The 144,179-nt window shown below is 46.0% G+C and overlaps 2 protein-coding genes across 2 annotated transcripts; one reads left to right on the forward strand and one right to left on the reverse strand.

Moving 5' to 3' along the window:
* Positions 1-6,017: 6,017 nt before the first annotated feature.
* On the forward strand, positions 6,018-50,172 carry LOC149347340 (cytochrome P450 3A12-like). Its single transcript, XM_089585557.1, has 14 exons — positions 6,018-6,163; positions 15,138-15,243; positions 20,415-20,467; positions 24,443-24,539; positions 26,662-26,787; positions 28,841-29,090; positions 32,809-32,939; positions 33,468-33,543; positions 34,686-34,761; positions 41,059-41,167; positions 43,056-43,144; positions 43,657-43,797; positions 45,273-45,438; positions 48,931-50,172. The coding sequence occupies exons 1-14, from the start codon at positions 6,108-6,110 to the stop codon at positions 49,012-49,014; spliced, it is 1,560 nt and encodes a 519-aa protein (XP_089441683.1). The 5' UTR covers positions 6,018-6,107; the 3' UTR covers positions 49,015-50,172.
* Positions 50,173-56,145: 5,973 nt separating this feature from the next.
* LOC149347341 (uncharacterized) lies at positions 56,146-115,102 on the reverse strand. The gene is made up of 9 exons (XM_089587011.1): positions 115,041-115,102; positions 105,966-106,114; positions 98,195-98,429; positions 88,202-88,367; positions 83,607-83,710; positions 81,840-82,002; positions 79,037-79,237; positions 71,657-71,803; positions 56,146-56,349 (listed from the first exon to the last, which is right to left on the reverse strand). The coding sequence occupies exons 1-9, from the start codon at positions 115,100-115,102 to the stop codon at positions 56,146-56,148; spliced, it is 1,431 nt and encodes a 476-aa protein (XP_089443137.1).
* Between the last annotated feature and the right edge of the window lie 29,077 nt (positions 115,103-144,179).

Here is a 144,179-nt window from a genome sequence, read left to right on the forward strand (position 1 = left end):
GGGGAAGTACGGTGGGCACGTAATACGCACCAGGTGTTTCGTGGCATGAATATGCAGATTTTCCTTCACAGCAATTTTTGAAAAGACTCTTCTTGGCCTGGGCTTTCCGTGACCGCCTGGCACGCAGAGGGCCGAGGTTGAACGCCACTACCGGCTAATTCCTATTAATAAATTACTTTTACAACCAGAGCTACCTCCTCGCAAATTTTTGCTTGATTGGATTCTCCAATTAGCTAGCTTTTTTTCAATTTCTAGGATTTTTTGGACTGACGCAAGATGACCCAGGGTTTGCAACAGAATGAGCTCCTTATGCTATCTCGCAAAATAAGGAAAAAAGGTTTAATCCCCGTGCAAGACAAAAGTACAGCAAAGACCAATTCCTCAGTTCAAATACAAACCAACTATTCGACGCTCTAGGCAGAATGAAACCTAAAATAAAATCAGGGAATTCTTCACAGATCAATACGGCAGGTTGCTGTTGCTAAAAAAAATCAGATATAAGGAACCCAAGGACTTGTTTCCCGAAATTAGTCAGGGAGCAAGAACCATTCGTGCGTCAGTTTCTTGCAACTAGGGGGCTTAAAACATTTGTAATTCTGCCTCTCCTTCTTATGGACACCAAACTGCATTGCAGTCATGCTTGAGACATGTCACGGATGGCAATGAGGTTACGCGTCGCGGTGCCGTTTCGCATTTATCACCCGGCTTATTGAAAATGAAATGAATAAACAGGCTGAGCTGGACAGATGGCTGTTGTTAAATTTTAGCTACATCACGATATCCGTAGCTAGCAGCTGAAGTGATTCTACTTGGATCAGAGGTTCTACAAGCAGACAGAAAGCATTTAGTACCAGTCGCAACTATTCCTATCGGATGCTTTTTTTTACAGCGAGCTATAAAACTCCGAATCTTCGCCTTACATACACTCAGAGCATGGCTTGTAGCGTCCATAATTAAGGTTTTTTTGTTTTCTGTCCGACTGTAGCCTATGACCTCGTGGACGGAAAACTTATTTACGTCAGTAAAGGAGACAGTTAAGTCAGTAGAAGGTGCAAAACGTGTCAAGCGCACACTACTACTTTCTGTGATAACCGCCAGTGTTTTCAAGATTACTCTTGCGTTTCCCATACCAAATGTTTTAGGTGTTATTCTCGGTGCTCTCGCTCCTCTATTAGCGTTAATCTCTCGATCGTGTTATCAGTCTGCGACGCAGAAACTTTTCCCTTCAGCTATGAACAAAAGCTGTTCTCTTCATGGAATGACACTTCGGTCAAGGGTACGTCGAAAGAATGCCACGTAGATTTTCTCGTTATTGTTTCTTTTCTCGCAATGTGCGTTCCACCGGTGGAATAGATCTGTCCACATTGCCTTAGGAACGTAGACAGCTCATTTCGTGCTATATCTGAAAATCCGCCAGCGCGTGGAATCTTTCTTTCGTTCGGTGATACAGTGTTTCTATAGATTATTCCTGCGTGTTCAAATTTTGAATGCAATGGTTGTTTGCCTCGGCTCCCTCAGTCGACTGGCATCATTCCTCTCTCAATCGCATCGATCTAGTGTGAAATTCGTTCATTTGCTTTTCACACAAGTCCTACTGTTAATGATCTTGATCGTCTCACCTAGCTGGAAAAGCAATATTGCGGCCATTTAACAGTTGTCAAATAAAAAAAAATAAATTGGTTTTATGTGTGTAGTACAGCAAAGGGAATCAAGGGTTCGTATGTCAGTAGCGCTCGTGATGATGGTGATGTTGATTTTCTATGGCGCAAGTCCGTCTGTGGCCGCAGATTGGCTTAGCATTTATTGCTTTTGCCCAGTCAAGGCGGTATGAAGAAACCACTTTTCAAGTTAATTAAAAGACTAGCGCAAAAAACTAGGACAAAGACAGAGAAGGAGACAGGACGAGCGCTCGTCCTGTCTCCTTCTCTGTCTTTGTCCTAGTTTTATGCGCTAGTCTTTTAATTAACTATGTCAAACCAACTAGCCCAGCTTTCCGCCTTGATCACTTTTCAAGCATTTAACTAGGCCATTGGAAAGCTTGTACCAATCTTATCAGCGGTGGGTACCCGGCAGCCTTGGGGATCGAACCCTGTACCTCCCGCACGCTTGGCAGATGCTCAAGCCACTTGGCCAACACTGCGGTGACGATAGAACTCATATCTGCAAGTGATGCAGTCTAAACAATATTTTAGACGGTTTGGTTTGGTTTGGTTTGGTTTATGGGGTTTAACGTCCCAAAGCGACCAAGGCTATGAGAGACGCCGTAGTGGAGGGCTCCGGAAATTTCGACAACCTGGGGTTCTTTAACGTGCACTGACATCGCACAGTACACGGGCCTCTAGAATTTCTCTTTCAAAGAAATTCAACCGCCGCGAATATTTTAGACGGATATTAAGAGCAGCCATAATGGGTTCGGATGGTTAACCTCGATCTAACCCTGGTACTTATTTTTTTTGTTCTTATAAGCGTTTAGGAAATATTATTAGGCGTAAATTGCCGCGTGCAGTTCGTCCACAACCAAACAATAACTGAAAGTTTGATTTTATTTTCGGTTTCAACTGCAGGTGGCATTCCGTGAGACAAAATTGCTCAGCATGTGAAATGAGGCATCAAAAATTGGAAGTTATCAGCGTTATTCTTTTTACGCTGTCATTTCGGAATAAGGAGAAAACTCGCGTAATTGCAGGAACACTGCGGTGGACACTGGGATGCGTCCCTGACTGTTCTTAGTGTTCTAATGAACAGACCAACTTTTCTACATATCCGCGCGAAGCTTGATGGAAGGCTCTTGCCTGAAGGCTCGAGACGAGTGTCGAGCGCCAAAGCTGCTTCTTGTGCTTGCAGAAACCGCGACCAAGGCGGGAAATTGCTTTCTAGTGGTTCGTTCACTTTTTCTTGCCCAGAACGTTACCCTAACTCTAAAGAAACGTTTTTTCCACTCTTTAATTACACAGACATCGACGCCAAACTCCCATATGCTTTCTTACAGGAGCATTATGTCAAACATTCGTTCAGCAACTCGTCCGCAGATCTTCGCGAATTCTGCCCATGTTATATAACATACATGAAAGGAATGGCTGCGAACTTAAGCGTGCAGATTACCTTGGCCCGCAGTAAATCATACCGTAACGCCTAGCGCCGCCTATTTTTGTTGAGTTTTGTTTAACTGTGCTGTAAATTATCAAAATTCGCCATTTCTCTCAGTGCGGTTTCCTACACTGCTAACCGTAAGTCCCCTCTCAGCGTTTGAGCCACCAATCTTCCAATTGCTTTTAATTCCACCGCAGATTTAATGGCAGGACCATTGTGGTCTCTATACCCTAGGACCTCAGGAAGAGTGACTGTGCCTGCATCGACATCCGGATGGATACCATCACATTTCAATACGAGGTGTTCAATTGTTTCCACAGATCTACCACACGCAGCACATGTGTCATTTTCGTTAAATTTCTTTATATAGCTGCGCGTTCTAAGACACCCTGAGCTAACTTCAAAGAGTAAGCCACTGCCTCTCGGGTTATGATAGAACAATTTCTTCCTGATCTGCCTTTTCCAGAGTCGATATCTATGCTTCTTTTCAAATGAATTAATCCAATTTTCACCTGCCGCGTTTATAAACAGTGCTTTAATTCTCTGCCTTTCTCCGTCCTCGTGTCCGGCAATACTTATTGGTTAGTTTCCCAGTTCTTTTTCTCCATTGTAAGTCAATGCTCTTTCTCTATAAGTATTTAAATACCTTAGGTGCCCACCTATTATCGTACAATTTCCTGAGGCGTTCGTCATATAATATTTTACTCTGAGCCTCCTGTGCTTCTAACGATGCCTATCCCATATCCCCCTGTGCTGCCTCGGTTGTGGTATTGCCGTGGACACCTAGTGCTAATCTTCCAATAGCTTTCTAGTGTTGACCAGCGCCACCCTCGTCCATAGCGGCGTATGTGGTACGTCCTGTATTACCGCGAGTGCCAGGTAAGAACGTGGTCGAACAGTGAGGGCGGAAGCCGTGCGAGAATCCTCTTATGCTAACTATGGCATCAAGGTGGCCAGGTTCGAGGCCCTTGTTAAACTCTTAAGCAGACAAGTGAAGGGAAAAAGAGGTGCTGGTTATGGCATACGTGACAGAAGCCAACAGCCACCGCAACCAAGGAACATAGGAGATGTCTTATTTTTTCTTATTTCTACTTTTTTCACCAATCAGAGATTATAAAAACGAAAACAATATAGCATAAAACTAAAGAAAATGAAAAGAATAGACGCTATGGCTAATCAAATATTCTCTCTAGTCTTCCCAAGAGCGACAGTATGTTTATAACGGCTAATGAAGTAGGGGCGTGCATGACACCGTCGCTATACGGCCCCTCAAACTGTCGTGTCATGCCAGTTTTCTAACAACGCGGTAATAATTTATCTGATTTCATAACAGACTAAATTTCTATAATTTTTTATTGTTTCTTATACTCGAGCAGTAATGCTTGATCGCTTTGATTGTCGAACGCTAGCGTATGCTACCAAACTGAGCAAATGACGTATCTTTTTTCACCAGTGAAGCGTAATTCATATTCTCTACTGACAGGCATTTTGCTCCAATATCTCTCACTCAATCAGTGCTTGAGCGTGCTCAGTCATTTCAGGCCCACTGGTGCAGACGTGCAAGCGTTTTCAAGGCGCTGTGTGTTGTAAAGTTCGAAGCATTGCCGAATGGTCGTGTTTGGCAGACTGGCCGCTTTTGTTCGAATGGCACTGTCTGCTCTAAAATTCTACTAATTACGGAAATAGTTGCCCCATTCTGCTATGTTTCGTAAAAGTTTTCATGCCGAACTGGATGACTTGAGCAAAAAAAAAACAAAAACAAAATACGAAGCCGGCAATAAGAAGAACTTTCCCGTTACTCTCGGTATCAAAGTGTAACAGCACTAAAACTATCGCGCCATCTCTCGCCTCTGGTCATGCGCAGAAAATTCAGCCGTTTATCCTTTTTCCATACTATCTACCACAGCAACACACCATTTTCAAGCTCTCATCTTCTCCCGGCACCGCACACATCGGCTCGTGTAGATCACACGCAGAAGATTAAACCTATTTTCGCTCGGACAGAACGATACAAATACTCACCTTTGGTCTTGTCTATCGAAGAGTGGAATTCGCTTCCTTCTAGCATTGCGACTATCACTGAAACATCATCATTTCAAACAGCTCTTTGGTCCTATTTAGAAAATTCTAACATATGTGATGTGCGTTCTTTTTTCTTTTTTTATCACTGTGTGATTCACTTCTTATGTTTTGTTTTCTTTTTTGTGTTTTTCTTTCTTGGTTGCTCCAGTGTGTGTGTGTGTGCTGGCCGTAACGTTCCGCAAAATGTTAGATGCTGTGTTTAGTAACTTTCGAAGGCGTGATTTTTCTTGCTTTTTTGCGGGGTTTGCTACATGTGCACTTTTTCAAATACCTCATATTAGCCTTTTCTTTTCCTTCCTCTTATTAACTTGTACCTGCCTTCTTATCTTGTTTACTTCTGTTTTCAGCCGTTTGTATTCTGTGTTGTATATCTGTTGTTTTCTTTGAGGAATCCCCCCCTATGTAATGCCCGCATTGGGCCTTTAGGGTATTGAAAATAAACAGAAAAAATAATAAAATAAAACTCTAAGATAGCATTCCTTTAACGATCTCGACACTCACAGTTTTCTAGTCCTTCAGCCCTGCCAATACTATTGCGCACTTTTACTCCGAAACGAAGACTTAACTTACGCTCACAGCGGAGACTGCGCCGGTAACCTCGAAGAGCAAAAGTTTAGTAGTATTTTTGCAATTAGAAGCATGGTATTTTTGTTCGATTTTCCTCGAGCCACGTAAACACCGCTGACTGGCAGGAAGGACGCCAACTTGCGCGCGCCACATGTTGCACATGTTGCACCGTTGTCTGATTCGTAGCCGTTATCTTTCCCTTTGCAGCGCACAATTTTCGCATAATAGCTGTTGCCGCCGAGTCTCGCACATAAATGCCGTTGCAATCAAGAGCGAGCTGCAAGAGTCAGGCAAGCAGCTGAGTACATAGTCCCGGCACCAGCGCCACTCTCAACTATTGTACAAATTGATTTAAACAAGTAAGAAAAATGGTCACCTTGATTGCTACAGCGTCCATCCTCATTTTATTGGGAGCTTCGTACACGTACGTAGACCCCAGTAATATTTATTCTTCCTTCCCGTCGTAGAAACTTCTACCAAAGGGAAGCCTGCGCTGTCCAGGTGGCACTGCAGTTATTCCACTATTCCACTAAAAACTGCTGCCGTAACTCGCTTGGGCCGCTACAAACGCGAGGGCACATTCTGAACGATTAGAAGCCCGCGTTTGGTTGATAGCGCTATTTGGCTCGGTTCTGTAGGCATAACCCAGATAACTGACACGCACCACGTGTGGCTTCGATAGAGCGCAGAAGCTCACGCCAATAAGCTCAGGAAGGTGGCGTGGAATAGCACTACGAGTGCACCAAAAACTGCTTGCTCCTCTCGCTATGCTGTGTTACGGCGCTGCAATCGACACGGCAAACTTCAGCGCAGGATCCCGCAGTGGTGTATAACTATCTGCCGCGAATGCCTGAGTAGCTGGTTTCGATCTCCGGGGCCGCACAATATCTACAGGTTTTTTAATGGGTACAAGCTTTTCCGAGCCTGTTGATGATTTGAGGCGCCCCAGCCCGCAATACGACGTGTGTGGTAAAGACCACTTGTGGCCCCGTTTTTTTTTTTTTACCACAGCGGCGGCGTAATAGGTGAGCATCGCCTCACATCCGTGAAATGCTGGGTTCGGGTCAGACACCTGATGGATACTCGGCGTCTCTTGGATGAAAGCTTAATCTTGCAAAAAGGGCTTATGCCCTGCACAGGTTGTTTAGAAACCTACTGTTTTGGAAATATCTCAGTTTCGCCTGTTTTTCTAGACCAATGAAGTAGGGGAAAGCATGGTCGTGTATATGTTAGTGTGCAGGTTTCAATATTTTTAGTGTGCTAGAACTTATTGCGCCCATTAGCGACATTAAGCTGTTGTGCTTTTGTCTGAAGGTGGTTGTGTGCATACATAGCGGTTAGTATATGCTTGCGTTGCATATATATATAGATATAATTAAGCAAATAAGAGATGGGGAAAGAGGGGCTGTTGGCTTCTCTCATATTATATATATATATAGATATAGTTGCAGCAGGTCTTATCGTTCAATGGGCCAGGAAGACTTGTAGACGAAGGCGTCACAACTTTCCGATTATCTTCATTTAATACCGAAAGTTTCGAACGGAGGACCGTCCTTCCTCAGGGTATACACACGTATACCCTGAGGAAGGACGGTCCTCCGTTCGAAACTGTCGGTATTAAATGAAGATAATCGCAAAGTTGTGACCCCTTCTTATATATATATATATATAGCAGACAAGGAAAGGGGAATGAGGGACTGGTTTTAAATATGAGAGAAGCCAACAGCCACAGAAACCAAGGGGCACAGGGGATTTTTAAATTGTTTACTTATTTTGTGGTGTTGATCAATTTATGATATTACTGAATATGTTATCGCTTCAAGCTAATTGATTACAAAAGCAGAAGAAAAAACAACCACACACCGCCGGTAGGATCCGAACCCACGACCTCCGCATTACGACCTCTCATATATATATATATATATATATATATATATATATATATATATATATATATATATATATATATATATATATAGGTTGCGAAAGCGTGAAGTACTAGACTGCTTATAAGAATATATAGCGAAGTATACGCTTCGTTAAAGGAAACATATTTATTCAACTCGACGTTTCGATCGGAAGACCGATCTTCTTCAGGAGTGATTTTACATTGTGAATGCATCCCCTTTTATAGGGGCGGGCACAGAACAGGAAAGTGGGAAACACAAAGCACATAGCAGAAAAATACGCATAAAAAATTATTAGAGGCAGTGCGACCCACACACACATAAAAAAAAAGAAGAGTGCGAGGAACAGGTACTCAGTCAGAAAATACAACGTCCAGATGCGGCCACTGCTTTGTTAAGCACCACAGGCTTGCTTATTGACAGTCGTGTCCAGCTGGGAGGTGCTCGACAGGTGCGTGGCCGTGCAACAACTTTCGCAGAAAAATGCGAAAACTTGTTCCTTCTCCTGGCCGCGAGAGCAAAAAAATAAAATATGACCCTCCATTAATGAAACCTACGGCACCCTCACCTCTCTTCCGAGGTCAGGGGCCTACGAAATTAAACAAAGCAACACTGACTAAGTCGTCTGAGCTCATACCCCTTTCTGCATGCCACACCAGTGCCACACCTGTGCCGTTTCCCCCCCCCCGGGTGTGCTCACCTTGTGGTCACGCGAATGCCGCACAATTTCTTTCTTTTTTTTCCTTTTTAATCTCACATTTTTTTATATATTTCTCTCTTATTTTTCTTTTTTTACACTCCTTCAAATACTTCCCCTCAACCAGTGGTGGGTGCACTATAGCTGGGTGCATAGAAAAAGCACTACTTTAAAGGTTTTCTTTTACCTATTTCACTTTTTTTTTCGAGGTTTCTTCCTTGCTCTGTTCATTTTCCTTTTTTTTCTTTTTTTTTCTGTTGTCTGCTCTCTCTGTTGGAGGGTCATATTTTATTTTTTTGCTCTCGCGGCCAGGAGAAGGAACAAGTTTTCGCATTTTTCTGCGAAAGTTGTTGCACGGCCACGCACCTGTCGAGCACCTCCCAGCTGGACACGACTGTCAATAAACAAGCCTATGGTGCTTAACAAAGCAGAGGCCGCATCTGGACGTTGTATTTTCTGACTGAGTACCTGTTCCTCGCACTCTTCTTTTTTTTTATGTGTGTGTGGGTCGCACTGCCTCTAATAATTTTTTATGCGTATTTTTCTGCTATGTGCTTTGTGTTTCCCACTTTCCTGTTCTGTGCCCGCCCCTATAAAAGGGGATGCATTCACAATGTAAAATCACTCCTGAAGAAGATCGGTCTTCCGATCGAAACGTCGAGTTGAATAAATATGTTTCCTTTAACGAAGCGTATACTTCGCTATATATATATATATATATATAAACGTAATTCGGTTGACACACGGTAGAAAAACAACTTTATTCTAACGTTTCGACGTATATATATATATATATATATATATATATATATATATATAAGGGATAACAAAATCTTCAAGGCAACTGATTAAAAATATAATAAGTTGGGGAAGTCACATTGAAAAACTTAACAGATTTATTCAACGCTTCGACCAGGGACTGGTCTTTTTCAAGAATGATCATACAGTGCATGGAAGGGTCTTCTTATAGCAGTGAACATAGCACACACAGGGCTTGAAAAAGAAAAATGAGAAAAAATCAAAGGGGAAAGAGGAAGACAGCCGAGACACGAAACCCAAACGTCAAGGTGCGCCAGCAAAGGCGCCGCCGTGAAAGAGGTGAAAGAGGGCCTGGGCGGGCACGCGACTAGTTAAGAGGGAGAAAAAAAAAAGCGTAGGGGTGGTTAGCAAAAGAAGGCAAGTGCCTGCAAATTGTGTGCGTAAGTATCGCCTCTAGCCACCTCTGTGTGGCCCCGCGCGACTCCAGAAGAAAGCACGAGAACGCACAGGTTGCGGTTGAGCTAAGTGTCTCCACGGGTGGCACGCGGACCCCCAAAACCAGATGAGGTTGCATATGAAGACTATATGGAAAGTTCCTTCTTTACAGGAGTAGAAAAAAGAATAAGTAAAGACAAAAAAGACAAAAAATGGCACTGCGATGGCCCAAGGAAACAAAACCACATGAGGGTCGCACGTCAGAACCACATGGATAGGCTCCTTCTTTACAGGAGTGGGGAAAAAAAGTATAAATAAAGACAGAAAATGGCACTGCGATGGCCGAAAGGAACAAAAACACACACACGCAGAGGCGACATGAATACACAGAATATACACAAAATCGTGTCACTTTTGTAGCATTCTTTAGCAGAGGATATGTGGGGAAATGCGTAAAAGCCCACAAATTAAATTAAAGGCAGCGCCAGAGTGTTAGAAAGTGTACCAAAAGGGCAAATTTCATTACAGGAAACACCGCTTAGGAATAACACAACAACAATATTAGAATAAATACAAATGGCACGCGAGATAATAGAGGCGCCCAAAATAATAGAGTTCAAGAGTGTGAAAAATTGTCCCAAGAAACAAAGTTTACCCAAACGCCGTGATCAGCACCAACAAAATGATAATAATGCGGTGAATACACATGAGAGACGAGCGTCACAGAATTCGTGCTTAACCACAACAAAAACAATGTCAGTACCTCGACTAGAAATGAAAGTGTTAAATACATAACAAATCGTTATGCAACTGTCATCATAGTAGATTTAAAAAACAATATTTTCGATGCAAAAGAGTTCACAAGGAAAAGAAAAACAAACAAACAAAACATTGCAGGAAGATTTAGCCAGAAAGGCAGGAGAGTTTGCCAGGGCTTTCATTAATTCCAGCAGACAAGGTGTTAAATTTAAATATTAGATAGGATTCACAGGCTTCCCTGTCGTAATGTGTCTGGAAGCCAGATTGGAGTATGGTGGCCTTGAAGTTTCGAAATGAATGGCCTTTTGTCTTTACGTGTCTTGAAAGAGGCAGATCTGGCAGTGATCTTATGTGTGCTCTGTGGTTATTTATTCTCAATCGGAAAGGAGTTTCAGTTTGCCCGATATACTGAGCATGGCACACACCGCACTCGAGGAGGTAGACTACGTTGCTGGTGTCACAGTTGAAATCTCCTCGAATTTTGAATGAGAAAGACGACGCTGTGCTGCGAGCTTCTGTGACCTTATTCATCATTGGACAAAGTTTACAGCGCGGTTTATTGCAAGGTGTGCACCCTGAGACTTCACCGTTGTCTAGTTTCGAGGAGATTACGGCATCTTTGATATTTCTTGCCCTCCGATATACGACACGGGGTGGTTCGGGAAGCAAGCGCTTCATTTTGTCGCTCTGAAGGAGAATGTTGTGATGCTTTCTGAGAATAGCGTTAACATTCGGTGCTGTTGGAGAGTATGTTAATATCAGATTAGTTGGGTAGTTCGTCTGCGCAGTCTTGGTGTTATTACAGACGAACTACCCAACTAATCTGATATTAACATACTCTCCAACAGCACCGAATGTTAACGCTATTCTCAGAAAGCATCACAACATTCTCCTTCAGAGCGACAAAATGAAGCGCTTGCTTCCCGAACCACCCCGTGTCGTATATCGGAGGGCAAGAAATATCAAAGATGCCGTAACCTCCTCGAAACTAGACAACGGTGAAGTCTCAGGGTGCACACCTTGCAATAAACCGCGCTGTAAACTTTGTCCAATGATGAATAAGGTCACAGAAGCTCGCAGCACGGCGTCGTCTTTCTCAATCAAAATTCGAGGAGATTTCAACTGTGACACCAGCAACGTAGCCTACCTCCTCGAGTGCGGTGTGTGCCATGCTCAGTATATCGGGCAAACTGAAACTCCTTTCCGATTGAGAATAAATAACCACAGAGCACACATAAGATCACTGCCAGGTCTGCCTCTTTCAAGACACGTAACGACAAAAGGCCATTCATTTGGAAACTTCAAGGCCACCATACTCCAATCTGGCTTCCAGACACATTACGACAGGGAAGCCTGTGAATCCTATCTAATATTTAAATTTAACACCTTGTCTGCTGGAATTAATGAAAGCCCTGGCAAACTCTCCTGCCTTTCTGGCTAAATCTTCCTGCAATGTTTTGTTTGTTTGTTTTCTTTTCCTTGTGAACTCTTTTGCATCGAAAATATTGTTTTTTAAATCTACTATGATGACAGTTGCATAACGATTTGTTATGTATTTAACACTTTCATTTCTAGTCGAGGTACTGACATTATTTTTGTTGTGGTTAAGCACGAATTCTGTGACGCTCGTCTCTCATGTGTATTCACCGCATTATTATCATTTTGTTTGTGCTGATCACGGCGTTTGGGTAAACTTTGTTTCTTGGGACAATTTTTCACACTCTTGAACTCTATTATTTTGGGCGCCTCTATTATCTCGCGTGCCATTTGTATTTATTCTAATATTGTTGTTGTGTTATTCCTACGCGGTGTTTCCTGTAATGAAATTTGCTCTTTTGGTACACTTTCTAACACTCTGGCGCTGCCTTTAATTTAATTTGTGGGCTTTTACGCATTTCCCCACATATCCTCTGCTAAAGAATGCTACAAAAGTGACACGATTTTGTGTATATTCTGTGTATTCATGTCGCCTCTGCGTGTGTGTGTTTTTGTTCTTTTCGGCCATCGCAGTGCCATTTTCTGTCTTTATTTATACTTTTTTTTTTCCCACTCCTGTAAAGAAGGAGCCTATCCATGTGGTTCTGACGTGCGACCCTCATGTGGTTTTGTTTCCTTGGGCCATCGCAGTGCCATTTTTTGTCTTTTTTGTCTTTACTTATTCTTTTTTCTACTCCTGTAAAGAAGGAGCTTTCCATATGGTCTTCATATGCAACCTCATCTGGTTTTGGGGGTCCGCGTGCCACCCGTGGAGACACTTAGCTCAACCGCAACCTGTGCGTTCTCGTGCTTTCTTCTGGAGTCGCGCGGGGCCACACAGAGGTGGCTAGAGGCGATACTTACGCACACAATTGGCAGGCACTTGCCTTCTTTTGTTAACCACCCCTACGCTTTTTTTTTTCTCCCTCTTAACTAGTCGAGTGCCCGCCCAGGCCCTCTTTCACCTCTTTCACGGAGGCGCCTTTGCTGGCGCACCTTGACGTTTGGGTTTCGTGTCTCGGCTGTCTTCCTCTTTCCCCTTTGATTTTTTCTCATTTTTCTTTTTCAAGCCCTGTGTGTGCTATGTTCACTGCTATAAGAAGACCCTTCCATGCACTGCATGATCATTCTTGAAAAAGACCAGTCCCTGGTCGAAACGTTGAATAAATCTGTTAAGTTTTTCAATGTGACTTCCCCAACTTATTATATATATATATATATATATATATATATATATATATATATATATATATATATATATATATATATATATATATATATATATATATATATATATATATGCATGCATGCAGTGAAGAGGAATCTGAACTCGTCTTTTTGCCGCGGGAACTGGATCTACATGTTCCGAGCATTCTTAGAAACTGCGACTTATTGCCCTGTGTGGCCGATTTCCCTAATTAAATCGAATTCACGTCCGGCTCCCGCCTTTATTTTTTTAATTCTCCTCGTACAGTGGGCGGAGTCGACAAACGGGTGGAGTGCCTTTCAGCCAGCTCCGTGGAGGCTTAGCTCTCACTTTATTTTGGTTTTTATGTTTCCGTGAACAAATAGTTTCATTCGCAGATAATATGGCCGCAAAATAAGCCCGCACAAATAAAAATACGCGCGGACTATTTGCTACTACGGATTACTACGTATTGCTCCGCCGATGGCAGAGCGGCAAGCCACCACGGGACTGGGGGAAAGGCACTCCACGCGTTGGTCGACTCCGCCCACCGTACGGGGAGAATTGAAACGGGGGCCGGACGTTAATTCGATTTAATTAGGGAAATCGACCCCACAGAGCAATAAATCGACGTTTCTAAGAATGCTCGGGACGTGTAGATTGAGTTCCCGCGGCAAAAAGACCAGTTCACATTCCTCTTCACTGCACTTTTAATGACCAACGGCTATCTAGCCTTCGCATTACATGCCCTGCTCAAGCCCATTTCTTCCTCTTGATTTCAACTAGGATGTTGTTAACCCGCGTTTGTTCCCTCACCCAGTCGATCTGCTTCCGGTCTGTCAACGTTACACCTATTATTTTTCTTTCCATATTTCGCTGCGTTGTCCTTAAGCTGCACCGTTTTCGTTAGCTTCCATGTTTCTGCTCCATTGGTCAGTACCGGTAAAATACAGCTGTTGTATACTTTCCCTTGGGGATAATTTCTGAGGCCATTGGCACTTATATCCCTCTATCTGTACTGATGACATTGCCTTGCAAAGCTACTCAGAACATGAACTGCAAAGCATGATCAAAGAGTTAGACAGGCACAGCAGAACGGTGGGGCTAAAAATTAACATGCAGAAAACCAGAGTAATGTTCAATAGCCCAGCAAGGGAACAACAGTTCGCAACTGGTAGCGAGGCGTTGAAAGTAGTGAGAGAATATGTCTACTTAGGGCAGGTAGTGACCACTGATCCGGATCATTAGAGGGAAATAAGTACAAGAATAAGAATTGGGTGGAGCGCATTTGGCAGGTGCTCTCAGATCATGAATGGCAGTTTACGAATATCCCTCAAGAGAAAAGTATACAACAGCTGTATCTTACAGGTACTCACCTGTGGGGCAGAAACGTGTAGGCTAACAAAGATGTTCAGCTTAAGTACAACGCAGCGATCTATGGAAAGAAAAATGACAGGTTTAGTGGAGTGGGTGAGGAAACAAACGCGTGTTAATGACATCCTAGTTGAAATCAAGAGGAAGAAGTGGGCTTGGGCAGGGAATATAATGCGAAGGCAAGATAACCGCTGGTCCGTAAGGCTAACGGAGTGGATTCCAAGAGCAGGCAAATGTAGCAGGGGACGGCAGAAAGTTAGGTGGGCGGATGAGACTAAGAAGTTTGCAGGGATACAGTACCCGCAACTGGCAAAGGACCGGAATAATTGGAGAGACATGGGAGAGGCCATTGCCCTGCAGTGGGTGTAGCTAGGCTGATGATGATGATGATCTGTACTACTTCAACACCTGTGTCCGTTATGCACGAAATACTGATTATAAAAGTTTGGTCTGGTTTTAAGGGTCACTGTAGTGGAGGGCTCCGTAAATTTCGACCACCTGGGGTTCTTTAAAGTGCACTGACATCACACAGCATGCGGGCCTCTAGAATTTTGCCTCCATCGCAATTCGACCATTACGGCAGGAATGAAACCCGCTTCTTTCGAGTGAGCAGCCGAACGTCATAACTACTTAAAGCGGTGGCTTCAATCTAAGAGTGGCGGTTTCATATAACGTTGTGCACTATCTCATCTGGTGTGATCGTTGGGGAGCTGTCTGAGTGCATGGTCAGTAATGTTTCTCTGCATGGCCAGTAATACTTCTCTGTTTTTCTGTGCATTGGCAGTAATTTTTATCTGTTTTTCAGCATTTACAAGTGTCGCAAAAAGAGGTTCTCGTACTTCCACGAAATCGGTGTCCCTGGTCCCGAGCCAAGCCTCCTATATGGAAACCTATTGGAAATAAAGAGAAGGGTAGGTTTGATATTACAGGACAAGATTATGCATTTATGGGCGACATTGAAGGGCGAGTGCATGTGGAGTTCGAATCAATATTACGTACTTTTATAAAAGAATACTCAACGGCTGTTAGACGCTTTCGTTTTCCGATAACAATCTGCCGAGTAAGATCACTTGCCAGAGGAATACATTGGCGATTTGGAAGATGGTGTTCGGAAAAATATCATTGAGATACCTTTAAAGGAAGCCTGTGAGGGTGCTAATAAGGATAATGAAGTTACAGAATGCAGATTGGCCCTCGCGATGGCCGTAGGCGATCAGAAGCCCAAGGGCCCTGGCGAACTGTGTGTCCAAGATGACCATCCCGACACAAACCATCGGCTGTGAGATGTAAAGCAGGGCCTGCCATCTCTCCTGGTCGCCGAGTCACAAAAAACGGGAGTTCGACTATTAGGGCAAGCCCTAAGTGTGTGACAGACGTCCGCCTTAGGGAGAACCGGTGATTACCGCTGTTCCCATTGGCAGACAGCGTGATGGCTTGAAAAGAATTTTCATTGCTGTGATGCATCGTGAAAAAGCAATTATTTTCATCTGTCGAGGTCTTCAAGTACAAAGTTTGAGCAAAATAATTCATTTCGATCCATTTTGAACTTATTTTCATCTTCAGTGAAGCGGCATTTGGTCGTCTCTTATCTAAAAGTGCAGATACATGTCCTGTGGCCTTGTTTGGTATTTGGGATAAGAATAATTCGAAGTATACGTCGCAGCTTCGCGAGAATGGTGGCAGAGTGTCCAGCCGGGTAATTAGCATCATTTCCTATATAATTTGAGTGAAATGTAATATATACGCTAAAAATTTTGGCCTTGTGTGCTGCAATTGATCGTGAGCTAGATTGTTGAGTTTCTGTAACGCGGTCCTCTCTCTGCTTTAGACATATACTTTAGGGTGTTTACACAATTTCCATGGCGCATGATAGTCTCCCGGATGCGTGTGAGAACACACGAAGAGTTTCGGCAAAGTTACTCATTTTGTCGCCAAAGCACATGCTCGGTCTTGTCGAGTGATTTACGTGGAGGGGAGTAAACGAGTTGGAAACTCTGGTATTCGTGGTATTTCATCATGCGTCATCATCATCATCATCATCATATGTCATCATCTGTAAGGTGAGAGGAGGCCGCTCACCACCCTGTCGACTAGTCCTCGGACGTGAATGTGTGTGGCACTATTCCCCATATGTTTGCAGTGGGCACGAACTCGTATGAGCCGAACATGATGAGCCGATTCGGTGGATTTGGTGGTCTAAATTTTGTTTGTTTTTTTGTAGTTAAGTGCAAAGTGAAGGCGCTGGCGCTGGAGCTCCCACATACATGTATGAAAGCGCGTCCCCAAAGGGCGAGAACAGCCTAGAAAACACGGTTTTAAAAGTTCTTGTTTCAATCTTTTACGTGCCTTCCTTCCCCTCCTGGAAAAAAAAAAGCGGAAAAGGAAGTGGAGTGTTGCTGAACAGGCAAATCTGGCGCTATGGTTTGTTTTCTTGAGTGCATTGTTTAGCATTTAATTAAAGTTTCTTTGAGTACTTAGCTCTAGCTTGGCAATTCAGGGTCGTTTTGCTATGAATATTGTCCTCTCGTGAGCGCCAGCAGTAGTAGGTCAAAGTAAGACATGATATTGGGCTAGTCGGTTCATGGTTAGAGCGAAACAAAACTGCGCGAAGAAGACGGGACAAAAGAAAGGCACGAATACACACACACAAAGCGCATTGTGTGTGTGTATTCGTGCCTTTCTTTTGTCCCGTCTTCTTCGCGAAGTAGTATGTCGTCTATTATTTTTATTTCTCTCTTTGCATTTTTCATACAGATTGTTCGGGATGATTTTGCCTGTGTGCTGCAGTGCTTTTATTTTGCTGAAGGTACTCAAAAGTTGCATTTAGTTTTCTGCGCTTTTTGTTCTTGAAAACTGCACTGTTTGCAAAGGATTACCAGCGTGTTTCTCAAGCTGGGGCAACCGTGTGAGAGGCATATATGGTGGAAAAATATCAGGTGAAAGCGTCAAAAATGTTATTTGATAATACCCTCAAGTAATCAGAAGACCACGCTATTGCTTTCGCCACCTATAATATATAACATATTCGGAGAGGTCGTGCCAAGCGCTTCTAATAAGCGCTTTTTATTTTGGTTCCATCTCAAATCTGATAGTATATTTAATATGAATTTGTGATGAACTCATCATCGGGAAGTTCTTTAATTTTGTGTTTCAGCAATTACGTATGTCTAAATTCAATCATAATATTAGATGGAGGTTATCTGTTTACGACCTTAACAATCTTAAGAAATCAATATTTTGCTAGGCTTGTAGGGAAAGTTATGATAAGTGTCAAGGCTTTCTATTTAAATAAAAGCCATTCGCTTGTTGTTTTATACAAGGCTTTGTGTATTTGAAATATCGATTAGAAATGAAGAGACAGAAAGTAAAGCGTTATTACTCATCTACAAATAAAAAGTTACAACCAATAGAGACACACTTCGCCAAATAAATTTAAACCTTTCTCAGCTGTATTCTGTCCTTCATGCAATCTTCTGCCACTTGTTGCTCTTGGTCTTGGACTTGGTCAGAACAAAACTCACACCACAAGAGAAAAACAGGCCACTCCTTCCTTCTCAACTCTTCATATGGCCTCTTTATGGTTCTTTTATTTTTTTTCTTATCTTTTCTTCCTATTGCTTTTTATTGTCTGGATTTGTTCGGATGTACACCTCCTACCATAATTTCCTAGTGGCCCTTAGCTGCATGCTTTTTGTGTCCTTTCCCTTCTCTTTTTTGTCGTTTTCTTCTTTCTTTGCTTCATTTCCAGGTGTTTGGTTCTGAATAGTTGCTGAATTCCTTTGCCTCTCTCACGTCCACTCGGTTTCACTACGTTAAGATTCTACCACATTTTCATGACTATGGCAAACCTCTTAGCCTTCTTTCTTCACAAAGTATTAATTCCTCGGAGAGACGGTAGCTGCGCGAGATCTTCTAAATTGTTCTTGAAAGACCTCTAAGCTCGGGACTTAATTGGCGCTTAACTCTTAGTGCCCTAGATCGTAGGTTTCGGAGATAAACCAGCGTCTACGCCTCCTCGGTCATTAGAGTATCTAGACTGTACTCAGAGTATTCCTCGCGTTCTCTTTATGCGGAGCACTTTTCATAGAAATGCTTTGCACCGTGCTCGGGCATTTTGAAACAGAACAAGTACACCATTCCTACGTTTACATCGATCAGTCAATGGACAGGGTCAGCGGAGCTTGCGCCACGGCGTTTCATATTCCATCTTTGAACACTACCTGGTCTGCTCGGTTACGCGAGTACTGCGAATCACACTGCTGAAATCGTTGCGTTTGAAGCGACCTTACGGAACCTAAGGTCTTCTTCGGCTCAGCCTATGCCTATCCTGTTGTGATCCTGACAGATCATTACTTCCTTCAAATTTCATAGCGCGCCTTCCCCTATGAATGACATCCCGCTTACTCTTGGAACTTGGTGGGGAAAAATCACAGCAGAGGCTTCTCTATACTTTCCTATTGATGTCCTCGAACTTAGGTGTCTTGAGAAAGGAGGCGGCGGTAGCCTCGCATGTGAACCATTGTCAATAAATTCACTTAAAAATGTCACTGAAGTTGTCTTTATATTCTTGAAGGAAATGATGCTCAGCGATACCCTGTGGTGTACACCGCAGGGGTCGTACCAACGAGCCTTGCATGACAAAAGAACTAAGCAGATCTCGAGCATTTCTACTACACTGAATTCGCACGAGTGCTGCTCGAAACCGTGCGTAGATGCACGAGAAGGGTCTGGCATCATATCTGCTGCATTCTTGCGGAGATGTAAACTTTGTCGCATGTGTTGTTCGGTTTACAACGTGTGCAGGAGTGTCCTAATCGTTTTTCAAAAGCGGGCAGAAGCGCTACATGGTTCACTTCAAGATATTCTTTACTCGCGCCGAAATAGGTCATATATTCTAAAATTATTTCGCAGTACTAAGATCTGGAGTCCACACAGCAGAAGGCCATGACTAATGTGGCTGATGGTGGTCAGACAGCATAGATATGGCGAGTCAAAGAGCAGTGTATATATTCTTGAGTGTAAATAATATACAAGCGTCTCATGGAGGAGCAATAGCTCCCCGAACACATGTAAGGCTAATTCCACCAGTAGCTGATAACAACCGACGACTCAACATCAACTTGCTGTATAATATATAGGCGTCGCATGGAGGAGCAATAGCTCCCCGAACATATGTAAGGCTAATTCCACCAGTAGCTGATAACAACCGACGACTCAACATCAACTTGCTGTATAATATATAGGCGTCGCATGGAGGAGAAATAGCTCCCCGAACATATGTAAGGCTAATTCCACCAGTAGCTGATAACAACCGACGACTCAACATCAACTTGCTGTATAATATATAGGCGTCGCATGGTGGAGCAATAGCTCGCACAATATTTGTAACACTAATTCTACCAGTAGTTGATAACAACCAGCGCCTCAACGTCAACATGCTCTACGAAAACTGCTCACCATCATTTCGTGCGAATAGTCCTCTAACATTTCTATCGATAGCCTTTTTCTGTGCTGTGCTTCCCATACAGCCCTGTATTCTTCTCCCCGATATAATTGTGCATCAAAAATACGTTTCTGTGGCGCAAATCGCTTAAAGACCGCTAAATGCACATTGATTACTCGAAGAAAAAGAAGTGAGAAGTAATTTCGTTTCAAGAAGACTCTCCATTGCGGTCACAACTCACCTTCTTCAGCAGTGGACCAGCTTCAGCACTCTATGCGCGTGTGAGCACAGCAATAATAAAAGGACTGCGCACAAGCGCAAGAAAATGATTGCGAGCTCGTAGTATCGGCTCTAGCTAGTTCTTTATCATCGAGTCCTCTGCCTACTGCTCTGATGCACAGAACATTCAGTACTAATTGTGCATTTTTAACACGACCCACAACTCCAAGAATTCAAACAACCAGTTGTATTTTGAGAAGGGTTAAACTTAAAGAGAACGTGTTGTCTATGATCAGGTCTACATGAACCTGACTGCTCACAATATCAATTTACTTTTAACGTTCTGTGTTGTTAGCCCCCTTTCGATATTAGCGTCTTTTTCTTCCGATTCTCCACTCATCACACCCTATTTTCTTTCAGGGATTTTTGACATTGTTCGAAGAGTGGATACAGAAGTACGGAAATATTGTTGGGTGAGTAGGTATTGGCTTCTCATAGCTAAACAAACATATATTTGCATTCGACAACTAACTATGGAAAGCCATCGCCGTTGTCTGTCGATTGTAATGAGGGAATAGAGCTCATCAAGGCGCAAACTTCAGAAAGTTGGAAATATTCTTTTGTAAAGCACCTAGCCTTTACAAAACCTTTCTTCGCACAGCAGACATACTGCCTGTGCAAATGTGGCGGGTAGTTTCAGGGTTTTTATCCGGTGCGGTTAGCAACTTCATCGCTCATCACTAGTGACAATGCATTATGATGCAATAACCACAATTCAGTGCGTTATACGTATGTAAAACAAACGTGACACGAATGTCTTATTGGTTTACAATACCAAACAACACTTCTACAAATGCACTACAATATCGTTCGAATTGTAACACATTTCTACGACAAAGCCTGTGTGAAGGTTTTGCGTCGTTTTTTCACTAGGAATTGCTGGGCTTAAGTATTTATTAAAAAATAATTCTAGATCAGTCACGAGTTTATTGGTGCAAGAAAAGAGAAGCTACCTTTTGTTATGGGTCGAGCTTTGCTTCCTCAATGAGACGTTTTCTAATGCGGCATTGAAGCCTTATGTGCCCTGTATCTGATAGCGAATGCGATGAGAAGCCGATTTGGCTCAAAATTTAAACAGTGCCGTAACTCAAGGAATGTGAGCTGCTTTACGAAAACTTACAGAACCGGTGAGGAAAAAATCAGCGATGTCTTGCACAACTGTTAGGCGGTTAGTTTCACTCTTCAAAATAAAAATACTTCACTCACAACAATGATTCGCGGATTTTTTAAAATACCCTACGTGTGTTGGCCCATCTATGTGCCCCCTCTAAGGTGCTTTTGGTGAGGACTTTTCTGTTTCCTTCTGGGCTTCAAAGAGTGTCCTATTGTCATGAAGCATGTACTGAAGCTCTTAAGCTGTCGCATTGCATTGTAACGAAATGAAGCCTTCATGGAAATCTTTGCTTCTCAAAATGGGCGTCATTTCTCAATGCGCAATCGTGTGCCTCAAATAACGCATGACCTTATTCAACTTCTCATTGTTGCCGCTATCAGTGACACAGCATTTGTAAATTTGAGAGTCGAATTTTTCGGTCTCCAAGCCTGATAATAAGTTCTTGAGAACAAAGCGCGCCGAAAAGGACGAATACAGAGGCGAGAATGTGCCATCGTTTTTGAGGTAACAGCAAAGACACACCCATGGTAAAGTTTTGATTGAAGATATTACCAGAGTGATGCTGTGTATCGTGTCACTAAGAATATCCCAAAGGAATCTTAGTGTGACGGTAGATGGGAAAGACCGAAGCCAAGTTCTTAAGGAGGGTGCACTGCCAAAACTTCTCTGCGCCCGAAAATAATTTATAGACATTAGATTATGCAGGGAAATGTGAAATCTGTGTTGTTTTCTTCAGCAGTGCGTCTCACTACCCATCATAAATCTACAGTTCTGTCGTTGTATTTCTGTTATCCTGCGGTACTTTCGGCCAAACGAGCAGAAGTTATTTTGTTTCTCCGTCTGCAATAATGCCGTCGGGCGCTGCAGGTCTCTGTAGTAAATAAATAAATAAATAAATAAATAAATAAATAAATAAATAAATAAATAAATAAATAAATAAATAAATAAATAAATAAATAAATAAACCCCATTACCCCTAAGAAACTCACACTTGTAGCCTATCGTAGCTTGAAATTTTGTGCTTCATTTACAAAAAAACACGAACCATCCAGGCCCCGTCCAAAGCGCGATGTCGCTTCATTTTATTTATTTATTTGGAACGTACTGCTAGCCTCTTTCGAGGCTGTTGCAGGAATGGATACATGTTGGTTTTATTTTTTAGGTACGTCACAAAAAAAATTGACAAAGAAGGTTCACACAACTGAAATAACATTGTAAAAGGGATAATCATGGGACTGTCTGTGTTGTTCTCTCTCTTATACTTTTTTTGAAGCCCACATAACAATTCATGTTCTAAAATGCCCATAGCGGAGTTGCCATGCCAAGAGCTTCGAAATTTCGTACACATGGCAACACTTCCTGTAAGACCGCCAAAGCTCTGCTCTCTCTATTTTAAATGCTTCGTGTTCATAATATTTATCAATTCGTTCTGAGCCATGAATGAAGGCGAAGAAAACAAAAGCCAGAGTATATGTCTGACCTTTCAGTGTGCAGCTCGAACGCGAAGTACGGTGCGGTAGTATGACCTGCTCGGTAAGCACACAAAGAGCGATTTTGACGCCCAACGTAAATAATCTCGTCATGAGGTGAAAAGGAGCACAACCAAAAATGCAAAAACAAAACCATAAAGAGGACTGCCTACAGCTGATCTGCCGGATCACATTGAATTACCGCCGGTCCGCGTTGCGCAATGATGATTAAGTTTTGTTTGGCTTTCAAGCCAGTCTGCATATCACACGGGGACAACTACCAAAGCATTTACGTCTTATGTATCCCGAGGCTAAAGCCGCACGATGGTTGAGACACCCACCGCTCACTAAGGCAGCTGCGGCTCCTGCAGTTAATTCTTGTTTTTTTTACATATATTTATATATTAAACTGGCGCTACGAACATCGCAGATTATGGAATAGAAAATCATCAGACAAGCATATATTCATTATATATAACAGAGTAATACTTGTTCGGGGGCTAGTTGGTGCATGTTTACAGAAAATGGTTGTAGCGCCGAAACAGACAACACACAGAAAGCTAGACGGGACAGGCGCAACTTCCAACTGATTTATTCACCGCGAACGCGAATGAATACAAGACAAAATAATCAAGAAGGATCGCAAGAACCACACATGCGCGGGAGGGTTATACAAAAATTGAAAAAAAATTGAAAAAAAATTTGAAAAAGGAGATAGCCGAGTCACACAGGTGTCTACCCCCGTGTATCTAAGAAAGCAGCTTCATTGTTATTTATTGCAATTGAGGGGGTACTAACACAGTCGCTACAGTTGCTTTTGATATAGAAAGCCTCTAACAGTTCACGGGCTGTCTGGTCCTGGCTTCTGCTTAAAGCCTTCGTTTCTTTCAGCTTTACTGTACACTTAACATAACAGTTTGGAAGTGTACTTGCCAACGCAATATTGAATGAGTTGATAAGTATCACCCATCATTTCATGACACGTCCATCAGCGAGTGCAATGATTTATGCTGAGCTCATGGTCCCCGTCTGTTTTCGCGTAGTGGGCACCGCTTTGAAGGGTTCTACCTCTGAAACGTTACTCTAAATTGGAGTTTGGAATGTGCTGGAGACAGACCTGAGCTGCCATCGCCTCGCGACGTGTACATACGTGCGACATCATGACCCCAAATTGAGGGAACGCGTCATGCAAGCATATTTTCTTTTCATTTGTTGCTGAGGGGGCGCAGCCTTTTGCGGCAAAAGACGGCATAGAACAAATGTGTCACATGTCGAAGCGCCGGCATTGGCGCTAAATTGAGCTGGGTCCTTTTGCGTTTTTCAAAGCTCGCTTGATATCCTCAATGGTTCTGCAACTATCGCTGTCCTGTTGCGCCAATTGCAACTCGCAAGAAATATTTACTTAATGGCGTCATGTACTCAATGTACGAAACCTAAGATAGTACGGATGGATGTAAAAAAAGGAAAAACTGTTACGCCAGGTTTGCAAATATAGAAACTCTCGTAAATGTAAACACGTGACAAAGCAGTGACCAGAACGTGAGCGGGGCCCGGGAGTGGCTGCCACTGGCTAGTTTTACCGCTAAAGGTTCATAAAGCGTATGCAATTTTTAATGATTGCTGGGCGAGAGAAACTGGCACAGCGTTTTTTTTTAAACATTACATCTTGCTATCCTGCCCCATTCAGCTTGATGGCCTGAGAATGTTTAAAAAGAGAAGGTGTTCGAAGTACTACGAGTAATTAAGCCTTACCCTAACAGTGAGCGCAACGTACTAACTGTTTCCTTGCGGTGTATCACATGTAGGTTCTACAACGGAGCCCTGCCTTTTCTGCTGGTCAACGACCTGAAGCTCTTGAGCAAAGTAGAGATCGAGGACTTCCACAATTTTGCGGAACGAGGGGTGAGAACATGAAGATTGAGTTGGGTAACGAAACTTGACTGTTAATGATACTACCCGTCATTCTCTGTGGGATAGCTCCCATACTCGCAACATGAAAGGCAGCACAAAAACGTTCAGTATTGCTCGTTCGTCCGCTTACGTGGCTTCATAGTATGACAATAAGTATTACCCAACACTCTACTACCGCAAACATTCTACCTGCCCCCCCCCAAGGGACTTAGGCATTTGATGATAGGGATGGAACTGGCTTTGCTCAAAGATTTTTGTCGTTTCCTTATACGTATGAATCCCTCATAGTTGTATTAGACTGGAAGGGGTGTCTGTGGAACATTGTAATGCAAAAATATTTTTGTACTTATTAACGTGGCAGCCTTTAATGCCTCATTGTTTTAAGCAGGAGTTGTCGACCGAAATGTCACGCTTTTCAATTGGTCGAAATGGTCGGGACGTCACAGTGCGCGAATTTCAAATGGGGCCAATTGTATTTTGGCTAGTAACCATGCAACCAGTCAAAGGGATGATATGGTGATGCTCGAAGTAAGTGGGACTGAGTTAGGTAATTAATTAAATAACAAATTAGACTAATTAACCTTTATAGTCAGACCAGAAAAATAAATAAGACCGAGTAGGAAATTCGTGGAGTTGGGGAATCGAAACAGGGTCTCAGGAGTGCGAGACGTGCGAGCTAACAAGTCTGCCGTGGCAGCACGATGGTTTGGAATGAACCAAGGCGCGTCTAATGAATACGGTGTCTTCATTCACTCCCATCTTCCTCCCTTCCCTTAAGGCGAGGTTCAGGTGTCTACCGAGATTTGCGAGACAGATACAGATAGATTTCCTTTCCTCAATGACCACTTTACCGACGAGAAATGCGTAGAGCCGAACGGGCGCTAGCGTTCTCTGGACTCCCTGGCAGCGTTGCAAGACGCTGCCGCGTTCCACTCTTAGAGGCGAAGCTCAACATCTTAACCACACATCAGTGACACAAGCAGCCACACCGTGCCTAAGGCTTTCGCCTCACCGCACTTTAGGTCAATAAAGTTCCCCCTGAATTTCCGCTTTTTAATGCCCTTAGTGCGCAGGATATAGTTATAAGGGACCTCACCTGCTTTTCAAGCAAAACTCAGGTTGCCGTTCCTGCCTTCGCCGGCGTCGGCGTAGTCGACGTAACACGTCACCTCACAGGTAGCATTTTACGGCGTGTGCCAGGTGGCGCGTTGGCAGGCAGTAGCAGAGGGAAACGCCACTTTCCACTGCAATAGCCGTGGAAGGTGACTGCTACGGGAAGAACCCTGAGGGTGGCTAGCAGCGCAACATGCTTCCTGCCAGCAATGGCAGTGTGGAGTATGAAGAGCTGCCCTCAAATTTCAATCGCCAAATATCGTAATGTCTGTTTTTTTTTCAGACCATTTTGTCTTGAGATATTCCTCACCAGTACAAGCGCAACGACTTGTGACGTTACATGAAGGCTGTTAGTAAAGAAGGGTTTTATATCACTGGTACTGCTACTGAAGATGATGCGCTCCATAGGCAAACAGTGAGAAACTAAAAATGCAAGAAATCATTTAAAAAATTGACAGCAGCTCAGCTTGGTTAAGCCCGGTAAATGCGAAAGCAACTTCATCCGTTTCTTCAGCTCGCTGTCGTTTCCTAGCTTGAACGAATCGTTGCAGCCTTGCCTTGTGCATGTCAGACGACATGGCCTGGCTGAAACGCACAGCGTGGTTACGCCGGGACGACTGCGACGAGCCGGGTCGGAGCCCGATATATCTCCGTCTGGCGTGACGTCATCATAGCGAGCGCCTCCTCGCGGCAGCGGCGCGCAGCTGCGGCTCGGCGCACCGTGGTTACGCTGGGACGACCGCGACGAGACGAGTTGGGGCTCTGTCTCTCTACGTCTGGCGTGACGTCACAGCGGAGGTCATGCTAGAGTTCAAACGTGGTTACACCGCCGGGACGACGCTGAAGGGCTCAAACTGCGAGCAGTATTGCTTTCGCAATAAAAAAAAATGACTGCAAAGCGCATTCCTAAGCAGAGGCGGCACTGAGACGAAGCACGTTGCTGCTTTTATGAAAACTTTCGAGCGTGGTTAACAATCGATCACTATACATTCTCTTACAGACTATCACCGAGGTTCAGGCCATGCCCGATTTTCACAGGAAACTCGTCGTAAACGCTCCTGTGAACCGATGGCGCGAAATGCGTGCCGTGCTGAGTCCGGCCTTCACGCCCAAGAAATTATCGCAGGTGAGCAGTTCCTAGTTTTCAACATGTTCTGCACATAGAAAAGGAGTTATCCCGATGCACTAAAGCCAGTGAACAATTGGTTAACATACCCCTCTTTAAAAGCAGCGACTGATTCGAAACCAAAAAAGTTCTGAAGTGGTAAATTGGAAAAATCACAGATTTAAATTAGCAAGCGTTAAGTTATACGATTGCATAATACAGTTTGACGCTGATTTCATGGCCGCTGCTCATGCTCGCGATACGTCGAGGGGTTTGGATTCAATACTAGGGTTGGATTGTGTTATTATAAAGTAGTCATTTAGGCATGGTTGTGGTGAAACGCATTAAGCATCTGATTTCTTCCTTTCTCTCTCTCTCTCTTTCTTTCTTTCTTTCTTTCTTTCTTTCTTTCTTTCTTTCCTTCTTTCTTTCTTTCTTTCTTTCTTTCTTTCTTCCTTCCTTTCTTCCTTTCTCTCTTTCTTTCTCTCGTTCTTTCTTTCTTTCTTTCTTTCTTCCTTTCTTTCTTCCTTTCTTTCTTCCTTTTTTTCTTCATTTTATTGTTTCCTCAGACACAGTCCAAGAGGGGGCCGAGGCTAAACCGACGGAGCGCCTGACAAGGCCCCCGGCCCCTTGCACAATGTACATAAAACAAAACTAGCATAACAAAGTTCGGTCAAGCAGTCGTCCTAGGATCAGTCAATGGGAAAACAAAAGGTGGCTATTTTCTTTCAGAATCATGCGGCATTAAAGACAATTTCATTTTCCATACAATAGAGGGACGGTAGAAAAAAAAACAGTAATTGAGTGTTACATCGGGACCATACTGAATACAGCATTTTAACCAATACATTTTTTACACATTAGCACTTTCTACCCAATAGATGCAACCGTGACAGTCGTCGCCAAGCAAAGAAAATAGATCATATCACAGTTAGTAAGATATGACAAGAGGAATGTAAGATAGAACAAAGGTTACACTTTTGGGAATAGTTACAGTAATGAGAATTTAGTACCGCTGTACAAGAAACTTCTTACAGTATTTCTTAAAAAATTGTGCACCTTTATTAAAGTCTATCTGCGTCACATCTGTTCTGTTCAAAGCATTAGTTATTTGAAAAGATAATGCTTGCCTTCCGTAGTTTGTTCTAACTGGCGGCATTCTTCGTTTTGGATTTCGAATGCTGGATGAACTTGAACTATGTATTGTGGCAATATGTAGCCTGTATCTATGGATCCACTGCAGTAATTCAAAGTAGTATACCTGGTCAGACTTCATCATATTATATTTGACAAATAATGGCTGTGTTCTCAGAGACTGCTTATTTCCTTTGTAGTCTTCTAGTATACGTAATATTTTCTTTTGTAATACATTAAGCCTGTAGTAATTAGAGTTTTATTGTCGTTCCGCAAGTAAGGATACAATAGCTTATTCTGGAGTAAACTATAGAATAGTACAGCGCCTGTTTTAAGCGTTTGAGTGTTGGATGTTGAACTTTATAAATGCAGCCTATTCTACGAGACAGACTTGATTCAAGTTGATTAACATATGTGTTCCATGAGAGGTCGGAGCAGAACCAAACACCTAAAAATTTTTGTTCGGTAATCTGTTCCAGTGGGTGTCCTTCAAATATAATACTAACCGAGTAGCAGTCTTGCTTATTTATGGCTTGAAAATTAAGTGCTTAATTTTATTTATATTTAGACCCACGCAGTTTCTGTGAAGCCATTTAGATAACTGTATTAGATAATCGTTAACAGAGATCTCTAGACAGTGCGCCGTTTCTCCAGTAAAAAATACTTTAGTATCATCTGCATACATTATAATTTGCGGCGATCGGAGGAGCCCTGGCCCTGTCCAGTCTATATAACGTGGCTGACCTATGGTCGCCTATGACCTGTGTCGTCCGTTTCTTTGTCTTTTGTGCTCGTCTTCGTTCGCGCTGTTTATTCAAGATGCTTAACCAGCTAGCCCGCCAAAACGTGTTAACGTGGCCTATGGTGTATTCTATTATCAATATTTATATGTAGAAGTTCAAGAAATACTGCATTAATTGTCCATTGTCTCATGGCGCAGATCTTCGTCATTATTGACGAGTGCACGGACATTACGATAAATTTCCTTGAGAAGAAGGCCCAATCTGGGGAGGCCGTAGAGCTAACGAAGGTCTTTCGACGCATGAGCATGGACACCATGTTTAAGGTTGGCTATGGCGTCGACCTTAATGTACAGAACAGTCCTCCAGGTGGGCCCCTCGACCAGATGGGTGACGGCGCAATAAGGCTGGTGCGAAACCTGCCTTTTCAAGGCGTGACTTTTTGGTCCAGTAAGTAGCTTTACCTTACCCTTCACCTAACTCTGAGTTTCTGGCGTGTCCAGAAGTGTCATGAAGATAGTTTAAAGTAGTACACCTGGTCAGACTTCATGAGACTGAGCCACCGCCGCGGTGGCTCAGTGGTTATGGTGCTCGGCTCCTGACCCGAAAGACGTGGGTTCGATCCCGGCCGCGGCGGTTGAATTTCTTTGGAGGAGAAATTCCAGAGGCCCGTGTACTGTGCGATGTCAGTGCACGTTAAAGAACCCCAGGTGGTCGCAATTTCCGGAGCCCTCCACTACGGCGTCTCTCATAGCCTTAGTCTCTTTGGGACGTTAAACCCCATAAACCAAATCATAAACCAAACCAGTTAAGCAAGAGAATGCGCAAGGCAAACAAGGACCAGAAGAGCACTAGTACAGGCGCACGTGTCCTTCGCTTGTTTTTGTGCACTGCCCCTCCATGTTCGTATTGCGCGGTCCCTCGTTTAACTATGTACGACCGACTTTCCCAAAAACGTACAGTGTCTTAGGAATTGCCAGAGGTTCTTTACATTTGCTTCGTCATGAGTGGCGTTTTCCCCGAGAGCAAGCGCATACGGTTGAAGGCAGAACAGTGTGACGCATTCAAAAAATGCTGGAGCTAGTAAAGAGGGATTAGAATATAGGACATTTCTCCCTGCTTGAACACATTCCCCTTGTCCTGTTACTGCGGATGACAACCTCAAATGATCCTTCGCAGCCTTCAATTATCTAATAAAAGTGAAAAGTGGATCCATTTTACTGAGGTCGCGAATGTACCGCGAATACCGGGTGTTATTTTTTAGAAGGTCCAAAACTTTTAAAAAAAGGTAAATTGCTTTAGTTTTATTTTAGCACTGGGGCTATACTGGAAGCTACGGCGGGCGCCAGACAAGAGGAAAACTGCTTTAATTAGTTCGCTGATTAACTAAATATCTTAATAAGTTTTTCTAATTTTTATTTTAGGGGGTATATTGTATTCGCAGAATTGGAGATCGTCCTCCAAACAGTCCAACCGAGAAAAAAACAATTTTAATTAAAAACTTTTCACGCACGTTACAAGGCACGAAAAAGTCACCCTGGCAGGCATCTTCACACCGTAACTCAGCGGCGGTGAGCGCCTCTGACGTAGTTCGCTCCGCCCTGCGCTTTGCGTCACACGGCTGACGTCACCTGAAGCCGGGACGGACGGCTTGCGCTATCGCTGCTTGTTTCGCTTCACTCCGCGGACTCACGGAATAACGCGTTGGAACAAAAACGCACTGACACAAAGCGCAGGGCGGAGCGAGCTACGTCACAAGCGCTCACAGACGCTGTGTTACAGTGTGAAGCTGCTTACCAGGGTGACTTTTTCTCGCTTCATAACGCGCGCAAGAAATTTTTTCGTGAATTTTTTTTTTCTTGGCTGGACTGTTTGGAAGACGATCTCCAATTCTGCTAATACAACATATCCCCTAAAATAAAAATTATCAAAGGTAATTAACGTATTCAGTTAATCAGCGAACTAATTAAAGTAGTTTGCCTCTTACCTGGCGTCCGCCGTAGCCCTCAGTATAGCTCCAGGGTTAAAATAAATCTAAAGGAATTTACCTTTCTTTAAAAATTTTGCGCGTTCTAAAAAAACACCCGGTAAATACCGGATATAACCAAGCGAACGGTAGTGTGCACAGCCTCGGAGGCCACACATCAGCGTGTTTGCGCACAGTAGGGAAGTCCAAGTGAACACTTATAGAGCATAGGTGGATCTTCTTTTTGAACATCTTTTGCTGATAAGGCTGACAAAAACTTTTTTTTTAGGAGGGGGTGGGGGGGGGGAATTCTGAAAGTTTACTCGGCATTGTAAACAACGTGGGTGTACATATTCTAGTATAAATTCGAGCGCCCTTCAGCCGAATTTCCACAGTTTCTCTGCTGTTCGTCGTTCTTGTGTGGAGTATTGCGAAGTTCGTTACTTAAAACCGAGAAGTCTCTTCGTAGAAAGACTTCGTGCAAAACATAGAGAAACAAAAAAGAAAAACATTGCTCTGTTGGTAAAGTGGCCACTTCCCCCCAGAACACCATGTTTGTCCACGGCCAGGGAAGGCCAGGCATGGTGTGCTTTCACAAATACTGCTAGTGTACGCGTGTACACGGTATATTCGGACCAATGTTGAATAATTAGATATCAGAGCGACAGCACCTCTGAAATCTGAAATGACCGGGAAAACACGTTAGCTTTTGAACTTCGCTTAATGACACGACGACATCAAGAAATAGGTAACAAGAGAGTAACTGGACGAAACTTCCATGAGCCAGAAATAACTTACTCTTCACCATTTAATGTTTCCTTTGATTACATGCAATGCATCATGCAAGCACCAATGCTGCACTAGGTACTAAATTACACACGGGGACCAAATCAGACAATAGCTTCCACAGCCATAGTAATTTCGACTTTTTGGAGTAGAAAGAAAAAAAGAAAAACTACCGGGGGCGCTGAGACTGCTTGCATGGTAAGAATCGAAACGCACTGTACACTACAGCTGTTTCCATTGTTGGTGGTTACAGCGCTTGTGTAACGGAGTCCGCTTTCGTCATCAAACCGAGCACCGTACGGAACTACGCGGCTTAATGCTCATATATGCAGAATTTTCATTCTCTACTTAACATTCACAGAGGGTGCGAGCGCCCTAACCACTACCTGCTCAGTGGCGCAGTGGTGAAACGATACGCCACTGCACTGACAGGTGGCTGTTCCTGTCACAGCCACCGTAGGGATAGTGCGACCCATGCTGCTCTTCCCGAGCAACTTTCCGCGCCTCTGACGCTACGAGCTAGTCCTATTGGCTGCATCTTGCGCGGAGCTCCGCCGAACTTACCCGAGCTTGACCTATTGGCTGCAGCTTGCGCGGCGCTCCACCGAACTTACCCGAGCTTCCCTTATTGGCTGCAGCTTGCGCGGCAATCCTCCGAACTTACCCGAGCTTCCCTATTGGCTGCAGCATGCGCGGCGGTCCTCCGAACTTACCCGAGCTTCCCCTATTGGCTGTAGTTTGCGCGGCGCTCTTTCAAACGAGCTTACCCGAGCTTTCTCTTATTGACTGCAGCTTGCGCGGCGCTCCTGCGAACTTACCCGAGCTTACCCGAGTTACTAACAAGTAACCAAGTTACCGAGTAACTCGGGGTGAGCTCATGTAAGTGTTCACACTTTATGTAAATTTTTTCTGTGCTCACTTTCTGTTAACACTTTCTTTACACACGTTCGGCGGACGCCCCGCATGAGCCAAGTAATGCTTACCAATTAACAAGGATGCAAACGGAGAGCGATGTTAAGGAACATCTTGTGCGGAACTTTTATTAATCTATGTTGCTGGAATCGCATGTATAGTCATCGTCGTACTCATATGTACTACTTTCCTTAGTAAGAAAGCGGTATGAGGCAGTAACCACATAAACAGATTTGTGATACAAAAGTCACAAAAACGCATAGCGTTCTTACAAAGTTATGCACTTCTCATACGAATGCCCTACAGTATCATTCAAACTGAACGAGAGAGAGAAAGGAATTTTGATTAGAGAAAAAGGTGAACGAAATTTGTGTGTCAAAGCCTCCTTGAGATTATTGCATCATACAGCTTTTTAGTAGGTTTGTTTCTAATCGTGTCGTGTACAGCTGTTCGAGATATATAGCTCATTCTAAAACATCCGGACGTGGCGTTTCATTTTTTCAGACTGCTTTCCGGAGCTACGCCTCTTATGGCTTCTTGTGGCCTGGGTGACGTCACGCATTGTGGTTCCTTATTTCGCACGGGCCGTTAAGTTCATAGAACCTGTCCTGAGTGAAAGGAGGTCGAAGGCACTGGTAAGCATGTGAAATTTGGTACCTCTAGCAGCATGTGAAAAGATTCGACTGACGGCCAAAATCAAGAACAGGAAATGAAGTACAATCCACGAAAACGGTCCCAATGTCACTATGGAGTGATTAAACACCATTGCTTTGAAATGCATCCATGAGTTTTCACGTGCGCGCTAAATGTTCAGATTTTTTTTACTACTGCTGATTGATAGCTGACGGCTACGACACTTAAGGTTGTTTGCGAAAAAAAAAATACAGGTGAGACCAGCTGTTCCAGGTATGAGACGAACGGCGAATTCAACAATCTTGGGTGAGCCGGCGGTTCATTGCCACAAACGATACGCGGCGAATAACCAGAAACCGGACTGAAGGTGACAAGACGCAGAATAAGCGCTAACTTTTAACTTCAAACTCGGAAACGGAAACGGAAAGTCGGCTCTTCTTGCGTTCTCTGATTTCGTGATATCTATTCTGTTTGCGGGTTATGATTTTTCTTGAAGATGAATATTTTGCTTCAAATCAAATCTTTCGCAGCACCAGAAGGCTGACGTGCTGCAACTTCTATTGAATAAAGAGACCAGAGGTGAACTATTTGAAAACGGCAAGCACGGTAAGCGAGGTGTTTGGTTTATCCAGGCTGTGTCGTTGACTAGTCCGTAAAGAATTCCGAATTTTGAAAGCGCATTTTAATACAGGTCACTAGAAAAGAGCAGCGGATTCTTCATAGTTCTGTTATCCGCTTCCCTTATCGGCGCTTTAAAATTCGTAATTTCTGGAAATATATTTTTACACTGCCTTGATGGAAGTGCTAAACACTGCCGATCCTACTGTCCGTCGTTAGCACTTATTCCGTCTGCGCATAGTAGAAACGATCTTGACGTTAGTCGTATGTTCGCTGTTTTTGCGGCTCTAGCTCTTATTCATTTATTCATTCCAAAATGCCCTTAAAAGCCCCCTTTCGAAGGTAGTACGTGATTTAGCTCTAAATTTCTACGAACTCAAGAGAAGATAAGTCAGAAAAAGAAAAAGCTTCAAACTACTACGGAAGCGGCTAAGTCGTTTGCATTGTGTGAAACTACAGGAGGGGCACTAAATGCGGCAGCACTCCAACTCGCAGAACACAATTTACTGAAATAATACTCGTATCAAAAGGCAGTGTTCAACTCATATTCAAGAACAGGTTCCCAGGAGGAAGCATATTTAAAAAAAGAGTAGGCAAGAACACTGGAAACAATTGGGACAAGAAAAGTAGCACCCAAAACAGATAAAAAGAGATGCTCTCAACAAAGCGTTCTGAATAAAACTGAAAAAGGGAGGGAGAAACAGTAACACTGGTACAAAGCGAAATGCGATGTCCGAGTCTTTCCCTGGAAGCCCTACAGAGCTGCGGCGCTCAATGCCTCGGCCGAGTCAGTATCAAAGGTTTCCGACTGTTAGGCAGTAAAACCGGAGCTCAAGCATTTTAACTTTATGGTGTACTAATGGCTTGAATTCGTAAATCCACGTTTATAGATACATTTTTTTCTAAAATTGAGTATATCAGCTTCTGTCACGAGTCCCCAGTTCCTGGAATATTACTATTCCAACACCAGCCGCCCGTGCTTCCCAAGTCCGCGGAAGTTTTTTCAACGCTCTCGAGACCGACTGCTAGTTTAAAGCACCAGACATTATTGATCTGTTCTTCTCACAAGTTTCGAAGACAGGAATCGTGAGCAGTGTTAACAGAATGGTTTTCCTCTGGATTTAAAACAGGGTTTGACGGAGAGACGAAGCTGGCGCTAACAAAAGACGAAGTGATTGCCAATTCCGCATTGTACTTGATTGCTGGGTACGTATTACATAGTGTGCTAGGCCTTTTTCTCGGAACCAGTGGGACTGCCATAACAATACTAAACAAACTTTACCTGTTAGTGGAGAGAGAAGTGTATTGCTGAAGAAGGCACACTGTTGCATCAATTTCCTTACAGTTGTCAATGTTCGCGCTACAAACACATCTATATGAAGAAGGACGCTTTAGATATTTTGTGTTCATGCGAGTGTACACAGCATTCAAGTAGATGCCCAAGTACTTTTACAATGATAGCTGTTAAGCGCCCGTTCCTGGTTTTCGCGTCGTCGTAGTACGTCTTAGTCTGTCGTAGTTTGTAGCAGTCGTCGGCGTAGCGTTGGGTGTCCTAGCGTGGGAACCGCTTTGAGGATGGTTACCGAGCCAGGAGGAAAGCATCACATGAGCGCTGAAATGTATAACCAATGGCTAGTTACGACAAGAACCATACGAAGTATGGTTACCTTGAAAAGAGGAGGGCATCAGGAAGGCGAAGGAAACCCAACCGGAGGTTGGCTACCCTGAAAGAAGGAGAGTATGGCAAGAGTGTAAGAAGGCCGCAGCCGGTCGGCGGTTGCCACGGAAATCACCCGGAGGGTACCTACCGTCGAAGGAGGAGGAGGGTTACCATGGAAGGAGGCTCTCTGGCGAGAGCATTGGAAGGCGTAACTGGGGACTTCAATAAAATGTACTGAGCACACACAGACAAGGGCAAGACGCTTAACACAACAAGTTGTGTTAACCTTCTTGTTCCTTTCTCTGTGTGCCGAGTACCCTTTGTTCAAATGTCTGACCGACTCGCCCAACAACGCTCTTTCTTAACGCGTAACTGGACGATGGTTCCCCTGGTAACCATCCGGAAGGTGGTTACTGTGGAAGGAAGAGGATGTGGCGGAAGCGGAGAAATCCCGAACCGGAGGATGATTACCTTTGAAGGAGGAGATTATGACAGGAACGTGACAGCGCGCATCTGGTACGTAGTTGTCATGGGAACCATCCAAAGTGTAATTACCCTAGAAGGAGAGGGAGGACTGCCGTGAAAGGCGGATTTGCTGACAGTGTTGGCAGGCATTCCACGGTAACCATACAGAACGTGGTTACAGAGGAAGGAGAAGGAATGGTACGGCGGGAGTTGAGGACTGTTGCATGGTCGACCTACGGTAGCTGCTGCGAAACCCTCCACCCGAGGAGAGGATGATCGGTACCGCTGTGCTTTTAAAGGTGCAGTGAAGAGGAATCTGAACTCGTCTTTTTGATGCGGGAACTCAATATGCACGTTCCGAGCATTCTTAGAAACTGCGATTTATTGCCCTGTGTGGCCGATTTCCCTAATTAAATCGAATTAACGTCCGGCTCCCGCCTTTACTTTTTGAATTCTCCCCCGTGCGGTGGGCGGAGTCGACCAACGCTTGGAGTGCCTTTCAGCCAGTCACGTGGCGGCTTGCCACTCTGCCATCGGTGGAGTAATACGTAGTAGTCCGTAGAAGCCAATAGTCCGCGCGTATTTTTATTTCTGCGGGCTTATTTTGCGGCTATATTATCTGCGAATGAAACTATTTATTCACGGAAACCTAAAAAACAAAATAGAGCGAAAGCAAAACCTCCACATAGCTGCCTCAAAGGCACTCCACGCGTTGGTCGACTCCGCCCACCGTACGGGGAGAATTAAAAAAATAAAGGCGGGAGCCGGACGTTAATTCGATTTAATTAGCGAAATCGGCCACACACAGGACAATAAGTCTATAGCGCCCGGCGACGCTATGATGATGATGAAAACGTTTATTAAAGCCTTAGTTGAAGGGAAGGCTGATCGGGTCCCTAGTCCGGGACGCCGTTGGTGAAAGCCGCTGCCCGTGCTCTGGCGACGAGGGCTCGTTGTTCCTCGAGGTCCGAGCTGGACAGGGCCGCCTCCCAGCCCTCCCGCGTTGGCTGATTTATGATGTCAATGCTGTAATTTTTCTGACAAGCCCATACCATGTGGTACAAGTTTGCCTTCTGGCCACAAAATTTGCACTGTGCCGAAAAGGACTCGGGCTCAATGGCGTGAAGCGTAGCTGGGTTATTGAAAGACATAGTTTGTAGCCTGCGAAGGTGACATTCCTCTGATTTACTGAGACCCTTAGCTGGCCTCGGAAGTGTCTGCCTTTCAAGGCGCAAATGTTGCAATATTTCTGAATATGTCGTTAGCGGAGAGGGGGAGCCAGAATCAGGAAAGGAGGACGTAGAAGGATGCCGGGGAAGAAAAGCTCGGGCCGAAGCGTGTGCGCGCTCGTTTCCTTCAACTCCCTGGTGACCTGGTACCCATATTAATTCCTTCCGTTCAGCTGAAGTCCTACATTGACTAAGAATTTTGCAGGCTAGCGGCGTGATTCTGCCACGCATATAGTTTCTATAAGCCGCCTGGGAATCTGTAACTATGTATTTAGATTCGGAGTGCGTTGCGGCTAGGGCTATCGCTACTTGCTATAAAGCGCCGGCGCTGAGATCGGCGTTACAGCGCGCGCTAGAAAAAAAATAAAGATGGACAGCGCGTGCTCGGAGCGCACGCCCGGCACGGGCTGTTCGGAACTAGAAGCTTGCCACGATGGTCGTCAGGAGGTCGTCTCCCTCGACCGACTCAAACCAGCGTACCTCGAGACACCTCCCCAGGAGCTCCCCTCCGTTGTTGCCGGCCCACCTGCAGACCTGCTTGCCGCTGTGGCTAATCCATCTCTGCCCCGTCGGCGCGTACAATTCGCCGTTCCGTCTAGGCGGGGGGCCCTATAGCGCCCGGCGACGCTATAAAGCGCCAGCGCTGAGATCGGCGTTACAGCGCGCGCTAGAAAAAAATAACTATGGACAGCGCGTGCTCGGAGCGCACGCCCGGCACGGGCTGTTCGGAACTAGAAGCCTGCCACGCTGGTCGTCTTGCTCTGGTGCTCCGCTGCGACCCCGCAAATCCTCAACAAGACGACGTTTCTAAGAATGCTCGGAACGTGTAGATCGAGTTCCCGCGGCAAAAAGACGAGTTCAGATTCCTCTTCAGTGCACCTTTAAGGGCCGGACCGGAGAGAAGAGCTAGACGAAGAACGGCTATGTGGGTAAAACTAATAAAAGTGCGCTAGAACTACACAGATGTGAGATAGCTCTGATATTCTGTACCACAACATGCCGTAAAGTATGTACATACCTTAGCATCTGTCGCTGAATGCCGCTTTTACCTGCTTCTCTTAGCAAAATGAAGCGGGGATTTTTTACAGCTGAGAAATTGTTCTCGCGAAATTTAAACTACTGATTACATGACTCTTTATCATAAACTTTTTGCAAGTAATTTTTGGAAGCAGAAGGGTTCTCTCAGTCCATCTAATGAGAACCCTTCTTTTTAAATTCCTAAACTCCTAAAAAAAATATGGGATGCACAAAATTAAAATAAAGAGATTCAGGATAGATCAACGGGAGCTCCGATGGTCGGTTTATTACTAACTGTTAGAATAATTTAGGGCTGAGAACGGCTGCGTTTTGCAACTAGCCTTCACTTTTCAGATGCGATATATAAAGTTCGAATATACATTAACTGCAAGTACGATGTTCTTAATTATTTTATTTATTTATTGATATTGTCAGCCGCAGGCCGTTACAGGGTGGAAACAGATACATATGTAAGTTATGTCACACAGCCACAAGTATGAACAGTGCACAATTCAAAACAGTCAAATTGAAAACGACAATCGTCGCAACACAGCTGTCTTGCACTGCAGATACAGACCTAAAGTACGAACGCTGGGTAAATTTTTATTTATTTATTTATTTCCTCAAAGGTCTCGGTTGAGACATTACATGAGGGAGTGGACGGTATCTGGCAAACAATGGTAAAAAATGTCAAGATGAAAGGTTGGCGACGCTCCGCTTGAATTCTAGTGGGTTGATGATAATGGCAACTTCGGTGGGCAGGTCATTCCAGTCTCGTGCAGTACGCTGAAAATATGACTGCTGAAATGTCTCAGTATGGGCTTGTAGGGGATACACTGCGTTACTATGGCTGAACCGGGCGATGCGGTGGGCTCTTTATATGTAGGGGTTATCAAGAGGCAAAGAATGAAAAAATTTATGAAAAAGGTTAAGACGTGCTATCTTACGGCGCGAGGCTAGGGGGGGCAAGTTGATTCGAGCTTTTAGTGCTGAGATGCTTGAGTGGTAGGAATAATTAGATAGAATGAATCGTGTTGCGCGGTTCTGAACCAATTCGAGGGCGTTAGTAAGATTATTGTGGTGCGGATCAAAAATAGCGTTAGCATACTCAAACTTGGGACGCACAAAGGTTTGAAAAGCAAGCGGTTTAATAGGGGGAGGAGCGAGTGAAGGGTTACGGCTTAAATAACCTAGAGCACAATTAGCAGAATTTATTATGTGATTAATATGACAGGTCCAAGTTAGGTCACGCGAGATATGCACACCAAGATATTTGAATGATTCGGATGTTCCAATCTGCAGGTTATTAATATTATAATTAGGCGCTACGTAATTACGACGACGGTGAATGGACATTAACACGGTTTTAGAAATATTTAATGACATGAACCATGTTTTACACCAGTCCTGTATGCGAATAAGGTCAGTTTGTAATGCGAGATGGTCGGTGGAGTTAGTAATGCTTCGGTAAACGACATAATCATCGGCAAAGAGTCGGATATGAGAAGAAATGTTACACGGTAGGTCATTAATATATATCAAGAAAAGGAGGGGCCCGAGTACCGTTCCTTGAGGTACCCCGGAGAGCACAGGTGTTAAGGATGAAGAGTGTGAATTGGCATATACGAACTGCTGACGGTTAGATAAAAACCCTCGAATCCAGTTCAGAACACATGGATGAATATTAAGGCGCGATAACTTTAGTAAGAGACGACCATGGGGGACCTTATCGAATGCTTTTTCGAAGTCTAAAAACACTGCATCAGTCGGGATATTACGATCAAGGTTTAAATGTGAGTCGTGCAGGAAGAGTGCCAGTTGGGTGTCACAGGAATGATTCTTGCGAAAACCATGCTGGCTTGAGTGAAAAAAATGAACGGACGATAGGAAATTAGCCATATGCGAGTATAAAACATGCTCCATTATTTTGCAAGAAACGCTTGTTATGGAAATCGGGCGGTAGTTACTCGGCGATGATCGGCTTCCTTTCTTGAAGACTGGGATGACCTTGCCCACCTGCCAGTCACGTGGAATCGAACCGGTGTTCAGGGATTCCTGGAATATGAGCGATAAGAACAGGCTACACGTATGTTTAGTATTTTTCAGCACTTTGGCGTTGATGCCGTCCACTCCAGTAGATGACGAGTTCTTCAGTGACTCAATTACCTTGACTATGCCGACGGGATGAAATGTGATATTTTGCATGAGCGGGTGCGTAAAATATGGTGGATCTGGAAGATTGTCAAGGACTTCATTAGTAAAGACCGAACTGAATGCTGTGTTAAGAACATCTGCAACCTCAGTGTCGGGAATAGGAGATCCAGAGCTACTGTTAAGTGAAATCTCATTACATTGATTAGGGCTAATGGTTTACAATATTTTGGCTTACAACCATAAAATAGCAGTAAGGAAACAAAACGTATGACAAGAAAAACAAAATTACAGGGATGTCTATTCAGGTAAGTGACGGTACAAGCAATTTTCAAATTTGGGGAGATTGTCTATTTGCAGAAAGGCCTGAGGCAGGGAATTTTTCTGTTATTGTTCTGGCGAAAAAGGAGTATTTAAAACAGTTAATACGGGCCATAGTGGGTGTAACCTGGTAACTGTGGGAGCTTCTTACAGGGCGACACGAACGCTGTTGCAAATAGAGGCTTGTGTTTAAGTTGAAGTGATTATTGCGCAAAAGATAAAGAAATTTTAGCCTGGCGATCTTCCTTCGTTTCGACAGTGAAGGAAGTTGTAATTCATGTAGCATGTCAGTCACGGAATCAGTATATCTATATTTTGACAGAATGAACCTGGCGGCCCTTCTTTGAACTTTTTCGATCTTATCCGTTTGATTTGACTGATACGGATCCCATATGACGCTTGCATATTACAATGTCGGACGTACCAGCGCGTACTGCTTCAATGCACACGAAGGCATCGAAAAGATTCGCGAAGGCAGAATGTTGTAATGCAAGTATACGCTTCTATCGAGTACTCGCTCTCTGGAATGGATTTTAAAGACACAAATTTGAAATGTAACGACTCCCTAGAGTTGCTGTGTACATTATTGTATTTAGCGAAATGAATCCCAGGGCACGTCCTGCAAGCAGGTATTAATTGGCTGTTTATTCCTGTACGCAGTTTGGAAGCAACACCGAGTACTATGGCACTCATGCTACACCTGGTTGCTCAGTATCCACAGGTTCAAGAAAGGCTTCGAGAAGAAATTATGGGTGTTCTTCAAACAGATGTAAGGCAACGCACAGTATATGATATTTGCAAGCGACTTTTTACATACGTGCATGGGATGTTGCAGAGCTGAAATCATTTATGCCCTCGTTGGGCAGGAAAGGTAAAACTGCCGCAAGCACACGTTCACAATGACGTGATTGTGCTATTGTAATACGCATTCAGATTGTGATATTGTTTTCATATTTTTTCATTGCGATCTTGGTTTTGTTTTCGCGGCGAATGAAGGAATAAAGATGCAAGGTGGTTAAAGCGTTAATTTATCATTTCCTCAATATTTCGTCCAAATATAGGCCCCCGCAGTGGCTCAGTGGTTATTGCAGTCGGATGCGGACCCGAAATACGTGGGCTGGGCCCCTGCCGGGGCGGTGGCATTTGAATGGAGGCGAAATTCTAGAGGCCCGCGTACTGTGCGATGTCAGTGCATGTTAAAGAACCCTAGGTAGTCGAAAATTTCGAAGCCCTTTCCTACGGCGTTCCTCATAGACTGAGTCTCTTTCGGACGTAAAACCATAATAACCAAACCTAAGCATCTTTCCCGGCACAAGGTCAGGATGAAAATAAAAGTGGCAGTGGTTTAGCGATGGTTAAACCTAGCGGATTTTGAAAGGAACGAGGAGAGAGAGGCGATGGAGAGCGCGCGGCAGCGGCGGCGGCCCCGGCAGGCTAGTTATGCACCGCTACTGCGCATGCGGAACTGTCGAGTGCGGCGGCGGCACCTCCCAGTCACCCGCGCATCGACGGCGGCGGCGCGCCTGCTGTGCGCCGTCCTCGCGCATGCGCAGTATAGCCTTGCGTCAACTACGCAAAACGGCTCGGTGGCTCACGTAGTGTTGCTTTCGCAACAAATACCTTCAAAAGTTCTATAAAGAAACGGCAAGGACCTCGAAATATCCGCTTTTCTGTTGTTAGATCACCTTTTGGCATAATTGTTAACAATTCATAAAACTGCCGTGGTTCGGGGACAACTTTTTCTAAAATAAAACGAAGTGTGTAGACATTTGTGTAGAAACAGCGTAAAAGACACGTAAAACTTTTTCAGGGAAAGACCACTGAGCCCTTCACTTGATTTTTTTTGTGTTCTCCGCTATTTTTACAAGAAAAGGGTTTTCTTGAACTACGAAGTTGGCGTAAGATCTTTGTCGACGTCATTTAACAGGCGCATGGGTGTGCTTCTGTTTTTGCAAATTAGTAACTGCTTCCTTAAAAAAGTATTTTCTCCGCCTTTTAAGATTACAGCAAACATTTCACCAAATTATAGTGTTTGAGAAAGGTATTAACGCGTCATGTCATATAGGTAAGAAATGTTGGAGACGTTTAGGCAGGGCTGACGACGGGCCCCTACGAGCTGATGGTACATTCCTTTAGTAATTTTCACATTGAACGCAAGGTTATTGAAGGGCCAACTGTTCTACACCATACGTCGGAACCGTTCGTTGCCTGCTGTTTTTAATTGACAGTCTTGCCTTGGAAGGAGAATTAGAGATATATTTTTGTTCTACTGTTCGGGCGACAGTTTGATGTTTCCTTCGCACAATTCTAGGTGAGAAAAAAGTGTTTTGGTGATTGCGTTTTTTTTAATTTTCAGTTAAACACATAAATCCAACAGTACTTTCACATTCCACTTGCACAGTCTTGAAGCGCAGAGCTAAAGAGGTAGAAGTCGACCTCACGGGGCAGCGGACACCATGGTCATGTTTCAAATAGAGCATTATACTTCAGCAAAGCGTCGGAATAATAGCAAGCTGCAGGCTATAAGGGCTTGCAACTCTTTATCTTACATAGAGAATTCGAACAAGCCCAGGAATACTGATTATGGAAGTAATTTTACTCTAACATCCAAACTATAACGTAACGGTGAGTAAATAAGCGACGTTTATATTTCGCAGAAGGAGTTCACGGACAAGAACGTGTCAAAACTGCAATATATGGACATGGTCCTCAATGAATCAATGCGCTTTTACACAGCAGATGCAGGGTGAGTGACAAGATAAGTCTAATCCACATGCGACGTAAAAGCCTGCACTGCAGGATAAGTTGTGCTGACAGTATAGTGTGCGAGTAATACTGCATTTTTCCAAGAACACCCATCCTCTTTCACTGAACTATCTAATGTGATGGCATGCCTAGACTGTTCTGCGCTTTGGAACGTTTCCCACTCTTCAACTTCATTAGTGATACCAAAACCTTGTTTACGATATCTATCTCTCATTTCTAGCTAATTTCCTTTAACTTACAACGCGAAAGCTAGTCTTAACAGTGCGCAAATTTTATAAGACATTGGGATGGATTTGAATACGTTTTTCATTTTATGCATCAAAGAAAACTAATCGAGTTAATTTAAGGAAGCCTTGCCACTAGCTCAGAGGAGCACCAGAACTTAATGCATCGTCTGGCTGACTGTTTGATGCCATGTTAGTTTTTATAAGGCAAATGAGTTGCTCCGGCATGGTTACAGAATGATGACCACTTCGCCCTGATCACATTCAGGTTCGTGACACGGCGAGCCGCGAAGACGTACGAATATGAAGGAGTCAAGATTCCTAAAGGCGTAAGCGTCATGGTGCCTGTTTCTTACCTCCACCACGACCCAGAAGCATGGTGGGAGCCTGAAAAATTTGACCCGGAAAGGTACAAATGTAGTGGCTATACTGCTTTAAGAACACGAAGTCCGAGTATGCATGGAGTTTAAATCGGCGTATGCACTTTTATTAGCCGAGAGTTAGTCCCATTGATCGCTAGTTATCTTTAATACTGAATAATATGCCATTCTATTTTACTTATTCGTTCGTGCAAAGCTTTACATGATTCTGGGCTCAAACAACGTTCCCAATAACTTAGGCTCAGCGACTAATGTTGCCACATCGAGGGAAAATGTACACTGTGTTGTTTTCTTAGAGAGAAAAGGCAAGACCTTGAACTGTTTCACAAGTACAAACCCCTAGGCAAGGCGCTAACCAAGGACTCTTAGTTTATTTTTGTGTCGTGTGTCGCAATGAGTTCAAAACGTCTAAGAATTATATGATTCAGGAGGAGCCGGTGAAATTTTTCACTTCCTGTACGGTCAGAAATTGAACAAGGAAGTTTCTGGGCTTGAGCATACTACAAACAGAACTGAAAACGCTGACAATGAGTGATAATAGGTGCCATAAACGTAGCAGAAAGGCTATCACACAGACGAAGTCCTGAAGTTTTATGTAAGATTGCGTCATTTGCTGTCTATAACATAAGGGGAATACAGCCCTCTTACGTATGACCAAATGTTAGTACTACTTCGACGCAAGCCTTAGCCATTGCACGCCCACGACGTTTTCCCGCACTAAGACGTCAGTGGCAATCGCCGAAACTAATAAGTTATATAATACACGACGCGAAGCTCTGTCATGAGCAGTACAGAGTAGCTAACCTGGCCTAATAGGTTAGGCCTGAGAGCAATGAAAGCGCTGTGTGATCGTCTGGCACCAATCTTGAGCTGTTTTTTTTATTGCGTGCGGAACATTAGAGTTAGTGGTATAAAATGGGATCAATTGGTGGCTGGGCCAAACTTTGCTCATTTTGAAAGCCTTGTTTCTCGATTCAGTTTCGCGCTAGTATTTTCACATATCTTTCTGTGCGTTGAAATATTTAGTCGACGATAGATAACAAGAACTTGACGCAAATGATCCAGGATAGATATTGGTGCAACCATGCATCGCTTAATACAATAAGATATTGTACTCCGCGAATTTTAAAATATCTCTGTATTGTAAGGCAGGACTAGACGGACCAGCTTTATTCTGACCCGTAGCCAGAGGCGTGTCCCGAGCGAACAGCCCAAGCACTGACGACGAGTATTGACAGGTGATAATAGATGAAGTCGTACCCAGATATAATCACATCGCCTCTATCACCAGGACTGACATATCTTGCGGAGGAATTATGATCCTAGGTCTTCAGATACTGCTTTAATCGCCAAGTCACTCGTTTTAGCATCGCATTGTTTATAGGCCCTCTTAGGTAACAATGAATTACGCCGCAAGTTCTGGTTTATTTACGCTATTCACTGAGTTCTCATAAGCGAGTAAAAAGATACTCAGTCCTACACTTGTCGGTGCATTCACACGCAGGTTCAGCCCTGAGAACAGGTCTCGGATCCATCCGCTCAGCTTCCAGCCTTTTGGCAAAGGACCAAGAGAATGTTTGGGTCGGAATTTCGCGCTTCTACAAATGAAGCTAATGCTTGCCAAATTTCTGGTAAACTTCAAGGTGTCTATTGACGAAGAGCATCACAAGGTGGGCATGTCGTTGAGTGTATGATCTCTTGACAGCCCGTGCAAAAATGCACGTTGTATCGATAATTACTAAGTTGTATAGTAATGGTTCATGTCCTTCATATTGATGTCCTACCTAAAACTATCTATGCGCTGAATAAAAGTTGAGCATCAAAACAACATTCAACAATGGCGCATGAGTAGTAGATAAATAGGAAAGGAAAGTCGGGAAGGTGAACCAGATTATTTTTCGGTTGGTTGCCATTCAGACGCAAAAGCATTTTAGTATACTCAATATTGCGGAGAAAAGGTACGAACGTATGAAAATAGTGGGACGAATCAAGCGAGCGGTGCAAAAGCACCACGCTTTACACATGCACAGGATTACCTTAAAATGACTCCCAGGTGGCAACCACTCCGGCTATAGTTCGATCTGTGCTGATATATTGAACAGGCTAATATAACAGAGGATCACTCTCCAGCTCAACACGTATTTTTTTTATTAAGCACCGGGTATGCACAATATACAGGTATAGTGAAAGGTATAGAACATCAAAGGTTCGCTTACGGGAAACGTGGTTAGTTTTGCACAGGCAGCATTCCGATTCTCCTCAAGGTGGTAGCCATTTTGCTCATACCTCCAGATAGGGCGTCTGCTGATTCTATAAGCTGCTTACTACACGTCTTCAAAGTACACCCCTTGAACCCCTTCCATTTGATAAAAACTACACATGATCGATCACGTCTTTACCGCAACTGGCAATGCAAGTAAGACCTCTCCAGAATTCTATTTAGAAATCTCTCACGATTAGTTAAAGCAGCGTTGAGCCGAAGGCAACAGAGTAAGGTTGCTTCGTTGGTCAGGCTGAGGACGAACATGCAGATCAACGACCCCAGGATGCAGACGTCACTTGTCAAAACTAACAGAAATGTACGAATCCGGCGTGCGTAGTTCCTTCAACTTCTATATTACTTCATCGTTTCTCTTTAAGCAGGTTACAGAGCTATTCGTTCCTCATACATCTTACATCTTACATCTTAGATCACACATCCTACATCTTAGAGCTTACATGCATTCTAGATGCTCTGTGAATCAGAACGCCACTCCCGTAGCCCAGAAACGAGAGGGTTGGAGGCAAGAAAATACGCGTTAAAATCTATAAGTCAACCAAAAATAAATGGGCAGGAAATCTTTTCCTTTGCTTCGAAGAGTTTTAATTGACAATAGGGTGCGTGGGTAAATGAAAAAAAGAAGAGCAACCGTGGTCGCGGTAACTGCGTTAAAGATCGGGAATCTCTTGAACTCTCAGAGCAAAGTAAAAATAAGACAAGATTTTTTATAGGGGAATAAAAAAGGGAAAACGCCAAGGAAATAGTGCAAAAAAAAAAGAATCTATTAAGGCACTACAACGCCGTTCGAAGTATACCCCAGGACATCTGTCAGGCAGAGTTGTGGGCGGGAGAGGAGTACAGGTTGCATCGTGGGCAGGGGTGCTCGAGGGAAATTGTGTCCATACATGGACGTTTGCTTTCACCGACGCGTTGGTTTTTATAGAAGGCCACAATGTAAAACAATCGGCGATTCTGGAACATGGTACGACGGCATCGAATTTTCGCTTCTCTACGTCGATGTAGCTCGGATGAATCTTGTTCCTCGCTATGGCGCTGGCGCCAAGAGCATTGCTGCTTTCGCCGAGAGCTTCAGTCTGCTCCTGCGGCGTCTTAGCCGTTGCCAGATGAAGAAGGAACGGGAATCGAAGTCAGGACGAGAACTGAGCTGGTGCGTCGAAAGAGGCCCTGACTTGGGCGCAGTTCGCGCGATCGTGGCGTGATCGACAGAAGCGATGACAGCGCAGCGTGCAAACGTCACGTGCTCACCTCGCGCTATAGCGCCAGCCTGTATGTGCGCTTCACGCAGACACGTCGTGGCACGTATCAGACTGAGGTGTTTCGTTGCAAGCCGCTTGATTTTAGAAGCGCAGGGTAGTAGTAGTAGTAAAAACATTTATTTTTGCAAAAGGAAGAGTTAGGGAGTAGGGGGTGGGGGATAGATAGATAGATGTGGAGCATCAGTGGTCGGTCTTCCCTATTCCAGGATCCCGTTGGCCTCCGCCACTGCCTTGGCCCTCGTCACCAGCATAAGCTGTGTGCTCGGGTCGGAGTCAGCCAGGAGGGCCTCCCACTGCTCTAGACTAGGGCTATTTATCTTTGGTAATAAAGGGCTTTTTTCACAGCCCCAGGTGGCATGGTACGTTGTGCGTAGCCCCCAAACCACACGCACTCTTTCGCGTATCTGTTCGGCCACATTTTATGATACATGGCTCTACTAGGTCCAATTTCTAGAAACAGTGGACGACGACTTTGACGATAGCGGGTTCTAACGCTATCGCACCAGACTGACATTTCCTCTTCGAACTTAAAGCGTGAAATAAGCAGTAGCCGGTAAGCTGTCCACGGGTGTGTGGACGGGAACGAGCAGCGCGCCGTTTCTGCGCCAGTTCTGTGGCACGCTGATCCAAGTCAGTGCGGGCTAAACGTTCCCTCTTACGCTCCGGCGCGCAATGCAGAGCGGCCTTACCCAACCATATCAGCAACGCCTCCTTAGGCGGAGAAATTGACGCTACGCTTGCGGTAAACAGTCTATGCATAACTAGCTTTGAGGTCAATTTCATGGGTCGTGCAAATATCACGTCGTGTGGCAGCCCGCTAACCTAACTACGCTGTGGAACCAGAGAGCTCACTGTGGCTGCCTCTCACTCAGTAGACATGCTTGCACACGACGTCCAGACCGTTGTCAAGATAGCTACAGGTGTAAAACACCCCGAGCCCTTTTTCGCAAGCCGGCGTTCGCTCAGATTAGCCTATTTTCACTGGCGCTAACAAGACCAGTCATAGCTTGACATGTCGTACACGGACCAGTGTGCGGCTGGGTAAGGACACGACAGCCCTATCAGAAAGTGTGTCGTCTTCAGGAAGCAATATTAGGGACTAGTGAAGTGTGTGCTGGCTTAGTAACGTCAATTGCTGGTACGAAGGAAATTCGGCATCGGGCATCGCTGTTTGCTTATATCGAATTTGGAGGGCGGCAAGCGACTGGAAACCAAAACGTCCTCCATCATTTCCTGTTATGCGCCCGCGAAGGCCACGTTAAAAAAACATATTTGCTACTAGTAGTGTACTACAGGCTAACGTAAGCAAAAAGGCTGGGAAAAGAGACATGCACCGGCTGCTTCGTTTCTAGCGCTAGCGGACACAGGTCTCGTTTCAATCTCCTCCATTTTCTGGGATGGTATTTAAAATGCTGGATTTTTAATATTGGCGCTGCTTAAACCGAGCCGAAATCTGCTTTCATTTTGCGTCCCGTTTTCTAGCTTCGTGAGGTAGCGCCCATTTTAAAAATACTGTCCTAGTCACACTTGATGAAATGATGCCTACTATTTTATCCTCTCTTCGGGTGTGTACTTCAGACTGCTGGCGGAATAACAGCTCTAAATTATTTCTCTTTCTTCAACAGGAGCCTATCAAGCTCAACTCGGCCTTCATCAATTCTGTGGTGCCAAACGGCGTCTGGATGAAGCTTGAGAAAGTGCGACCATGAAAGGCATTTCGAAAGACTAAGGCGAAAACCCTGCCGGAGAATAGCAAGATCGCCAACTGCTCCGCAACCAATACGCTGCTTTACGCATGGTGCCGAAGGACACAAGCTTATATATCTCTTCGCTCCTCCCGAAGCTTTTGTGTTCTTGTGTGCCGGGTTCTTGCCGTTAACCACTAATCCCACCAGCACTGCACAATATTAGAGTCCTTGCGATGCCGTCAATTTTAGGTGAAATATCGTCGTGCGGTAGTTATTTACTCGTTTCTTACGTGTCCAACATTTTTCGACAAATGTTTTGAATATTGAGAAACTGTAAGGTACTGGTACAGAGATATCCAAGGTAATAGTCCATTCTTCCCATATGTAGCAAAATCTTTTTTTATAGAGTTTTCATCGCTCGCATCGCGAATTTAAGACTGCCATATAAAACCAATGGGGTAGGCCTTTGACGAAAAATGATTTTGTCTAGAATTGTTGAGTATGATCGTGCTTTCTCTGAGTGCCTGAATACGGCATCTCAGGGCACCCTTCCTTTTGCGCGCTCTCTTCGTGAAATATAGGTGCTTCCTAAGATCGAGGGCGCTATGGTTCCAGTCAAAGTATACCGAAGGAGCTCAAGTATGAAATCCTGTCGTGTTTCGTAGCTGTGGAGTCATATTCAAGAGAACGGTGTTTTTAGATGTGTTCTTCTTAAAATTAAGAATGCCCTGTATCAGGATAACTGGACACTCTTTTGGAAAATTTAATTGTAGTGTCTGTTATACCGGCAAGAATAAATATTTCTAATTTAAAATAACAAAAGCGATTTTCGCAAAATGAAACAATTTTTTTTTTAAATGGTACCCTTCACAAAAAGTTTACAGGTTCAATCAGGGATATATAGGTAATGATCGCCAAACGAAAAACAATCGTATTGGAAAGCAGAGTTCGTAATTCCGCACACGGTATTTTTATTTATAACAGGGCAGTTATAGAATGCATGAAAATAAAAATTAGCTTTTTTTTATTTATGTCTGCAGGGAATGTTTCGCACTTTTTTCTTCCTCTGGTTCTGTTACCGTCTAAAGAGGTGGTTCTCATGGCTTGTTACGTATCAGCATTTCAATATAGGTCCCTTTATTCGTTTCGCATTGTGTCGATGAGAAAAGATTTGGTAACGGCTAATGTGCGCCACACCAATCCCCTCGCTTTCTTGATATCCTACATGTGTGTGTGAAGATATTTTGTTGCACAAATGTCTCAAAATAAAGGATCTTAAATAAAAAGATGTGTCAAATCAACTTATGCTCTTTCAAAAGCCATAGGAGGTGGACATTTCTCTCTCGTAGTCTTCACTCTGCAAAAACGGTCTGTGCAAGAAAAATGGTTGAGCCCTTTTATTCTTTAACTACAAATATATGTTGTTGGTGAATGGAAATCGGTCAGCAAATTTCAGTAATCATCACGCAACCATAATGTGCTTCAGCTTTATCGCCGTACATATTTTAAACGAATTATGAAAGAATGAGTAAATTCTGTCTAGCTGCCAACCTCTGTAGGCATTTTGATTATTGTGCAATTTGCGTTTGATGAAAAGCGCCTTTAAAAACATATAAAGATTAGCAGCTCTGTGCAATACACAGCAGTCTGCTGACCAACCTCCACTGAAGTTGCTACAAACATTTTTCAATTTACGATGACCCCACAGTTGTTTCATATACTTTCCGGTAACAAAATAAGGAAATGTGAGAATAAAAACAGGCGAGAAAAAGTAGGTTGTGATGTAATCGTGCACTCTACATTCTGTTTCCGCCAGAGCTGAGAACAAGTAAAACGATGCCTACAATCTCTCCGAAGCTCCAGGTAGGCAAACATTAATTAGTCATAACGTGAAGTTAGCACCAAGGTGTACTTTTACAGAATTTTACGTATATAACATCGCAAAAGTAGTGTAAAATGAATCCAGGATTAGATGGATAGGTACATAGGTAGATGGATACATATTTTGGATCTATGCCCTTGCACTGTCCTTTGCTATGATTTTGTAGACGTGTTTTCTGCTTAATAATAATATATTGAATGTTACTATTAGAAAGTTGTGTTGTACAAACATTTGCACTGGGATCATTATATTGTTTATGTATGTGTACGTATGTTCCCCTTGCTGTTGTGTTCGAGTGGTGCTTAGGGCCCAGTCAGGCGGATTGATTTTCGCCTTTTGCCCTCCGCACCAAGGCACTGTGTTGTCTAAATTTCTTGAATAAAAAAAAAACACGTAAGTGGAGCAGCCTCCTCGCCTGCCGCATTCGCGGATAAAGCCCATCACCACCGGCGCGGTCATTTTTTTCCACGCTGCGTTGAAGCAGTGTGTTCACGACGATAGGAGACAAGCAAGCTAGTGAAGGGCATGGAGGCAAACTACGAAAATACGTGCGACTTTTAACGAAATGCGGCAATATTGACGGGCACACTGTGGTTGTCGAGATAAGAATGCCCCAGTGTTTCTGCGAACCATATTTTATGCAAGACCGAAAACATTCCACGGGACGGGCGTGTACATTTCTATATGGCTCACGACATGCAGCCCATTCAAGTCTTTACAGAGCACTATAGGCGCGTCTAGCGATAAGGTCACGGGCCGGTAGCACTGAATTGAGCATATTTTAAACAAACAAGACATGTTCTCGGCAGCCTTCACCCAGACCGTCATAACGGAGCCGCAGGTTTTCATGAAAGCACCACCTCTTTTAAAAGTCAAGCATTCAAGCTTGCGGAAGACCAAATACGTGTGCTGACCAAGCCAAGCCGTCAAAGCGAGCTTGTATTTGTGAAGTATGAAATCGATATTTCGCTATTGGGGAGGTTTGATAGAACAAAAGGAATAAGCTTTTTTTTAGTAGCTGAAACTAGCGCGAAGCTTAACCCAACAGGTAATTGGCGCTCATATCGAAACGGGGGCAAAAATTCCGCATACGCGGCGAAAAAGGCATTTTATTTTAACGTAGCCATGATTTTCATCAACTGCGGACATTCGGCAAGCGGTTTTACCAAAAGACACTAGACTGTGCAAGTGCCCCGCCGCGGTGGCTCAGTGGTTACGGCGCTCGGCTGCTGACCCGAAAGACGCGGGTTCGATCCCAGCCGCGGCGGCTGAATTTCGAGGAAGGTGAAATTCTAGAGGCCCGTGTACTGTGCGATGTCAGTGCACGTTAAAGAACCACAGGGGGTCGAAATTTCCGGAGCCCTTCACTACGGCGTCTCTCATAGCCTCAGTCGCTTTAGGACGTTAAACCCCAATAAACCAAACCAAACCTAGACCGTGCAAGTACAAAAGTGATTCATGAGATTAGAATTTAAGGCTAAAATTTCTGACTCAATGAGAAAATTCCCCTCTCCTCAAGAAGTGCAATCAAGAACAGTGTCTACCAGCGAAAATTGATTCCAGAGAATCATACAAGCAGCGCCAGGGTACGAAGCAGCGTATTTCTATTACGTCAACGATACAGTAATGTACTAGTGGCTTCAGTAATGTAGTTATAGGCCCTGCACGAGTGACTCCCATTTATTCGACGTCATTGGATCATATACTCTGGAATTTCGACACATCATCTAGTATGAGCTCCATATGTAAAGCATCCCTTACAGATCATCATCCTGTTGCGATATTTTTTCCTCTGGAACAAGCTGCCCCGGGTAAAACATCTGACCCCCACTGCAGAATCGATGTTATTCACTTGAGGGAATGTCTTCAAGAGGTAGATTTTAGCTTGATCAACTCAGCTGATGTTAACGACCTATACCAAGAATTTACCCACAGGCTAATCACGGCAGTTTTGCAATCTTCTACACTTCAAATCAAAAGAGACTATAGTACGCCTATCTGTCCCTGGATGACACAAACTATTATGAAGCTTATTAAGAAAAAAGATCACTGGCACACCAAATGTAAACAAAAGCGAGGTAATTCATATTACTTAGTATAGTTTCGGAGAGCAAGAAACTTTGTTACTGCTGCCGTAAGGTCCCGGAAGAAAGAGTATTACTCCAAATTAATTTTGAAAAAAAGCCCACAGTACGAAAGTCACGTGGCAGATCACTAACTCTCTTATTAAACCCGTAGCAAATCCTTTTATTATGCCTCACATAGAAATCTTGGGGATCTCCATTGAAAATCTAGTTACAACGTTCAATGTATATTTTTCCACTGTTGGCGCAAGTATAGGAAATACTTGCCCCTGCACTGAGTACCTCCCTCCTCCGCAAAGCATTGTAGTGACCTTTGCATAGCATGATATTACAGTGGATGAGATTGTATATACAGCTAATCATTTTCCATCGAAATTATCTTCTGGACGTGATGGCGTTGCCTCTATTGCGCTGAAGGAATGCATTGATATCTTAAGGGAGCCACTTGAAAAAATCTTCAACTTTGCCTTCTATTCCTCCACCTATCCCGATCTGCTTAAGCTAGCTAGAATAGTACCGATTCACAAAAATGGTGACCGTAACCACGTTGAGAATTACGGCCCAATTTCCATTTTAAGCTGCATAAACACACTTTTTGAAAAACTCGTTGCAAAGAGAGTGAAAATATTTCTCGAGAAAGAAGCCTTACTACCTCCTCAACAACACGGCTTTAGACCAAACAGATCAACTGGTACGGCCGTCATATTGCTAACAAACACGATCAACACTTTCCTAAATGATACTAAAATAGTCTTGGGAATTTTTTTGGACAATAAGAAAGCATTCGACACTGTTTATCACGAAATTTTACAGAAAAAGCTGGTGCATTACAGGTTTAGAGGCATTAGTGTAGAATTCTTCAGAAGTTAGCTCAATAATCGGCGGCAAATGATCCAACTTAGTGGTGTAAAATCTGACTTTGAAACAGTTACGGTGGGTGTGCCTCAGTGTTCAGTCCTCGGTCCGATTTTTTTCCTTGTATATTAAGTACCTGCCGCATTTCACACAACACTTTTCTGTTTTTATGTATGTTGACGACACTGCTCTTCTATGTGCTCATGAATCTACAACGTAACTTGTTAGCACCGCAAACCGAGAATTGGAAACTTTGTGTAGCTGGTTTATTTCAAATAAGCTTGTTGTAAATGCTAATAAGATAAAATGCATAATATTTAGGGGCTCCAGAAAAACAATACATGAAAACCTGCCTTCCATGCAATGGCTGGGAACACCTATTGCACTTGTCAATAACATCACTTATCTTGGAATAATTCTAGTTGAGAACCTACACTGGAAGCCCTATATTCAGGCGCTTTGTAAAAAGTTAGCTGCAGCATGCTTTGCACTGTATACATGCCGAGATTATTTTGGTAATGACACTCAGAATTATTTATTTCTCACTTTTTCAAAGCCAGTTATCATATTACATTGAATCTGGGGCCACACCTACCGATCTTATTTGGAACCACTTAAGGTCTTGCAAAAAAGGGCAATCCGATTCATTTCACATTCAGGATACAACGCCCACACTGCTCCTCTTTTTAAACAGATGGATATACTGCCCCTACAATCATTACTTGAATACATGACTGTCTTGACAATGCACACATGCCATAAAGACAATTACCCGTTACACTCATCGCTATTCTGTACCCCACCACTATGCACTCGCAACGCCACTCATAGAAATTTCCTTCTTCCGAAAACGAAAAATGTCTATGGAGAAAGAAGGATGGCCCATGTTGGTATTAAGCTGTGGAACAAGCTTCCAAGTGAACTCAAACATTGTAAAACTTTTCCTTTGTCATTGAAGAAATATTATAAACAATGAGTGAAACCAGTGTTTTTTCTTTCCATGTATTTTTGTGTGTTTGTATGTGTTTGTGAATGAGGCTTGGTGCTCTGAATATTGTTACTCTATGTACCCATTTATGTCTTTCTAATTTCATGATATTTTATATGTATGTAATTAAATTTAGTTATGCCTGCAATTTTCTTTGAAACTGAATTGCATGGATCCCAACTAGCTTTTAGCTAGGGATCCATATGTTTTCACAAGCATGCCTTGTATGAATGTTGATAAACAAAATTGAATCAATCATTCAGTACAGTGCACCAGCTCCTAGCGTCGTCTCCCAGCCGCTGTGAAAGGTTATAAAATGGCGGTTTTTGATCCAGAATCCTCCGTAATGCAACCTGTAAGCAAGGTAAAATAGGTAAAATAGAGCACATTGGGAAGTAGTGAATCCTTCCGGAGTGCGGTAACTGCTTGTTCAGTAAAATGGGTTTTGTATTGAGGGATTAAGCAGTGATTTTGGCTAGCATCTGAGAATGCGACCTCAAAGGCAACACACCCCCCGTGGTAAAGGGCATAATGCTTGCGTGGTGTAAATACTTAAGGAAAATAAAATAAAGTTGAAACCGGATTCAAACTGTTGCCTTACGTGTTATGAAGCAGTGCTCTAATCCACTGCGCCGCAGAGGCAGCTATGAACTGTGCTGCTAATTCTGCACTTGTCTGTTCTAAGAAATATTCTATATTGCGCTAGGTGGCGCAGCTGAGTTGGTGCGCTTTACGTTGACTGTTGCGAAACACGCTACACAGCTAGGACAAGCTGATGTGCTAAATTGGTAAATTGGTTTTTGAGCAAAGAAAATGGCGCAGTATCTGTCTCACGTATCTCGGCGGACACCTGAACCGCGCCGTAAGGGAAGGGAGGAAGGTGGGAGTGAAAGAAGAAACAGAAAAAGAGGTACTGTAGTGGAGTTCTCCGGAATAATTTCGACCACCTGGGGACCTTTAAAGTGCACTGTCATCGCACAGCACACGAGCGTCTCTTGCGTTTCGCCTCCATCAAAACGCGGCCGCCGCGGTCGGGTTCGAGCCCGCGTACTCCGGCTCGGTAAGACGAGCGCCTTACCACTGAGCCACCGCGGAGGATATTAATTGAAAAACAGTACACGAAGCAGCTCTGAATAGAAAAAAATGTGAACATGGTGGCGCAATCATTTAACACATCTCTATTTGCCTTGCCGCTGATGAGGACTGCTTGAAGTGCTACAAGCACTTGGTGACGATTCTATCAGTATTGTCTCGCCGAAGCAATGCACAGGTGGAAAAACGTTCATTGACACAAATTAACGCACGACGAAAACATTAATATGACAAAAAAGCGGCAGTGAAAGTCAATTGTGCTTAATGCAGTCCTCGTGTTTTAGTTTCTGATACTGATCGGCGAGTAAGAAGGAAAACCTCTTGAGCATCAGAGTCCGGTTGAAGAAGCCGTAGAGCATGTTCCGTGGGCACGTTCCCTCGTCGCTGTCAAAGTTGATGTCGTAGGCGGCCACACTGAACTGCACATGCGTGAGGTTGTACTTGGCGTCGCACATCTGTGTTCGTTTGAGAGAGAAAATAACCATTAGTCAAGCGCAAAGCGTGGGCCTTCATTCTTCTATATTGCCACGTATCATTGTAGTGTTTGTTCGTTCATGCTCAATGCTGCAGGAAAGGGCTGTTATCATTTTTGTTCCTGACGCGAGAAGCGACCGGACTAATCTCGATTGTTCACAGCCATGAACAGCTTCGCCTACGTGTTTCTAGATTACTCTAGATGATCTCGACCTGTTATCTCGAAGTTTCCTAGCCGGCTTTAAATTGAACGATGCCACGAGCAGCAGGCATTCGTAGTTCGACGACCGACGAGCACGTTTGTTGCTTACGCCGCCGCCGAGTGATTCAGTTATTTTGCGGGCGCAAGTCAGCCCAAATAAAGAGCTTCGTTTCCAAGACTGGCTGGTGTCTTCCAGACCACTGGACTGCCGTCACTACAACGTGACATCTGGTGGAGGTGCTGGGTAGCCTCCCATGTTCCGGACACCCCCTACAAGCCGTGACGCCAGCCCTCTGAGTCATCAACCGCAGGACCTGAGTCCAGTACACCGCGCTAGCCGACGCCTTCAAGGGGACGCACCAGAGTTCGGGAATCTGCCGGACCCTACCCGGAAGCGGAAGCCAGCCGCAACGTCTATCATGAGCTTGCCCCAGACGACGACTCCAATCATTCTTCACCAGCCCCGGGTGCCACCAACCTTCGACGCTTCGCCTGGCGCCGACCCCGAAGAATGGCTGGAGCAGTTCGACCGTGTGGCTATCTTCAACAACTGGGACGATGCCACGAAACTTAGGTACGTCTTTGCCCTGGAGGGACCAGCAAGAGTCTGGTTTGAGAATGAGGAAGCCAGCCTCGCGAATTGGGAAACCTTCAAAGAGCAGCTTCTCAAGACTTTCACAAACGTCGTGAGAAAGGAGAGAGCCCAGCAGCAGCTACAGTCTCGCATACAACACCCAAACGAGATCGTTGCAGTGTACACTGAGGAGATGAAGCGTCTCTTCCGGCGTGCCGACTCGAACATGAAGGAAGAAGAAAAGGTCAAGCTGCTTATGCGAGGAGTTAAAGAACAACTCTTTGCCGGCCTCGTACGGAACCCACCGAAAACCGTGGCGGAATTCATAGAAGAGGCCTCCACGATGGAAAAAACTCTTGACGCCCGAGCCCGCAAATATGAGCGCCAGCAGTGCGTTTTTTCAGCAAACTGCCTGGACGCCGCTAACAACGATAACCTGCGGGAGGTTATACGCCAAGTTGTACGAGAAGAGCTCCGACGATTGCTGCCAAATGGAACGCAGCCGCAGGTTACATCACTTACTGACGTAATCCGGGACGAGGTTCAACAGGCCTTGGGTGTGACGCCGACACCCACGCAGCCTCTGCAGCCCCCAGCCATGACTTACGCCGCAGCTGTGCGCCGTCCTGCACCTCGACGACGGGACCCAAGCCCCTATCGCCCTCAGCCAGCTGCGTTGGACCGCCGCCCACTCGCCCCAACCCGCCCGTCTTACGAGCGACGCGCGCAGCCGAGGAAATGCGACGAGTGGAGAACTCCCGACCAGCGCCGCCCACTATGCTTCCACTGTGGCGAAGCCGGTCACGTCCTCCGGCACTGCCCATACAGAAGACTGGGCATCCGAGGGTTCTCTTACGACGCTCCACGACCCCGACCCGGCCAGCGACCAGCCGAAATCGAGGAGTTTTTACGTCGGGAAGAATACTCATCGCCGAGCCGCCTATCACGTTCCCCGTCGCCATCGTCCCCGCGCTTTGTATCCCCTAGCCGAGGTTACGCCGTGCGTGGACGCTCCCCCAGCCCCCGAAGGTTAAACTAAATAAAGCAGCCTCTGGAGGTGAGGTTGCTTCTAAGCGCAATGACAAAGATCCTCCATCGACGAGTACTCAAGACCATGCCTCAACTACGACGACAACACCGACGACGACGACACCGAGGACGACGACACCGACGACGACGACACCGACGACGACGACGCGGCCAGACTTGAAGCTTTTACCGCTGCCCAGTGAAGTAACGTCGCAGTACGCCCACCGCAGCCTCACTACTCGACGAAGCCGAGATCGGACACCGAAGACAACGTACAATACGAGAACGCGAACAAGTGACCTTGAAGTTACGGTCGACGGTCACGCGGTTACTGCCTTGGTGGACACGGGAGCTGACTACTCTGTCATGAGTGGCCCACTCGCTGTCCGACTCAGAAAGGTAACAACAACCTGGGATGGCCCGCTGATCCGCACCGCAGGTGGCAACCTGATTACGCCGTCAGGACGCTGCACTGCGAGAGTTGCTGTAAATGGGAGAACCTATGCGACAACCTTCCTAATCTTACAGCAATGCTCGAGAGACGTGATTTTGGGAATGGACTTCCTGAACGAACATCGGGCGATCATCGACCTTCGATCTAAGTCGATCAAGCTTTCCACGGAAAAAGCCATACCTGTTGCGACGGGCGCGACTCATCACGTTGCCTTAAACGTCCTCGATGAAGCATTGAGCGTGCCGCCCCGATCAAGTGTTCTCGTCGGCATAGGTACTGAAGACATCGAAAATGCCGAAGGCGTTGTCGAGGGGAACACACAGTTACTCCTGGATCGAGGATTGGGCGTCGCGAGGGGAGTCGCCGAAATCCGAAATGGCCAAGCCCAGGTGTTGCTAACCAACTTCACGGAAGAATACCGGCATCTAAACAAAGGTACGACGATCGCTTTCCTCGACGAGCTGACAGACATCAGAGACGTATTTGCCCTACCCGACCAACCCGCAGAACCATCTGACCAAGGCCATCAACCCACGTTCGACATCAACCCGGCATTACCCCGGAGCAGACAAGACCAAATACGCAGTCTTCTTCAAAGGTACACCGATTGCTTCTCATCAGCATCGAATGTGCGACGAACCCGGCTTGCCAAGCACCGCATTGTCACAGACGAACACGCGTGACCACTGCGACAGAGCCCCTACCGCGTATCGCCGCTAGAACGCCAAGCTATCCGCAAGCAAGTTGAGGAAATGCTTCGTGACGACGTCATACAGCCATCGAGGAGCCCCTGGGCAGCACCGGTCGTCCTAGTGAAAAAGAAAGACGGCAACCTTCGCTTTTGCGTCGATTACCGCCGCCTGAACAACATTACGAAGAAGGATGTCTACCCCCTCCCCCGCATCGACGATACACTGGACCGGCTGTGCAACGCTAAGTACTTCTCATCGATGGACCTGAAGAGCGGCTACTGGCAAATTGAAGTCGACGAAAGAGATCGCGGGAAGACTGCGTTCATCACGCCAGACGGACTCTTCGAGTTCAAGGTGATGCCATTCGGTCTCTGCTCTGCCCCAGCGACGTTCCAGCGAGTAATGGATACGGTGCTCGCAGGCTTGAAGTGGCAGATTTGCCTAGTCTACTTAGATGACGTTGTTGTCTTCTCCTCAAGCTTTGAAGACCACCTCAGAAGGCTTCGGATAGTGCTGGAAACGATCAAGTCTTCAGGCCTGACACCGAAACCAGAGAAATGCCACTTCGTCTACGAGGAGCTGCTGTTCCTTGGTCACGTCGTAAGCAAGGATGGAGTTCGCCCAGACCCCCAGAAGACGGCTGCGATCGCAGAGTTTCCACAGCCTAATGACAAGAAGGCTATACGCAGATTTCTTGGATTGTGCGCTTATTACCGACGATTCGTCAAGAACTTTTCGCGCATCGCTGAACCTTTGACTCAACTTACCAAGGCTGACGTGCCTTTTAAATGGGAAAGGCCACAAGAGGAAGCTTTCAACGAGCTGAAGCGCCGCTTACAGTCCCCTCCTGTGCTCGGGCACTTTGATGAAAACGCCTAAACCGAAGTTCATACCGATGCAAGCGGGGTGGGCTTAGGAGCGGTCCTCGTTCAGAAAAATGGCAGACAGGAGAAAGTTATCGCGTACGCTAGCCGTTCACTGTCGAGAGCCGAAGCCAACTATTCGACTACAGAGAAAGAATGTCTCGCCATTATTTGGGCCACATCCAAATTTCGCCCCTACCTATACGGACGACCATTCAAGGTTGTGAGCGATCACCATGCTCTGTGCTGGCTGGCCAATTTGAAAGATCCCTCCGGCTGCCTTGCTCGTTGGAGCCTGCGTCTTCAAGAATTCGACATAACTGTAGTCTACAAATCTGGCCGCAAGCATTCCGATGCAGACTGCTTGTCACGAGCTCCTGTCGACGCAGCACCCGAAGAGGAAGACGACGACGCTTTCTTAGGACCGGTAAGCGCCAGCAGTTTCGCGCAGCAGCAGCACTCGGATCCTGACTTGCAAAGCCTAGTTGATTATCTGAAAGGCAAGACCTCATCGCCTCCCCGAGGGTTCAAGCGGCAACTGCCATCCTTCGTCCTTCACAATAATGTCCTCCTGAAGAAGAACTTCGCGCCGAACAGGACAGTGCATCTTCTTGTCGTGCCCAAAAATCTCAGGCAAGAAATTATGCAGGCATGTCATGATGAGCCGACTGCAGGACATCTCGGGATTGCTCGCACGTTGCACCGCATCCAGGAGAAGTACTATTGGCCACGGCTAGCTACCGACGTTTCCCATTACGTGAAAACGTGCCGTGAGTGTCAGCGACGCAAAACGCCTCCGACTAGACCAGCCGGACTCCTGAACCCCATACCACCGCCATCTAAGCCCTTTCAGCAAATAGGGATGGACCTCCTCGGCCCCTTTCCGACCTCTTCATCAGGAAACAAGTGGATCATCGTGGCCACCGACTACATGACCCGCTACGCCGAAGCAAAAGCGTTGCCTAGTGGTACCGCAACAGAAGTCGCAAAATTTTTTGTCGAACAAATTCTCCTGCGACACGGCGCCCCGGAAGTGCTCATCACAGACAGAGGAACGGCGTTTACAGCGGAGCTGGCGCAAGCCATCGGAGGACCACTGCCTATCATCCACAAACCAACGGACTCACAGAGCGTCTGAACAAGACCATCGCAGACATGCTCTCCATGTACATCGACGCCGAACACAAGACGTGGGACTCCATTCTGCCCTACGTGATCTTCGCTTATAATACTGCCGTCCAGGAGACAACCAGGTTTACCCCATTCCAGCTGGTATACGGCAGGAAGCCCACGATAACACTCGACGCAATGCTCCCGCACGTTTCCGACGATGACAACCTCGACGTCGCCGCCTACCTTCATCGCGCCGAGGAAGCCCGAAGACTTGCGCGGCTTCGCATTCAAGACCAGCAGCACACCGACGCCTGACGCTACAATCTGCGCCGACGAGACACGCATTACAAGCCAGGTGATCGGGTTTGGATATGGACGCCAGTTCGCCGCCGTGGATTGAGCGAAAAGTTGCTGCGACGCTACTTTGGCCCGTACAGGGTTCTCCGTCGGATCGGTGACCTCGACTATGAAGTCATCCCCGACTCCACGACAGCATCTCAGCGACGCCGCCCACGCCCGGAAGTCGTACATGTCGTACGCCTGAAGCCATATTATGAACGCTAAAGGACTCGAAGTTTCATTTTCCGTGTTTATTTTCATTTTAAAGCATCGAGACGATGCTTCTTTGGAAGGGGGGTAATGCCACGTATCATTGTAGTGTTTGTTCGTTCATGCTCAAGGCTGCAGGAAAGGGCTGTTATCATTTTTGTTCCTGACGCGAGAAGCAACCGGACTAATCTCGATTGTTCACAGCCATGAACAGCTTCGCCTACGTGTTTCTAGATTACTCTAGATGATCTCGACCTGTTATCTCGAAGTTTCCTAGCCGGCTTTAAATTGAACGATGCCACGAGCAGCGGGCATTCGTAGTTCGACGACCGACGAGCACGTTTGTTGCTTACGCCGCCGCCGAGTGATTCAGTTATTTTGCGGGCGCAAGTCAGCCCAAATAAAGAGCTTCGTTTCCAAGACTGGCTGGTGTCTTCCTGACCACTGGACTGCCGTCACTACAACGTGACAATATTACTATTCGTACGTAGCGCATATAGAGGCAAATCAGTCTGAAATAAAACATAGCATTTTATTTCATGCCACTTTCCCTCAAGCGCGTTTTCCATAACTCTGCCTATTAGGCCTACTCGTCAACTAAGGGGAAAAAAATCCACTACTGCCGCACCATTCTTGTGCAATTTAATGGCCACGATCTTCTGTAGCCTAGTGTAGCCTACCGAATTTCCCAGTTGCTACGGCAGGAGTCATCCTCATTAAGACTTGCTCAGTGACTTGCACATACAAACGATTACACCAAGTGCTTCACGGAACACAGAAATTTTGAAAATAAATATGAAGTAGAAGCGTTTCAGGAATAAACTAGCAGCCCTGGTGGCAGTAAAAGCTAAAAACTGTATCATAATCAGGTACACAATGAAAAAAAATCGCTAATTAGCTTTTTAATGTCCAGCGTGTTGATTACTTGCTATATGGGCTATTCAAACAAAGAAATATTCATCACCCAGAGCTCAGCAGTGCAATAAATTCAGCGCTCCCTTCAGCAAAAAACAAACTCAGCGCTTTGGCAGCGCAGAAAGGTCGGTGAGAACGCAGCGTCCGCTCACGATCTGCTCTAAAGCATAAAGGGTGAATTCAGAAAGCCTGTTTGGTCGCAGCATAACGTGCAACCCCTTTTTGTATCTCCTTCTAAAATATACCAATCAAAAAGTTGTCGATAACTTCATTATTCTTGTCCGAAGCAACGAAGCAAAACAACGTGTAAGGCATGGTACAATGCTGGACGGATGTTGCCCGTGGCCACCGGCCAACATAGCGGCCTCCGCTATTCGGGGCTACAATCCGTCTACCCCGCACAAGCCTTACGCGCCGCCCGATTCATCAGTGGACGTTGCGCTCGAAACGAATGTCTTGCTTGCCTAATGCGCGAACTATAGGTTTCGTGTGGAAGGAAGCGCCGGATTTGCTCGATCTGGAGATATTTACAGAGTAACCTCCAGTTCGGTTGAGAAATTGTTACGGCATTACTCTTCAACGTGGCTTTGACCTCCATATTCACACTAAGTACGAAGTACGAGATCGTGTTAACTAAAAGTTGACTTCTATTGAATAGCTACATTCTAATTATGGCGACGTAGATTGTGAGGTTGGAAGATATATTTCGAATTATTTAGCTTCCGCTTCTTTGTTCTTTTTTGACAGTCTATCGATTTAGGTCTTATGTTATTCAAGGTGCTAAAGTTATCATGAGAATAGCGTTTTTTTGTATTCTAGAATCCCATACATCGGCCTTTCTGTGGTGAGATTCGACTGGTGAATTCAGCATTCATCGCCTCTACATCTAGATGTCATGTTTTATATCAGAACATCAGTTCTCAACTCAGAGCTGAACTTCATGTAGTCTAGGGTTACATTGGCACAGCGTCTTTGTTAGAAAGTACAACCGATGTAATTCACAGGTCACTGATCACGTCAAGATCAAAGTGACGTATTGAGTAACCAGCTGGCGCATAAGAATTTTGAAGGGGTTATTAGCATTTCTGCCCAATTGGCATATAGGTAAAAATTGGCTGCATTTGCACCTATTATTTTAGGCATCGCCTAGACAATTACTGATGCAAAAAAGCATCAGTGCTTGTGCGGACAGGTGTTTTACTATATAACTAATTTTTGGCAAATAAACATATCCATCAACCCACTGTTATAAGGAGATCCTTGCAAAGAAGTGCACAGCGCTGCGGCGTACTGTACCACCTGAGGCTTGAAAAACGCCCTCACACACACACGCCCACACACACACGCCCAGCTTCGTCATCTTCAACGGCACGGGCCGTCACTTCGTCGTTGGCTGGTAACATTACCCCTCGCGGCGAAGTCACCGTAATGATGACTGCGAGGCGGACGAGTTCGAGTGGTAATGGTAGGGTTTAAGGTGGTGGACCTGGACAATTTCAGAAAAAGGTGTGCCGGATAGACTGTTGGAATGGAATGATCCAATTTCGTCGGTCACGTTGGTCATTTGGCGTAAAATACGGTAAGGGCCCGTGTAACGAGGCAAAAGTTCATCACAGAAGCCATCAGGACGGGACGGGAGGTAAAATAGGACGAGGGAGCCAGGAGGATAGGGCTCGCCACCCTGGTTAGTGTCCGATTACTGCCCGGTACTATCACGGTGGTTACGTCTCGGGGGTTACTGCCACGGTGGTTACTGCCTGAGGTGGACATTGGAAAGGGCCCCAGCAAGTCAAGGCCAACAGGAGAAAATGGCTTGGCCGGGACGGATATCGACTGGAAGTGTCCGGGGGGGGGGGGGGGGGGGGGGCAGAGCCGGGTGCTTCATCTGGCATTTACAGCGCTAGCAAGTGCCCATATAGCGGCGGACAGAGCGATAGAAGCCAGGCCAGAAGAAACGTCGGCGAATGTGGGTGTACGTGCGAGCGATACCAGATGACCAACCGTCGGAGCATCATGGAATTGGTAGAGAACAGCAGAACGCAGGTTATCGGGGAAGACAAGCATGTGATTAGCGGCATCAGGTCACATATTGCGGCGGTAGAGCTGGCTCGCGCTGATAACAAACTTGGCAAGGGAACGTCAGGGCTACATACGTTGAGGCGGTCGATGATGGAGAATAAAGTGGGATCCAGGTGATGTTCTTCGGCATGGTGGGGGAAAGGCGAGATAGAGAGGACGCAGGCGTCAGAGTCAGTCTATAGAGGAAGGAGGATCGATGGTATTACGGGACAGGCAGTCGGCATCTTGACGGAAGCGGCATTTGTGCACTACGTAAAAGATATACTTTTGCAAGCCCTACGCCAGTGCCCAAGGATGCCAGTAGGGTCCTCGTGAGCGAGAATCAGCCCAAAGAATGGTGGTCGCTAACAGTGAACGGTCGGACAAACAAGTAAGCGCAGATTTTCACAAGGACCAGGCGCTCTTGCTCTGTGATATAATAATTCTTCTCAGGGAATTCTTACCGCGTGATTGCGCAGGCAATCATGCGATGGTGGCTGCGTTGCCGCTGAGCTTGGTTGGCACCAATCCCGCGGTTACTGGCGTCTGTGCTAAGTTACCCACTAGCGGAGGGTCGAACTGGGCTAAGACAGGCACGCGGTGAGGACAGCAGTGGGGATACAGAAAGCGTCAATATGCTAAGGGCACCAAGAGGAGGAAACGCCTTTCTCCAGCAGATTTTGTGAGAGGGCGACCATCATCCGCGAAATCGAGGATGAGCCGGCGAAAATAAAAAGAAAACCCCATGAAACTGCGCACGTCACTGGGAGAACAGGGAGTGGGAAAGGCACTGACGCCGCGATCATTGTCGAGGTCGCGATGAACGCCAACAGCATTAACCAAGTGACCTAGGACTTTAAGTTCGCGGTGAAATAAACTGCAGTTCTTTGAGGTGAGCGGAACTCCGGCGAGGCGGAAGAGCGCGAGGATGGACGAAAGCCGAAGAATGGGACTTTCAAATGTGGGCTAAAAAGCAATCACCTCGTCCAAATAGTACAAACAAGTTTTCTACTTAAACCTGCGCAGGAATGAGTTCATGACGCATTCAAATGCGGCAAGGGCGTTACAAGGGCCAAAAGGCATTGCTTTAAACTGGTATACACGGTCTGGGGTGACAAAAGCGATATTCTCACCGTCCCTTTCATCGACAGTTTCGCCAGCAGCTGCGCTGGAGGAAAAGTAGCGGGCTGCGTGTAAACAATCCAGGGCATTACCAATACACGGAAAAGGATGAACATCATTCTGGGTGATCTTCTTATGATTCTGAAGACCTACAAAACAGCACCAACTCCGATCTTCATAACGACCAGGGTATGCTTTGGGGCTGTTCGAAAGTTGGATAATGTCTTTGGCCAGATTCTTGTCCACCTCCCGCCGTATGACTTGCTGCTCAGAAAGATATACTCAGTACGGCCTCCGGTGTATACAACTGGCATCGCCAGTATCAAACGGGTGAGTTAAACGAACGTTTCACCTAGAGGCGCAGAACCAAAGTAAAAAAAAAGTCACTTTAGGGTACCAGAAGGTGGTAAAAATCTGCGGCGTACTCGGGACAAAGATCTTGCGCAACCAAGCGAGAAATAGGTGGTCGACCACAGACTGGTGACGAAGGAGCGTCAGTAGGCTGAGTATAAGGCTCAGAGGATAAAAATCAGCTAGCGAAATGCCTTCGGGAAGAACTTGGAAACGGAGACTGGAGTTAAGGGCAGGAAGCCTGGCGCTATTCTGGGTGACGCGTGCGACGAGGTGCAGGAGAATGACATTACGGTGTAGAACAACATCCTTAAGGGGGCAAGCGATGCATTCACTGCCAGGAATAGTTGGAAAAGGCGCCAAAAAGAGTTATACAGCACAATCAAAGGGCTGGCGAGTGAACTCTGCGGAACGAAAGCGGGTAGGGCTGGAGGCGGCGTGAAAAATAGGGGCAAGTGCAGTCAAAGAAATCCGCGGGAGCAGTCAACAATGGCAGAGCGGGGTGTTAAGAAGCCCAGATCCAGGATGACATTGCGGGGGCACTGGCTGAAGACGGTGACAGAATTGGGGTATGATGAACGGCAACGGTGAGTCGGGCAGCACACATTCCAGTAATGGGAGGAGTACGGTCATCGGCGGCCCATAGTGCGGACGAAGCAGCAGGTGTCACTTTCTTGAGGCGGCGCCGAAAAGCTGGTTACGGATACTTGGGAACTAGTGTCAATCTGGGCAGGGACAGGAACATCATTCACAAGGCAGCGTCACCTCCGGGAGCTGCATCGGTTAGTTTTGAGAGCGGCGGACGATGGGGCGGAGCTGCGGCGAGGAAGAGGGGAACGAGAACAACTGGACTACGGGGAAGGTGAGCGGCTGAAACCATGACCAGGCATAGTGGTCTCGGAGCGGGGCGACTCATAGCCAGGCGAGAAACGGGGGGGCGCGTTGTCGGAACGGTGATCATCGTAGGAGAAAGGGGGGGGGGTGGAAGGAGAGGGGAGTACCAACGGCTGCGGCAGTGGGTATAGATGTGACCAACCCGCGAGCGCGCGGAACAGTTGGGCCGATTGGCAGGGGTACGCCACTCCGCAGGAGTGCGGTAGTGATAACGTGTCATGGAAGTGTTGGTGGGCGTAGCGGTAGTGACCAGGGGAGAGACGGGGCCTGAAGTCAGCTTTTCCGGTGTGCGGCTAGAGGACATGCACATGTTTGCTAGTCCTGGCGAACGGCCTTAATGAGACATATAGTGGTCAGCGAGTTGTCCGGCAAAGGCGGGGTGGAGGCAATTGGAATGAGGGCCTCCAGTTCACGGGCCGCGATCCGAGTGCCGTTTTCATGAATCGAAGGCTGTCGCAGGGTGGGTAGGTCCTCGCTCGAAGAGCTGGCAGTTGTCCTTGATAAACGGTGAAAATGGTGCGCAATTCTTTGGTGTTTCACCTGACCGAAGAGTCAGTACATCTGTAGAACGGAAACAACCGTGGAACATCTTTACATAGAAGAAGGTTGAAGCCGTCTTGAGCCTTTTAGTATTTGCCCCGTCTGCCTCGGACAATTCGTTATCAACAGGGCCAAGATGTCCTGAATATAGGAAAGAAAGGATTTCACAGACATTTGCGCGCGAGCAGCAAGTTCCTGCTTAGCGGCGTGCTGTCGTCTAGCAAGCTCCCCGAACAATTCTCCCAAGCTTTAACATATTTGTGGGTTTTGAAGCGTTGAGGGTCCGGTTTCAACCGTGAACCGTTGTTCCATAAGGGGCACGTGCTGAAGAAAAACGTCAGAGGGAAGTGGTGGAAGCATGGCTTATATCTAGAGACGGTGAATGGTGCGTCAATGTGCCTTGAATAAGCTTATCAGTAAAAAAAATGTATTTCTAGATGGCGGCATCACTGATATCATACTTTTGATTTGCCATGACCTCCTGGTTTTGATGGTATTTTAGAATTCCTTTTACTTTGCGGCACTGGTTAATGTTGTTGGCTGTGTGTTATTTTGTTTTCGTTGAGGATTTTCTTTTGACTCTCGTTTTGCTATGACGACGCTTTGACTCTGCTTTTCCTTCGACTTGTTGGTTGGTTGGTTTATGGGGTTTAACGTCCCAAAGCGACTCAGGCTATGAGAGACGCCGTAGTGGAGGGCTCCGGAAATTTCGACCACCTGGGGTTCTTTAACGTGGAGTAACATCGCACAGTACACGGGCCTCGAATTTCTCCTCCAAAGAAATCCAACCGCCGCGGCCGGGATACCTTCGACTTGTTGACACTGCTTTTGCTATGACGTGCTCACTGTGTTTTTGTTATGAGGACGCATTCTGTACTTGTGCAATTTGATCCTCCCTTCTGCGTTTGGTGGCACACCCTTGAGATGTTTGCTGGTAACGGCCACCAGTGATAAAGTTGAGTGTTGCGCCGGCAATAGTTGCACATACAAGGTTGCTCATGTCACGGAACACGTGGTATATCGATTATATATAACTTGGTCGGTTTTAAATAAAAATTGAATTGGCAGTTCAGCGCTTTTCCTGTGTTCTCGTGTTTCTATTTCGTCCTTGTTGCTTCACGCTGCCGCTTTGCACCATTATTCGCCAACTAGCCCACACCAAGATATTAATCACGCCTTGATATCAACGTTGCCAGTGCCGCAGGAGGCGCCCAGGTAGCGGGGATGGGCATCGACGAGAGTCGTTGCTGTTGGTGCGGATGGAGCTGCTTCGGTAGTCATCGCGATTTACCAAATAGACGGCTACTGCGTAGATACAGTTTGCGGGCTGCGTGCCGGGTAATGACCGGAAACTTCCCCTCCACCAAATATTGCGAACTGCGCACCGCTGAAAGGTGTATTGGAGAACGCGCGCACACACACACACCGCTTCGTCGTCTACAAGAGCACCGGGAGTCACTTCGTTGTCGGCTGGTAGCACTTTTGCAGTGGGCTTGATAAGCTCTTATTTTTTGTAAGTATATATTGATCTCGTCGTATATTTTACAGTGTGTTTCATCGTGGGCTCCAGGATTGTGTTCATTGTCACTTCACTTCGTACGCAGTTCTGTTTGTCTACGCGTTCATGAATTTTTTTCCTTTGCCTTTGGGCTATGCTCAAAATTCAAACGCCTAAAAGAATCAAAGTACGAACGTAGAAATGAAAGAATCTTAGCCATCGGGACATTAACTTTAGCGCAGGTTAATTTCACTTTGATAGAAAGCATTAATCAACATCGCTTGCTTCTCACCACCTATAGCCATAATATATTAGCATTTTTTAGTTGAAAGTTTCGTTTTCTTGTTCGTGTTTTATTTGGTGAGGGTACAGTAGAGCCCGCACATGACTATTTTCACATCGAACAGTGTGAACATCCCTAGGATATCTCAGGGCAAAGTACAGCACTGTTGTTTGCGTTTATAATATAAATTCTCGTTTAAAGGAAGATTAGAGGTAAGAAACAGTGCTTGTTGCCCTTGACCCTCTAAGAGGTACGTCTCCTAACAGCGCCCTGCGATGACTTGTCGCCCGCGGAGACGGCTGCCCAGCCATTGGCGTCATATCCTCAACGGTGGAGCTTAAGTGCACCCTAATTTTTTTTAGTTAGGCGCATGCAGTCTTAGTTTTTATGTAATTTGTTTATGCCTGTGTTCACCTAAGTTGCTGTAAAAGCCAATCCTAGGTTTACTTGTCTATTTCAAGATATCAACACAATAGGTCTCATTAGCCGCAGTTCAACAAGTTTTAGTCGTTCTCCAAGACGTTCCCGTTTCTGTGTTTTGCACTGTTAGCAACATAATGATTTACCAATATATAGTGACAATATGGATTTAGTTGCTCTCTTCGTAATGCTTTTGTACTGACTTCTCATGAAGAGGTTTGTATCACCAGCAAAATATTTGACTGAAGCCAGAAGAATACCGATATTGTGGCTATCGCCACACACACGCGCGCGCACACACACACAAAAACATACGCGCGCACGCACGCACGCACGCGCGCACACGCACACGCGCGCACACACACACACACACACACACACACACACACACACACACACACACACACACACACACACACGCACGCACGCACGCACGCACACACGCACGCACAAACACACACACACACACTCACTCACACACGCACGCACGCATGGACGGACGGACGGAATATGATACACGCAGTATGAAAGCTTGCTTTTAGTACACTGTGAGGCAAAAGTTCTTTAATGTTAAGTGTTAATTCCGAACGTTAGGTGACTATTCGACATTTTGTAGAGAACACACCTTTTTTAATAACGGAATTTCAGTTCAATGAATTCTTAAAACATCATAATGAATGTACTTTTGAAGTTAATATTTTCACGAACAACTCTGTATTAGTGTCTTCAAGCGCGAAAATCGGACAGAGATTGAAATCAGTCTACAGTTCCTGTTACTATTCTTATCGCCGCCTTGATCAGTCAGAATATGCCTTCGACTTTCAAGTTTCTCGAAAATATCCCCGTCGGATACCAGAGTAGATGTGAGTGCCAAGCACGTTGATTCAAAGTCTGCTGCATGCTAAATTGGTTTAACTAGAAGATATTTGGAGTGCGAGAAGCATCATTGTTTATTCTTTCATTTCCCGAGGATAAAGAGGTAAACTTAGCTTTCGCTGACGCGACCAATTTGTTATATATGCCGCCTTTGTGTACAGCTCGGAACTTGTTTATGTTTAAGTTATTAAAAGTGTTTGATAGCCGCTGTGCTCAAATACTTCATGGGAATAGAAAGAGTCCTGGTTTCAATTTTGGTCCCCCCATGACAGAGCACGAAGTACAGTCTTTGTGAAAAGCAACCAGGCCCCATGGTTTGCTTCTCATTCTTTTAACGGAGCCCTCACGGCTTCCCTAAAGATCGAAAAGGTCTTGGAAGGTGAGAACAGGGGTTCTATTACCATACAGAGATTTAGAGCTTGAGGTCTGCCATAATAGCTTTAATATACGACTGCGAAGAAAAACGTGCAGCCTGGTTACTTTTGACAAAGGCTGTACACCTTCCCCGCAGTGAATCTAAATGTTATAGGCTGCGAGGAAGCGATCGTAATTATACGTTTCTCTTACCTTCCTGACTAATGTAACAATGTTATTTCGCAGACGCTAATACTCTGTAAATGTTCCTTGCTCTCTATAGTTATCGTTTCTGTGGCGCAGTGTAACAAATGTTATTTCGCAGACGCTAATACTCTTTAAATGTGCCTCGCTCTCTAGGGTTATCGATTCTGTGGCGCAGGCACTGATTTGAGGTTAGTTATTTGTAACGTCTTCCTCGCTCTGAAATATCCTCACTCTGGAACTGAATATCCGGTGTTCGGGCGAAAGCAGCTTTTTGTAGCATGATGTCACGCGTACCTTCCGTCGGTATGTCCCGCGGTTGTCGAATGCGAGCGTGAGTCTTTGGTTTCCGCCGGGGAACGCTCTGTCGAAGGATTTCATTGTCTGAAAATTGTCGTCAAGCACCATATTCTTCAAAAGATCCGTTGTTGTTAGGTTGCAGACCTTTGATAAGAGGAATAAGGAAAATAGAGTATCAGAAAGAGCAAAACTTGGATGTGTCTAATGTCTATGGCTTGATAAAAAAAGGAACATTTAGTTTTCATTCTCCATAAGTAGCTGAAATCTTAAATCGAACAGTTGCCCACCCTAGACGTAAAATTATGTCTACATCCCTAAATACAAAATGCGTCTTGAGAACCTATCTACGATCTGCGAGAAAAAAAAAAAAAAACAGAGGAGTCGCCGTGAAGAAAACACCACCGACGCACCTCCTCGAATAAAAAATATGTCTATGGTTTCTTATATTATGTGTTCATGTCTGTCAGCAAAGTATACGAAAAGACCTAGTACTTCTAACAAACCATATGCAGCGTCCCCATCCCACTTGGTAGTCCTCTGGAGGTTACTGGTACTGCAATATCGAGGACAAAAGTCTCAAAATCCCTTCCACTTTTGGCGTGTGATTAAGTTTTGAGCCAAAAATTTTCTCATTCCAGTAGCACACACTACAGAACCTAAGTCAAACTTTCATGCTCAAAAATGTGGTCTCAAAACACAGCTCGACACCAAAGCTATGCGCACTGGTAGCCGTTCGCGTGCCCTGCGGACTTTTGTTACAGACCATACATACTAGAGCAGAGTTGCATGAAGGTCCGCGATTTTGCTCTCCAAAGCACCCAAGCTATTGGAGAATGGCGCCATTGTTGGAAGTAGGAGCCATTCTCGGCACACTAGCTAGAGCAGTTACTCTTCCTAGGCACTAATGTTTGGCTGCAAAAGTCATATTCCCGCAAGTTCTGTCGAAGTGCTTGAGATTCCGCAGGCTGCACGTAAGACTTTATGAACAAGTTATTCCAACACTCACCATGCGGCTAGGTGGCGTACTATGTTTAGTTCGTACAAACGCTAGAGGTTGTTTACGCAGTTTTCGAATATATGATAGAACTTCACATAAACGACCTTGCTATCAAAAACAACTTTTCATCGAAAGTGTCCGCTGAGACCAAAATTATAGGAAAACATGAAAAAAGATGTTAAAGAATTGAACTTCAGCCTGTATTATATGATTCATGATGGGGAGTAATAGTACCTGTCTGCAGTGCACGGCCGCTTTTGTGCTAAGTGTTGACGTTTGCCGTATTAAGTTTGGAGACAAGGATGGAAAGCAAGTACGAAACTGTGGCCTCTATTGGGAGCCGATACATTTACTCTGCCATGGGTAAATTCGGGTGAATGTTTTTGGCATCGCTCTTGTGTTCCATCTGCTATAACGGACGTGAGATGCCCCCACTGAGAGGGCTTGTAGTTTTCCTATTCAGATAAGAATAGTGCAAATTGTTGAGTCGCGCAGGCACTGAAAAAGTCCCGGTTAAGGTATTTCGCCGAAGAGCACGTTTTGCAGTCTGTGCAAGCCTCCTTACAACCCCGTTTTGATCACGTGACGCAGGAGAGCACGGCCATCCCATACACTTTGTTTTCATATTGCTCACAGCCATAGGACCAATAGTCACTTGGACATTTCGCTTTTAAAGTGTGAAGATTTAATTTTCCAACACCTGTCTGCTGAGTAGTGTACGAGGGCCTCATTGTTCGATCGTGTTCCAAGTGACAGTCACGGTAATACATGGCGTCATATGTCGTAGGGAGGCGTCCTGGCGTGCTAGGGTGGCGCTGGAGAAAGCTCACATAGTTATGTTACACGCAACATAAACAGCTTCGAAATTCGAATTTTTTTTTAGTAGGAATGGGAAGGGAAAAGAGGTTAGGTTAGGTGAGGTTTGTGGGGTTTAACGTCCCAAAGCGACTAAGGCTATGAGAGACGCCGTAGTAGAGGGCTCCGGAAATTTCGACCACCTGGGGTTCTTTAACGTGCACTGACATCGCACAGTACACGGGCCTCTAGAATTTGTCCTCCAAAGAAAAAAGGTGCTCATTATGACATACACAACGGAAGCCAACCGTCACTGAAACCAAGAAGCAAAGGGATGTTCTTTTTTTTTCAGTTTGTGGTGTTTATCTATGAGAGATTAACGGAGATTAACAATTTTATTGCTTAAAGACAATTGATAAGAAAGCAGACAAAAACAACCACGTACGGCCAGTGGGATCCGAACCTACTGCCTCCGAATTTCGCCTTCAGTGCTCTACCAACCGGGCTACTGCGACGGTTGTCCAACATTCTGTTTTCAAGGGCATTTATTTCTAGTGCAACCTAACCTTGAGAGTATTCACCAGCGCTACCCTCGTCCATAGCGGCAGACGTAGTACGTCCTGTATTACCGCGAGTACCTCGTAGGAACGTGGTGGAACACTAAGGGCGCAAACTGGAGAGAACATTGTTATGCCACCTATGCAACCAAGACGGCCAGATTCCAGGCCCTCGTTAAACTATCGAGCAGAGAAGTAAAGGGAAATGGATGGTCGTGAAGACATATTGACGGAAGCCAGTCACCGAAACAAAAAAGCGTAGGGATTTTTTTTTTACAAATTTGTGGTATTGATGAATTAGAGATGAGTAGCTTAGTTATTTTATCATTCAAAGATAATTGATAACAAAGCAGAAGAAAAACAACCGCACACTGCAGGTGGGATCCGACCTCACGACCTCCGAAAGCAGGAGATTGCATTGTATCAGCTGTAGCGCATTTGCTAGACCATTCGCCTAGGCTTTGCTTTGTTTAGGTGACAGGTGGCTTTGATATAAGTATGCCTTAACCAGCCACCCATTTTCCGACCTTTGTCTGCTGAATTACTTATTTTGTTCGTTCCTAACTCATTTTTGGAGCTTTGAAGGATTCAGCTACATAATATCACAGGAAGCTTGTCCCTCTCTAAATAAAAGTGATTGATATACGGCATCCTATAGATACGCGAAAAGAAGGGATGATTATGCATTACACGATAAAGAATATTTTGTTTTGCGGCACAGGCACAAACCTGCATATATTATTCAAAACAAGACGTAAAATGCAATGAAGGCTGTTTTAAGCTTAGACTTTGAACTGCGAAATGCACATCAAGGTACCAAGCTTTTCATTTCCTTTATAACACAGCTGTAAAATTACCGCCGCTCTTTGTGATTCGCCAGAGTTCACCAAGGTATGGCAAAGTCGGACGAACATCTTTTCGTGGTATGTTCTTTACGTCCTAACAGGGTGTACAATTCGAAACGCGGATTCAATAATGGAATCAACAGAACCGGAAACAAGATATTATAGAGTCAACTAGGGTTCATGATTTTTGTGTTCTGTTTCTGAGGACAAACATTTTAATTTTTTTGGTGAACAAAGAACGCGCCTAGGTGTGCCGAAACGGCACGTTTTGAAATATTCATTTTGGTGAAGGCATGTTTTCATCAGTCACATTTGAATCGATCTGTTGTCTAAAACTGCTGTCTAAAGGTATAAAATTTTGCACCTGAAATTTCAAGAAAAAAATAACTATCAAGTAGCTGTGCTCTCTCGCCCTTCTGCCTATATCACATGGAAGCTGGTTTTAAAGGAAGCAGTGTTGGGAGGTTTTCTGACAACAGTGGTTGGTTTATGGGGTATTCAGAGAGATGGCTCTACCGGGTGGTCGCTTAATACCCGCAGATATTTCGACTTTCTGTGTAGTGCACAACAACGGGTTATTTGTGAAGTTTTCAAAGACAAAAAACCGAGAAACTTTTAGTCCAGTCAGCAATTTTTTGGGTACGTTTGCATAAGGAGAGACAAAGGAAAAGATTTAGAGTGCAAAGATCTTGTAGCGCCCGGCGACGCTATAAAGCGGAGGCGCTGAGAACGGCGTTCCCGCGATAGAAAAAAATAAAGAACGACAGCGCGTGCTCGGAGCGCAGGCCCGGCACGAGCAGTTCGGAACTAGAAGCCGTTACTTCGGCCCCTACGAGGTACCCCGCAAATCTTCAACAGTGGTGACCCGGCGAACCGTGCCTTCTTCCCCAGCGGCGTCCTAGCATGGCGCACTGGCAGCACCCAAGTTTCGACCCGCCGCTCCCGGCGTTCCGGCCTGCAGGCGTCGGCGGGTGGTTCGCCCAACTGGAGGCTGCGATGTACCTGAACGGCATCACCATCCAGCCGTTCAAACACGCAGTCCTTTGCGACATCCTCCCGCCCGACCTCCTGCGTCGGCTCACCTACTCTGCTTTCGGCGGCCGGCCATACGATGAGCTGCGTGCGGCCGTCTTGGCGGACTTCGGCGCCTACTACCTTCCGCCGCCGCTCTACGACGCAGCGGACCCGTTTTCGCCGCCGCCAGCCTCTGGCCCTGCACCGGCCTCGCTGGCGCCCACGCAGCCTTCATCAGAACCCGGACCGCCTCAGCAACCCCTCGCCGCCCCGCCGCTACTCCAGTCCACCGTTTCCGGCCCAGTTTCTTTAGCACCGACCGCACCAGACGCTGCCGCATCGCTTCCGGCAGCACATCCTGCTACTCCGGACACGCTAGCAGCACTGTGCGACGACTGCACGGCCCCAAGTCCGCAGCCATCTCCTCAGCAGTTCGGTGAGGTGCCTGGCCCACCGCGGTTTGCCACGTCAGCGACCTCAGTGACAGATGCGCCTGGCGCCACCCTGTTCAGCGCCTCCGGCCATACCGCCTCCCATAAGGATGACACAGCGTCTGCGGCACAGCCCGGTGAGCAACTTCTCTCATCTGCAATAGCGCCGCCGTCAGTCGAGCTCTTCCTCGACGAGTGCCCGATTCCACCAACTTCTGTAACCTACTGCGTAGCATCGCTGCCAGCCCAAAGCTCACCTGCCGCCTCATCGCTCATTCCGGCAAAGCCGTCAGTCACTGACCTGAGCGATCGTGCTAAAGGCGAAGTGAGATTGCCGCCGCCGCAGCATATGCCACACACCAGCCCCACTACCCCGGCGGCCACATCGCCTGCCCAAGAGGCCCCACCCCAAGCTCTTAGTACTGTCAACCACTTCTCGGAGTCTGACCCTGGCAGCTCGACACTGCCGCAGCAAGCGTCTTTCGTGCCTGACTTAAGCCACCTTCGGCAACGAATGGTCGAGCTTCAACCACCGAGTAGTGTGGCAACTCTCCATCCACCAGCTGTGTCTCTTGCTGTCAGCCAGCCGTCTGACGTAGCAATCTCAGCTATACGGCTGCAGCCACCCACAGCCGACCATGCCCACCCGCGAATCAGCACTGGCCAGTCGCTCCGGACTGTCACTCCCGCTTTGCCCAAGCACCTGGAATTTAGCACAGCAACTTCCTCCCGCATCGTCCCAGCTGTCACCGTTGTGCCGACGGTCCCACCACAGCTGCTGTCAGTCCATGGAGCCGTTTCGGCCGCTCCTGTGCTTGTGACCACGTACACGGCGCGTCGGATCCCCATCGACATCAGCTGCAATGTTCCAGCACCGACGACGCTTGTGTCCGCGGGCAGCACTGCAAACGGTGACGGCCCGACCATGGTCTTCCCTGCCCTCATGTCCATTGTCAGTTCGGCACCCTACCTCATTCGCCCGTTGTGCAGCAGCCAGGCTCGTCCACCTGAGCCCGTGCACTCCACCCGACAGCTTTTCCCGGCCCCTGACCTGAACTTACCGGACCTTGCAGCGACCCCGTGGGGACACTGTTACTCTAGCTGCCTGCTTGCCTGCCGTGGCTACTCCATCTCTGCCCCGTCGGCGCGTACATTTCGACGTTCCGTCTATGCGGGGGGCCCTGTAGCGCCCGGCGACGCTATAAAGCGCAGGCGCTGAGAACGGCGTTCCCGCGATAGAAAAAAATAAAGAACGACAGCGCGTGCTCGGAGCGCAGGCCCGGCACGAGCAGTTCGGAACTAGAAGCCTGCCACGCTGGTCGTCTCTCTCTGGTGCTCCGCTGCGACCCCGCAAGTCCTCAACAATCTTATTAAAAATTTGCGGTAAAGTGTATAACATAGTTCCCCTTGTACTGGTTTCAGAAACTGATTGTTTGAAGTACTTGAACCACTGTACGTTGGCATCGAATGTTTCAGTTCAGTCAGCTATATTATTATCAGCGATTAGAAAAGGAATTTTTGAGGTATACGTGATCCTAACTTTCTGCAGAAATAATATGTTTACTCCATTTCAATAAGAGCATCGGTAGTCCTTGCTACACTAAATTTACTATTTTCGCAAGTAATCAATAAGTGCTTCAATCAAGAGTCCTCTTGCTTTACTGCGGCCTTACCACAGCAAGTTTGTCATATGACAGTGAAGCCTTCGAAGCACTGGTAAACTGTTGCACTTGGCACATTCAAGGGATGCTAGCAGCAGAGGAAGCCCTTGAAACAAGTTCTAAGACATGGGGTGCATTGATACTAGATGCACAGCTTGGCCTGAAGAAGACTGGCGAAAACACGGGTGACAACCCTGAACAAGGGCCTGCTGTAACGTCAGCGAAGGTGGGTAACATTGGATAAACGTGGCAGCACTTGTAGTAGACATCGATCGAAGGTACTGCAGTCGTGGCAATCGCTCTTTCGAGATCTCCACGTGAGGTTGTATGTGTTCATGCTGCCCTACACTCAATTAGAATTAGGATACGTATTTAATCATGCTGCGCCACTGGCGGAACGTTATTTAGTGTGGTTTGGCCTGATAAGGACGTTCCTGTCCTATTACGACAGGTCGCAGTAAAAACAGCCATCGCCATGGATCTATTCAAATTGTAGTGTGGCTTTGATGGTGATCCTATTCTACGGTTTTCCTCGATTTAAAGGCAATCTTTGCGATGTGAGTGCACGTTAAAGAACCCCAGGTGGTCGAAATTTCCGGAGCACTTCACTACGGCGTCTCTCATAGCCTCAGTCGCTTTGGGACGTTAAACCCCAATAAACCAATAAACCAAACCAACCAACCAATCAGAAAAAGCGAATATATAACAACGTCGATAAATATTTCGAGGAGTGCTTATAGCATTCCTCGATTATTTGGCAGGAGCCCGTATAAGCTTATATAGAAGCATGTGCACGAGCAACCCGACGAGTTGTCTCTCTCTTCCTGCAGTTAATGGTTTTCTAATCTTCTTACCATACTCCCAAGATAGGGGGTCTTGAGTGCCAGAGTAGGAAAAGGTAGCTTTAACTTGGAAGGTGGAGGAAACGGTGCAGAAATAGTGTGCAAGTCCATATTTTTTCTCCGAACCCATCACTGCGGTCAGGTAATGATTAGTCGAAAACGTTTGCTTGTAATAAATGTTACTGCTTCTGGTACAGCCACTTCAACGTGGCCGCTCCATGTGCTCCACACTCACCACGGCAGCACCTTGATCATGATCCTGAAATTGGGAGTTGCACTCCTTGAACACGTCGTAGTTGCCCATGGCCCATGCTGTGGCATCTGTACTGTCGCTTTTAGGCTCAAACAGGCGTCCCTTCAGTGTCAACGAGACGCCAAATGGGACGTAGATGTCGTAAATCCATCGCAGGCATTCCGCTAACTTGCCGCCTTCATACTACGGAAATGGCAAGACATGATCCAGGTTAACCGGAGTTTTTCTAATTTTAGCCAACTGTAATATTTACACCAAAATGTGTGAAATCTGCTAAGTGCGGCAATTGAAGCTTCTTTATTTTAAGTCAAGGCGGTTAGTTGGACTGGTTGGTTTCCTTGTATTGCAAAAAGAACGCCTCTACAGAGGCAGACAATTAAGGCCTTATCCTCGCTGTTCTGACTCGTTTATAATTTGTCCCGGTCTGTACTGCTATTCGTTTTTATAGCGTACTGGAAGCGATGGCGCGGATATCCAAAATACCTTCAGTACAGCTGTATTTCTTTTTTCTGATGAAATGAGCAAGCGCCTGCGTTGTTTTATTCATTGTCCTGCGTATAGCACTGATGTGATAAAGATAGCGCATTGACACCAAATTTGCGGCCACGCATTTCATGCGTACGCGTGACTCTTACCCTTAGCAACACCACATGCGTAGGGCTCCAACTGCCTCAGCGAAGAAATTACAATGCAATATGTGTTTAACTAAGCAAGGAGAATGATTGTCCCTCAGGAACACTACAGACGTTTTTCCTACGCGGAAATGTGGCTGCTTGACTGAAGAAACCATGAATTACACTGCCTAAACCCTTACACATTTAAAGTGCCTGCGTAAATCAACCAATCACAGGCGCCACCTACAAAGACGGAAGGCGCGCCAGGAAACAGAAAACTGAAGTTCAGCAGAGCAATGATCACGCCGGCAGGGTGCAAGTGCAGGCCACCTCCATCCCGCCACAACTTCGACGGTGGCTATTGGTTTCTCTTTTCCATCACGTTTGTCTCCATCTCGCTGCAACACCCATGTACGGTAGAAATAGGCTTCGTGAGTGCGAAAGAAACTACTTGACTTTTCTGAGGGTAAGTGCGGATCACGCTCACGCATGTGTACGCGCCGTCAACGGTAACTCAATCGTGTGGCCTTTGCTGCGCTGTGTGCGCTCGTGCAATGTACACTAATGCTCGAGGAATCCTCAAAAGAATGCTAGGACCAGTTATTTCATCAAACACCACATCTGAATGAAAAACTGCAAGCTCATTTCTCCTTAACGGCACACTATGCTGTTGACTGTGGCGTGTTGGTTGACGAACTACGCCGTATAAACGATAGTGCAATTTATACGTTCATTAAGAGCTTCCTGAGTCAAATAAGAGGTGATGATGTTTACGCGTGGTACTTTTCACACATTTTTCAGCCCATCTGAAAGCCTATTCGCCTTTCCACTGCGCAGAAAACATGGAATACCACGCCCACGCAATCGTGTACTCTCAACAAGAGCTCGTGCTCAAAATAAAGAAAAGAGCACTTTGGAATTTTATAACGCCCGCATAGTGTTGCAAGTAGCCGATTCGACGGCTGAAGAGCTCCACCGGCAGCGTAGCTATCACACACAGCTTGAATTCCATTGAGAGCTTGCGTTTTTGAACTGGTCGCGTACCATTGCTAAACGTAGCCTGAGTGCACTGAATGCCAGGCGAAGGCTTGTGCGCTCGTGTTTGCCACTAACATTTCTTTAGATTTTCTGTCTTGCGCTGTTTTAATTACGAGGCTCGCCGCACTACCTTCTTCGTATTTCAGCGGTAATTTCCCTTTGAGACAGCATAATAGCGTTTCCCTAGAACGTTCGCGAATACGTTACTTGTTACTGCTGCTCAAATCTTCAAGTGGGGGCGTCACGCTTAACTAGGTTTACAGATTTTTCTACCCTATAAAAGCATTGTTGTTGGTAAATTGGCACGACTGCTATCAGATGAACTTAATCTATCGCTCTAGTCGGATTTAGTATTCCCCTTGAGAGTCCCATAAAATGCATGTGAACGCTCCGATAACGCCTGCTATCTGGACAGTCTTTAAAAAACATACAAATAATTTTTAATGGCCCACAAAAACTCTTCTTCGTACAGTGTTTAGTTAAATGCTGTGCAATTATATTTCTATAGACATAAAAATATAACCAGTAATACCAAGTTTTTTCGTAGATAAGCTTACATAGATTAAAGCGTAGGCTGTTTATAGTTCTCCGTGTCTGAGGCCTTCAAAGATGAAAAAAAATATTTTTGCGTAGTTTCACATATTTTAGAAAAAACAAACAAATTTTACAGGCTGCCAGGTATAGTTTATTATAGAGTGCTGCAAAGAAACATGATTTAAAAGTTTGCAGGCACATTCCTGGAATGCATTCTAGGTTCTTGAGGACCTGGTTTGACAAAAACTGCCATGCACTGCGGGAGGCGCGCTTATAGGCTCTTAAGTTCACATCTTCATTAATATATTTTTCTAGGCTATGAAATTGTTTCTGAGGGCAAGAATAGCTGATGCATCGTTATCTGCAGTGGACAGACCGTGACGTAAAAATATTATATGGAAGGTGTCATGCAGCCATCCTTTTCGTTATATAATCAGAAATATAAGCACTTGTAAGAATATTTATTATACTTGGGAAAGAAGCACGTATTAATCTAAACGAAGGCATTTTATAAGAAGGGGCCCGTACCGTCCTGCTTGTATAGCATAGGTGCGCGCGTTCTAAAAAGACAAAACTGTAAGAAAGGCTAATAGACTTACGAAAGTGTGCGCGTAAGGCGCAAGGCTGCGCACATCGTCCGGTATCGTGTATATATTTGGTGGCAGCATGATACACCTGAAGCCAGGAATATGTTTCGAAACTGCGATTGGGCCGAAGGAGACGTGGCCGAGGATTACAATGGCGTCCGGCTTAAAGACGGCCCTGCGCGTAAAAGTATTTGATGTTGAGGAAATCGCCGCATGTAATATAATGTAGACACCCGAGATACCTAGTTGCCGGCACTGGGCGTATCTCCGCTGGCCTCATGCTATATATGGACTTTTTTTAATTCGTTTTGAATGACATATATTTAAAATTTTTATTGTTGGTGCACCTTTCACAAGTTGCGACGTTATTTGGCTGGGGCCAACTGATGTGGCTTAAGCAACTAAGTTGTTAAGATGGCGTTTGAGAGAAGGGGAAGCAGCAAAATAGTAACGTGCAAACACAAAGTTTGTTCGCATGATAATGATGCAAAATGTCTTCAGCTTCTAGCAATGAATCGATGAATGATCGTTAAAAAATAGATTTTAATTTCATTCAATTTAAATATTACGCATTTCGGAGACGTGCCGTCCTTCAAAGTAGGGAAGTAAGACCCAAATAAACGGCATAGTTTGTTATGTGCGGTTCGGCTCCCGAAGGTGCACACTGGTTAACAGATGGTACTGAGTACACATATAGTGCTAGTAAAAACAGATGCCGAGTACTACCTAAAATATATGATACAGGTGGCACATCCCTTTCATTGAAATATTGCATGATCCCCGGTGTTCAGAGGAAGCAAAATGCGCAAAACGCCACGCTTGACCGAAGCGGTGGCCTTGTGGTAGAACATCCGCCTCGCATTCGGGAGGTGCTGGGTTCGATCCCCAGTGCCGCCGGGTACCCACCGGTTTCTTTAATGGGTACAAGATTTCCCCTGGCCTGGTGCTCGGCTCTTCTAGGGTGAGATGCTTGAGAAAAGGGTCTTAGGCCACAGTTGCCTTGACGGATCAGCGATAAGTTCCGCCATCAAGCAACCTTAAATCCTCCTCGTGCGGTAGAAGCCCAACTTGTGGCCCTTTCTATGACTTCTCCCAAATGTACACCCCTAACGAAAGCCGAGCGCCAGGCCGGGGGACGCTTGTACCCTTTTTACCGGTTGGTGCCCGGCGGTAGGTTTCGAACCAAACACCTCCCGCAGCCGAGACGGGCGCTCAAACCACTAGGCCACGACTCCACCGAAGCGGTGGCCTTGTGGTAGAGCATCCGCCTCGCATTTGGGAGGTGCTGGGTTCGATCCCCAGTGCCGCCGGGTACCCACCGGTTTCTTTAATGGGTACAAGATTTCCCCTGGCCTGGTGCTCGGCTCTTCTAGGATGAGATGCTTGGGAAAAGGGTCGTAGACCAAAGGGTCGTAGTAGGGCTTCTACCTACTCATTAGCATACAGTCGTATCGCAACGCACAAGCTAGGTTCAACTTCGTTCGCCATGAACCAACAAGGTTTTATGGCCTGTGCGTTGCATGGTTGCGTCGCACTCCGAAAGTCTTGTGTTGAATTCCCCGCACGTCTAGAAGCAATTTATGTTTGATACCACGATGACGTCATGTAGAATTTTCGCGAACACTTCTGATGTAGCGTACAATGTAGCGTGCAATGCTTTCGCATTAAAACACTTTAATAAGTATTCGGCAACAGCGCCGGGCAGAATTCGTAGCTTAGCACTAGCTGTGCGCTGCCAACGCCTAATCCTCCTCACAAGTTTTGTGAAACAATACTTACTTAATGGCTTTGGCGATCATTTCGCACTCGCCGTAACAGCCAAGGAAAGTATATGACGCAATATTCCTCATCTCAAGGTGTTGCATTGAGAAAGCTGCCGCCTCCTGCCGAGGAAAATCATTTTTTCGTCAAGATGCACATACTAGATGGAATTCCCTGGACGGTAGTATTTAACGAGGAGCTGGTAACATCAGCCAACGCAAGTGCCCGCCATCAGATGATTCAAGTGTTACCTATGGAAAAAGTCCTGGTGCTCAAGGTTCACCACCACAAAAGGCCACTTACCTCGGATACCATACGCAATTCAGATATACAGGATCCCTTCAGCGGGAACGGGCTCAATGGGGACATTTCATCAATGGGGCGGTTCCCAAAACCCAACTTATAATAAACTCATAGCGCCTTCAATGTGGCACATTTCCCCATGTTTGGACAAGGAACGCAAGGCAGCAGCATCGGCATAATGCAATCTCACTGCATGTATTCAGAGGCAGTGCAGGGGTTTGAATGATTATTACAGTACTAGCTTCCTTAGCCCAGTTCTCCCGCCTTCGCGCCACCGTCGTCTTGTCCACAAATCCTATTCCGGAGCAATAAATAGGCAATTATACATATAGAAGATAAGCCTAACTGACGCCGCTGCGAGAAAAAAGCGCTCTGGGTGACATCCAATCGAGAACATTGCGCATCATCTGTGGCCAGCTTATCTCTGCAAACTTATCTGGCTAACTTACTTTCTACCCTCACCCGCCCTCCCCCCATGTTACGATTGTCTACTGTTTTAAACTATTTCGTTACCCTTAGGGCTAATCGGTCAAGTTTCGTTTGCATTGGATAACCTATACATGCCATTTTCTCCTTCACTATTTCAGCAAGGAATTCATAACCTTCCTCTTAGCTGACGTTATACCCGACGTTTCCCTTTGGATAGCTCGCGGTGCAGTGTAACTTAATTTCACGCCTCTTCGCTGGCCTCCGAGTTGACGTCCCATGAAAGAAAAATGGGAGGACACAACTGTTATACTTTCTTCTTGAGGAATACTGGAGTGGCGTAACTGTTTACTGCACGGTGCGCATACCAACTGCTCTCCATCTCATCCTTATTCGCCTATGTATTCCTCTCCTGTTGTCCGGGTCCGCGTTCGCTATCTGCCACAAGGAGATGTGTTTCATACGAATTTCGAATGCTTATCTTGCTGTGCTGAACTGTTTTGCCTTACGATCTTTTCGAACATTTTTTTTTGTATTTCTTCAAAACATTCTCATGCACGACTTTCTTCATTGCCTGCCTAGATCATTGATCGTGCTTTGCACTTCACCCCTTGAATTACACGAAAATGTCACGAGCGGATCGCAGCTTTACATTGTACTCTTTATTAACTTTTATTGTCAATTCTTACGAATCCAGAACTCCTAATACTTCCTGTAAACACGAGGTGAACAGTGCTTAAGCAGTGGTATTTCTCTGCATGACACAGTTCCCGATTGAGTTCGATTTTACCACATTTTTTTATAGAGGACTATGGTGGCTCCGCAGCCACTATAAATAAGATTGCAATTTGGATAACGTTTTAAAGAAGATAGAATAAAGAAGCAATAGTCTCTCATGATTTTATTACCGCATTGTTAATTTACCTATATAATGCTTTGTTTTATTTGCGGTATACTTTCTGAGACAGTAACCACCGTTTCTTTATAAGATGTTGCAGTTACAATACTTTGCAGTTTTTAACTGAATTGAATTAACCAATTTTATATGTCTGGCATTTACCCCGTACACAAAAAAACTATCATAGGAGTAGTAAAATGTCCCCTTCAAGCCTGACTTCAATTTTAAATATTAATATGCATTTAAACGTTTGCTGCTAACCTTACCTTTTATGAGTGCAGATTACATGCCTACGATAGTGCCAAAGAACCTCCAAGAACTTAAATTCGCTAACTGATAACGTGAAGGCTGACGCTTTCACCTTAGTAATTTGATATTGAAACAATAAACTGAAAATAAATGCTTCCAGGAAAATATTTGTCACGTTTTCATCTCCGAAGAAGACTATTCTTCACTCCCAAATATTCTTCCGAGTTCCCAAACCTATTGCTGCAGATAATATATATGGTCTGTTCTGAAGGTAGTAGGACTCATTTTTGTAAACAAAATTTATTCAAGAGAATAGTACAAACGATTACAATTTTTCAAGGTAGCACCCTTCCGCACCTACACACTGCTGCCACTGAGTTTTACAGTTTTCGTACGCCTCCAGGAACGCCTGGACCGGAATGCTGTTTAGCTCCCTCGTCACGGCCTGTTGAACCACCTCTACCGATCCGTGATGTTTCCCCTCGAGCGTCGATTTTATTCTCGGGAATAGAAAGAAGTCTGGCGGGGCCAAGTCGAGGCTGTAGGGTGGCTGAAGCAGCGTTTCCGCCTTGTGCTGGGCAAAAAATCGGGGTCCTCATTCAGATGATGAAGATCCTACCGGTTGGCCTTTTCCACCTCTGACAACACTCCCGGCACCAACTTCGCGCACGCTTTCCTCATGGATAAGTTTTCTGTCACGATCCCAAAAACTTGGGTTTGAGGAATGCTCAAGTCATCAGCAATCATTCTGATGCTCATTCTACGATCACTGTTAAGTAAATGTTTCCCTCGCTACACATTTTCTTTGGTCTTGCTGGTCGGAGGGCGTCTGAAGCGGTCGTCTTCCTCCACTCTTTCCTTACCTTCTCGGAAGAGCTTGTGCCACTCAAAAACACCTGATCTACCCATGGAAGCATCACCGTAGGCCTCCTTAATTATGTTGTGAGTCTCTTTGCCCGTTTTACCAAGATTTACTCAAAATTTGATCGCGTATCGCTGATCCAGTAAACGCTCGACGATTCTGCGTGACGAGACGTTTCGAAAGGGGTTCACCGTACAAGCGACCTCCTCTCTTCAACGGCCGAGAGCCGACTGCCGATTTTCGCCAGCATTCCCAATATCCCCCTTCAACGATACTGCACGCGCAGACCGCCTCTCGTCCGCCTGTTCGCCCAGGAAGAAACCAGTCCTACTACTTTCAGAACAGACCCTGTATTTCCTAGGCGCCGAACTGCACTGCGCGCTAAACATGTAAAGATATCAGAACGGTCTAAAAAGAAAAACGCGATTGTCGACAGTGGTGATATGTAGATGCGTCACTGTTCATTTATTTAATCATATATTGTTAAATGTACTAGTAAACTTATGCAATCTGTTCGAAAGCAATTGATGTAATAGTGGCAAATGAAAATTAATTTTAACATAAACGCCCTTCAAGATAGCAACTACAGAGTTGAAAACATACTCGAGTAAAGAGCGCACTGACAGCGAAAATAATGCGAGCACAGCTTTGATAAAGCAAACATTTCCTGTGTAAGTAGATTAGAAAAGATTAGCCATCTGAAGACAAACGAGTCATCAGAAAAATCAACCTGCCTTGAACAACATCGACATTTTATTGCACAAAAACTCTATTGAAACTGCACTTAACATGTAAAGTTCATGACAATAAAACTTGCACAAAAGGCGATTAAAACCTCGCAAGCAGGTACAGAGCAGATCGCTAGGCATTTTAGAATTCATTTACAAGTGTGAGCGTGAATGCATCGACAGTCGGGCATTCAAGAGTTTTGGCAGCCAATGCATTCCACTTGCGATTCGTAAAAAAAAAAAACTTGAAGCCCCCTTGACTGCATTACTACTGCGATAGCAGTTGGAACTTAACCTAGCCCTAAAAATTCCAATACACCCCGAAAATATGGGAAGTAGGCTCACTTGAAACAATTGTTATGGTGGATTAGTAAGACTTAGTGAGCGGATAAGTTGGGATACTTATGAATTAAGGCGTATTAGTGAATGAACAAGGTAGATTACTGAGGATGAAATGTGGATTAGAATAGATTAGTGGTCGCAATAGTATATTTCTATATGAGAATCTACTTGGAAAGCATTCGAACATGCTTGACGTCCGTTTTTCCAATTAGGCGGTCTCGAGATACAACGGAATTTATTATGAAGAAACAATTTGCATGACAGCAAGATAAATATTATCGCATTTAAACACTTTTGGTTTAATACTTTCATTCTTGTTATTCTACTTTTCCGTCATACATACCAGCATTATGGCACTTTTTATAGGAAAAGAATTATGTGGCACGTTTTATCCCCTTTATTGTCATGTAGATTCGTGTACATGTATGTTTTATTACGCTCAGCAGCTTTTTCTGTGGCGTCCTACCAATGTCGGCCATCATTACTTTCTTTCCACTCTCCTATATATTCGCGAAGGAACGATCACAGGTTTTCAATACAGTGTAATCAAGTGAGGTATATCTTTTCGCTGATAATTTTAGCCATCTTTCTTTGATGTGTCAAGTTTTAAAGAACAGCAGATGTCCTCAAGACATTTCTTGGTTACCATACACCACAATTCCATCCTACATACTCCATCTGAAAACCGCGGTGCGTTGAAAGAATGCGACCAGTGAAGAACATTGAGCTAAGTAGCTAACATGTGGGCATAGTTGCTAGAGCAGTACGTGCAGTTTGAAATAAAGACAGAGAGAGGGTGACGAACCTTCAGTGCTTCCAGAGCATGCCTCAGCAAAGTTTGATATACGCCAAGGTATACTTTGTGGGCGTTCATTACACCCCAGTGGTAAACTTTCTTGTTAAACAGCTCCTTTATAATCCAGTCCTTTGATTTTTGGTGGTTCAAGGTGTGAGTAAAATTGCGGACGTGTCTGAAAGCAAAAATGATGAGAAATTAATTCAATGCCAAACAAAACCTACACTGCGCACATGAAAACGCAGTCACGAAGATAGCATCGAAAAAATACAAAGAAAAAGTGTAGCGCACTTCGATTTTATATCGTAGTGGCGTCTGTTACAAGAGAAAAGGGTAACAGTGGAAGGTCTATCCCGGGATTGGCGGTCGCATATCCATGGAGCTGAAATACTAGAGGCCCGCGTGCTGCGCGATGTCAGTGCACGTAAAAGAACCCCAGGTGGTCGAAATTACCCGCAGTCCTCCACTATGGTATCCGTTATAGCCTAAGCTGATTTGGGACGTTAAGACCCGATAAAACCAAAACGAAAGGGAGGTCTGACTCAAACGGGATTTGTTCGTGATTATAAGTACAACTGGAGCTTGGTTTCGGTGATATTACCAAAACTTATATGAGATTATGGCAGTTATTTTCTGACGCAATATATGCTGCCACTTCTAAAAAGTTGATGTCCCTTGGTCACCTAGATATGTGTTTTCATGTGCCTCGAAATGTTAGGTGATGCGAGGCCAGTATCTGCAACAACAAAAATAACATTGGCAACAAAGAAACCGAAGAAACATATGTTTCCTATAGCCGCCAAGCGTACGCTATCCAATACTGTGCACTTTAAAATGCCGCAACCGCGTAGAAATCAAGGGCACATTACATTTTACCTAATCTCGCGCCTGTGGTTCTTCAAGCATTTTGAAATTCTCTACTCACTGTGACATTCAATGCTCCCCTCCTGTCGGCATGCTTAACATGAAGATATGTTGATATTTTCTGTGTTATTAGCTCTAAAAGCGTACGTTGTTGGGCTAGTCGGTCAATCATGGTGAATACAAGGGGGGTACTGCGCACAAAAAGACAAGGACAAGAAGATAACACAACAAGCACAGACTCGCGACTAACTTTATTTGAAAACACGACACTCCTTTTATAGTTTCAAAACTGTCACATCACACACATGATGAAACCAAAAACCTGTCTTCATTGTGATACAGTTTGATAGAAGGGTCACTTACGCAATCTTTATCCTTCTGTTTGATGCAAAACGCCTCCGCCAACTCACGCGCCACCTGGTCACGGCTCCTCTTCAAAACTTTTGTATCTGTCAGCAAAGGCAGGCAAGGGTTATTGCGCGTAGCATCCGGGCATGCGCCACAATGCAGGGGTAAATTCGACCCTGTCCCTGATTTCATGGAAAGCTGGTGTTCCCTTAAGCGCTCATTCAGACATCGGCCTGTCTGACCGATGTATACCCTGCCACAGGTGAGGGGAATCTGGTAAACGACACCCGTCTGGCACCTGACAAAACGAGTGGCATGACGCTTGGCAACTGCGCTTGTTGTGTTATCTTCTTGTCCTTGTCTTTTTGTGCGCAGTACCCCCCTTGTATTCACTATTAGCTCTACATCGCGCCATTTCGAGAAGCATCGACTTTTATGTTGGTCAAAGTTACTACCCCGAAAAGAAAGTTATCAGCGCTAGTTATTCAGAGAATCTTCGTTAAGATCAGACGGCATTCACTGCCGGAGAACGGCGTCGTTTACAACTTCAGAATCACACTTCGCTTATGCCAGCCGCAGCCACAACACTGTAGCCAATCAGGGAAACTTCGTCGCACTCGCACCCCACGTTACCTTTCCGTCCACCCTGCGAAAATAAGTAAGGCGAAAGCAGTCATCTGCTGCCTATGTGACGTTCGGCATGCAGGGAAGCGTTAGAAAAATGTCGAAACCCCTTTTTAAGGCTATACGTCAAGATGATGATGCAGCCCACGTTACTGCATTCCACTAATTTGTCTAACGCCTAGCGGAAGTATGGTGCAGCGTATTGGCACGCGTCTGGAAAATTGCGTCTGGGGAGGGGAATGGCATATTTGGCATCACCTTAGGTGGGATTAAGCGGCATACCTTAGCTGCAAATAAGCAAAGGGTGACCTTTTAACTGAGGGAGGGGAGATCTTGGGGTATCTGTTGTTTCTGCCAGCGTCATCGCTTCGGAGGATGCGGTGGTTGCGACGCGTGTCTCGTCTTTCACTCTCACTCTTTCCTATTATCCTTTAACTCTCCTCTATCTGCACCTGGCAGCGGTTGTTGCTCGGCTCGAGCCAGTCGGCAGGCCCGTGCACTTTCCTCTTCATCCTTCTCTCACTCGCAACAACTCTTAACTAAGGCATTAACACTGAAGATCCGATTCAGGGGCCAAGGGTGCGTTTCGGCATTAGAACCAGCGGAGGAAAAATCCAGCTCCTTCGCTTCCCGGGGACGCAAGTTGGCGGAGCTTGCGTCAACGCTGGGCCTCACTCTTCACACTGACCCAGTCCACCCAACTCGTATAGGCAACTCCGTGACTAGGGATACATGTCCGGACTTGACCTTCACCCGCAACATTCAATATGCAGACTGGGTCAACACCGAGGAAACCCTCGGCAGCGACCACTGCCTCCTGAATACTACGATTAGGACCCATCCTTTCGCGCGACCAACAACACAAGCCCGACTCCCAGATTGGATCAAGTTCAGGCAGAATTATAACAATGTCACACCCATACATGAGCAGGGCTACCAGTCTTGGTCACAATTGGTCTCTGGCCTTCGCTCCTCCGAAACTCAAATTCAGCTCTCAGAGGCGGTCTCGGACGTGGACAACCACCTGCTCCATCTCTGGGAGGCCCGGCATTGCCTCGTCCGTCGGTGGCGCCGGCAGAAGCACAACCGGAAACTTAAAGCTCGCATCGCCGAGCTAACTCAACGAGCGGCTGAGTATGCGGCCCAACTCGCCGACTCCAACTGGGTGGCCCGATGCAATACGGCAGCGCGGCAAATGTCCAGCCGGAACACGTGGCGACTCTTTCGCGCCCTAATTGACCCAGCGCAAACACGCACGGAAACTCAAAAACACCTCCAAAGAGCAATACACAGCTTTCAGGGCAACACAAATCAATTGGCGCACAAGCTCCGGGACCAGTACTTGTGCACCACCCAGGACTCCCGCGGGCCGGCGTACTCTTATGAAGGTTCTGAGAACGTTGAGCTGGATCAACCGTTCGAGCTCCACGACCTGAAGGCGGCCCTGGCAAAAATGAAACGCGGCACCGCTCCGGGTCGGGACAAAATTACAGTCAAATTGTTAGCCAACCTCCCCGACCCAGCATACCTGTCTTTATTGAATTACATTAACTCAATCTGGCTTGGGGAAGTGCCACTACCCATCGAGTGGAAGACCGCCCTGGTCACCTTCATTCCTAAAGCTGGCAAGGCCATCAACACGGACAACCTCCGCCCCATCTCTCTGACTTCCTGTGTGGGCAAACTCATGGAGACGATGGTACGTGACAGGTTGCCCGAGTTCATGGAATCCAAACACCTTTTCGCAGACACCATGTTCGGGTTTCGCCCACACAGATCTGCACAAGATGTCCTGCTACAACTCGATCGGGCTGTCCTCGACCCCGTGGAATACCCTCACAATGACAAGGTCGTACTCGCCTTGGATTCGAAGGGTGCATTCGACAACATTACCCACGAGATCATTCTCACCCACCTCTCACAAACTAACTGCGGCAGAAATGCCTTTCAATACATTCGGCAATTTTTAACCTACAGACAATCTTACATTCGGATCCAGGATAAAGAACATGGCCCTTTTCATTTAGGAACCAGGGGTACACCCCAGGGCGCGGTGCTCTCTCCCCTCTTATTCAATTTGGCTATGATGCGCCTACCGGCCCAGCTGGACGCTGTCGCCGGTGTGCAGCATGCGCTGTATGCTGATGACATCACCCTGTGGGCCACGCAGGGTTCCCTTGCAGACATTGAGGCTAACCTGCAGGAGGCGGCGACCATAGTGGACCGTTATGCTCGCCGCTGCGGCCTCCAATGCTCCACCCAAAAGTCTGAATTTGTGCACATACACCCCTCACCAAAGTGCACAGCCAAAATTTCATTGTCTCTCGAGACAGGTCCAATCCCTGAAAATATCGAAGTCCGGGTACTGGGGCTCTTTATACATCAAGACAGACGGTCAGAAACAACATTGGCCAAACTCCGTCAGGTGGGGGACCAGGTGGGCCGCTTGGTCCGCCGGGTTTCTAACAAGCGCGGGGGGTTACGATGTAAGGACGCCTTGCGGCTGGCGCATGCATTTGTAACCGGTCGAATTATATATTCGACCCCATACCTCCACCTGCGGAAGCAAGACGAGGATTCACTCGAAGTCATCCTCCGCAAAATTATTAAGCGGGCTCTAGGCCTCCCCGTGACCACCTCCAACAAGCGCCTCCTGGGGCTATAGGCATGGTGAACACATTTCGGGAGCTCCGGCAAGCCCACTTGACTAACCAATACACACGTCTCTCGAAGACATCGTCGGGTCGCCGCCTCCTTGCCCGACTACACATCGAACATACCACTCTCATGGAAGAGCGCGTACGTATTCCATCCCAGTGGAGATGCGCCCTCCACGTGCGCCCTCTTCCCGCGAACATGAACCGTGAGGACCATAATGGCCGGCGCCTGGCGCGGGCGGAAGCCCTGGCCCGCCACTATGGATCGAAACCCGGCGTATTCTACGTGGATGCCTCAGGTCCCCACCATGGGGGATGGTACACAGCCGCAGTCATCCACCAATCCAAAACAGTGAACGGCCTTACTTTCCGAGCCCGTGACATAACACACGCGGAGGAGGTCGCCATTGCGTTGGCTGCATCTGATTCCAATTCAAAAACAATTATTTCCGACTCGCGAGGGGCATGTCGGAACGTCGAGCAGGGCTGGGTACCGTATCTAACCTACCGCATTCTTCAAAACAGCGTCTACACCGGTGACCCCGCGCACCGGCGTATCGTTTGGGCTCCCGCTCACATGGGCCTTGAGGGAAATGAGGCAGCTGACGCCGCCGCCCGCGCGCTCTCTCACCGGACATTCCCCTGCGACCCTGACGATCAGGAACTCGAATTTATTCCAGCTTACACCTTCAAAGACATCATTTTACTCTATCAATCTGGCCATGGTCTTTATCCCCGCCCGTGTAAAGGTCTGTCAAAGGCGGAGGAGCGGCTTCTGCTCCGCCTGTATACTAATACTTTGCTGTGCCCGGCAGCTCTGAAACACTTCGACCCTTCTTTCTCGGGCAGCTGTCCGCACTGTGCGGAGAAGTCTTCGGACATCTACCACATGGTGTGGGCCTGCCCCTCCAACCCTGCTATCCCCCCTCACCCCAACCCAACCCGGGAGGACTGGGAGGCGACCCTGCTCGGCTGCTCTGACCTGCAGGCCCAACGGGCCTTGGTCGGGCGAGCCTGGGCGGCGGCCGATGCCACTGGGGTCCCGAACTAGGGACCTCCACCTAGTATTTGTAAGGGCTGGCCCCCTCTGGGTCAGCTCATGCATAACCTCCTGTATTATACCTGTACATAAATGTTTTCCACCACCATAAACACGTCGTCTTCCTGAGCTTTGAAACTTCTCTTCGCGAAGCTCGGCGGCAGCGGTGCTAACTGCGCTGATAAGCTCGAAGAAAAAAACGGCTCATGACAGCAGCGGTCCTCAATCTGCAAATGTAGGCAGAAGGTCTACTGAGCTAGTGTTCCCGGATTCGAACCCGACCGCGGCGGTCACGTTACGATAGAGGCGGAACGCAAAAGGCGCCCGTGTGCTGTGCGATGCCAGTGCACGTTAAAGATCCCCAGGTGATTGAAATTATTCCGGAGACTTCCGCCACGGCACCTTTTTCTCTCTTTTTTCTTTGACTCCTACCTTCCTCCCTTCCCTTACGGCGCAGTTCACGTGTCCATCGAGATATGTGAGACAGATACTGCGCCATTTCATTTCCTCAAAAACCAATTGACCAATTTTACCATTCGCGCAGCGTTGTTCAAGAACACAACGGGATAAGCGTGTCGGTACTTCACACGGATAGAATTATTCACAAAAAAACAAGTGCTGGTTCCACCATCTATGAGCCGCCTATTGTGTGCTGCACCTTTGCCACAACGCATTTTTTATTATTTATTAGTACCTATGTACTCTGAGTGTCTCTGTTGAAAGGGGCAGTAGCAATAAGATACGAGATGTGTATGCTAAACTAAAAGCACAATCGAACCGGTACAAGGCTAATATACGATGTACGAACAGTGCACAAATTTCGCAAAAAAAAATTCCACTTCCATGCTTATTCGTACTCACGACAATGAAACAAACTAAGTAATTGTTTTTTGCCTTCGAAGCTGGTACGTAATTCAAATAATGAAAGTTAAGAAATTAATCGTATAGATCACAGGCATGAATCTTCCTTTAGCGTTGTGGTTTGTAGTCATTGAAATTTCAATATGACAGCCATCTTTGTGGTATATGTGTGAAATCTGACTAATAATATAGCTGTCAGTCAACGTTGCCATTGCTTCCGTAATGCTTTTCCAGTTTTCGATCACAACGGATTTCGTAGGATCAAACTCGATTTTGGGCAGTAACAAAATCGGAAGAGCTCATATGTAGTATTTTTATTATTTTGCCTCTACCCGGGTCAGGGCACAAGGAACTTATTTCACAAAATTTTCAACACCTGATATTTTCTGTCTTCGCTGTTCGAACCTGCACTGGTAACGCATAGCGTCCGCTCGGTCGGTAGAGAACTCAGCTACCGAAGAGGCGGTGGGAACAAGCCCACTTGCGCTCGACCCCACATCGTCATATATACCCAAAACTTTGCCGTTTGGCGCCATTGAATGGCTATTGATGTGGTCTGTGTGCAAACTATCGGCAACAATATTATGATACATCTGTTGTACACGACAACGCCTTCAATCCGTACACCCTTGCGGCGCATGACACCCTGTCTGCTCCGTTCAGTCATCCTGCTAGATTTGTTGACTCCTGAATGGTCTCTGCGTTGTTGTTTTGTTATTTGCCTTCTATACGTAAAAATACTTATTTTCATTAGTTTCGCTCATTTCAAAGAAATGACAAAATGTTTCAATCGTTTTTAGCTTAGCCCCAAATTTAATGGGTATTCTGAAAGGACAGATCCACGTCCCTTGTGTTTTAATGTGTATATGAGGCACGCGGTGATGTAACACTATCCTTGTCGCCTATCCGTCGGCAGTTGTCAGGCTTCAAATTTCGAAAGAAAAATACGTGTTTTGAATAATGTTTTACTGGCTCCGCTAAGAGCTGCGGCCGGTGTAAACAGCCACCTTAAAGCGCTGATGGCTATTCTGAACCATCGATGTCGGTGGTATCCGCCCGTTGACCGGTGTAGTTTTTTCAGTCCTGGGAAGTAATGATGAGAGGCAGCTCAGCCTACGACTTGCCATCTATCATGATTTTCCGATAGTAAGAACCTTGGAAGAACGCCAACATTATCTTAATTCATATAAAAGGAGACGTCAAAGACGAAGAATTACAGGCATATCAGCTTACTGTCCGTTGCATACAAGGTATTAAGGCGAAATCCTTTAATGCCTCATGCTGTCGTTAGCAATCCGTGTCGGCAGCCGTGTCTGCGACCGTGTCGGCACCGGTGTTTGCGTCCGTGTCGGCAGCCGTGTAGGCAGCCGTGTCAACAGATGTGTTCGCGTTTTGAAGGGTGTCCACCGAGATATGTGAGACAGTTACTGCGTAATTTCCTTTCCTCCGATACAATTTTCAGTTTCTTCATTACGGCCCCTCTTTCTTGTTTCACTCCCACTTCGTCCTTTCCTGTACGGTGCGGTTAAGGTGTCCACCGAGATGACTGAGAATTACTGCGCCAGTTCCTTCCTCAAAAAGCGTTGCTTTCAAAGGGCAAGGCATAGCGTCGAACGGATGGTGGCGTTCCGTGGACTCCCTGGCAACGCTACAACACGCTGTCGCATTCCACTCCTAAAGGCGAAGGTTAAGCGCCATTAATTAGCAGCCAATTAGTGCTGTGTGATTAATCAGTAATTAGTCATTACTTAGCAATTTGTCAATACTTCGTCATCAATTATGTGTAACGTCTTCAGTCGTGACGTCACCAGTGTCACATAGGCAAAGTGGTGCGGAAAACGCTTTCGCCTCTACGCACTTCAGACAGTCAAAGTGCCCCCTGAATTTTTTTACTAAGGTAATCGCTAACAGAATCAGGACAACCTTATATTTCAATCAACCAAATGATCATGAAGGCTTTCGTAAAGAATACTCGACAATAGGCCATATCCACGCTATAAATCAGGTGATAGAGAAATGCGCAGAATATAACCAGCCCCTATAAACAGCTTTCATTGATTACGAGGAAGCATTTGACTCAGTGGAACCTCAGCTGTTATGCAGGCATTGCGGAATCAAGGTGTAGAAGAGTGTTATGCGAAAATATTGGAAGATATTTATAACGACTGCACAGCTACTATAGTCCCTCATAAAGTCAGCAATAAAATTACAATACGGATAGGTGTCAGGTAGGGAGACACGATCTCGCCTATGCTCTTCACTGCCCGTTTACAGGAGGTATTCCGGGACCTGAAATGGGAAGAGTTGGGGATAAGACTTAATGGAGAATACCTGCGTAATTTGCGATTCGCTGATGACATTACCTTGCTATGTCACTCAAGACATGAACTGCAAAGCCTGATCAATGAGCTAGACAGGCAGAGCAGAAAAGTTAAGCTAAAAAATTAACATGCATGAAACCAAAGTAATGTGTAACAGTCCAGAAAGGAACAGTAGTTCACAATTGATACCGAGGGGCTGGAAGTAGTAAGAGATATATGTCTACTTAGGGCAGGTAGTGACCGCTGATCCGGATCATGAGAGGGAAATAACTAAAAGAATAAGAATGGGGTGGAGCGCATTTGGCAGGTTCTCCCAAATCGTGAATGGTAGTTTACGAATATCCCTCAAGAGAAAAGTATACAACAGCTGTATCTTACCGGTACTCACCTATGGGGTAGAAACGTGGAAGCGAACAAAAAGGGTTCAGCTTAAGTTAAGGACAACGCATCAAGTTATGGAAAGAAAAATCATAGGTGTAACGTTAAAAGATCGGAAGCGGACGGAGTGGGTGAGGGAACAAACGCGGGTTCATGAAATCCTAGTTGAAATCAAGACGAGGAAATGGGCTTTGGCAGGGCATTACATACCCTGCCAATGTAAAGTAATGTAATGGTTGTTGGTAACCGCTGGTCCTTAAGGGCAACTGAGTGGATTCCAAGAGAAGGCAAACGTAGCAGGGGGCGGCAGAAAGTTAGGTGGGCGGATGAGATTAGGAAGTTTGCGGGCGTACAGTGGCCGCAACTGGCGAAGGAGAGCATTAATTGCAGACATGGGAGAGGCCTTTGCCCTGCAGTGGGCGTAGTCAGGCTGAAGATGATGATGATGATGAACCTAAACTGTCGCTCTTTTTCACCGATAAAAGGAGCATCCGTCGCCACTAGCGAACAAAGTGCTGTGTTTGGCCGCATGCTTATGTTTTCGTTTGTTGCCTATGTACTGTAATCAGTGGATTTGTCAATAAGTGATCTGTATCTAATCTCATTGCAAATTGGGAATCCGGACGAAGTAAACTTGGTCAATTTGTATCTTACGTGTATGATTTCTTTTGTCTATCATGCTCGCCTGATCGTTCAAATACTTTTCATGTCATTAACAAGCGTGTCAGTTTGCAAAAAAAAAACAGAAACGTGCAAGCTTTTCGTTTTGAGGCTATAGGAACCTTTACACAAGCCAATATTTCTTAAGATAAAGGGCATTAGATTCTTGGCTTTGAAACAGTTGCTTTCGTCCCCTCCCACATGGCACTCGAGGAAGCGACGGAAGGACAATGACAATGTGAAGGCTCACAGGGTTTCGACGGAGCAGCCGTACTGCGTCTCCTTGCTTGATTCCGCCAGGCTTACGAAGTCAGCCAGGTTGCCCATGAGCCAGAGTGTCTCCAGCTCTGCATTGCACTTGTAGAGCGACTCAAAGAGTACGAAGTCGCACAAGCCGTCCGCAGGCAAATTGATAAACCTCTCACAGTCCACGGTGCAGATCATGGATGTTTTTGTCACAGGCTTGTTTATCTTTTTCGACCGGGCTTTGGAAGAAGAAAAAAAATGGTAGAGACAGTCTTAGCGGCTAAGCGCATGCAGCGGGGAAACTATTATTGTTTTGATTTAGCTGTATAGGCCTGCTTTCTACCGTGGGCGCACAACGTCACAACCTCCTCTTGCTACGGTAGTCAAACCCTGCGTTCTTGTCGTGGCAGCCGAATTCCGGATTCACATTATCCTTTTCTCGACTTAAGATACCAAGGCACTAGGCTACTCCTCGCCGCCCACCCTCTCTCGATATGTCTCGCACTTCGATCTTCCTTCAAATGTGGAGAGGAGGATTTTTCTTTCTACTCTTTACCACACGTCCCCAGAGGCAGGTGGCCGCCACCTGCCACGTGTGGCAAATGACAAGTGAATTGAATTGAATAAAATTAATTTAACCCTATTATTATCTCACAAATATGGACTTCCGGCTGACAGCAGATTGCACGGTAGAATGCGGGGCTTCAAACGAAATGTGGCGACTGAATCTATTCATTGAATTCAAGTTAACATTACATAAAGAAAAAAAACTATTTCTAATTTGCACGTGCGCAGAATGGCAAGTGGTAATTTAAGTATTTCTATTACAGTTGCCACTTGCCCCCCCCTAGCAGCGGACAAGTTATTTCAGTGAGTAATTAGAGTCTTTCGGCTGACGCTGTCGATTCCACGGTAGAATGGAGGGCTCTAGGCTAAAGAAATGCTATTAACAGCTTTCACTGCAAAAGTGTCTGCAACGTAGTTTTTACCACAGAGCTCCATTTTTTAAGGCTTGTGTAAGATAAGGACTTAGCAGAAAAGTAGGTTCCTCTGGTTTATATTATGCGCTCTGATTTGTTCTACACGGACGTTTTTGTTTTACCTTTGACAAACCGAGAAAGGAACGTCGGTTTAGTCTGTTCTGGTAGATAGTGCGGCAATGCGGACATCACTAGCGTGAAGGAGTGCAATAATAGGCGATCGGCAAAGATTAGTTAAAGAATGATTTATTTTTTCTTAAATGCAATCAGTGGCGTTCCCAATAAAAAGTGGGCAACTGTGAAGTTGAACACATTTTCTTAATTTTATGACAGAAGAATGCATTGGTTCGTTCGTTCGTTCAAAATTTATGAAGCGCCGCGGTGGCTCAGTGGTTATGATGCTCGGCTGCTGACCCGAAAGACGCAGGTTCTATCCCGGCCGCGGCGTCGTATTTTGATGGAGGAAAAATGCTAGCGGCCAGCGTACGTTAAAGCGCTGTGCTTGTTAAAGCACCCCAGGTTGTCGTAATATCCGGAGCCCTCCACTACGGCGTCACTCATAGCCTGCGTCGCTTCGGGACGTTAAACCCCATAAACCTAAACAGAAAATTTATTAATTGATGCCACTTGGTGTGGTGTCCTTGCATAAACAACGGTGATACGCAGATCATAAAAAGCTTATTCTGAGCGTATTTATTACGCGAATATTTACGCAACACAGGTATGCTTTTTCTAGTGCACCTCTAATCTGTTAATACTAGATTTATTAAGAAATATTCTATATACTAAAGTTTGTTGATAGTGAAATTTGAGCGTAGAGCTTTATTCTAGCGTGTTGTACTAATAAAATGCGTTTTTACAACTTTAACAACAACGACTCATTCACGACATAAACACCTCTGAGAAGCGCGGTTCATAAGGGAGGAAGGAAGGGAAAACTTTATTTTCACTAATGCTTTCCCTGCGGTTTGGGGGCATCTTCAGAGACGTCTTGGTTCTATCCCCAGGAGCCTTCTCTGCCGAAGTGGTCCGCGTCTAATCAGTGGTCGGTTGCCCTCCCGTTGAGCCACTGCTCAACGGGCGGCAGTGGCCGCCCGTTGAGCTCGCTGTACCAGACCTTGTTGGTCTTTAAAGCGGTCGCTGGACAGCAGAGTCTCCCATTGCTCCGCACTCGGGTTTTGTACTTTGGGAACCACGTCTATGTTTTGGCAGGCCCATGTGATGTGGTATAGAGTAGGTTTTTCGTCGCACCAGGGACATTTGTCCGCGTATATTGCAGGGTGCATTTTGTTTAGTATATGTAGGTTTGGGAAAGTCCCTGTTTGCAATTGTCTCCAAGGGACAGCTTCCTCTCTGCTGAGAGATTTGTGCGGTGGGGGATATCGCATTCTTCTGCCTTTGTAGTTTTGTAGTACGGCCGAGTATTCCCTGGGTGCTGACGCGAGTTCCGCGGGCTCGTCGGATGCTCGGAAAGTAATGTATCCTCGAGCTATCCTGTCGGCCTCTTGTTTCCCTGCCACCCCCGTGTGCCCTGGTACCTACACAATTTTGTGTGGGATCTTGTCGTTTTGTTCTTCCTGCTTTTAATTCTGTCGCTCACTGCGAGGAGTATAAGGAGCGCGTGACGACCTATCCTGCCATTCATGTAGTTAAGAATTAATTCATTTTCGTTTAGTTTCACAACGCACAGAAAGGAGCACGAGCATAGCGTTTCCTTTTATTCTCTATCTCTAACTGAATATATCTGGATCCATGTTAGCTTGGCCAAAACGCGCTGTGCCTAAACTGTTCGGCTGCGCAGGAATAAAAATTGATGCTATATGCATTGTGACACATGGAATGTAGTTTCTTGAAATTAATGAGCACAGAGTGCGATGGAAATACGCGAAAACAAAATGTGAATTCCCACACATGAGCAGATTTCTGTCCAAAGCAAGTTAACCTGCATTCGCTGGACCACAACGTGTGTCAACAGAGTGCGCAAGATGCCCCACTGTGTTGGGTGAGCGGGCGCTTTTGATCACTCGGGGCGGCATTGATGATGCTGACTTAGCGTTGCCCACTTATTTCCTGAGCAGTCATTAAATTACGCTGAAATGTCCGATTGGCCGGGGCTATGGTAGCTGCTTAAAGCCTGAAAGTATCTAACCGCTAGACAGCTCTGAAAAGAATTTCTAGCAGCTTACGACGGAGGAGGGTGCGAGCATGAAAACGGTGGCCGGAAAGGACACCCCCACTTTAGCGCGCGATTTTGGGTTCAGTGCTGCGCGTCACCGTGCATTATTTGGTTCAGGAGTTCATGGCCAGCGAATGTAGTCATTTAGCGAGCTTAAATACTCTCTTCAGAAGGTGTCCCTTATAAAAATCGTCTATAGACAGCCTATAGACTTCTTATTGACTCTATTAACTTCCTATAGATATTGCTTTTTGTCTATTCATTGTCTATAGACCGCCTATAGACAAAGTCTACTAAAAGTGTATGGCCCTAAATCTATAGATTGCTATAGACTGTCTATGGCATTTGTATTGCCTATGGACTTTTCTCTATAGACAGTCTATAACTTCATAGAAAGAAGTCTATAGACACTCTATAGAGTGTCTAAAACTTTTTTTGTAAGGGTTTCAGAGCCCCTTTAATCTCAGATGGGGATATGGCCTCGGAAATAACGATTTTTCTTCGCCCAGTATTCTGGTGCTTTGGCTTGTTTACGACGTGCATCAAAAACGACCACTGGGTAAACACTGTGAAAGAAATAAACTGTTCCGGAGGTCTGATCAATCTCTGTCGATTCCTGCGTCAGTCTTATTTTACGTGTCAGCCGCTTTACACTGTTAAGCACTGTGCAAAACTTCTAACCGTTCATTACACTGGTATACCGAGCTTCAGAGGTCGCTGTGAGTGACATGGAATCGCTGGTTTTGGTGTTCCCTCTATATATTGGGGCGTGGCATATTGTGTATCTGGCTCAGTCCTGCGCGCTCTTTAGAAAGACTGCTTTATCTTTACAGCATGCGGATGTCCTTTCAATTTCACCAACATAGTATTCACGACGATGCTTGTGCACGATTCCGCGAATGACACCTGACGTTGCTCTGGGGCTCAAAAGATAAATTTAATGAAGCATGAAACTTCATAGTGTACCCATTTTATTTAAATGCTTTTGGTCCCCGAAGACTTAAAATACTGTCAAAAGATACTGATCTCTTTTTTGGTTGTATTTTGTTCGGCGGTAATTTTTTTTAATTAGGCAGAAATTATGCAGTTATATGTAAGGTGTGACATCCAAACACTGCACGTGGACCATGAAGGATTCCGTAGCAGAGGATCCGGATTAAGTTCGATCATCCGAGGCCCTTTAACGTTCACTGGAATTGCATACTGCCTAAAGGCTTTTGCGGTCCGCTTCTGTCAAAATGACGTAGCGGCGTTCAGGACTCGATCCAACGACTTTGAGCTCATTAGCCACGGGTGAGCGGGCCCGCTGTGCGCTATGACCCAGGGCTTTTTGAGCGGGCGCACATTGAGTGTTCGTGTTTCAGGGGCTCTCTCCGCGCCTCGTCGGGTTGAACTGGGGCGTGCCACAGGGCTCTGTTTTGGCACCTTTTTTTTTTAATTTGGTGATATCAATAGTGAAATGCTAAAGCCGCAAAACGACCAAGGCGAGTACGTTTTGAAGGTTTGTTAGCGCCCTCAGACAATGTGCTACTCCCATAACGCATGAATGAAAAGAGCGAGGTGTCCAACTAGTGTTCTGTTTAAGGGAAATAAAAACACCAAGAGCTCAGCGTACACACCCACCAAATTTCCGACCATGTAGGCTAGTGCTAACAAACTAGAATGGCTGACAGATGTCAGGCGAAGATGAACCGCTCTGTGCGGTTGACAATATTATTTCAACCACTGCGTGAAAAAGGCTGCAATTACGCATGCAATATTACCTGTAGCCAGTGGTCTACAGTCCGAAAAGAGATCATCTAAAGCTGTATATTTGAAAAAGCAGGTCTTATTACCATAACATTTTTTTTTCGATATTTTATCTTTTAATGCGAAAGCATTACTAGGCTATGTCAGCGGCTTTCCGTCATCAAAACCGTGTCCGGAGCGATTCTGGGAAACTATCAAGAGATATCGTCTCAAAGGTGGTTAGAATCGAAGGAGGATGATGTGAGGATGGGGGGCAAAAATTTTGTTGCCGATCGGATTATTATTTGATTAATTAGAGCCAGAACGGTGGGGCTAAGAATTAACATGCAGAAAACCAAAGTAATGTTCAACAGCCTAGCAAGGCAACAGCAGTTCGCCATTGGTAGCGAGGTGCTGGAAGTAATAAGGGACTATGTCTACTTAGGGCAGGCAGTGACCGCAGATCCTGATCATGAGAGGGAAATAACTAGAAGAATAAGAATGGGGTGGAGCGCATATGGCAGGTTATCTCAGATCATGAATGGCAGTTTAGTAATATCCCTGAAGAGAAAAGTATACAACAGCTGTATCCTACCGGTACTCACCTATGGGGCAGAAACGTGGAGGCTAACAAAGAGGGTTCAGCTTAAGTTAAGAACAACGCAGCGAGCTATGGAAAGGAAAATGATAGGTGTAACGTTAAGAGATCGGAAGAGGGCGGAGTGGGTGAGGGAACAAACGCGGGTTAATGACATCCAAGTCGAAATCAAGAGGAAAAAATGGGCTTGGGCAAGGCATGTAATGCGAAGGCAAGATAACCGCTGGTCCTTAAGGGTAACGGAGTGGATTCCAAGAGAAAGCAAACGTAGCAGGGGACGGCAGAAAGTTAGGTGGGCGGATGAGATTAAGAAGTTTGCGGGGATACAGTGGCGGCAAATGACAAAGGACAGGGTTAATTGGAGAGACATGGGAGAGGCCTTTGCCCTGCAGTGGGTGTAGTCAGGCTGATGATGATGGTGATGATGAATTAGAGCCAAAAAAGTGACCAAAAGTGGACGTGGTCGGGCCGGGAGTGGCGCAAAATTTGAATCGCCGGAAGTGCGGTGCCACGTGACACACCATGTTATGTACCACGTGATTGCCCCGCGTGACCAGACAGGTGGCGGAGCCAACATGCGGCGCGAAATTTGAATGTTCGAAATGAATACCGAGGTGAACGATGGGGGCTTTGGAGTTATTCGAAATTCAGTCACTAATAGCAAATAATAAAAACGCCAGTAGTAAATGAAGATGAATTAAAGTGCATTAGAGTGAATTAGGGTGAATTATAAATTAAGGTGCATTTATCTGGGTATAACGTGATTCAATGATACACTAGAATGAATTAACTATGAATTTGCGGAAATCAGTTGTGAATTAAATAAATAAACTCCAAATAAATGGACTAAGTGCAGATTAAATCTGTCAAAATTGTGGAATAAGTGAATTGAGTGTGAATGAAATGAATTATTAGCGAATTAAATGTGAATTGTAGAGTAAGGTGTATTAACTGTGGTTTAAGGTGAATTGTGTGATTCGATGGTCAGATTCGACGTCACAGTTGGCATAGAGGCAAAGAGGAGCAATTAGAGATGGCGAGGAGGCGTCAATGCTTTCGCATTACTCAAATGCAGTTTCCGCAGAGCCCTCTAACGTTTTTTGCTAGTGTGCCAATCAAATATAAATATAAGCTGTAGCTACTTCGCAAAGCGTAGAACAGTGAACTCTTGAACAGCGAACAGGGAATGGTGAACTCTGTTGAACTCTAACATAGCTCCGGTGCCATATCACAGTGCTTTCAAAGCGAGCACTTCAAAGCTGGATCCCTGAATATAGCACAGAGGGCCACAATTTTCTCCTTGCCCTCTTCTTCAATCTGCTCACGTCACGGTTACGGTGGTACCATAGCAGATAATTTAAACGAGCATCACATTATTTTAGTTGATTTGGTTGGTTTATTGGGGTTTAACGTCCCAAAGCAACTCAGGCTATGAGGGATGCCGTAGTGAAGGGCTCCGGAAATTTCGACCACTTGGGGTTCCTTAACGTGCACTGACATTGCACAGTACACGGGCCTCTAGAATTTCTATTCCCAAGAAATTCAGCCACCGCGGCCAGGATCGAACCCGCGTCTTTCGGGTGAGAAGACCAGCGCCGTAACCACTGAGCCACCGCGGCAGGGCGTCGCATTGTTTTGCAAGAACTATTCAGGAACGGCGCCTAAAGGTTCGGTTTCTGCCTTGGCGTTGCAATTTACTGGCAAGAGATTCAATTACTGGTGAGCAGCGCGACATGCGGGTATGCGTAGCCGGCGCTCCGTGGGGCGCGGCTGCTGGGGGATACGAAGGACAAATATTGAACAGTGGCTTAGCTTGTTGGGGCTTTGCAGCACATGCACCATATATGCGGCGTTGAGCGGCTTGGGAAGTAACTAACTGCTATCAACTGTAGTTCGTATTAGAGCGTCGTTGGTTTTGCCGCAAGCACTTTGCGCACACATGCATTGAGCTCGCCATACCGCAGCGGCGTCGAAGATGCGACCACTCTCTGTAAGTGCCGATCCACCTCCTCCTCTTATTTTTGCGGATATAGAAATAACTATCACTTGAAAACACGAAAAGGAAATCTCAGCCGCTAAACTAAGCCAATGTGGCCGCGACTATCCGGCAGCGTGGCTGGCAAACCCGACCGCTGTTTTCAGAACCGACCGCTGTTTTCAGAACCGACCGCAAGAGGGATTTCAGTGGTGCCCCTACACGCAGCGCTGATGGCGTATAAACCGCAGCGAGTTTTAAGCCCTAAACAAATAACACCGTCTCACGCAGCGGTCAGGTACAGAAAGCCTTACTTACTTGTTTTTATTGTATTTGTTTTTGTAGTCGAACGTGGTCTTGTCGTTGTAGTGGAACTGGATTTCGTTGTGGTTGAACTAATCGTAGATGTAATCGTAGTAGAAGAAATAGTCATATCGGCCTTTCGTGTGGTCGTGACCTTGTCAACTCTGTTAGGGCAGAAAAAAAGATGATTCACTCGACTGTATTTCTTCGTGGCTATTTGCAGCAAACAAACGGCTGAGTAAAAAGATCAATGGCAGAACAATTAACAGTGGTCGTTTAAAGTCGCGTTGTCGAGTTAATCGTCACTAAACAACATCGCCGGATCAGGGCTTTTTGAGGATTGAAAAAGGATGCTCAAACCACTTCACATAACGTGTTCTTTAGTGGCGCGCGCAAGTAATCACGATGACAGTGTCCTAATTAAATATCACCAGTAAGATTCTTGCTTATGTTTTCCTTTTTACACAACACCTTTGGCAAGAAAATGGATCACATAAGCGAATCTTCAGGGTACAGCCGGTGGCAGGAGGGACATCCGGCCAGGACCTATGAAAACCTGTGCTGCCTTCCGGTAAATACAGGGACCTAATATACGTGTTTTGCTGCAGCACCGTGATTCGACTAGCATGTGCCATTGTCACTGTCTGTCTAGGACGTGAGTCAAAAAACCAGAGAGGTGTACGTCTCCAAAAACAATGTTTACTGCAACAATAAAAATCAACTACAAAACTAAAAAGCAGAGGTTACATCACATAGATAAACATGCAACAATCAGGCAGAGTTCCCACACGCAGGTGGTTTAAAGAACAACATCAAATAGTTCTAATTAGAGTCTTTTGAGTCCATGCAGAAATCGAATGAATGATAATGAAAACAGTCCAATCAGTACTCAAGGTGGATGATGGTGAGGAATGTCGCCAGAGGAGACCTCGCCGGGGCCTGCGGTGCGTAGCCGAAGGAGCGTCACGACGGTCCGGATCGTTGCCGGGGTGCGTCGACCTGGGAGGGCAGCCTCAGAGCGTGTTTCCTTCACCGGCGTCAAAACTCGAGTCCCTTTGTCTACCCTCGGGGCGGCCGCACGGAGGGGACGCCGTGGCATACCGACCTCCTCGCCCCGCGGGTGCGTTGCGCCCATGTATCTTCGCGGCCGTGGTTTCACACGCACTTGCGGTCCCCAAAGCCGCGCGCCCACGCCGTCTGGTTTTCTTCGGTCTCCGTGTAAACGATTATTGCTTCCGCGCAAACGCGCGCACTTTGCACCGTCTGCTTCGCTCTTTCCCCGTGGCTACGTCGGTTTCGTCCGCTGCGTGCCACAGTTTCTATCTTCGTTTCCTTTCTTGGCGGGGCGTCTCGTACTCAGCCGTGACAAGTACCCCCCCACTTAAGAGTTTTCCTACGAAGGAAAACTGCTCACTCGCGTAATATGCACAAACACGCACACACAAAAGTCACAAGAAACCGCACAGTTCACACAGTATGCACACAAAGAACAGCAAAGCACGAACATATATAGATACTTCTTTCCTGCGGGTACATATGCATGCTAAACACGCTGAAAGCCACCCTTAGTTCAGCCTACTAAGGAAGTCTGCTCCCAAGTTTTCTCTTCCTTTTATGTATTCGATATGGAACTCGTACTCCTGGAGTGTTAAGCTCCATCTCATCAATCTTCCGTTCGACCATTTGGTTTTTGTCAAACACTGTAGGGGCTGGTGGTCTGTTTGCACCCTAAAATGCGTTCCATACAGGTACGAATGAAACTTCTTTATTGCCCACACAAGTGCTAAACACTCCTTTTCTACAGTCGAGTAGTTTTGTTCGCATGCACTGAGCTTCTTGCTAGCATAGGCCACAGGGTGAAGTATTCCGTCTTCCTCCTGCATCAGCACTGCGCCTAGGGCTGTCCCTGATGCGTCTGTGCGTAAAACAAATTCTTTGTTTACATTAGGGGCCAGCAAGACGGGCGGTTGCGCCATTCTTTCTTTAAGCTTGTTGAATGCTTCCTGCTGTCGGTCACTCCAGTTTACTGTATTTGGTGCCCCTTTCTTTGTCGTCTCCACCAGTGGGAGAGCTATGTCTGCATAATGTGGACTGAATTCTCTGTAGAATCCAGTTAATCCCAAAAAGGACTGCACCTGCCTTTTGGTTGTCGGCCTTGGTGCCGCCTGTATTTTTTCTACGATATCTGGCTTCGTCACTATCCGCCCCATCCCTATCTCGTGTCCTAGAAAGGATACCGATTCAAATCCGACCTCGCACTTTGTGGGCTTCACCGTCAGGTTCGCCTCACGGAGTCTCTCAAAAAGGGTTTCAAGCGCCATCAAATGTTCCTCCCACGTGTCTGTGTTAACCAGAATGTCGTCTATGTAGTCGTGTACATAGTGAAGACCACCCAGTACCAGTCTCATTAGCTTTGTGAACGTGGCCGCTGCAGTCTTCAGGCCAAATGGCATGAATCGAAACTGAAATAGGCCGTTAGCTCATGAGAAGGCTGTTTTTTCCTTGGAACCTTCCTCCATAGGTATCTGCCAATACCCTTTCGCGAGGTCGAACTTCGAGAAAAATTTCTTTTGTGCGACGCTCGCAAACACCACGTCAATTCTTGGAATGGACTCACTATCGGGGATTAAGACGTTGTTGAGAAGCCTGAAGTCGACACACAGTCGATTGGAACCATCTGTCTTCTTGACGACTACGAGGGGTGAGTTATAGGCGGACTCCGTGCGCTCAACTATGCCCAGTCTAAGCATTTCCTCTACTTCTTTCTCGACTGTCTTATGTGTAACCAGTGGCAAAGGGTACTGCCTGACGTGTATAGGCTGCTCAGTGGTCAGGCGCAGCTTGCACTCAAGAACCTTCGTCTTTCCAGGCAGGTCTGAGAAAACGGTGTCGTATCGTTCGAGAAGACGCTTGAGTTGCGCCGTCTTTTCTACTTCTAGGGCCGGGTTAATCACCGCGTCCTCTGGTCCCGATGTCTTCCTTGCATTGAAAGTGGGCACTTCCTCTCCATCCGGCTCTTCACTGATGACCATGCAGGCGATCATCTGGTCGGCATTAGGGCTCCTTTCTTCATATCTCTTCAGCATATTTATGTGGAAGATCTTCTTGTTTCCGTTCACTAGCAGCTCGTAGTCTACTTCATTCTTCTTCCTTGTTACTGGAAATGGACCTTTCCACTGCATAGTGAGCTTGTTCTTGTCACTCGGCAGCAGGATCAAGGCCTTTTCACCTGGCTTTAGCTGTCGATTCACCGACTTGCGGTTATAAAATTTCCTGTACTTCTCCTTGGCAGCATCAAGGTTGCGGTGCGCAATCTCGCATGTTTTATCCAACCTCTCTCTCAGCTCCAGCACGTAAGTATACGTGGTTTTCTGTTCGGCTTCCAATTCCTTATTTGACCAAAGCTCTCGAAGGATAGTCAGTGGTCCTCTGACGGCTCTGCCGTACAGCATTTCCAATGGCGAGAAGCCCAAACTTGACTGCGGAACCTCTCGGTATGCAAATAGCAGTGCTGGAAGGTAACGATCCAAATCAGCAGGTCTTTCCTGGCACATTCTCTTTTCTTCTAGTTCTGCCATCCGCTTAGCTCTCTCTTCTGCTTCAACTGCCTGTTCACGAGCCCTGTCGCTCTCTTCAAGCGCCTGCTTATGCGCCAACTCCCTTTCCTCTTTGTGTCTCGTTTTCTCCTCCTCATAAAGAGCCATCGTTTCCTCTTTCGTGAACCCAAGCTTTCCGGCTCTCAACATAAGCTTGTGGAGGTCCATCTCTCTGGCTTCAGCACGAGCACAAGCGTGTTCACATTAACGTTACGACAGAGTGACGAATGAGGATCCTGGCAGGCTCGCCATTAATTTTATGTCACTGTCTGTCTAGGACGTGAGTCAAAAAACCTGAGAGGTGTACGTCTCCAAAAACAATGTTTACTGCAACAATAAAAATCAACTACAAAACTAAAAAGCAGAGGTTACATCACATAGATAAACATGCAACAATCAGGCAGAGTTCCCACACGCAGGTGGTTTAAAGAACAACATCAAATAGTTCTAATTAGAGTCTTTTGAGTCCATGTAGAAATCGAATGAATGATAATGAAAACAGTCCAATCAGTACTCAATGTGGATGATGGTGAGGAATGTCGCCAGAGGAGACCTCGCCGGGGCCTGCGGTGCGTAGCCGAAGGAGCGTCACGACGGTCCGGATCGTTGCCGGGGTGCGTCGGCCTGGGAGGGCAGCCTCAGAGCGTGTTTCCTTCACCGGCGTCAAAACTCGAGTCCCTTTGTCTACCCTCGGGGCGGCCGCACGGAGGGGACGCCGTGGCATACCGACCTCCTCGCCCCGCGGGTGCGTTGCGCCCATGTATCTTCGCGGCCGTGGTTTCACACGCACTTGCGGTCCCCAAAGCCGCGCGCCCACGCCGTCTGGTTTTCTTCGGTCTCCGTGTAAACGATTATTGCTTCCGCGCAAACGCGCGCACTTTGCACCGTCTGCTTCGCTCTTTCCCCGTGGCTACGTCGGTTTCGTCCGCTGCGTGCCACAGTTTCTATCTTCGTTTCCTTTCTTGGCGGGGCGTCTCGTACTCAGCCGTGACAGCCATTTATGTCTTCACAAAAGACAACGTTTCAAAGTGTCCTGTAGCAGCAAGATATGCATATTCTTTACTAATGAAATAGGTTCTAATAAACCATTGCAAGGGCGTGACGCGGAAAACCCTGGTATGCCCAAGCTTCAATACGAATCTATCGTTTAAACCTTACCCGTCATGTTCTATCCGCGTCTGCTTACAAGCGCGACCTAGCGGAGGCCATTAACAATGCATATATGCGAACCAGGCACAATAAGAAACTTGTGCTAGCAGTTACTAACGCACGGAGCTATCGTATGTGACTGGAATGGCCATGATGTTTGAAGTGTTATGAGCAATGACATGAGATGCCCTAATTTTTTGATAGTCTCTAGAAAATGGTACGTTAGATAGAGAGGAACAGAATGAGCATCTATTCTAGTACCAGTGAAGAGCAGAAAGGGCAGCACTTGACTTAGGATTCTCATTCAGTATCAGTGGAGCCGTAGCATTACCAAGATATTGCCACTGTTTAGATTTTAGCTAAAGAGACGAAAAGTTTTATTGTGGCATGGGCAGCTCCAGAGATATAGTATTCGGGTCGACGAAAATCCATCTGGTCGAGGACAATCATAATGAAGCGTGAAAGTGCGGACGCCGCTCCTAAGATAAAGAAAAACAAGACATTCTGACTCCTGTCTTGTTTATGTTGTTTTTAATTTTAGAGCAGACGTATGCATTTTCCCTTTTTATAAAACCGGCTCTGATACTCAGCGGGAATGACGCGATTTGCAGAATGTCCATTGCAGTTGTAGGATGAGCGATGAATCGTTTAAAAGCCTAACAAAATGAACTCAGTGGCGATTTAATTAAGAAGGTAGAATTAAGGCTCAGTTGTGGGAAGGCACCTGCGACCTATGAAAAAGGTTCTAGAAATCTGAATTAAATCTTGTTCATCGCTTTACACAAATGAAAAAACGTGATATTGACGACTTGCAAATGCCTGAACAGGATACTAAGTATGGAATTGTGCACATTCCTTGTGCACATATTCGGTGTACATTCCTTCATCGTGTAGGTACTAGAGTCATTAGGAAAAGCGAAGTGTATATCACCGAGCAATTGTAAAGTGTAGAGTTAGACTACAATAGAAATGGGAATGGGGAACGGTAAATCATAAATACCAAATCATGGACAGACAAGGAGACCAGGAATGGCACTTATTTTTGCATCTCGTACTTAAGCGTTGTCTTCTTACGATGTTCCCGTCACCAACATGCCCATTTACATAAATGGAGAAAAAGTAGTGCCGAACTACCATATGAGAAAAGAAGCAAGGAGTAAAAGGTATGTACACTAGTTTAGGATGAGGACGTAGTACTCGTAACATGTATTCCGTCTGAACAAAGTAGGTCGACCTCAGCGGACAGGCAGGAGACGAAAGTAAGGTCATTATAACGGTGCGCCACTGAACTACAAAGCAGAAAGTGAAGCATTGTACCAGAAAGCTGTTCCAGAAAATTAAAATTCATCTTACAGCGCCTCCAGAAAAAGAAAGCCTCAAACTCGAGATGTACTGTATAACTAACACAATTATGGCATTTGATCAATTGTTGCAAGGTTAGGGACTAAAAATTAAGACAAGGAAAGAAATTAGCAAGCAATAAAGCATGGTCAAAACTGGAAGGTCACAAAGGGTAAATTAGAGACGGACACAAACGATATATAGGTTGTTAGAATGGTGGCAAAGTCATTTTCGGCATATACGTACGATAGGTAGACCTAGGTTGCCCCGATGCAGCTTCCATCGGTGGTGTGCTCAAATCCGCACCATTTTGAAAAACATGCTAATTATACAGCATAAAAGCATATTTGCAGAAATTAGTATTTTCTTGCCTATCACACAACATAAGGCTCACTACTGCTTTCTGATATCGAAGTCTTAATTAGAATTACATTTTAGAACCCGTCTCTATACTGTAGGGGTCGCCACTGTGCATGTCATGCAAAATGGCGCCTCCAAATTGGTCAATAGGTGTCGTCACCATGCCGAATGAACGCTGTATCGAGGCGCCATAGATAAGTCAGGTGGAAAAGTCAGCACGGATTTGGGCAACAGCCTCAGTAGTCAGAGAGCTAATGACAGAGAAAAGAGCTCCCAAATCAAGTGTCAAGTTTAGAACTAGAGGCAGTTAGTGCATATGCAGAGGACTAAAAACTCGATAACGGCCGGTAACTGGCGACCTACTTAAGTAGGCCAGAGGCGTGTGCTAGGAATACTCGTAACTTTGTGTACCCAGTGCCTCATGACTTCCAGTGAGCCTAAAGCACACAAGATGACTCAATAACAAGCAAGGTAGAGAAAGGCCTAGAAAAATGCCTATTCAATTACTGTCCCTTGCTTACAAGATATTTTCTATGCTAGCTTGCATTAGATACAGAGCTGCGCTAGATATCAATCAGCTTACGGAACTAGCTTCTTTTCTGAGCCTCCTAATTCGAAGCTCTAACGGTCTACAGACACTCACCTGGAAATGACTTTTCTCCTGATCACAAAATAGCACTGTCGCGTGTCAGCCATGGCCATGTTGTCTAACCTCTGCACCACCACCAGCTACATTTCGCAACCCTTTCCGCATCAGCCACCGCACTCTAGAGCGAACACATCTACTCCCTGAGCTCGAAACGCATGATGCCTGATGCGTTGAGTTGCATTCTATACCATTCATTGCAGGAGAGCCGCCTGCAGAGATTCCTGTCGCGCTTGTTCGTGAGTTGGAGACGAAAAAGTCTTCACGCCTGTGTATCAAAAGCGCAAAGGAGACCCCACTCTTGTGCCTCCTATGCTCTTCAGCCGCAGATACCGGCTTCCCTAGACAAAATCCTTCTCCAGGGAAAACCCTCGAGCCAGAGAAAGAGAGCAGTACATGCAAGCACACTTAAGATAAGTCAGCTGTTTGGAGATGCCTTGCGAATAGAAACCAGGCTATACGCAGTGTTCTTTGATTTTGTATAGAACCAGGTTGTCACTTGCTTCAGCCTCAGGTAAAACAGCTACATCAAGAATACCGAAGGAAATAAACAATGTTTTGCTCTTTCAGACACCCATTACTACGTGTATCAGTGACCAAGATGACAAAAGCAGCGTCTTTGCAATATTGTTACGATGAAGTTGAAGTGGAGGATGAAGTGGACTCCCGCGTGAAAGGGTCGAACGAAGAAGAAAAGGTTGACGGTGCTTCCTGTTCGCGTTGGTGCTCCCTGCTAGGAACTATTCACTTATAAACTTTGCGTTTGCGTTAATTTACTGTCAGTTCGGAGCTCTCTGTCTGTTCCTTTCTTTCAGTGATTTAGAACACGGAAAAGGGTGGTGGTAGTAAGGAGATATTCCAAATTTCGTCAAATTATCAGCCGAATTGATGTATCTGCTTCCCTGTTGTTAGATCGAAGCTTGGCTGCACGAAAGGGCAATTCCAGAGGCAGCCATTCTAGCGGAATTTAAATATTTCGTGATTGTTCATTTTGTGCGCTTTTGTTATAAACATGAGGCGTTTTCGTACTACTTTCAAATGATTTTATTAGTTGCTGCACATTTAATGGCATCTCCCAGGATCATGATGAGGGTCTCTTTACAGCTTGATTGGCGGCTTAAACCGTTAAAGCTCGAACAATAGCACTGGTGTAATCAAAACAACGAATAATTCTTTTACGCTATCAAATTTCAATCTTTTACGACCCTCTAAGCGTCAAAAATAAGTATTCTGGTACCTTAGTGACAAAAATATAAATGCATAAGATTACCACATTTGTACGTTGTATAGAGCACCATCTTGGACAGTGTGACCACTCATTCGTGTAAAATCGAGCTACAGCCGAGCACCATAACCACGGAGCCACCGCGGCGACTTCCATTGTTTTTCTCTATTTTTTCCCTCATCCACGTGACGTTCCGCTTAAGCGTGTCGATGATGAAGCCGACTAGTGCGACTGCGAAGAACAGCGTTTCTGTTCGAACCGGTATTGCAAATGAAATTTTTTTAATGCACACTCATTTCCTGTCTATATATTTCCAACAAACGGCACATTATGGCGCCATTCTTGCTTAACTTGCCGCCACTAAGGCCCTTGGAGTTCTGTCAACTGACGCGAGCATGTCTTCGTCTTCAAAATAGTGGTAAAAAATGGAATAATTAGAACAATTGAGTCTATGCTCTTCCTGAATGAGAATTTGTACAAAAAAAAGCATTGAACTCGATTTCACACCGGCTCACACTGAGGCATTCGAAAGGCTTCGAAAATTTGAGACTTCCCGGCATCAACTTTCAATAAATCTGTAGTTTCTAGAGCTCATCAGAAATCTCGGGTCGGAACTACGCCTACCAGCAACGGAGCCCGGAGTCAAAACTACTGCTGCCGCAGTGCAGAGATTTCTCGTAAAAGAAATTACAAAGATTTCCAAAACTTCAAAAACACTGAAATGTCCGTACATTTCGCAATAGTTGCAGTGGCGAAACAATGTAGCTTTTTACCTTGTTGTGGATTCACCGTTGTTCTTGGAAGAGCCACCGGGAGGTGTGAGGGGTGTGTTCATGGATGTCATAACTGCGGGTGTAGGGTCGTGGAACTCCTTTAAAACTTCCTCGTCCTTCCCTAAGTCGGTTTTAGCTGGACCGTCAAGAACCATGTATAAGAGAAATAAAGAAGGAAGTCATCGCTTAAGCTGTCGCATGAGCATGCAACCTGGATGTTTTACAGCGAATGCATCCACAACAGTAGCACATAGCAAAGTAGTTTTTCCCAGCCCATGGTTCTTCCGCGTTATGTGCTGCGTGTTCTGTGCGCCCGCCAAAAATGCCGCTGTTGCGGTTCCGCAAAGATTTTTTTTATCTTTTACATTGGATTAACTGTAGGTTTCATATGAACAGATAGGGGATTAGAGTGTACTTGCTTAAGCCACCAGCAAAGTCTATTTCCAAGAGAGCGATATATTTGTTTATTTTTCCATGAAAATGAAAACATTTCAAAAGAATAACATTTTTGGGACCCCGCTTCGTAGCTGAGTGATTTATCCACATTCTGGATAGCAGACTTTCCACTGTTCATTATATGGTCTGTAACTGTACTGTGTTCCGGCTAGGTAAGTAAATCACATTAATTTTGCAATAGCTGTATCAGTAATGTGATCGATAAGAATACTGAAAACCTTAATGATTTATTTATTTTAAAACTCCTTAAAGCTCCGCTACAAATGTAAGAATTAGAGGACTAAATTTTATCTTTTCGCGATGCCTGTAATTGTGAATATATTTTCGCAGAAGCATCGGGCGACTGAAGAGCATTTTGTACAGTTACTGCCATTAGGGTGCCTTCCATGTGTGAAGAGGTTTCGTTGCGGTTTTAAACTATTGTTACCGGAACTCTGGTGCATCGTTTCCGCTAAAATATTGGCGCTGCGCGCTTCTGCATATGTCGAGATCAATTCGAGCAAAATGACTGCAGTTTCACAAAGGTTCAAATCAGACTGCGAGAATCTTCTAGCATGCGGGAAAACCATGCATATCGTGAGAAGCAGCACAAAGCTGGTACAAAGACGAGTTTTAGTACTGAAAGCGGTGAAAAGAAATAACGTGCAATGAATATTAACACAAGGCTGCATTGCTGTTCTCGCTGGCCGCAAGGCCCCTGTCAAAACTACAAAGTATGCATCCTGTCAATGATGTGAGCGAACAGCCGCTCCGCCCTTGAGAAATAAAACAAGGGGTATTCTCTGGCAGAGGGCGATTCTAAAGCAACCGTAAAGACTGACACTGTGGTTTCATTGCGCTGTCAAAGAGGAATTCTCGGCTAGTTGGTTGTGATTAATATTAAACGTAAGACTAGCCCATAAGACGTGGACCTAGAAAAATAATCAGACAGGACGAGCGCTGCCACTTTCCTTTCTACTACGTCGATGTGGTCAGACACGCTGACAACAAGCTGTTCATTGTTCGCGGTTTAGAGCAGACTAAGAAATATTGCGAGACTCCTTTCAAACATAATCACCCTTCTTATGCTCAAAACTAGGGACTGCTGGGTGAGCAGGTTCACTCAACCATATTTTCCATAATTTTTTCTTTCATTAATGAATTTTCAATCAATCAATTAATGAACAGCTCGCCTAGTTCAGCCCTCCCGTATGCATGTATTATGAGGTTGAGGTGTGGTGGCATGTTTTTGTGTTCACACAATATATCGGCAGCAAAGCACGCGCACGGAATGTTCCAGAACGATTATGCTTGTATTTGGCGAGAGATCGACGTGTAGGCCACTAGCAGCATTTTGCAGTTTTTTTATACTAAGTTTAATTTCTACATCTGCTTCCTTTAACTTGTTACGTGGGGCAATGAAGCACTAAACTTCACTGTGGCGAGATGCTTGTAACAGTAACAAAAGCTAATGGTTTTGCAAATCGGAAACTGTTTTGCTTTCAGAGATTATACCGGAAACAATTCTACTGTTCCAAAATTTCCGTGCTCTCTTTTCTCAGCAAAAATATGACACGAAAATAAGCATTAAAATTCTTAACGCGATATATATCAAAGCAGAACTCAAGTATCCGCTTAGATTAGATAACTAAGCGAGCCATGTGCATATATCTTCGACAGGTTTAAGGTTCGGGAGAAACAAATCGTTACGAAATGAAGAAGGAAGGTTTATGGGAAAAAAGGCACAGCCAGTACCGGGAGGGATTACAATGGCAGCTTCCCTAAGGACGGCAGGAATGGGCGTACAGAATGACTGAATAGTGCAGCAATTGCCGCCCTAGCACTGAGATGTCTGTATTTCATTCTTCATGATTTTATTTGGGAAAAGAAGATATGCACAGAGAGTGATGTCTTGGCTGCTTTTGACGGTACTCAAGGCTGAATGAGGACCTATGGCAGTTGGCTTAGACCCATGGTCGGTGAATTTTACCTGGCTGACAGGGACGACAATGGTAATTATGCAGGCTATAACAATTATCATCTCTGTGCTTGAAAAGGAGCATTAATTAGGGTTCTACTTATGGGGAGAACGAGTTGTAAGACAGTTCGACACCATCAGCTTTCCCCGAGTGAAGTAGCATGCCAAAGTCACGTTACCACAAGCCGCCCTCCTCACGTTTCCTCTCACTGAACTTCACTTCCGGTTTCTACGCCAAACGGCGTACAACAGTGATTTACAACAAAGGCATGCAGAGTTAGCGTGTTATTTGCGATGTATGCCATACAGCGAAGGCTACACAGTAGGATCAAATTACTAATAACCTTAGCCAGTCCGTCTGCATGCAGACGGCGAAACGTTGTGACCTGAAGAAAACGCCTTGCAAAAAAACAAATTCTGGAAAAATGAAGGGTGTCCTTACAGTCGTCCTGGGTACTGCTGTCCGTTACAAGGTACAAGGAAGCCATTGTCGCAAGGGCAAGGGCGCAGGCGATGACCGGAACCAGGCGGGTAGCCCAGAATCTGTCGCGACTGAAAATCATAGCAGAGACATCATCATTTGTTTAATGCGTTATTTATGTCTAATGTGAACTACTGTTTTCTTGTTTGGGGTAACACTACATTTACAAACTTAAATCAAATTCAAATTCTACAAAAGAAAGCCGTTCGACTAATCGCAGGTGTGGAGGCAAATACACACACCAGAAGCCTTTTCACGAAATTCCAAATACTTTCCATACATAGCCTTTATTATTTCACCTTGGCCAGAAGATATAAGCAAGATCTTCATAGCGAGGAGGCTCTTATTCCATCCATAGCAAACTTAAAATTAAGAGAAGGCAGGTTGACGTCTCGGTCTCCAGAAATTTGGAAGGTTCCTTTTTTTGCGTACAAATTTTAGCCGTCAAATGTTAGAGTATTCCCTTCCATCGTTACTTAACTATCTTCACAGTCATAAGATCCATTTAGAAAATATTAGCATGTCAATGTTGAAGAGTTTTTTTCGTCATAATAGAGATGGTACCTTCACTAAGAATTGTATAATGATGATGGATTTTTTTATTCTCCTGCTCTTTATATATGTATTGTGCCTATGCTATCTTCCGACATCAAAAATGCAATATTCTTATTTTGTTATTTTGCTTCAGTTCGTGCAGTGGCTTTGCACATTCATTTTTTTTGTGTGTAAAGTGTGTCCGGAAAATTAATCACTACGTTGCGCAACCGTTGTATGCCTTGTAAAGAGGGGCTTGAACCTCGTCAAGTGAACTATTTTTCACTTTTGTTCAAGCCCCTACCGCTTTGACGGAAATAAATCATATCATATCAAATCAGTTGAAGTAGTAGCAGTGCCACGTGATTTCGATTACGAAATATTGGTATCACTTAGTTACAACGCTGTCTTGGCTGTCGGAACTTGAACAAGGTGACTATGCGATGAAGCGTGCAACGGAGACTCGACAAGCGGGTTATTTGCGTCGCCGTAGAGAGCGCAGCTCAACGGACTCCACATCGCGAATTATCTGCAAGACACGTGCCGCCTCCAAGAAAATTTCACTAGGTGCAAAACGGAGTCATTTTCAAAAATCAACACAACCTACTTGAAAATGGCTGTCACCAAGAGCAGTCCCAAAATCGGCTAAAGCGTGCAGATGAATTGTGCCTACTGTGTATAAATTACACTCGCTTTACCAGGTCTGACAGGAAGAAAAAAATGAGAGCAGAGTTGTTGGACAAAGCTTGGCTCTTTGTACGAGGTGCGCCTATTAGTACACGTAAGCCTAGTTTTTCAAGGGTAAATAAGCGGGTAAATAAATTATGAGCTAAAAGCCAGCACAGGAACACCTCGTCGTTAAACTAAATGACTGCAAGGTTTCAAACAGTTGTAATTTCAGTTCAATCATTGGCTTGAGTACGCCCACTGGAGGACAAAAGCCTCTGCCATAATTTTTCAGTTAATCCTGTCCTGCAATTTCATTTAAGCACTTTTCTAGGAACGCTACACAATTGATAGCCGAATGTCGAATCGTTGTGACTTCGATTTCGGTATTTGTTCACATTGACGCCTTTCCAGTTCGATACGTCTACTGCTACGGCACGAAATTCCGGTCCTGTTCAAACCGGCCTGAAGCCATTCGAGCGGGCTAAAACGGGATCTTATGGGCTAGGGCATAAAAATTCAAAATGATTTATCTAGTTTATTCTTTGTATTTTCCCGTTCTGATGCCGGTATAACTATTAGGATAATACGTACTCACATAGCCTCTATTTCTTTCGATATTGCTGCTTAGCTTACTTTATTATTCAGCTCGTGACAGATAGTTCACGGAGAATGACCATTTAACATAGCTCAAGATGTATCATACTGAAAAAAAAGTAGCTAGGCTAATGCGTTTAGTGTATTTCAGTCCTGAATTCCACTTTTACTTTTTTGTTTCGCATTGGCTCCTTCCTTCACTGTCGCCTTATGTAATACTGCTTTCGAAAATACACGCGTTCATAGAGCAAACTTCTGAGGCAACTGATAATGACGAACACATTTTATTGGCCCAAGGTAAGGTTTGACAAACAGCGGTATACCACAAGGTGTTTTTCGCACAGTCAAGGTGAGGTCGGAAACCCTTTTTCCAGACTTTTCATTCCAGAAGAGCCGAGCAACTCGACATGGGAAGACTTGTAGCCATTTGAAACTGCTTGATAACTGGCGACCGTGAGAATCGAAGCTCGCAGTTTCCGCATACGAGGTGAATGCTCAAACGGCTAGGTCATCGCTGTGGTTTCAAGCAACTGAACAATAGCTCTAGTTTAAGACCTGAACAAGAAGTAATTGAAATTAAATGGCGAAGTACGTAGACAAACAAGGTATGCTTTTTAAATTTGCGTAGTCTGTAAGCAGTTAGTAAAATATGCTTCGTAATTGCACAATAACTCTAATTTGTAATGAAAGAAATCAAAAGCTTCCTTCTACCACTTTTTCTTGAGAAAGGTACCTAAGCTTAATGAGAACAGTTGCCATATGTACATGTTATATATGGTTGCCACGATTCGACCCTCAATTTTCATTTAATGCAGACTTCTAGAAGATCCCAGTAAATTTTGCAATGTTGATTGTGTTGGGTCTACGAAAAATTGACGGTAGATACGCACAGCTTTCAGTTAAAATGTAGGAAATGTACGAGAAGGTCATGGTTTACTAAAGTGTTGAATAATTGTGAATTTTACATCGACAGCTGCTTCGTGTTTCGGCGAAATCACGCCGTGGGTGTCGACATTGTCTGCCACATCTCCACTTCAGCCAAAGCCCCAACTTCATGACTGCCGAATGCACTGCAACACAGTACACGCCGCGCCCCAAAACCGTTCTCACCCCTCAACCCACGACTATTTCAACCTCCCGACGCCGCACCCCTCCCGCCACACCTGACGTGATTAAGCACTTCACTCGGTTACGAAGCTCCCGAAACCGCACTGGCCCTCTTGCACCGTCACAAGCAGGCTCGCCACGTATGCGTGACGAACTCCTACAACCTAAGAGCTCTGGGTGACCTAGAGTTTCCTCCTCGCAAAACTTCATTACATTTGATTCCTCAATATTTCTAGGTACTTCTTCGATGCCATCAAACAGGTTGAGTAGTTCTGAAACTTTGACTTTAAACTGCTTCCAGGCACTCTTCCTTTTCGATCAGGAAAGCCTGAAAAAAAAGTCTCAACGCGCCAACAAATAGGGAGATTTTCCGTCTACTGTAGAGGTGTTTAATCGCTTTCCGACAATCCTAGGGTGGTGTGTGCATGTACTCAGTCTCCGCACCTTTGGTAATTTGGCAACGTGACATTGTATCGAGTCTCTACAGAACAGGCCGCTTCCGAAGAATACCTCTCGCGAATTTTCCATAGAACAGGTATACGGCAGTTACTGTTGAAATCGGTGAGTATAAGCTGTTTTCTCTGAAGTTCGACACTCTCCTTTCCAGATGCTTGATCGCGACCATCATGGTTTCTATGGCCTCCCAGTCTTCTTTTGTGGTGTGAAGCTCGCATTCAAGACTGAAGTACGTTATGACAAGTTTCACTGGTGCAAGGTCTTTGGCAGTGGAATATTTGAGCTGATAGTACACTCAAAGCTGGAGCATGTGAAGAGCGCCATTCATGGCGTGAAGAACGGCTCCATTCCTTTTCTTCTTCTTTTCCTTTCTTTTCTTCCCTTTTTGTTCTAAAATATTTCTTTAGGCTTGCGCTCCATTACATTTACTGTTATAGGCTTTAAGCTTTGCAAAATAGGGCTGGACCAGGCTTCGTTTTCCTTCATTACGAATTTTTTAATTCTCCTTAATGGCTAAGGAATCTGCATCATCTGAAAACGTGAAGGTGCCTTTTTGCTTATTAAGGTGAAAAGGGGATCGCAGATATCATTTGGTATACTCGTATACAACTTAAGAAGGCAGCGGCTTTTCCCCGTCACGTGACCCCCTTTCAGCCAATGGCGTCGGCCGATTCTCATGAACCTGCTAGGGTGACAATGCAGGGAGCGGTGGCACAATGGAGAGAGGGGTCTATCTCCGACTATGGAGGGAGAGGACTATCCCCTTTCATCTGCCACTCCCTGCATTGTCACGCTAACCGGCTCATGAGAATCTGCCGACGCCATTGGCTGGAAGGGCGTCCTCTGACGGAGAAAAGCCGCGTCGTTCTTAAGTTGTATCCGACTATAGTTATAAGTGTTTATTCCCGGAATTTCAGACGACTCACGTCATTTCCAGGTCAGGTAGTAGAAGAGCAACCAATCTATTCATATTACCTCTGTTGTCCGTTCTCCCGCAGTGCAGTTGTTCCAGAGCTGCTATACCCTCAAAGCACATAAAGGAACTGTTTTCCAGTCAGCGCCACTGGAAACCATTTTGTACCCAATATTAGAAGCCGATAATGCTATTTGCGTACTGCGGAAATTTTTTTTTCCTACAAACACTCAATGAACGCTTGACGCACTGCGTACTTGCAGTCATACGAATGCCATTATTTATAATTATGAGTATGGTGCTAATTTTCTGGCTAACATTGAAGCTTGGAGACAGGCTCATGGCCCCGATAAAGAAAATAAGAAAAACCTGGAATTCAGCAAATGCTGGGGTATGAGAGCTACAATAATGGGACAGAAAACTAAAAGCAACATTTAAGAAGCTCGGTGTCAATGCAGGTTCCAGCTTCATCCTGCGTTCGTGGTTTACAAGGTGAGTTACGACCCGCAAAGAATTTCAGATATTCCCTGACTTATGCTCTTTATCCGGTAGATTTTAATATAATCTACTTGTAGAGAAACAGGATCAGAAAGGAAACAAAACTATATATCGCTAAGGCCTCAGCCACAAACGACGCATCTACGTGTTTCTGTGCCCGAATGCGACACTTGACTCCCTCTGATTGGTTGGTCCATGAAGAGATTCCAAAGTTCCCCCTAGAACTTTCGAGTTCCCCTTAGAACTTATTAGAACCTGCCCACCATGGCAGGTGGCAGTTAAATGATTGGTTGGCCGCGACAGGTTGCTTGCGATTGGCAACCTTGGTCTCACAAGCCCCACAAGCGCATTGCTTAACCGCTGCACCTCTGCACCAGTAGTAGGATGAGGACCCACGCTCTACGAATATAAAGTTGAGAACGTCCAATACCGCACATACGGGAATGTAGGCACAACATAGACGACAGAGAAGGAGTACTTGCGTGGGCGGAATCTCTTATGCCATCGCACTCGACTCTAATTTGCAAGTTAAGCGTTATAAAATGGTGAAAGGAAGAACTTTGTCCATATCTGCGAAGTGCTACAAAAATAGGAGCTGAGACCACTGAAGTGCCCTGTAATGCTACCGCATAATGCCCTTAAGGCAGAGATCGAGTGTAAGCTTCAGTTTTTCAGTCGTGACTACGGCAAGATTTGCTCCAAGCTATGTGCGAATCCTGGCACTCAGCTTTTCTTCTGGACTATTAATCATTAAACAAGAGCCAGAATTTCGTTAAAAGTTATTGCAATGTAAAGACTGATACCTTTCAGGCACAGCTCTGGCAAAGTGGCTTGGCGGTGCAAGGAAGTTTTTTTTTTTTATTATCGAGACTAAAGAACTTGAATCTAACTCTATTAACAATCACAGTCTGTCGTCTACGAATATCATTGCAAGTGACTGCATGGGTGGTTTCGTGGGCAAAAAATGGAGGTAGATTCCAGGTAGCTTGCCAATCGATTGCACTGCGCCCACTTGAGTTTTGCACTGCTTCCTCCCCTTTTCAGTACTAGAAACCCTTTGTGGAAATTGCGGCGTGGCCCGTGCAATTTTATTCTTATTTAATTTTATTCCGAATTCTATCGTCTGTCAGCGCTAGGCAATAACAGCTCGCTAGATACCTACTTCGCTGCAGTTGTAACACCTCTTGTTGCTGTGCTTGCATTCCAGAGGTACATGACCACGCCATTCACTGCGTACACAGGGCCTGTTCTTCTGTCACTTGGTATTGGTTTTGCCTGTTGGCTTCGATTTTTACCCATTTTACCATGTGGCCCTTCTCAGTGCTTTTTTTCGTACTTGAGATTTTTGCGGAAGAATCCATGTCATAGTGGCTCTTTCCCAGCTCCTGTAATTTGTGCCGCCACGACCGTTCTTGCAGTCTCGATAGCTTTATCCATGGTGGCGTTTTTCTCTACTAGCAAGCCCTGCTGATCCGCTGTATCAGAATTTACGCACCAGTAGGTTTCTCCGGATGCGGTTCAGAGCTTTATCGAAGCTGCAGTATTCCGCCACTTGCCGGAGCTGGTCAACAAGCACCGTAACGCTTCCATTCTAGAGCTTTTCTCCGGAGTGGAATAGAAACCTTTCCGCTTTCCCCGAAGGAGCGCGGCTGCAGTGGCTGTTGACAGTTGCCATGCGTTCTTCACACTACTTCTGCTTTGGCTTCGCAGGTGCAAGCAAACTGCAGAGCATCGGGTACGCGCGTGCTTGCGCTAACCGTGGTCAAAAATACTTCTGTCTTTTTTTTTAGTCGTCACCGATATCATCTGGGCTGATAAACGTATCTTCCCCGTTCCGTGTATAGCGACCACAGTTCACTGTGGTCGTACGGATCTACTCGAGAGAACGACTGTCTTCATCATGGGCTGGGGTTCACTTGTCTTGCATCCGCTTGCCCTCAACCCCCTCTTAATCGCCAGTCATTGAGTTCCGTCAATACAAATAAAAGGGGTACATCGGTTGGTTAATTGGTTTATTAGTTCATTGGGGTTTAACGTCCCAAAGCAACTCAGGCTATGAGGGACGCCGTAGTGGAGGGCTCCGGAAATTTCGACCACCTGGGGTTCTTTAACGTGCACTGACATCGCACAGTACACGGGCATCTAGAATTTCGCCTTCATCGAAATTCGGCCGCCGCGGCCGTGATCTAACCCGCGTCTGTCGGGTCAGGAGCCAAGCACGGTAACCACTGAGCCACCGCAGCGGGTCAAAAGGGATTCATCATACTAGTCCTATTGTACATAGGCCGGCGTCCTGGCTCACATACGACAGTTAAAGGGAAACTGCATAGGTTTCAGAAATCAACGACCTTAAGAGGGTCGAATGTGTGAAACTTGGAGGTAAAGCATGCGAAGTCTTCTTGGGCTAGCACTTGAAATAGTGAAGTAATCGCCGATTAAAATCCGGACGCCCTTCAAGCTTCTCCGCAGCGCACAACGCCAAGTGGGAGACGCATGATGACGTCATCGAAGGTATCGGTACATTTCCAACGCACGAACGCCTGCTTTGAAGGAAAGAAACCAATGCCACCGAAGGCGAACCCTGCCGAGAGTTGTTTGGCAGCGTATAACGCGTCAGGGCAGGATGTGACTGACGACAGGGGTAATTTGAAGTCATACCTTCCATGACGTCACGTTGAGTTTTCCTGCACTCCTCCAGAGCATTGAGGAGAAACACAAATTTCAATACTCGATTACGCAACTATTTTAAATGCTAGTGCAAAAACACTTGGCATGCTTTACCTACAGCCTATGTAGATTTGAGTCCTTGAATATCACGAAATTCTCAAAAAAGTGCTGCAGCTGCCCTTTAAGGGTGGTGTTATTTTCACCGCAACCCCACACGCTACCGTTGCTGCCGGGATGGTGGCACAAAGTGCTGACGCGCGTCGCGCATTCGCATGTAAAGCACGTTCTATTCGCTTATACAGGTAAATTTAGGCCATTACAGCGGAAGGGTGCAAAGAGCTGGCGCTATGAACACTCAACATTGGTGCGATCAGAACTGATCTAAAGTGGGTGGGAGCTGTAATACTGAGATTTGTTCACGTATCGTACTTAGCTCATACTGCAGTAACACGGTTTGTCCCGTAACTCAATGGCGTCCATTTTTCATAACGCCTACAAAACAGTCTATATTTACTACAGCCTTATGGCGGTAAAATTGTGATTTCCGTTTCTTTAATACAAGTCGATGCACTCAGTGAGGGCTTATCTAGATAAATGAGGCCTATGATGTGATTCGTGTTAGTCCTACACGATCAACGAATTCATAAAGCAGTTTTACTTACTGGGCTTGCTCTGAAAATCAAGGCAATAAGCCAGTGGTGGTTATTCTCTCCATGAACCGGACTATATCATTTTATCTGTTTTGAATGAAGACAACGTGAGTCGGGAAAGGTCTGAGGATAAGCATGTGAGGAATAATTGGCCGCACGAAGTATGTTGGCTCGTCCTGCTCCAATAAGATTTTTTACGTAACTGATTTAGAAGAGAAATATTAATTGTCAACATGAATGAAGCTGCTTGTGGTAGGGAAGGCAATAAGCATAGCACAGGGGTGGTAGCGCATTGCATATACCAGGTGATTCAGGAAAGAATTTCGAAAATTTTTTAAGTTTGGGCTTGTTGGGGCAAAAATATAGTTTGTGGAAAAGCCAGTGTTTGCGAACACCGGAAAGCCGGCGAATTGTCGTAAGTAGTAAGCCGGTTATGTAATTTCCAACTATGTAATTGCAACTGGCGGCAATGAGAGATTCGTAGCCAGTCGTTAGTAATACCAATATGAGCTTTTAGAATTTCGAAACCCCAATTACCCTCGCCGCTGTGACTCGACAAATTCTGGTTGCATCGTCCGGAAATACAGGCGCTTTCGAAAGCATGCAGTCAAAGCAACCCCTCAAGTCTGCATAGGTAGTCAAAAAAGCCAAATTTTGTGCAACTACAGCGCCAAGGGTAATCGCGTTTCCAAAATTCTAAAAACTGATAAGGCTGTTACTAATGACCGGCTACAAATCTCTAACTGCATCCAGACGCCTAACTTTAGTAGTTAACTGCATCCAGACGCCTAACTTTAGTAAGAGTGAGTTCTTAAAATAACCAGCTTGCTACATAAGACGTCTCACCGCTTTTCTGATGTCTACCAACACTGATAATGCTATGCCGCAAAAAGCCATATTTTTACTCTAAAAAGCCTGTTTTTGAAAATCTTTGAAATTGTTCGCTGAAACACCTGGTATATGTACTAATTCAAGCCTTCTATGACGCTTGCCCCGACGGGTTAGCCTGCACCGCACTGTAAAACTTGTTTTAAAAACAGCCACTCTTGACTGACAGTGATGACAAAGCATATGTCTGGCTGCGATCGTATTCAGTAGTTTATTTATTTTCTTATTTAACAGCACAGCAGGTAGCGCCGCTGCGCAAGCAGGAGAGGTTACAGGAAGAGCGTCTTTGCAGAGCGCTCTAACAGAGCAACATCAGCGCATTCAACCACACATAACGATATACTGTTCCATTTGCCAATGTTGTATGCAAAAACTGATTTTTAAAGATTTTGTTTGTTGCCAAAAACGGGCGTACGGTTCTGGTATGGCTGAGACCCGACGACCTTTTCGGTTGGTGAGGCAAATATTTATCTCTTGGCAAACCTATTTGATGACGATTGATTAAATACAGGAATTTTACTTTTGCTATAGCTCGTTGTGCTTGCAGTTTGTAACAAATAATGCGACCTGTATCTCACTTTTCGCTTAGAAAACATATTGGGATACTCACCGCCAATCTGGCTTCCTGCTGGATAAAAGAAATCAGGTGCAGTGCTTGTATGGTTAGTGCAAGCAACACAATTTTCAAAGCAACGCTGCGATAATCGCACCGTGCTTGTGCGTGACACTCATATTTTTAAGCCCAGTCGCTAATCTCTTAATCTATTCTTTTAAATGAGTTTTGGTGTTTTCGGTGTAACATTTCTTTTTATTTATCACGTTTGAGCTAGGAAGAGTCTGCTCAAAAGCGCTCAGAATTTAACAAGAAACAACCCACATTGAGCGATGGGTCTCAACAAAAGATGCTTATTTACTGTAGATAAATTATATGCATATAAAAAGATATCTTAAAAGTACAAAAGACAACCAATATTACAACATGTCCGACCGCACATCCGGGCATGCGTGAAGTTACTTATCACGAATACGGTCATCAGTAAAGGGATTCAGTTTTATTGAAATGAAATGCCGGACGGCTAAACCATGAACAACCTGCGCTTCCAATATCAATCGCTAGTTGCGAATTTCTCTCGCGTCAGTTGATAAAAGTGGCGTAACCGGGCAACGCTGTGATTAGAAACAAGAAACGTGCCCACATGACGGACGTGTTCACAACTGGGAGTACAGAAATAATTTATCGAAAAAAATGTTTTTGGTGATATAAATAACGAATACGGCCGAAAAGTGACTTTCGCACAACCAGAGAAGATGAGGGTCCTTAAAATGGCAGCTACAATAGAGTGAACAGACCGGATAAAAAAAAAAAAACAGGAATTGCTTTCGAAAAGCAGAAACAAAATACGGGCGGAAAAATTTTGCTGGACTTTGAAATCCTGCTGCTTCCTGTGTGCCTCATAGTCTAGTAAGAAAGCAATAATTCAACCAAGCTTCTCTGTACGAAAATAAGATGGGGTCGGTTCTCTTTAAAAAACGAAAATGAGAGCTGATCGAAACGAACATGACCACCATGCAATGTGAAACATGGCATGGTGTATATCGGTTGTAGTATAGTTGGTGCTTACCAAATTATTCTATCCTGCGATCATTGATTTGCGTATAACCCTTACCGTTGACTCAATGTAAGGAAGTTTGACCATTTTCTTGAATAAGCACCTATTTATCTTATCTGTAAACTCATTGTTCGTCTTATGCGTGCTAAGAAGTAGTTGGAAAACGCAGAACTGTTCTTATAGCATACTGATTACTTTTAGTGGTATTAAGGGCAGCCCTACATATTTGCAAGCAACACAGCTCGTAACAGACCTGACTTTGCTGCGAATGAGAACTCATATAGAGCATTGGGAATGAAGCGCCTGCTACTCAACTGCCGGTTTTGGATGGTTCTGCTCCCGTTTCTCAGCTCAGTATACAGGCAAACCTGGCTAAGTAGAACCAAGATCTAAGAAAAACGCTGTCTAAGAAGACTAGGCCAGTGCATGGCTATTAGCAATCGTATCGATTATCCTAGTGTGTTTCCTTAAAAGCGCCTAATGTATAGTTCATAGCTTCTAGCTATCTTGAGTGTATTCAAGGAACTTCTTTACACAAAGCCTCAAGTAAGAAGCAGGACACCAGTAGCGGTGGTAGTTCAGTAATTAGCGCGGGCACTCCATTTCGTTAATTATGCGGCGGATAGGCGCTATCACATTAGACTGGGAGAAAATAGTCGTGCGTTAAAGGGCAACAGGATAGCTGCGCTCTTCCGCAATTTTGCAGCCCAGTATTTTGATGGCCTTCAGCTGCTATTTTTTATTTTCGCTAACAATTTTTTGTTTCAAATAACTGCATTCCCCATAGGCGTAAATTGTGCATGCCGATCTCGTGACATACTTACAAATCCAAATTACTTTAAATTGGAGCACGTGGATCCGTTCTCTTTAGTTTCGGTCTAGCTTTCGATGGCAAGCCCGTTCCAACTATGATTAGTAAAAGGAACTGTTTCTGCTTGGTATTCATTCAGCTATTGTAAAAAAATTTGTTCAAGTATCTCTATTTCGTCTGATGAAGTGTGTGTTCTATTTTCGTAGTTTGAATCACGTGCCCCCTCCCACCCCTCTTTTCAATATAGACCTCTGCTCCCCTTGAGAGAAAAAGAAACGAAATTAAATTCATCTTCAACTACCCTCTCACAGTGGTTTCTCGGCCTTTGCGAACTAATTTATCTGAACGGACACCACTTTGACGTATTCATGAACAACATAAAATTAAGCACATCAGGAACAAAACAATCGACGGTAGCCATGAGCGCATCAGTCCAATGCAAATGATTGCAGCAATTAATCACCGTCGCTCTCAACGGCAGCGGTTGCAGTAAAGCCGTGTAGTTGCCACAAGTACATCACTGCTTAAGGACTGCTTACCTTGTTCCTCAGGCTTGACTGAAAAGAAAGCAAGGAAAGAAATTGTCGCACATGAAAACAGAGATCGCATTACATAATGTGCGCCGACTACAGCCATATACAAGGCTGTGTAAAAAGCGGTGCAACTCTCATCCGATGCGAACAACGCGTACATCTCTTCTCTAGCACCATAGGTGGTATTTTTAACGATCCATTCAATTTAATTTCGCCGTGACATCAGTCGTGACGAAATCAAAAGCGAGTGCTGAAGGCAAACGGACAATCGCAGAGAGCTGTCATGTTGCCACGGTGCTGCCGTTAACCACTCTCGCTGCCACATTCAGTCCTGCTATTTCCCTCGTACTAGGCTGCAAGATGTCATCGCACTTTCGGCGCCGAGTTCCTTGACGAAAGTGAGAGTGAAATCATTAAACATTGAGAGGAAAGGGAGGGGCGCTGCAACTGCGGCACTTCGCGATTGACACCCGTAGCGTGGAGTGAAGGAAGAATGAAGGAGAGAGTGAAAGAAGTAAGAAAGAAGCGCTGTGAAGGAAGACTGCAAAATTGTACACAACACATGCGTATATTAAATGTGCGCTCGATAAAGCTTGGCCGGCGTATCAAACGCGTCGCTGTGCTGTTCTGGGAGTAAGCAATGGTTCGCCAGTGGGACACGGGCGCGGGACAAGTTTGTGGAAATACGGGGCATTGTGTTTAGGTTTAATATGTTGTCGGGTTAGTTGGTGTATTTGTTCTGCCATCGTAAAGTTGGGCGGACAGAACGCGCGCGCAAGACAAGGTACGGGACGAGCGCAACGAGGTGACACAAAGATGGCTCCATAGTAGAACTAATGTGCTTATATAGAACATGTTGTCGGGCTAGTTGATGTGTTTCTACTAACAAGGTAAAAGTCTCTCGTGCCATATTCTGTCCTGTGCGTGTGTGTTTTTCGCGCAACTTTACCATATCCGAAAGCATTTCGTTTCTCTGAACCAGCGTGACATCTTCTCCTGCGATTTGTGTCATTGGGAGCAGCGACCAATAGCAGAATACAAAATTAATAGTGAGATAATGATTACAAATTACTGCGCTCATAATTTAAATTTATAATCTAAGTTTCAAGCAAGCTTTTAGACATATCACATTTCCTCCTCTAGCATCACAAGTGCCTCCCTTTAACCCTTCGAGAGACGAGGCAGCTTTAACGAAAGCTGCACGATGCAGGTTCAGAGGTGGACGTACATATCGTATAACTTTTTTTGCTACCACCTAGCAGCTTTCTTCACACTTTTTGCAGGTTTAGCCTCTTTGTGGCCAACTGAGATTCGTTGTCGTAGTTTTCCTGTCCATTTCATGACCCGGAAGCACTGCTGATAGGTATTCACAGCATGGCCTCCAAAATGGGCTGAAATGATACATCAGACTAGCATAAATATGCATTCCGCTTCTGCTTTCATGAGCTATGTTCGAAGGGTCTATCATAGTTACCTAGGCTATCTCTAAGCTGAATGTTTTTAAATGTCATATGGTCCTGGACGGCAGCACATTTTCTGTAAATTGTGCGCAATTAATATTTATTGGTGTTGTGAACAAGTCCTAAACCGTACTTACTCGTGGACAACTGGGACAACCAGGACGACTCTAAAAAAAAAGAATTTTTTTAGAATCACGAACCTGCAACAGCCGAACAAGTACTACAGCACAGGTAAGTGTTGCACAGAACACATTCATGTTGCAGGGCGTTTTTCACCATGAATTCTTGCGGTGCTTACAGTAATTACCATTTAAAGTACAACAGCTTGGCAGGCTTGATTGTGTTCTATTTACAGCAGTGGTTATACTCTGCACTATAATTGTATAATTGCAAGTTATCTCGTTATCGTTGAAGCTGATGTAGTGAGATTGTTCGATTCCTTAATAAGTCCCTAATGCACTTCAGAATATAGCGATATATTTCTGAGAACGTCAAACTACCTACTTTCGTGGCGTGGGTGAACTATATTTACCACTGGGTTCCATTTTAAATTAGTTTACTGCAAATCTTCAACGGCTCCGAAATATACACGCCTGTACTTTTTGAGGTCACTGCCTACGTCTTCCATACGGTAGCGGAGTAGACATTCGTCCAGTACACTTATGACCGAGATGGGTGAGAATAACTGTTGCGCAATCTCTCTGACCACCTTATTGCTACCAGCCGCCGCGGTGGTACAGTGGTTATGGTGCTCGGCTGCTGACCCGAAAGACGCGGGTTCGATCTCGGCCGCGGCGGTTGAATTTCTTTGGAGGCGAAATTCTATAGGCCCGTGTACTGTACGATGTCAGTGCACGTTAAAGAACCCCAGGTGGTCGAGATTTCCGGAGCCCTCCACTACGGCGTCTCTCATAGCCTTAGTCGCTTTGGGACATTAAACCCCATGAACCAAACCAAACCAAACCTTATTGCTACCATCTTTCAGCTAATATGCAGTCTCTGCCTGCTCACCTGAAGAATATTCCGCTTTTGTACTACTTCTTTTCTTTGCGTAAAATATCCGTTTTTCTCGCGACAACGCTTCCTCGGCCAGCCTTCTCATAGACTCATTGTACCACGAATGCTACAGGGTTGCTCTTTTCCTTCGCTCACGTTCACATCGCAGAGGTAGCACTGGAAACTCGCTCTGTACGTGAAGAAAACATGCATTTTAAGAACAGCCTGCTTTATGACTTTCGAACTACGCATAGAGCACAGAATTAAACTTTGCTGAAAAATAGATAACGCACCTGATAATAATTTTCAACGTTACAAACACTCAAATCTCACGTTATGCGTTTAAAAAGAGAAAGTATTCAAATTTACATCATTAGGGCCCTTTTCTGGCAGTTATTCACATCCAGTGCGTTTCACCCTCATTTGGCTTGGAGTGCTCTGAGATATCATTGTCCACAAACAAACGTGAATATCTTCCGCAAACCAAAGTCACCCGGACGCCAAACATCAAAGGAAACACAACTGTATAACATCAAATCATTTGCCCCGCATGCCGCCAGAAGAAAAAAAAAACTTCAGAATACTAGAGCCCTGCGCCTGATCTAAGTATGTGGCGGCGAAAACAAACCAACATTATTGCCCGATGCCTTGGACTACTTGTCAATTGCCGCAGCCTCTAACTGTGCATTTTAACTGGCGGCCTCCCATCACAACAGTTAAAAGCTGTCGTCTTTATTATCACACCTCCATTGGTTCCCCACCTATAATGTCTGTTGGAGTGGGCAACCACTAAGCCGCGTCAAACAGTGAAAGCAACCGGAGGCGCAAAGCGCGCGGTCAAGAACTAAAAGAGCCGCCGCGGTGGCTCAGTGGTTACGGTGCTCGGCTGCTGACCCAAAAGACGCGGGTTCGATCCCGGCCGCGGCGGCTGGAATTTCTTTGGAGGAGAAATTCTAGAGGCCCGAGTATTGTGCGATGTCAGTGCACGTTAAAGAACCCCAGGTGGTCGAAATTTCCGGAGTCCTTCACTACGGCGTCTCCATAGCCTTAGTCGCTTTGGGACGTTAAACCCCATAAACCAAACCAAACCAAGAACTAAAAGAAGCTGCTGAACGTGACGGGAAGTAAAACATCGAAAGCGGCAAAGATTCAACGTTCCGCCCTGCTAAAAACAGCGGCTGACAGCGGAGTTTCTCCGAGCCGCTAACTCTGGTGGCTACACTATGTTCGTTTGTAAGGAGATAGCGCCACCCAGCGGCGTTCGTGAGAAGAAGACAAAGCACGAGGAGCGCGTGCTGAGGGGTACGCCGGGACAGGTCGAACAGGATTACGTGGCAGAGAAGAGAAGAGCGCGGTGGACGACGGACGTGGACGAGTTCTGCTGGCTCCCCGAGTTCCGGGCTTGGGCCTTAGCCGCAGACGTCCGGGCCACCAGACCTGGACATCCATCGTCGAGAGCCTCAACCACCAGGCCCAGGCGCCACTCTTCTCCGTCCATCCGTCAGCTGCTCTACATAGGCCGCTTCTGGCGCATACGTGACTTTTTCCGGGATACCAGACCTGGGAACCGTGCCGGGAGCCCACGAACGCTGACGCTGCGGTAGCGTTTCATCGACGTTGGAACGCCAAGAGACTCCTTGACTGCCCGACACCCAGCCAGTCCTCCCCGCTCGTTGCTCGAATAAGACAAGTAGTGTGAACTTTCCTCTTTGACTCTTTTTCCTGCATTTATCATAAGCACTTTGTTCTGTTCCCCCGTGTGTTTTTCCCGTGTATTGTTGCGTTGTTCTCTTGTTCCTTTCCTTTCTTCTCGCTCATATTGTAATTGGTTTCCTTTCCGTTAAAAGCCGCCTCGTTTATTGTTTGTACTTTGGTGTTTGTTGAAAATAAGACCTGCAATCTCACAGAGTCCTCACAAATTTGGCGTCCACTACGACAGGACGAGGTCGGTTATTATTTCTTTGCCTGTTGTGTTAATTTAGGCACAGTATGAGCGCGTCAGATTTGGTTACTTTAGGCGAGCGCATGGGCTTGTGCGGCGCGGAGTTACGAGCGTGGGTGGAGGACGAGCTTCGTAAGGCACGGGAAGAGAGAGCCGCTGAGCGTGAAGCTGCGAAGCAGAAATTGGAATTAGAGGCACGGAATTTAGAGGCTGAGCGTGAAGCTGCGAAGCAGAAATTGGAATTAGAGGCACGGAATTTAGAGGCTGAGCGTGAAGCTGCGAAGCAGAAATTGGATTTAGAGGCACGGAATTTAGAGACGGAGCGAGAGGCTGCGAAGGAACGCTTGGAGTTAGAGGCGCGGAACTTGCAGCTACAAATAAGGCTCATGGAGGGTGGCGCAAATCCTCCGAGTGACCGTGGAGAGCGTAGCGTCTCATCGACCAGCTCCATTAACCCGCACAGCCTCATACCACAGTTCAATGAAGCGCGGGATGACCTCGATGCCTACTTAAAGAGGTTTGAGCATGTGGCCACGGGGCAGGGTTGGCCAAAAGAAAAGTGGGCAACGGCGTTGAGCTTGTGCCTTGGCGGCGAAGCACTTAGGGTCTTCGGTCGGCTCTCGCCTGAGGATTCCGTGGATTATGACAAAGCGAAGCTTGCCTTGCTTCAGAGGTTTAGGTTCACCGCGGAAGGGTACCGAGAGAAGTTTCGCCAGAGCAAGCCCCAGGATGGAGAAACGGCCTCGCAATATGCTGCCAGGTTGTTTAGCTTCTTTGACCGTTGGGTCGAGATGCGGGGTGAAGGCCGCACTTTTGAGGTGGTTCGCGAGATGGTCGTGAGCGAACAATTTCTGAACAACTGTCATTCTCGTTTAGCCCTTTTCTTACGTGAGCGGGAGGGCAAGACAGTTGCCAAGCTGGCGGAGGCTGCCGATCATTTTCTTGAAGCGCAGCGGCAAAATAACTTGTTGTTCTTCAAAGAACAGGGGGAGCATACGATGAATAAAGCCAAGGACGAGGTTTCAGGTTCACAATCTCGCCTGCGGTGTTTTCTTTGCGAGAAGACTGGGCACAAGGCGGCGGATTGTCGGACGAAGCCGAAGCAATCGTATTGCACCTGGTGCCGCGAGGTAGGACATGATGCCCAGTCGTGCAAAGCTAAGAGGCCAGGAGACCGTGAGGAGTCCTCCTGTTGCATGACACCTCGACATTCACATCCCGATAACCCTGCAGAGGTAACGCGCGTAGAGGGCCAGTTGGGGGAGATGGTCTGTCCTTCCAACCCGGTGGAAACTGCTATGCCCGTGGGGCACGGTGAGGTGTTCGGCCAGCCTGGTTCGGTATTACGGGATACGGGCAGCACCGGTATTGTTGTGCGTGAGTCTCTTGTACCGCCAGCGGCACTAACAGGGAAAAAGGCTACATTATTCTTGGCCAATGGGACCCGTGTAGAAGTTCCGGAAGCGGAGGTGGTGATTTCTTCTCCATACTTCTCGGGTAAGGCCATCGCGCGCTGCTTGTCTACACCCTTATACGACATTATAATAGGCAATGTCCCCGGGGCTAAACCTCCATTCTTGGTTGACCCGCCAGTTCTCACTGATCAGGCAGTTTCGCTTGCCATGACGGGTGCGGTCGATGTTCCTTCCCTTATGGTGACAGCAAAGGTTTCAGAGAGTAGTAAAAGCCCCACTCTGAACACACTCCACTTGTCACGGCCGGAGTTTCGCCTCAAACAGGAAGAAGACCCGACCTTAGAGGTGTGTCGCAGGAAGTTGGGGCAAATATTTCATGGCAAGGGACGGACCGCCCACTCCTTTGATACAGATGACGGTGTTCTTTTCCGGTCGTACCAAGTGTGTCCCGGCCAAGTCGTTGAGCAAGCGGTGGTACCGAAGGGCTTACGCACGCAAGTTCTTAAGTTGGCACATAAGAGTGCATTATCCGGCCATCATGGAATACGGCAAACAATAGCTAGGGTGCTCAGTGAGTTTTACTGGCCCGGTGTACAGGCTGACATTAAGAGTTATGTCAGATCGTGTGATATGTGTCAGCAAACTGTGTTGAAGGCAAGGGAGAACAGAGTGAATAACATCGTAGGACGGGAACATGTAAAATCATGGTGGAAACCGAGGTCGGTTTGGAGAAAACGGTTTCACAAAGGAAAACGGAAGTACTAGCCGAAAAAGTTCTCGCGACGGTGATGTGGTTTGATGGGAACAATGGAATACGGAAGAATGTAGCCCACACCTATTGTTGGAATTGTTCTTGTTTGTTCATGTTTGTTTTTGAGTGTCGGCTATCTACTTTTTATGTTTTCCGTGTTTCTTCGCCCTCTATGGACGCTTTACGTTGACTTTCCATGTGCTCTCTGTGCTGTGTGTGCGAAGGTCTGTGAACGCTTCGAACATTGACGACCGTCGTATTGTGTGTGGTGTGTAGTGTGCGCGCTGTGGTGCGGTGTTCTGTGTTGCGATCGTCGAACGCGTCTGGTGTCGCTCTCCTGAAGTTGAGTTCTTTCCCTTGGAAAAAACTTCCGAAGAGGGGGCCTTCTGTAAGGAGATAGCGCCACCCAGCGGCGTTCGTGAGAAGAAGACAAAGCACGAGGAGCGCGTGCTGAGGGGTACGCCGGGACAGGTCGAACAGGATTACGTGGCAGAGAAGAGAAGAGCGCGGTGGACGACGGACGTGGACGAGTTCTGCTGGCTCCCCGAGTTCCGGGCTTGGGCCTTAGCCGCAGACGTCCGGGCCACCAGACCTGGACATCCATCGTCGAGAGCCTCAACCACCAGGCCCAGGCGCCACTCTTCTCCGTCCATCCGTCAGCTGCTCTACATAGGCCGCTTCTGGCGCATACGTGACTTTTTCCGGGATACCAGACCTGGGAACCGTGCCGGGAGCCCACGAACGCTGACGCTGCGGTAGCGTTTCATCGACGTTGGAACGCCAAGAGACTCCTTGACTGCCCGACACCCAGCCAGTCCTCCCCGCTCGTTGCTCGAATAAGACAAGTAGTGTGAACTTTCCTCTTTGACTCTTTTTCCTGCATTTATCATAAGCACTTTGTTCTGTTCCCCCGTGTGTTTTTCCCGTGTATTGTTGCGTTGTTCTCTTGTTCCTTTCCTTTCTTCTCGCTCATATTGTAATTGGTTTCCTTTCCGTTAAAAGCCGCCTCGTTTATTGTTTGTACTTTGGTGTTTGTTGAAAATAAGACCTGCAATCTCACAGAGTCCTCACATCGTTGTCCAGAGCGAGTAACGCAAGCGGGCACAAGCGCGGACACGGTTAGCACACGAGTTTACGCCGATATCCGTGTGTGAATACGAGCAACGACGAAGCGCCTTAAAAGCCATATGCCTTTCCTAAAATTCGATAAAAGCTTACACAAACAATCGATGAGACATCGGCTATCCCTTTTTTAATATTACAATGATAATGCACACCTCGCTGAGCTTCAGCTTAGTGCAAGAGTCCTTTTATCCGGTCTTTGTGAATACTATTACGTCAGGAATTACAACGCAGTATTGTGGCATGTTTCCACTGCAGCGAAGCATGCACACCTCATCTTGGCACCTACGGCGGAAAACAAAGGACAGTCCATTCTGCCTGACTGCCCGAACCAGAAATATCATTCAAATATTTTTACTTTCTGCGTCGTCGAAACTCCATGGTGGTGGCGGCATAACACTTTTGTTAAAACAGCTTTTTTGTTAAGCGTTTAACAGGTCCTGCGGCAAGGTGATGAGGGTGCGTTTCAGTTTTAAATCCAGGGAGCCAAGCCAGATGGGCCACGGGGTGGGGGGGGGGGGGGGGGGGCGGAAAAGATAGGCGGCGGACTGGAAGGCTGAGTGGCACTGTCTAAGGCAGCGTTCTATGTCTGCATATGTGTGTGGGCAGTTTAAGCCCTGAGGCATGGAAGCGCACCGGTATAAAGTTTGGCTGGTGTATGCAAGAGATTAAATTGTATTCGGCGAGGACTGCGAGCTTCACGGATCGATAAGGATGGGTGTGGCGGTGGTAAATCAGCGAAGTACAATTTTTGTTGCCTGTAGTACACTGTTGGTTTTTGGTGGGGGGGAAATCTGACTGTGCAGCCTGCTCGTGGCCCCCCCCCGCCACCGAATACGGGCCGGTGTAGTTTCGGCTACTAGGCTTTGTTTCGGTGCAATGCCAGCAGTGGGGATGGGATGGCCGGGACCCATCCTCTGGGGATGCAAACCCCCAATGGGAGTGGCAGCGACTCCCAGACGACTGTGAGGGCCAGTCGTGCACGTGAGGTCCGATGCCTGAGCGGAGGCAGGCCTGGGTTTATACTCAGGTTGGACCCACGAAATCCGGCCCGGAAGGCATGTCAAAACGCCAAAAGGTTTTCGAATACATGCTACCTTCCTTCCTCTGCGCGCGGGGGCGTGCAAGTCTGGCTACCGACGCGTCGGTTTCTGGTTACGGAGAAACCAGGTCCGCGCGGGGGTTCATAGTGGCCAGGCTCTGAGGACCGCCGCCCCGGGGAAGCGGCCTTACGGCCGGCCGCAGGCTTAACCGCCTGCGGGATGCCGGGGGATGAGGGCTTAGTACTGCCTCGTAAGAGTCTGGCGAAAACCGAAGGTGTGTGGAGTACCGGTGGAGTAGGCCCGGGTCATCTCATACTAAGCCACGTTCTTGGTTAGTGGCCCGGTCGCCCAGCCTTGAACACTCTCTCCTCAGTAGGAGAAGAGTAAGCTAGGAGAGGAAATAAGTGCATGGATGGTTGGAGGAAGCACAGATGGGCCCCCCGGAGTCTGACCGGTTCTGAGGCCGCGAGGCCGTTGGCGAACTGGGCGTCCACTGGCCGGGACTATCACACATACTTCCGGTGTCCGAAAAACCGCGAAAAACCTTCAACGGCTAGTAGCCGGCAGGTGGGAAAAGCCTTCTAGTGAGCGATGAGGAGCCCCAGGTAGCTACTGACCCCGTGTTAGGTTTTCCTGTCTCCGACGGTCGGAGCCCGTTGCGTATGGTGGGTGGTCGGGCATCCCGTGAGTGGGGCCGCACCATTGGGCAATCTCGATGCTCTCCCTGCCCTGGCCAGGCGGGCCAGTAATGGAGTCGAGATAATTGAAGGATCAGAGCAAAAATCTCGCTGTCCCCATTCCCTTCCCACGTCCCATTTCCCTTTCCGCTACTTCCCAGGCGAGGTCAGGGGAGCCTCCCCGGGCCCGCTCTCTCGGCTGTGGGTCGCTAATGTAGCATTATCCCTAATATTTTATTTTTCCACCCACGGGTGGTCAAATTACAACTTGCCTACGGGCATCCTCTTTTATTTTTCAATTGGGTTAAGCCTGTTGTGTGTAAACGGTGCAGGCAGGGGCCTATTATTTTTATTTCCTTTTCGGTTGCCCCAACCTATTCAATGTTGGTTTTTGGTTTATGGGGTTTAACGTCCAAAAGCGACTAAGGCTATGAGAGACGCTGTAGTGGAGGGCTCCGAAAATTTCGACCACCTGGGGTTCTTTAACGTGCACTGACATCGCACAGTACACGGGCCTCTAAAATTTCTCCCCCAAAGAAATTCAACCGCCGCGGCCAGGATCAAACCCGCGTCTTTCGGGTCAGCAGCCGAGCACCATAACCACTGAGCCACCGCGGCGGCGTGTAGTACATTATCGTCGACGGTGAGTTTGTAAGCCCTGACCGACTGCTGCGTCGTTGGTCTCGTCTATGAAATTCCCGGCACCCGGTGTATAGTATCGCAGGCAAGCTGGTCAGCAAGTTCATTTCCGGGAATGCTCATGTGACCGAGGATCCACAAAAGGCTCACCGGTCATGTGGTCCATGCTGTGATGGTTTATGGGGGATAAACGTTCCGAAGCGACACAGGCTATGAGTGACCACGTAGTGAAGGGCTCCGGAAATTTCGACCACCCGGGGTTCTTTAACGTGCACTGACATCGCACAGTACACGGGCCTTTAGAATTTAGCTTCCACCGAAATTCAACCACCGCGGCTCGGATCGAACTCGCGCGTTTCGGGTGAGCAGCCGAGCGGCATAAATACTGAGCCACCGCGGCGGCTTCAATGCTGTGAGGGCGCGTCTAAGGCCAATCCGGTTGGGAAGGGGAGGGCTGTTTCGTGAAAGGCACGCAGAGCTGCGTGCGAGTCTCTATAGAGAACGCATGCGGGGGCGGGGAGTAGGGTGGCTGTGGCGTGGCACCCTCCGGGGTCGACACACCAATTCAGGAGACCTTTCAGGACCTGATTGAGCCACTTAGCAAATTCTGCGAATGTGGTCGGATAACCATGATGCTGTGGACGTGGAGCCTTGTGTCTGGTTGTTGTTGTTCGCTATCTCAATAAAACTGTCGAACGCGCTCGAGCCTGACTTTTTCCCTCTCGGAACTCTGCAGTGGCGTTCTTCAGTCGCCCTGTCCGGTGCCCGGACGCCGGGCCTCACCTGGCGACTTGGAAGGTGTAAGAACACCACACCACGGTGGCAAAGTTTCTGATGACATCGGCGAAACTCCGTGGAGTGCATTTTTTACTATTCATTATTTGTTTCCTGACAGTCGTCGTTTAGTTGCGCATTGTGCGTGGGACAAGCACCGTTTTCTACTTTGCGATGAAAACTGCTGGAGGGTCAAATCAGTGGCAAATTTGAAGACATCCAGCTAGCGAAGGGCGGATGTAATTCGTGCAGAGCACTCCTTGAGCTTCCTTCCTGGAGAAGGAGGAGCCGCTGTGGCCTGCTACGAAAAATTCCTCAGGAGAAATCTCTTTCCCCTTGTGCATAGACCCCTGCCCTGGCTCAGCGGTTACGGCGTCCGGCTGCTGACCCGAAAGACGCGGGTTCGATTCCGACCGCGGCGGTCGAATTTCGATGGAGGCGAATTTCTATAGGCCCGTGTGCTGTGCGATGTCAGCGCACGTTAAAGAACTCCAGGTGGTCGAAATTTCCGGAGCCCTTCACTACGGCGTCCCTCATAGCCTGAGATACTTTGGGGCGTTAAACCCCAATAAACCATTAAGCCAAACCTTGTGCCCAGTGGACGTCCCTCAATGAACACTTGATGAAGTAAATGCTGCTAGCTTACTCACGCCACATGGTTGCTGCTTTTCGCTTTCGGAGCTTGTGCCAAAGAGCGGTACAGGTCCTTCGAAGATGAGTCTCAGGAAATTCCAAGCGGAGTGCTCAGTGAAGGAAGGAGCAGAAATGAAGCAAGTTGCGGTCTTCGTCTTCCTTGTCTTCTTGCCTAAGACGTAGGCTGCGGCGCGCCGTTGTGTGTGAGGCAGCGTCACCATTTTGCCCACAGTCCCCGAAGCCTCTAGATTGGCTCATTCTCAGCTATGTTCGCAAGAGCTGACTTACGTAGCTGACATGGTATCACCGATACGTGGCACCGCATATTAAACACTTTTGAGAGCTTGGTGAGCAACAAGAAATAAAACTGGGCAAAATGAAAAACATACGTTTCAGGTTTACCGGGAAAAGACGACAAGGGCACTACAGGACATTTGGAACTAACGCTGTAATAATTGCTTTTCTGTGGAGACTAAAGTTGATGCTGGCTTTCAATTGCGGGCGTGCACAAAGATATTGCTTTATTTATGGCGCGTCCTTGCACATTGAGACGTGTCGGTAGCGTACATGCTCAAAGTAAATTGTTACAACGTGGTCGCTAACAAAAAAAAACTATGGTGGTATGGCCAATAGGGAGTGAATATTAAGATGTGCCCAGCTCTGCCACCAGTGTAGCGTATGCCCAAATATAACTCGCATGTAAGTTCCTTATACGCGTAATCTTATGTTGAATTCCAATGGCAGATCGGGATCAAGTTTTTCTGCTCGGTTTGGATCAGTCGTATTCCAATGGTAAAATGGGAGCGCGAGTTGTATGTTCCAATGGCAGATCGGGATCAGGCGTAAATCCCGGATCGCTCCGTGGAGCAGCAATACTTGATCCGCCGAAATCGGCAGATTTGACCGGAACCTTGCGTGACGTTTTTTTTTTCCCGCCGCGTCTGCTTCCGGTCGCGACCGGCAGCAGACGCTTCGTTCCTGTCGCCGCTACGTGGTGAGCCGGGCGAGCCGGGCACTTTCCAGTCAACAGTGGACGGCAATGATCTTGCTTCGAGCCGTGCGGCAGTAATTTTGCTTCATGGAAGTGACAGTTCCGACTCGGGCACTGAAAGCTCAGAGTCCAGCAGTGAAGATTCGTCTGAAACGGACAGCGAGTGTGAAGCTGCCGGCCTGTATATGCCTGCCGCCGGCGTCAGAAAATTGCGCTAATATTCTTTGTTCGCGTTCATAACAAGCCCTGGAGTAGAGGAATGTAACAAATGAATCATTTTTGAGGATCGTTGGCCAATACCGAGTTGCTGGTAGAAGTGATAACTGCGATACAAGCAAATTTCTTCCTAACGCCCAGTGCGGCTGGCCTACTGTCTGCTAGCTCCGCTGCTGGAGGCGTCGCAGAAATCGATCATGTCTTTATTTTATTATGAGACGAGGAACGCAGTAAAACGGTGACGCGAGTAGCACCTTTACTACAGGGCTGGCCAGTTCCGAAGCGCCCTCAGCTGCGGCATTGATGAAAAACATTTAGGCTTAGCGACGACTACAGCAGCCAGGGAGAAACGTTGTCCGGGGGGCAGCACAGTTCGTCGCTCGGCGTGTCCGCGGGCGGCGTCGTTGCCGAAAGCTCGACTGTCTCGCTGATTGGTTCAGCGGCTTGCGTCTCGCAGTCGCAAGGCTGGAAAATCGAGCAGCGAGCGACTTGCCTGCGCGTCGTCCGCCACTTCTTTCGTGAACGGTAGGGACAGGCTCACTGGCTCTCCGAAGACCGCGGCCGCATAATCGCGTGTTCACGGAGGGTGGACCATCCTGTACATACGCTTTGGTTTTGGCTTTACATTCCGGCCTTCGTACTACCTCCTTTTTGTTTAGCCGAGACGGCGTCTGTCAACGCAGAGATCGCGCCTCGCGATCTAGCACGAAGCTAGCAGCTAACACGAAGCTTCGTGTTAGCACGAAGCTAACACGAAGCTAGCAGGGCGTCCGCTCCGGCGGCGCGCCTAGTTTCGCGGCTCGCCGCTGGGGCGCTGGCGTCGCGCTCTCGAGAGAGCACTCGCATTCCAATCGCAAAATGGGAGGTGGCGAAGCTACGCGCTCCGACGCGATCCTACGGAGCGGTCTCGATCTGCCATTGGAATTCACCATTAGAATATGCAAACGTCGTCTGGTTTCCGTATATGCAAAAAGATGTACACATGCTCGAATCAGTTCAACGAAAAGCGGTTCGCTTTATCTACCACAGATACCGGCGCACTGACTCTCCCACGGAGCTACTCTCCCGCGCAGGCCTCGACACATTATCAAGCCGCGTAACACTCCATAGACTCAAGTTTTTATATCAATTAACTCATAAGGCATTCAACATGGATCCTGCTACTTACATTAGTTTTAACCGTTCTATAGAAGCACGTCACAAGCATAATTTTACGATTAATGAGTACTTTTGTGCTAACAACACATATTATTTTTCTTTCTTTCCCCGAGCAGTAAGGGAATGGAACGCCCTAGGTAAATCTATAACTGCGCAGCATTCCTTAGAAAAATTCATGGAGCTTGCAGCCTCATCAGTTTTGTCATCAAGCCAGATTTGGTGACCATCCACAGTCTGTATTGGTCTTGTGTTTTTTTTTTTGCTCACTAGATCATGTACCAAGTGTTTGATTGTATTAAGGAATACTTTGAGACGTGTTTGAACACATGTTTTGAAGGCCAGAGTTGGCTATCTTCCGTCTTCTGTTTTTCACTCGATGTGATCCCGCATATGAATGCTGATTTCTTGTCTTTTAAACCTGATTGCCGGCTTTTGTATTATTGTGTTGTTAACTTGCATCTTTGTTGTTTATAAATCCACTCTTGTAACAGTCCCAAG

The sequence above is a fragment of the Amblyomma mixtum genome, chromosome 4 (genome assembly GCF_055824585.1).
Source record: "Amblyomma mixtum isolate Tamu chromosome 4, ASM5582458v1, whole genome shotgun sequence".
Taxonomy (NCBI): domain Eukaryota; kingdom Metazoa; phylum Arthropoda; class Arachnida; order Ixodida; family Ixodidae; genus Amblyomma; species Amblyomma mixtum.

Coding starts and splice junctions, on each gene's coding strand:
- LOC149347340 (XM_089585557.1), top strand. CDS start 6,108: ATGGTCACCTTGATTGCTACAGCGTCCATCCTCATTTTATTGGGAGCT. Junction 33,544..34,685: donor ATTTGAAAACGGCAAGCACG/GTAAGCGAGGTG, acceptor GATTTAAAACAG/GGTTTGACGGAGAGACGAAG. Junction 43,798..45,272: donor GAAAAATTTGACCCGGAAAG/GTACAAATGTAG, acceptor ATTCACACGCAG/GTTCAGCCCTGAGAACAGGT.
- LOC149347341 (XM_089587011.1), bottom strand. CDS start 115,102: ATGAACACACCCCTCACACCTCCCGGTGGCTCTTCCAAGAACAACGGT. Junction 83,711..88,201: donor ATGCTCTGGAAGCACTGAAG/GTTCGTCACCCT, acceptor TTTCCTCGGCAG/GAGGCGGCAGCTTTCTCAAT. Junction 56,350..71,656: donor GCGGGACATACCGACGGAAG/GTACGCGTGACA, acceptor AAACGAACACAG/ATGTGCGACGCCAAGTACAA.